This window comes from Sphaerodactylus townsendi, linkage group LG07 (assembly GCF_021028975.2).
Source record: "Sphaerodactylus townsendi isolate TG3544 linkage group LG07, MPM_Stown_v2.3, whole genome shotgun sequence".
Classification (NCBI taxonomy): domain Eukaryota; kingdom Metazoa; phylum Chordata; class Lepidosauria; order Squamata; family Sphaerodactylidae; genus Sphaerodactylus; species Sphaerodactylus townsendi.
This window is the reverse complement of record NC_059431.1, coordinates 95,835,128-95,955,990: the sequence shown is the minus strand read 5'-3', so window position 1 is coordinate 95,955,990 and position 120,863 is coordinate 95,835,128. Positions and strand designations below refer to the sequence as shown.

The window sequence follows — 120,863 nt, the reverse complement described above, 5'->3', positions numbered from 1 at the left end:
CCCCCACCCCCCCCCCCCCCCACCCCCCCCCCCCCCCACCCCCCCCCCCCCCCACCCCCCCCCCCCCCCACCCCCCCCCCCCCCCACCCCCCCCCCCCCCCACCCCCCCCCCCCCCCACCCCCCCCCCCCCCCACCCCCCCCCCCCCCCACCCCCCCCCCCCCCCACCCCCCCCCCCCCCCACCCCCCCCCCCCCCCACCCCCCCCCCCCCCCACCCCCCCCCCCCCCCACCCCCCCCCCCCCCCACCCCCCCCCCCCCCCACCCCCCCCCCCCCCCACCCCCCCCCCCCCCCACCCCCCCCCCCCCCCACCCCCCCCCCCCCCCACCCCCCCCCCCCCCCACCCCCCCCCCCCCCCACCCCCCCCCCCCCCCACCCCCCCCCCCCCCCACCCCCCCCCCCCCCCACCCCCCCCCCCCCCCACCCCCCCCCCCCCCCACCCCCCCCCCCCCCCACCCCCCCCCCCCCCCACCCCCCCCCCCCCCCACCCCCCCCCCCCCCCACCCCCCCCCCCCCCCACCCCCCCCCCCCCCCACCCCCCCCCCCCCCCACCCCCCCCCCCCCCCACCCCCCCCCCCCCCCACCCCCCCCCCCCCCCACCCCCCCCCCCCCCCACCCCCCCCCCCCCCCACCCCCCCCCCCCCCCACCCCCCCCCCCCCCCACCCCCCCCCCCCCCCACCCCCCCCCCCCCCCACCCCCCCCCCCCCCCACCCCCCCCCCCCCCCACCCCCCCCCCCCCCCACCCCCCCCCCCCCCCACCCCCCCCCCCCCCCACCCCCCCCCCCCCCCACCCCCCCCCCCCCCCACCCCCCCCCCCCCCCACCCCCCCCCCCCCCCACCCCCCCCCCCCCCCACCCCCCCCCCCCCCCACCCCCCCCCCCCCCCACCCCCCCCCCCCCCCACCCCCCCCCCCCCCCACCCCCCCCCCCCCCCACCCCCCCCCCCCCCCACCCCCCCCCCCCCCCACCCCCCCCCCCCCCCACCCCCCCCCCCCCCCACCCCCCCCCCCCCCCACCCCCCCCCCCCCCCACCCCCCCCCCCCCCCACCCCCCCCCCCCCCCACCCCCCCCCCCCCCCACCCCCCCCCCCCCCCACCCCCCCCCCCCCCCACCCCCCCCCCCCCCCACCCCCCCCCCCCCCCACCCCCCCCCCCCCCCACCCCCCCCCCCCCCCACCCCCCCCCCCCCCCACCCCCCCCCCCCCCCACCCCCCCCCCCCCCCACCCCCCCCCCCCCCCACCCCCCCCCCCCCCCACCCCCCCCCCCCCCCACCCCCCCCCCCCCCCACCCCCCCCCCCCCCCACCCCCCCCCCCCCCCACCCCCCCCCCCCCCCACCCCCCCCCCCCCCCACCCCCCCCCCCCCCCACCCCCCCCCCCCCCCACCCCCCCCCCCCCCCACCCCCCCCCCCCCCCACCCCCCCCCCCCCCCACCCCCCCCCCCCCCCACCCCCCCCCCCCCCCACCCCCCCCCCCCCCCACCCCCCCCCCCCCCCACCCCCCCCCCCCCCCACCCCCCCCCCCCCCCACCCCCCCCCCCCCCCACCCCCCCCCCCCCCCACCCCCCCCCCCCCCCACCCCCCCCCCCCCCCACCCCCCCCCCCCCCCACCCCCCCCCCCCCCCACCCCCCCCCCCCCCCACCCCCCCCCCCCCCCACCCCCCCCCCCCCCCACCCCCCCCCCCCCCCACCCCCCCCCCCCCCCACCCCCCCCCCCCCCCACCCCCCCCCCCCCCCACCCCCCCCCCCCCCCACCCCCCCCCCCCCCCACCCCCCCCCCCCCCCACCCCCCCCCCCCCCCACCCCCCCCCCCCCCCACCCCCCCCCCCCCCCACCCCCCCCCCCCCCCACCCCCCCCCCCCCCCACCCCCCCCCCCCCCCACCCCCCCCCCCCCCCACCCCCCCCCCCCCCCACCCCCCCCCCCCCCCACCCCCCCCCCCCCCCACCCCCCCCCCCCCCCACCCCCCCCCCCCCCCACCCCCCCCCCCCCCCACCCCCCCCCCCCCCCACCCCCCCCCCCCCCCACCCCCCCCCCCCCCCACCCCCCCCCCCCCCCACCCCCCCCCCCCCCCACCCCCCCCCCCCCCCACCCCCCCCCCCCCCCACCCCCCCCCCCCCCCACCCCCCCCCCCCCCCACCCCCCCCCCCCCCCACCCCCCCCCCCCCCCACCCCCCCCCCCCCCCACCCCCCCCCCCCCCCACCCCCCCCCCCCCCCACCCCCCCCCCCCCCCACCCCCCCCCCCCCCCACCCCCCCCCCCCCCCACCCCCCCCCCCCCCCACCCCCCCCCCCCCCCACCCCCCCCCCCCCCCACCCCCCCCCCCCCCCACCCCCCCCCCCCCCCACCCCCCCCCCCCCCCACCCCCCCCCCCCCCCACCCCCCCCCCCCCCCACCCCCCCCCCCCCCCACCCCCCCCCCCCCCCACCCCCCCCCCCCCCCACCCCCCCCCCCCCCCACCCCCCCCCCCCCCCACCCCCCCCCCCCCCCACCCCCCCCCCCCCCCACCCCCCCCCCCCCCCACCCCCCCCCCCCCCCACCCCCCCCCCCCCCCACCCCCCCCCCCCCCCACCCCCCCCCCCCCCCACCCCCCCCCCCCCCCACCCCCCCCCCCCCCCACCCCCCCCCCCCCCCACCCCCCCCCCCCCCCACCCCCCCCCCCCCCCACCCCCCCCCCCCCCCACCCCCCCCCCCCCCCACCCCCCCCCCCCCCCACCCCCCCCCCCCCCCACCCCCCCCCCCCCCCACCCCCCCCCCCCCCCACCCCCCCCCCCCCCCACCCCCCCCCCCCCCCACCCCCCCCCCCCCCCACCCCCCCCCCCCCCCACCCCCCCCCCCCCCCACCCCCCCCCCCCCCCACCCCCCCCCCCCCCCACCCCCCCCCCCCCCCACCCCCCCCCCCCCCCACCCCCCCCCCCCCCCACCCCCCCCCCCCCCCACCCCCCCCCCCCCCCACCCCCCCCCCCCCCCACCCCCCCCCCCCCCCACCCCCCCCCCCCCCCACCCCCCCCCCCCCCCACCCCCCCCCCCCCCCACCCCCCCCCCCCCCCACCCCCCCCCCCCCCCACCCCCCCCCCCCCCCACCCCCCCCCCCCCCCACCCCCCCCCCCCCCCACCCCCCCCCCCCCCCACCCCCCCCCCCCCCCACCCCCCCCCCCCCCCACCCCCCCCCCCCCCCACCCCCCCCCCCCCCCACCCCCCCCCCCCCCCACCCCCCCCCCCCCCCACCCCCCCCCCCCCCCACCCCCCCCCCCCCCCACCCCCCCCCCCCCCCACCCCCCCCCCCCCCCACCCCCCCCCCCCCCCACCCCCCCCCCCCCCCACCCCCCCCCCCCCCCACCCCCCCCCCCCCCCACCCCCCCCCCCCCCCACCCCCCCCCCCCCCCACCCCCCCCCCCCCCCACCCCCCCCCCCCCCCACCCCCCCCCCCCCCCACCCCCCCCCCCCCCCACCCCCCCCCCCCCCCACCCCCCCCCCCCCCCACCCCCCCCCCCCCCCACCCCCCCCCCCCCCCACCCCCCCCCCCCCCCACCCCCCCCCCCCCCCACCCCCCCCCCCCCCCACCCCCCCCCCCCCCCACCCCCCCCCCCCCCCACCCCCCCCCCCCCCCACCCCCCCCCCCCCCCACCCCCCCCCCCCCCCACCCCCCCCCCCCCCCACCCCCCCCCCCCCCCACCCCCCCCCCCCCCCACCCCCCCCCCCCCCCACCCCCCCCCCCCCCCACCCCCCCCCCCCCCCACCCCCCCCCCCCCCCACCCCCCCCCCCCCCCACCCCCCCCCCCCCCCACCCCCCCCCCCCCCCACCCCCCCCCCCCCCCACCCCCCCCCCCCCCCACCCCCCCCCCCCCCCACCCCCCCCCCCCCCCACCCCCCCCCCCCCCCACCCCCCCCCCCCCCCACCCCCCCCCCCCCCCACCCCCCCCCCCCCCCACCCCCCCCCCCCCCCACCCCCCCCCCCCCCCACCCCCCCCCCCCCCCACCCCCCCCCCCCCCCACCCCCCCCCCCCCCCACCCCCCCCCCCCCCCACCCCCCCCCCCCCCCACCCCCCCCCCCCCCCACCCCCCCCCCCCCCCACCCCCCCCCCCCCCCACCCCCCCCCCCCCCCACCCCCCCCCCCCCCCACCCCCCCCCCCCCCCACCCCCCCCCCCCCCCACCCCCCCCCCCCCCCACCCCCCCCCCCCCCCACCCCCCCCCCCCCCCACCCCCCCCCCCCCCCACCCCCCCCCCCCCCCACCCCCCCCCCCCCCCACCCCCCCCCCCCCCCACCCCCCCCCCCCCCCACCCCCCCCCCCCCCCACCCCCCCCCCCCCCCACCCCCCCCCCCCCCCACCCCCCCCCCCCCCCACCCCCCCCCCCCCCCACCCCCCCCCCCCCCCACCCCCCCCCCCCCCCACCCCCCCCCCCCCCCACCCCCCCCCCCCCCCACCCCCCCCCCCCCCCACCCCCCCCCCCCCCCACCCCCCCCCCCCCCCACCCCCCCCCCCCCCCACCCCCCCCCCCCCCCACCCCCCCCCCCCCCCACCCCCCCCCCCCCCCACCCCCCCCCCCCCCCACCCCCCCCCCCCCCCACCCCCCCCCCCCCCCACCCCCCCCCCCCCCCACCCCCCCCCCCCCCCACCCCCCCCCCCCCCCACCCCCCCCCCCCCCCACCCCCCCCCCCCCCCACCCCCCCCCCCCCCCACCCCCCCCCCCCCCCACCCCCCCCCCCCCCCACCCCCCCCCCCCCCCACCCCCCCCCCCCCCCACCCCCCCCCCCCCCCACCCCCCCCCCCCCCCACCCCCCCCCCCCCCCACCCCCCCCCCCCCCCACCCCCCCCCCCCCCCACCCCCCCCCCCCCCCACCCCCCCCCCCCCCCACCCCCCCCCCCCCCCACCCCCCCCCCCCCCCACCCCCCCCCCCCCCCACCCCCCCCCCCCCCCACCCCCCCCCCCCCCCACCCCCCCCCCCCCCCACCCCCCCCCCCCCCCACCCCCCCCCCCCCCCACCCCCCCCCCCCCCCACCCCCCCCCCCCCCCACCCCCCCCCCCCCCCACCCCCCCCCCCCCCCACCCCCCCCCCCCCCCACCCCCCCCCCCCCCCACCCCCCCCCCCCCCCACCCCCCCCCCCCCCCACCCCCCCCCCCCCCCACCCCCCCCCCCCCCCACCCCCCCCCCCCCCCACCCCCCCCCCCCCCCACCCCCCCCCCCCCCCACCCCCCCCCCCCCCCACCCCCCCCCCCCCCCACCCCCCCCCCCCCCCACCCCCCCCCCCCCCCACCCCCCCCCCCCCCCACCCCCCCCCCCCCCCACCCCCCCCCCCCCCCACCCCCCCCCCCCCCCACCCCCCCCCCCCCCCACCCCCCCCCCCCCCCACCCCCCCCCCCCCCCACCCCCCCCCCCCCCCACCCCCCCCCCCCCCCACCCCCCCCCCCCCCCACCCCCCCCCCCCCCCACCCCCCCCCCCCCCCACCCCCCCCCCCCCCCACCCCCCCCCCCCCCCACCCCCCCCCCCCCCCACCCCCCCCCCCCCCCACCCCCCCCCCCCCCCACCCCCCCCCCCCCCCACCCCCCCCCCCCCCCACCCCCCCCCCCCCCCACCCCCCCCCCCCCCCACCCCCCCCCCCCCCCACCCCCCCCCCCCCCCACCCCCCCCCCCCCCCACCCCCCCCCCCCCCCACCCCCCCCCCCCCCCACCCCCCCCCCCCCCCACCCCCCCCCCCCCCCACCCCCCCCCCCCCCCACCCCCCCCCCCCCCCACCCCCCCCCCCCCCCACCCCCCCCCCCCCCCACCCCCCCCCCCCCCCACCCCCCCCCCCCCCCACCCCCCCCCCCCCCCACCCCCCCCCCCCCCCACCCCCCCCCCCCCCCACCCCCCCCCCCCCCCACCCCCCCCCCCCCCCACCCCCCCCCCCCCCCACCCCCCCCCCCCCCCACCCCCCCCCCCCCCCACCCCCCCCCCCCCCCACCCCCCCCCCCCCCCACCCCCCCCCCCCCCCACCCCCCCCCCCCCCCACCCCCCCCCCCCCCCACCCCCCCCCCCCCCCACCCCCCCCCCCCCCCACCCCCCCCCCCCCCCACCCCCCCCCCCCCCCACCCCCCCCCCCCCCCACCCCCCCCCCCCCCCACCCCCCCCCCCCCCCACCCCCCCCCCCCCCCACCCCCCCCCCCCCCCACCCCCCCCCCCCCCCACCCCCCCCCCCCCCCACCCCCCCCCCCCCCCACCCCCCCCCCCCCCCACCCCCCCCCCCCCCCACCCCCCCCCCCCCCCACCCCCCCCCCCCCCCACCCCCCCCCCCCCCCACCCCCCCCCCCCCCCACCCCCCCCCCCCCCCACCCCCCCCCCCCCCCACCCCCCCCCCCCCCCACCCCCCCCCCCCCCCACCCCCCCCCCCCCCCACCCCCCCCCCCCCCCACCCCCCCCCCCCCCCACCCCCCCCCCCCCCCACCCCCCCCCCCCCCCACCCCCCCCCCCCCCCACCCCCCCCCCCCCCCACCCCCCCCCCCCCCCACCCCCCCCCCCCCCCACCCCCCCCCCCCCCCACCCCCCCCCCCCCCCACCCCCCCCCCCCCCCACCCCCCCCCCCCCCCACCCCCCCCCCCCCCCACCCCCCCCCCCCCCCACCCCCCCCCCCCCCCACCCCCCCCCCCCCCCACCCCCCCCCCCCCCCACCCCCCCCCCCCCCCACCCCCCCCCCCCCCCACCCCCCCCCCCCCCCACCCCCCCCCCCCCCCACCCCCCCCCCCCCCCACCCCCCCCCCCCCCCACCCCCCCCCCCCCCCACCCCCCCCCCCCCCCACCCCCCCCCCCCCCCACCCCCCCCCCCCCCCACCCCCCCCCCCCCCCACCCCCCCCCCCCCCCACCCCCCCCCCCCCCCACCCCCCCCCCCCCCCACCCCCCCCCCCCCCCACCCCCCCCCCCCCCCACCCCCCCCCCCCCCCACCCCCCCCCCCCCCCACCCCCCCCCCCCCCCACCCCCCCCCCCCCCCACCCCCCCCCCCCCCCACCCCCCCCCCCCCCCACCCCCCCCCCCCCCCACCCCCCCCCCCCCCCACCCCCCCCCCCCCCCACCCCCCCCCCCCCCCACCCCCCCCCCCCCCCACCCCCCCCCCCCCCCACCCCCCCCCCCCCCCACCCCCCCCCCCCCCCACCCCCCCCCCCCCCCACCCCCCCCCCCCCCCACCCCCCCCCCCCCCCACCCCCCCCCCCCCCCACCCCCCCCCCCCCCCACCCCCCCCCCCCCCCACCCCCCCCCCCCCCCACCCCCCCCCCCCCCCACCCCCCCCCCCCCCCACCCCCCCCCCCCCCCACCCCCCCCCCCCCCCACCCCCCCCCCCCCCCACCCCCCCCCCCCCCCACCCCCCCCCCCCCCCACCCCCCCCCCCCCCCACCCCCCCCCCCCCCCACCCCCCCCCCCCCCCACCCCCCCCCCCCCCCACCCCCCCCCCCCCCCACCCCCCCCCCCCCCCACCCCCCCCCCCCCCCACCCCCCCCCCCCCCCACCCCCCCCCCCCCCCACCCCCCCCCCCCCCCACCCCCCCCCCCCCCCACCCCCCCCCCCCCCCACCCCCCCCCCCCCCCACCCCCCCCCCCCCCCACCCCCCCCCCCCCCCACCCCCCCCCCCCCCCACCCCCCCCCCCCCCCACCCCCCCCCCCCCCCACCCCCCCCCCCCCCCACCCCCCCCCCCCCCCACCCCCCCCCCCCCCCACCCCCCCCCCCCCCCACCCCCCCCCCCCCCCACCCCCCCCCCCCCCCACCCCCCCCCCCCCCCACCCCCCCCCCCCCCCACCCCCCCCCCCCCCCACCCCCCCCCCCCCCCACCCCCCCCCCCCCCCACCCCCCCCCCCCCCCACCCCCCCCCCCCCCCACCCCCCCCCCCCCCCACCCCCCCCCCCCCCCACCCCCCCCCCCCCCCACCCCCCCCCCCCCCCACCCCCCCCCCCCCCCACCCCCCCCCCCCCCCACCCCCCCCCCCCCCCACCCCCCCCCCCCCCCACCCCCCCCCCCCCCCACCCCCCCCCCCCCCCACCCCCCCCCCCCCCCACCCCCCCCCCCCCCCACCCCCCCCCCCCCCCACCCCCCCCCCCCCCCACCCCCCCCCCCCCCCACCCCCCCCCCCCCCCACCCCCCCCCCCCCCCACCCCCCCCCCCCCCCACCCCCCCCCCCCCCCACCCCCCCCCCCCCCCACCCCCCCCCCCCCCCACCCCCCCCCCCCCCCACCCCCCCCCCCCCCCACCCCCCCCCCCCCCCACCCCCCCCCCCCCCCACCCCCCCCCCCCCCCACCCCCCCCCCCCCCCACCCCCCCCCCCCCCCACCCCCCCCCCCCCCCACCCCCCCCCCCCCCCACCCCCCCCCCCCCCCACCCCCCCCCCCCCCCACCCCCCCCCCCCCCCACCCCCCCCCCCCCCCACCCCCCCCCCCCCCCACCCCCCCCCCCCCCCACCCCCCCCCCCCCCCACCCCCCCCCCCCCCCACCCCCCCCCCCCCCCACCCCCCCCCCCCCCCACCCCCCCCCCCCCCCACCCCCCCCCCCCCCCACCCCCCCCCCCCCCCACCCCCCCCCCCCCCCACCCCCCCCCCCCCCCACCCCCCCCCCCCCCCACCCCCCCCCCCCCCCACCCCCCCCCCCCCCCACCCCCCCCCCCCCCCACCCCCCCCCCCCCCCACCCCCCCCCCCCCCCACCCCCCCCCCCCCCCACCCCCCCCCCCCCCCACCCCCCCCCCCCCCCACCCCCCCCCCCCCCCACCCCCCCCCCCCCCCACCCCCCCCCCCCCCCACCCCCCCCCCCCCCCACCCCCCCCCCCCCCCACCCCCCCCCCCCCCCACCCCCCCCCCCCCCCACCCCCCCCCCCCCCCACCCCCCCCCCCCCCCACCCCCCCCCCCCCCCACCCCCCCCCCCCCCCACCCCCCCCCCCCCCCACCCCCCCCCCCCCCCACCCCCCCCCCCCCCCACCCCCCCCCCCCCCCACCCCCCCCCCCCCCCACCCCCCCCCCCCCCCACCCCCCCCCCCCCCCACCCCCCCCCCCCCCCACCCCCCCCCCCCCCCACCCCCCCCCCCCCCCACCCCCCCCCCCCCCCACCCCCCCCCCCCCCCACCCCCCCCCCCCCCCACCCCCCCCCCCCCCCACCCCCCCCCCCCCCCACCCCCCCCCCCCCCCACCCCCCCCCCCCCCCACCCCCCCCCCCCCCCACCCCCCCCCCCCCCCACCCCCCCCCCCCCCCACCCCCCCCCCCCCCCACCCCCCCCCCCCCCCACCCCCCCCCCCCCCCACCCCCCCCCCCCCCCACCCCCCCCCCCCCCCACCCCCCCCCCCCCCCACCCCCCCCCCCCCCCACCCCCCCCCCCCCCCACCCCCCCCCCCCCCCACCCCCCCCCCCCCCCACCCCCCCCCCCCCCCACCCCCCCCCCCCCCCACCCCCCCCCCCCCCCACCCCCCCCCCCCCCCACCCCCCCCCCCCCCCACCCCCCCCCCCCCCCACCCCCCCCCCCCCCCACCCCCCCCCCCCCCCACCCCCCCCCCCCCCCACCCCCCCCCCCCCCCACCCCCCCCCCCCCCCACCCCCCCCCCCCCCCACCCCCCCCCCCCCCCACCCCCCCCCCCCCCCACCCCCCCCCCCCCCCACCCCCCCCCCCCCCCACCCCCCCCCCCCCCCACCCCCCCCCCCCCCCACCCCCCCCCCCCCCCACCCCCCCCCCCCCCCACCCCCCCCCCCCCCCACCCCCCCCCCCCCCCACCCCCCCCCCCCCCCACCCCCCCCCCCCCCCACCCCCCCCCCCCCCCACCCCCCCCCCCCCCCACCCCCCCCCCCCCCCACCCCCCCCCCCCCCCACCCCCCCCCCCCCCCACCCCCCCCCCCCCCCACCCCCCCCCCCCCCCACCCCCCCCCCCCCCCACCCCCCCCCCCCCCCACCCCCCCCCCCCCCCACCCCCCCCCCCCCCCACCCCCCCCCCCCCCCACCCCCCCCCCCCCCCACCCCCCCCCCCCCCCACCCCCCCCCCCCCCCACCCCCCCCCCCCCCCACCCCCCCCCCCCCCCACCCCCCCCCCCCCCCACCCCCCCCCCCCCCCACCCCCCCCCCCCCCCACCCCCCCCCCCCCCCACCCCCCCCCCCCCCCACCCCCCCCCCCCCCCACCCCCCCCCCCCCCCACCCCCCCCCCCCCCCACCCCCCCCCCCCCCCACCCCCCCCCCCCCCCACCCCCCCCCCCCCCCACCCCCCCCCCCCCCCACCCCCCCCCCCCCCCACCCCCCCCCCCCCCCACCCCCCCCCCCCCCCACCCCCCCCCCCCCCCACCCCCCCCCCCCCCCACCCCCCCCCCCCCCCACCCCCCCCCCCCCCCACCCCCCCCCCCCCCCACCCCCCCCCCCCCCCACCCCCCCCCCCCCCCACCCCCCCCCCCCCCCACCCCCCCCCCCCCCCACCCCCCCCCCCCCCCACCCCCCCCCCCCCCCACCCCCCCCCCCCCCCACCCCCCCCCCCCCCCACCCCCCCCCCCCCCCACCCCCCCCCCCCCCCACCCCCCCCCCCCCCCACCCCCCCCCCCCCCCACCCCCCCCCCCCCCCACCCCCCCCCCCCCCCACCCCCCCCCCCCCCCACCCCCCCCCCCCCCCACCCCCCCCCCCCCCCACCCCCCCCCCCCCCCACCCCCCCCCCCCCCCACCCCCCCCCCCCCCCACCCCCCCCCCCCCCCACCCCCCCCCCCCCCCACCCCCCCCCCCCCCCACCCCCCCCCCCCCCCACCCCCCCCCCCCCCCACCCCCCCCCCCCCCCACCCCCCCCCCCCCCCACCCCCCCCCCCCCCCACCCCCCCCCCCCCCCACCCCCCCCCCCCCCCACCCCCCCCCCCCCCCACCCCCCCCCCCCCCCACCCCCCCCCCCCCCCACCCCCCCCCCCCCCCACCCCCCCCCCCCCCCACCCCCCCCCCCCCCCACCCCCCCCCCCCCCCACCCCCCCCCCCCCCCACCCCCCCCCCCCCCCACCCCCCCCCCCCCCCACCCCCCCCCCCCCCCACCCCCCCCCCCCCCCACCCCCCCCCCCCCCCACCCCCCCCCCCCCCCACCCCCCCCCCCCCCCACCCCCCCCCCCCCCCACCCCCCCCCCCCCCCACCCCCCCCCCCCCCCACCCCCCCCCCCCCCCACCCCCCCCCCCCCCCACCCCCCCCCCCCCCCACCCCCCCCCCCCCCCACCCCCCCCCCCCCCCACCCCCCCCCCCCCCCACCCCCCCCCCCCCCCACCCCCCCCCCCCCCCACCCCCCCCCCCCCCCACCCCCCCCCCCCCCCACCCCCCCCCCCCCCCACCCCCCCCCCCCCCCACCCCCCCCCCCCCCCACCCCCCCCCCCCCCCACCCCCCCCCCCCCCCACCCCCCCCCCCCCCCACCCCCCCCCCCCCCCACCCCCCCCCCCCCCCACCCCCCCCCCCCCCCACCCCCCCCCCCCCCCACCCCCCCCCCCCCCCACCCCCCCCCCCCCCCACCCCCCCCCCCCCCCACCCCCCCCCCCCCCCACCCCCCCCCCCCCCCACCCCCCCCCCCCCCCACCCCCCCCCCCCCCCACCCCCCCCCCCCCCCACCCCCCCCCCCCCCCACCCCCCCCCCCCCCCACCCCCCCCCCCCCCCACCCCCCCCCCCCCCCACCCCCCCCCCCCCCCACCCCCCCCCCCCCCCACCCCCCCCCCCCCCCACCCCCCCCCCCCCCCACCCCCCCCCCCCCCCACCCCCCCCCCCCCCCACCCCCCCCCCCCCCCACCCCCCCCCCCCCCCACCCCCCCCCCCCCCCACCCCCCCCCCCCCCCACCCCCCCCCCCCCCCACCCCCCCCCCCCCCCACCCCCCCCCCCCCCCACCCCCCCCCCCCCCCACCCCCCCCCCCCCCCACCCCCCCCCCCCCCCACCCCCCCCCCCCCCCACCCCCCCCCCCCCCCACCCCCCCCCCCCCCCACCCCCCCCCCCCCCCACCCCCCCCCCCCCCCACCCCCCCCCCCCCCCACCCCCCCCCCCCCCCACCCCCCCCCCCCCCCACCCCCCCCCCCCCCCACCCCCCCCCCCCCCCACCCCCCCCCCCCCCCACCCCCCCCCCCCCCCACCCCCCCCCCCCCCCACCCCCCCCCCCCCCCACCCCCCCCCCCCCCCACCCCCCCCCCCCCCCACCCCCCCCCCCCCCCACCCCCCCCCCCCCCCACCCCCCCCCCCCCCCACCCCCCCCCCCCCCCACCCCCCCCCCCCCCCACCCCCCCCCCCCCCCACCCCCCCCCCCCCCCACCCCCCCCCCCCCCCACCCCCCCCCCCCCCCACCCCCCCCCCCCCCCACCCCCCCCCCCCCCCACCCCCCCCCCCCCCCACCCCCCCCCCCCCCCACCCCCCCCCCCCCCCACCCCCCCCCCCCCCCACCCCCCCCCCCCCCCACCCCCCCCCCCCCCCACCCCCCCCCCCCCCCACCCCCCCCCCCCCCCACCCCCCCCCCCCCCCACCCCCCCCCCCCCCCACCCCCCCCCCCCCCCACCCCCCCCCCCCCCCACCCCCCCCCCCCCCCACCCCCCCCCCCCCCCACCCCCCCCCCCCCCCACCCCCCCCCCCCCCCACCCCCCCCCCCCCCCACCCCCCCCCCCCCCCACCCCCCCCCCCCCCCACCCCCCCCCCCCCCCACCCCCCCCCCCCCCCACCCCCCCCCCCCCCCACCCCCCCCCCCCCCCACCCCCCCCCCCCCCCACCCCCCCCCCCCCCCACCCCCCCCCCCCCCCACCCCCCCCCCCCCCCACCCCCCCCCCCCCCCACCCCCCCCCCCCCCCACCCCCCCCCCCCCCCACCCCCCCCCCCCCCCACCCCCCCCCCCCCCCACCCCCCCCCCCCCCCACCCCCCCCCCCCCCCACCCCCCCCCCCCCCCACCCCCCCCCCCCCCCACCCCCCCCCCCCCCCACCCCCCCCCCCCCCCACCCCCCCCCCCCCCCACCCCCCCCCCCCCCCACCCCCCCCCCCCCCCACCCCCCCCCCCCCCCACCCCCCCCCCCCCCCACCCCCCCCCCCCCCCACCCCCCCCCCCCCCCACCCCCCCCCCCCCCCACCCCCCCCCCCCCCCACCCCCCCCCCCCCCCACCCCCCCCCCCCCCCACCCCCCCCCCCCCCCACCCCCCCCCCCCCCCACCCCCCCCCCCCCCCACCCCCCCCCCCCCCCACCCCCCCCCCCCCCCACCCCCCCCCCCCCCCACCCCCCCCCCCCCCCACCCCCCCCCCCCCCCACCCCCCCCCCCCCCCACCCCCCCCCCCCCCCACCCCCCCCCCCCCCCACCCCCCCCCCCCCCCACCCCCCCCCCCCCCCACCCCCCCCCCCCCCCACCCCCCCCCCCCCCCACCCCCCCCCCCCCCCACCCCCCCCCCCCCCCACCCCCCCCCCCCCCCACCCCCCCCCCCCCCCACCCCCCCCCCCCCCCACCCCCCCCCCCCCCCACCCCCCCCCCCCCCCACCCCCCCCCCCCCCCACCCCCCCCCCCCCCCACCCCCCCCCCCCCCCACCCCCCCCCCCCCCCACCCCCCCCCCCCCCCACCCCCCCCCCCCCCCACCCCCCCCCCCCCCCACCCCCCCCCCCCCCCACCCCCCCCCCCCCCCACCCCCCCCCCCCCCCACCCCCCCCCCCCCCCACCCCCCCCCCCCCCCACCCCCCCCCCCCCCCACCCCCCCCCCCCCCCACCCCCCCCCCCCCCCACCCCCCCCCCCCCCCACCCCCCCCCCCCCCCACCCCCCCCCCCCCCCACCCCCCCCCCCCCCCACCCCCCCCCCCCCCCACCCCCCCCCCCCCCCACCCCCCCCCCCCCCCACCCCCCCCCCCCCCCACCCCCCCCCCCCCCCACCCCCCCCCCCCCCCACCCCCCCCCCCCCCCACCCCCCCCCCCCCCCACCCCCCCCCCCCCCCACCCCCCCCCCCCCCCACCCCCCCCCCCCCCCACCCCCCCCCCCCCCCACCCCCCCCCCCCCCCACCCCCCCCCCCCCCCACCCCCCCCCCCCCCCACCCCCCCCCCCCCCCACCCCCCCCCCCCCCCACCCCCCCCCCCCCCCACCCCCCCCCCCCCCCACCCCCCCCCCCCCCCACCCCCCCCCCCCCCCACCCCCCCCCCCCCCCACCCCCCCCCCCCCCCACCCCCCCCCCCCCCCACCCCCCCCCCCCCCCACCCCCCCCCCCCCCCACCCCCCCCCCCCCCCACCCCCCCCCCCCCCCACCCCCCCCCCCCCCCACCCCCCCCCCCCCCCACCCCCCCCCCCCCCCACCCCCCCCCCCCCCCACCCCCCCCCCCCCCCACCCCCCCCCCCCCCCACCCCCCCCCCCCCCCACCCCCCCCCCCCCCCACCCCCCCCCCCCCCCACCCCCCCCCCCCCCCACCCCCCCCCCCCCCCACCCCCCCCCCCCCCCACCCCCCCCCCCCCCCACCCCCCCCCCCCCCCACCCCCCCCCCCCCCCACCCCCCCCCCCCCCCACCCCCCCCCCCCCCCACCCCCCCCCCCCCCCACCCCCCCCCCCCCCCACCCCCCCCCCCCCCCACCCCCCCCCCCCCCCACCCCCCCCCCCCCCCACCCCCCCCCCCCCCCACCCCCCCCCCCCCCCACCCCCCCCCCCCCCCACCCCCCCCCCCCCCCACCCCCCCCCCCCCCCACCCCCCCCCCCCCCCACCCCCCCCCCCCCCCACCCCCCCCCCCCCCCACCCCCCCCCCCCCCCACCCCCCCCCCCCCCCACCCCCCCCCCCCCCCACCCCCCCCCCCCCCCACCCCCCCCCCCCCCCACCCCCCCCCCCCCCCACCCCCCCCCCCCCCCACCCCCCCCCCCCCCCACCCCCCCCCCCCCCCACCCCCCCCCCCCCCCACCCCCCCCCCCCCCCACCCCCCCCCCCCCCCACCCCCCCCCCCCCCCACCCCCCCCCCCCCCCACCCCCCCCCCCCCCCACCCCCCCCCCCCCCCACCCCCCCCCCCCCCCACCCCCCCCCCCCCCCACCCCCCCCCCCCCCCACCCCCCCCCCCCCCCACCCCCCCCCCCCCCCACCCCCCCCCCCCCCCACCCCCCCCCCCCCCCACCCCCCCCCCCCCCCACCCCCCCCCCCCCCCACCCCCCCCCCCCCCCACCCCCCCCCCCCCCCACCCCCCCCCCCCCCCACCCCCCCCCCCCCCCACCCCCCCCCCCCCCCACCCCCCCCCCCCCCCACCCCCCCCCCCCCCCACCCCCCCCCCCCCCCACCCCCCCCCCCCCCCACCCCCCCCCCCCCCCACCCCCCCCCCCCCCCACCCCCCCCCCCCCCCACCCCCCCCCCCCCCCACCCCCCCCCCCCCCCACCCCCCCCCCCCCCCACCCCCCCCCCCCCCCACCCCCCCCCCCCCCCACCCCCCCCCCCCCCCACCCCCCCCCCCCCCCACCCCCCCCCCCCCCCACCCCCCCCCCCCCCCACCCCCCCCCCCCCCCACCCCCCCCCCCCCCCACCCCCCCCCCCCCCCACCCCCCCCCCCCCCCACCCCCCCCCCCCCCCACCCCCCCCCCCCCCCACCCCCCCCCCCCCCCACCCCCCCCCCCCCCCACCCCCCCCCCCCCCCACCCCCCCCCCCCCCCACCCCCCCCCCCCCCCACCCCCCCCCCCCCCCACCCCCCCCCCCCCCCACCCCCCCCCCCCCCCACCCCCCCCCCCCCCCACCCCCCCCCCCCCCCACCCCCCCCCCCCCCCACCCCCCCCCCCCCCCACCCCCCCCCCCCCCCACCCCCCCCCCCCCCCACCCCCCCCCCCCCCCACCCCCCCCCCCCCCCACCCCCCCCCCCCCCCACCCCCCCCCCCCCCCACCCCCCCCCCCCCCCACCCCCCCCCCCCCCCACCCCCCCCCCCCCCCACCCCCCCCCCCCCCCACCCCCCCCCCCCCCCACCCCCCCCCCCCCCCACCCCCCCCCCCCCCCACCCCCCCCCCCCCCCACCCCCCCCCCCCCCCACCCCCCCCCCCCCCCACCCCCCCCCCCCCCCACCCCCCCCCCCCCCCACCCCCCCCCCCCCCCACCCCCCCCCCCCCCCACCCCCCCCCCCCCCCACCCCCCCCCCCCCCCACCCCCCCCCCCCCCCACCCCCCCCCCCCCCCACCCCCCCCCCCCCCCACCCCCCCCCCCCCCCACCCCCCCCCCCCCCCACCCCCCCCCCCCCCCACCCCCCCCCCCCCCCACCCCCCCCCCCCCCCACCCCCCCCCCCCCCCACCCCCCCCCCCCCCCACCCCCCCCCCCCCCCACCCCCCCCCCCCCCCACCCCCCCCCCCCCCCACCCCCCCCCCCCCCCACCCCCCCCCCCCCCCACCCCCCCCCCCCCCCACCCCCCCCCCCCCCCACCCCCCCCCCCCCCCACCCCCCCCCCCCCCCACCCCCCCCCCCCCCCACCCCCCCCCCCCCCCACCCCCCCCCCCCCCCACCCCCCCCCCCCCCCACCCCCCCCCCCCCCCACCCCCCCCCCCCCCCACCCCCCCCCCCCCCCACCCCCCCCCCCCCCCACCCCCCCCCCCCCCCACCCCCCCCCCCCCCCACCCCCCCCCCCCCCCACCCCCCCCCCCCCCCACCCCCCCCCCCCCCCACCCCCCCCCCCCCCCACCCCCCCCCCCCCCCACCCCCCCCCCCCCCCACCCCCCCCCCCCCCCACCCCCCCCCCCCCCCACCCCCCCCCCCCCCCACCCCCCCCCCCCCCCACCCCCCCCCCCCCCCACCCCCCCCCCCCCCCACCCCCCCCCCCCCCCACCCCCCCCCCCCCCCACCCCCCCCCCCCCCCACCCCCCCCCCCCCCCACCCCCCCCCCCCCCCACCCCCCCCCCCCCCCACCCCCCCCCCCCCCCACCCCCCCCCCCCCCCACCCCCCCCCCCCCCCACCCCCCCCCCCCCCCACCCCCCCCCCCCCCCACCCCCCCCCCCCCCCACCCCCCCCCCCCCCCACCCCCCCCCCCCCCCACCCCCCCCCCCCCCCACCCCCCCCCCCCCCCACCCCCCCCCCCCCCCACCCCCCCCCCCCCCCACCCCCCCCCCCCCCCACCCCCCCCCCCCCCCACCCCCCCCCCCCCCCACCCCCCCCCCCCCCCACCCCCCCCCCCCCCCACCCCCCCCCCCCCCCACCCCCCCCCCCCCCCACCCCCCCCCCCCCCCACCCCCCCCCCCCCCCACCCCCCCCCCCCCCCACCCCCCCCCCCCCCCACCCCCCCCCCCCCCCACCCCCCCCCCCCCCCACCCCCCCCCCCCCCCACCCCCCCCCCCCCCCACCCCCCCCCCCCCCCACCCCCCCCCCCCCCCACCCCCCCCCCCCCCCACCCCCCCCCCCCCCCACCCCCCCCCCCCCCCACCCCCCCCCCCCCCCACCCCCCCCCCCCCCCACCCCCCCCCCCCCCCACCCCCCCCCCCCCCCACCCCCCCCCCCCCCCACCCCCCCCCCCCCCCACCCCCCCCCCCCCCCACCCCCCCCCCCCCCCACCCCCCCCCCCCCCCACCCCCCCCCCCCCCCACCCCCCCCCCCCCCCACCCCCCCCCCCCCCCACCCCCCCCCCCCCCCACCCCCCCCCCCCCCCACCCCCCCCCCCCCCCACCCCCCCCCCCCCCCACCCCCCCCCCCCCCCACCCCCCCCCCCCCCCACCCCCCCCCCCCCCCACCCCCCCCCCCCCCCACCCCCCCCCCCCCCCACCCCCCCCCCCCCCCACCCCCCCCCCCCCCCACCCCCCCCCCCCCCCACCCCCCCCCCCCCCCACCCCCCCCCCCCCCCACCCCCCCCCCCCCCCACCCCCCCCCCCCCCCACCCCCCCCCCCCCCCACCCCCCCCCCCCCCCACCCCCCCCCCCCCCCACCCCCCCCCCCCCCCACCCCCCCCCCCCCCCACCCCCCCCCCCCCCCACCCCCCCCCCCCCCCACCCCCCCCCCCCCCCACCCCCCCCCCCCCCCACCCCCCCCCCCCCCCACCCCCCCCCCCCCCCACCCCCCCCCCCCCCCACCCCCCCCCCCCCCCACCCCCCCCCCCCCCCACCCCCCCCCCCCCCCACCCCCCCCCCCCCCCACCCCCCCCCCCCCCCACCCCCCCCCCCCCCCACCCCCCCCCCCCCCCACCCCCCCCCCCCCCCACCCCCCCCCCCCCCCACCCCCCCCCCCCCCCACCCCCCCCCCCCCCCACCCCCCCCCCCCCCCACCCCCCCCCCCCCCCACCCCCCCCCCCCCCCACCCCCCCCCCCCCCCACCCCCCCCCCCCCCCACCCCCCCCCCCCCCCACCCCCCCCCCCCCCCACCCCCCCCCCCCCCCACCCCCCCCCCCCCCCACCCCCCCCCCCCCCCACCCCCCCCCCCCCCCACCCCCCCCCCCCCCCACCCCCCCCCCCCCCCACCCCCCCCCCCCCCCACCCCCCCCCCCCCCCACCCCCCCCCCCCCCCACCCCCCCCCCCCCCCACCCCCCCCCCCCCCCACCCCCCCCCCCCCCCACCCCCCCCCCCCCCCACCCCCCCCCCCCCCCACCCCCCCCCCCCCCCACCCCCCCCCCCCCCCACCCCCCCCCCCCCCCACCCCCCCCCCCCCCCACCCCCCCCCCCCCCCACCCCCCCCCCCCCCCACCCCCCCCCCCCCCCACCCCCCCCCCCCCCCACCCCCCCCCCCCCCCACCCCCCCCCCCCCCCACCCCCCCCCCCCCCCACCCCCCCCCCCCCCCACCCCCCCCCCCCCCCACCCCCCCCCCCCCCCACCCCCCCCCCCCCCCACCCCCCCCCCCCCCCACCCCCCCCCCCCCCCACCCCCCCCCCCCCCCACCCCCCCCCCCCCCCACCCCCCCCCCCCCCCACCCCCCCCCCCCCCCACCCCCCCCCCCCCCCACCCCCCCCCCCCCCCACCCCCCCCCCCCCCCACCCCCCCCCCCCCCCACCCCCCCCCCCCCCCACCCCCCCCCCCCCCCACCCCCCCCCCCCCCCACCCCCCCCCCCCCCCACCCCCCCCCCCCCCCACCCCCCCCCCCCCCCACCCCCCCCCCCCCCCACCCCCCCCCCCCCCCACCCCCCCCCCCCCCCACCCCCCCCCCCCCCCACCCCCCCCCCCCCCCACCCCCCCCCCCCCCCACCCCCCCCCCCCCCCACCCCCCCCCCCCCCCACCCCCCCCCCCCCCCACCCCCCCCCCCCCCCACCCCCCCCCCCCCCCACCCCCCCCCCCCCCCACCCCCCCCCCCCCCCACCCCCCCCCCCCCCCACCCCCCCCCCCCCCCACCCCCCCCCCCCCCCACCCCCCCCCCCCCCCACCCCCCCCCCCCCCCACCCCCCCCCCCCCCCACCCCCCCCCCCCCCCACCCCCCCCCCCCCCCACCCCCCCCCCCCCCCACCCCCCCCCCCCCCCACCCCCCCCCCCCCCCACCCCCCCCCCCCCCCACCCCCCCCCCCCCCCACCCCCCCCCCCCCCCACCCCCCCCCCCCCCCACCCCCCCCCCCCCCCACCCCCCCCCCCCCCCACCCCCCCCCCCCCCCACCCCCCCCCCCCCCCACCCCCCCCCCCCCCCACCCCCCCCCCCCCCCACCCCCCCCCCCCCCCACCCCCCCCCCCCCCCACCCCCCCCCCCCCCCACCCCCCCCCCCCCCCACCCCCCCCCCCCCCCACCCCCCCCCCCCCCCACCCCCCCCCCCCCCCACCCCCCCCCCCCCCCACCCCCCCCCCCCCCCACCCCCCCCCCCCCCCACCCCCCCCCCCCCCCACCCCCCCCCCCCCCCACCCCCCCCCCCCCCCACCCCCCCCCCCCCCCACCCCCCCCCCCCCCCACCCCCCCCCCCCCCCACCCCCCCCCCCCCCCACCCCCCCCCCCCCCCACCCCCCCCCCCCCCCACCCCCCCCCCCCCCCACCCCCCCCCCCCCCCACCCCCCCCCCCCCCCACCCCCCCCCCCCCCCACCCCCCCCCCCCCCCACCCCCCCCCCCCCCCACCCCCCCCCCCCCCCACCCCCCCCCCCCCCCACCCCCCCCCCCCCCCACCCCCCCCCCCCCCCACCCCCCCCCCCCCCCACCCCCCCCCCCCCCCACCCCCCCCCCCCCCCACCCCCCCCCCCCCCCACCCCCCCCCCCCCCCACCCCCCCCCCCCCCCACCCCCCCCCCCCCCCACCCCCCCCCCCCCCCACCCCCCCCCCCCCCCACCCCCCCCCCCCCCCACCCCCCCCCCCCCCCACCCCCCCCCCCCCCCACCCCCCCCCCCCCCCACCCCCCCCCCCCCCCACCCCCCCCCCCCCCCACCCCCCCCCCCCCCCACCCCCCCCCCCCCCCACCCCCCCCCCCCCCCACCCCCCCCCCCCCCCACCCCCCCCCCCCCCCACCCCCCCCCCCCCCCACCCCCCCCCCCCCCCACCCCCCCCCCCCCCCACCCCCCCCCCCCCCCACCCCCCCCCCCCCCCACCCCCCCCCCCCCCCACCCCCCCCCCCCCCCACCCCCCCCCCCCCCCACCCCCCCCCCCCCCCACCCCCCCCCCCCCCCACCCCCCCCCCCCCCCACCCCCCCCCCCCCCCACCCCCCCCCCCCCCCACCCCCCCCCCCCCCCACCCCCCCCCCCCCCCACCCCCCCCCCCCCCCACCCCCCCCCCCCCCCACCCCCCCCCCCCCCCACCCCCCCCCCCCCCCACCCCCCCCCCCCCCCACCCCCCCCCCCCCCCACCCCCCCCCCCCCCCACCCCCCCCCCCCCCCACCCCCCCCCCCCCCCACCCCCCCCCCCCCCCACCCCCCCCCCCCCCCACCCCCCCCCCCCCCCACCCCCCCCCCCCCCCACCCCCCCCCCCCCCCACCCCCCCCCCCCCCCACCCCCCCCCCCCCCCACCCCCCCCCCCCCCCACCCCCCCCCCCCCCCACCCCCCCCCCCCCCCACCCCCCCCCCCCCCCACCCCCCCCCCCCCCCACCCCCCCCCCCCCCCACCCCCCCCCCCCCCCACCCCCCCCCCCCCCCACCCCCCCCCCCCCCCACCCCCCCCCCCCCCCACCCCCCCCCCCCCCCACCCCCCCCCCCCCCCACCCCCCCCCCCCCCCACCCCCCCTCCCCCCCACGCCCCCTCCCCCCACCCCCCCCCCCCCCCACCCCCCCCCCCCCCCACCCCCCCCCCCCCACACCCCCCCCCCCCCCCACCCCCCCCCCCCCCCCCACCCCCCCCCCCCCCCCCCCCCCCCCCCACCCCCCCCCCCCCCCCCCCCACCCACACCCCCCCCCCCACCCACACCCACCCCCCCCCCCCACCCCCCCCCGACAGGGGCTGATGGGAATTGTAGTCCATAACATCTGGAGTGCCAAAGGTTCGCCACCATGGCGTGCTGTCCAGCAAACCAGGGCCTATTCCTATCCTGCTTCCAAAGAGTTCCTTTAAGGCAGATGGACTGGAAAGATGAACAAGGTACGCTTGTAATGAATTCTGAAGGAAAGGCAATGAAATGAAGTTTGCACCCCCTGACCAATCAGAAATTTGTCCACACATTTCTAGTGTTAGGCTTCCTTGCTGAAAGCAATAAAACCATTAGTCACTTGAGAGGTTAGTGTAGTCCAGCAGCCTGTCTCACACAGTGGCTAAGGAGTTACTCTGAAGGACAACAAACAGGGTAGGCCAAGGCCTCCCCCACCAGCATCACTCTGATGTTGCCTCCAGACTCTGGAATTCAGAGGTTTATTGCCTTGGATTGTGGTGATCACCATGGTTGGTAGCCTCTCATGGATCGCTCCTTCTTGAATTTGTCTAACTCACTAGATCCTCATGTTGAGTACAAAAAGTACATCTTTTCATCCATTGTTGAATCTAATACCCAATTTCACTGGGTGCCTGGGATCTCTAGTAGTTGGGTAAGGGAGAAAAAAGTTCTTCATCCATTCTCTCCAGCTGTTATGAAAAAAGCCATTGAGTGAAAAGGGCAATTTCTGTGGATTCTCCATTCCTGTGGCAGAAACTTGCCCAAAATCATGCCTCAGCATGCCCCAGCTCCCAGAGACACTATTTCACCATGATCAAAGGGTGAGACCGTGGGAGTGGTGAGACAGTTAAGTCCCATTATTCCACTGAAAAAGCCTGGATCCAACCAACTGTATATATTCATGCTAATAATCCCCAGTTAACAAGAGCAGGCCTTGATCTCAATGGCCCAGGGTAGCCTAATGTCAGAAACTAAACAGCGTCACCCTGGTAAGCAGTGGTGGGATCCAATAATTTTAGTAACAGGTTCCCATGGTGGTGGGATTCAAACTGTGGCGTAGCGCCAATGGGGCTGGGCAGGGCACAATGGGGGCGTGGCTGGGCATTCCAGGGTGGGGCATTCCTGGGTGGGGCTGTGGCAAGGACGCAGCCACTGCGCTGGTCCTTGGGCGGGAAACGAATGTACGCAGGCGCAGGCTGCCACGCACGTCGGTGCACCTCCAGCTAGACTGCTTCAAGTTCTGCGCGCTACTGCTGAGAGGAGGGGCGTAACTAAGGCAAAAATCACGTGGCAAAATCACCAATTAGTAACCCCCTCTCGGCACACACAAATGATTAGTAACCTACTCTCGGGAACCTGTGAGAACCTGCTGGATCCCACCTCTGCTGGTAAGTATTTGCATGGGAGACCTCCAAAAAATACCAAATTCATGTTGTGAAGGCAAACAAACCACCTCTGAATTTCTCTTGCTCTGAAAACCCCACTAGGTGTCACAAGTCAGATGTGACTTGACCAGTGACGTAGGTATAGGCAGGGGTTGGCAGGGGCGGGGATCCGCCCTGTGGGGGGGAGGGGGGCGCTCAAGCAAGCAAGACATGTAATGGGGGGGCCTGAACCCGTGGGGGAAAAAACCCCTTACCTACGTCCTTGGACTTCACAACAACAAGGGGAGGAGAGAGCTGATGTTATTGTAGCTCTTGTCCCCTACATATAAATGGCTGAATTTGCTAGGTGAAGGAAACAAGGAGAGAAGACCAAGTACTCTCATGCGAAGGCACAGCCCCCCACCCCTTTCAGTCACTGCAGCTGAAGATGAGATTATTATTACTGCCATGTAGCTGCACCCAAAATTCATGCTTGACCCTCTGTAAGTCAAGTTACAGTAGTAAGGACTACCATATACCAAGAAACTTGAGGGCCTTGAAACATACCTGGGGCAGCTGCTTGTGATAGGAAAACATGGATACTCTGCATTCACAACACTCCTTTACATCTGCAAGTATAGCCATAAAGTTGGGGCATGGGTCCGACCCGAAGTCTCTCACAACAGACCTTGGCATCTGCGCCCCCCCCCCCGATGGCTCCCCCAAAATGTTGTAGGGGCAACTTTGCTCCTCCAGAACAGAAAGGTAAACTTGAGTCTACAGTAGCAACTAAGCTGGCTAAAAAATTAATTAAAATTACCTTTACTGTAGGATCAAGCCAGGCCTGGGCACTGCTGTTGACTGGTATGGTACCCTCTCTCCCTATACCTTCTTGTGTGGATGACAGCTCTGTACACAATTTGAGTATGGCTGGTGTATCACACAGTGCTCTCAACCCCTACACACACCTAAACTGCTTTTCTTATTTGCAGTTGCAAGACAGTGACCCTTTCCCTTTCTGTACACACCATTTAAAAAATTTTCAGGCAAGAAATAAAACACTTCTTTGATGGAGTTCCACATTTTTTCCCCCTTTGGCTCCACAAACTTCACCAAGCAGGTTTTCCTCCATTTTTTTTTAAAAAAAACCCTTTAAACTTTTTTTTGTCTGAAGTGTTTTCCAGCCAGCTTCCCTCTCAGTGTGGTCATATTTATGTTTCATCTTTCCTACTGCCTTTTCCATACCTCTGTGCCATTCCCTGTCTACCCCCTTGGTGTCATTTTTTTGTGTCCCTGATCCCAGTTCTTTCCCCCCACCTCTCATTTGCATTATTTTGTGGGTTTATGGGGTTGTTGTTGTTTGCTGTTTTGGGTAAATCTACAAAGCTTCGATTAAACAGGGCTGCAGAGCATTGAAGCAGTAAATCAAAAAAGCATCATTTCAACAAAGAAGCAAAAATACATTTAAAAACACCTCATGGTAGCCAAGAAACATTTGGAGGTGGTGAGTGCAGACCAACATTGTGGTAAAGAAGGTGCTCGATAACATTCTGGAAACGTTGTAGGCGACTTGTGCAGAAAGGGCTGGTGAGCAGAACAGGAACACCATAACAGCACTTTGAACTGATGTTTCTAGGAGAAAAGTTCACACCTGGGCTCTTCTGTTCATGGGGGCAGGCCCAGAAGGTGAGCATCTGAGAGTACCTCAACAGAGGTGCAGTTAGGCAACTGTGGGGGGAAGGCTCTGAAAAAGCCATCCTCTTTAGATTGTCAGGCATATTAAATGCACAGCTATTGGCTGTCTGCGAAGTCATGGCGTATGGACCTTTTCCATCACGGCCCTCACCTTATGGAATGGCCTGTCCAAGGAGGTGAAGAAGGCTCCCCACCCTCCTGTATAAGTGTGGATGGGTCTGCTCTGCTACATATAGCTGACTTTAAGTAGTATCCTATTATGTATTTTTTTCACTGCATAATATGTCGTGTTAGTATTTATGCTTTGCTTCAGACCTGTTTTCAGACTGTTGGTTGGTTCTACAACCTTAACCCTATTGCATTGTTTACTGAAAATTCCATTCTGTTGATTATATCGACCCACTCTCCATAATTTGCCTTGAGTCCCATCAAGAAAGGCAGACCATAAATAACGTTAATAAAATTTCTTCCCCAAAACAAAAGTCAATATTTAACAGGCAGTATTCTGATCTGGGTTAATGCAAGGAGATCCCCAGTCTGTTACATGATATTTTACTGGAAGTGACGAGGAGGATGGATAATATTTCTGAGTGGAGGCTTTTTCAGCAAAGCTTCGCTACGTGAGGAAATTACCATTACCATGTAGCTGGTTATCTGGACATACTTTTATTTTGCTCACAATAAGGATTCCAGAGAATTTGGGGGGTGGTGTGGAAAAAGAAAGATAAGAAAAAATAAACAAATAAAAATTGCATCATATCAGTAAAATAAGTAAGAGCAGGAAACTGGACACAGGGGAGCTGAGCATAAGACAGAAGGTCAGAGGCGGCTCTGGATCCAATCACCTTAGGCCACCAAGCCCATGACTGCTGTTAGCCAGTCCTGGCTGTTCAAAGGCATCCTGTCCCCCACTTAATGGCCGTGGGTCCACGCCAACAACTGCCAGCCTTTGACACATTAAGTCCAAACTATAATAAAACAACACCAAGAAGCAGTGCTCGAATGCAGTCACTGGGCAATTCTGCTTACAACCTGTCAAGCAGCTGCCCAGCATTGGTGACAGTGACGAGACCACAGGCACAAATGCCAGGAGGTTGCTCTGTTCTTCAGCTGCAGCATAAGCATCTCCACTACAAGAAGTGCACACGAGGCAGACAGTGCGCACTTTTAAGGTGGTCTTCTCGCTCGCACCGATCATTTCAGTCTTGTTCCTTTTGCTGCGCTACCCGCCAGGATAAATACCCTTTCCCTCCAGCACTCGGACAGATGAGCCAGACTCAAGTAAGGTGACACACAAAAGTGTTTGTTAGCAGAGGTGGGTAGGAGTACATGAGGCGGGTTGTTATACATGCCGGAGGAAGAGTTACAGCTGCGTTCCTCACAAAAGACATAAAACCACACGCGCGTGAGAAAGCGGCTGAAGTCCTGTGCATAGAGAAAAAACAGTCCCTTGCTTGTCAGCGCAGAGGGCCCTAGGCGGGTGTAGTTTTTTGGCCCATGCATAAAAAGATGGAAGAGGTAGATGGGGGGCAGGGAGAAGAGGCTACATTTAACACCCATGAGAACAAACAAGAAACACAAGAAGGATTCTCTCTCTGGGGAGAAGAGAGACAGCGGCAGCAGCAGAGGGGACCAAAAATCTCATCCAAGAGAGAGCCTGTTATATTTTACTGTGCTTCCTCGAAATCCAAACCCAGCTTCTCGGTGGCTGCGGTACGTCTGCCTGCACAGCTCCACTGAGATTTGTCCAAAGACGTTGATAGCTTCGTCTCCTGGTCTTCTCCATCCTCCTCCCTCCCCTTCAAGGTGGAGAAAGAGATGGGGAATCGCAGGGCAATGGACTCGGCAAGTGAAATGCAGGCGCATGACAGCAAACATGCAAAAAAATCAGCACCTCTGACGCATGCTGTGAGAGGCTAGTCCAAGTAAACCTTGATTTAGAAATTTGGTGGGGCCATTAGACAACCACTCAAAGGCCCAGTTTGCCCATCTCTTCCATCTTGCCTCCATCAGAATCGTGTACCTCCCTGCATGCACAGAATTTTGTCTTTGGCTTCCTTCCCAAATACTGCTTGGAACTACCCTGAAATATCCACGTAGGGGAAGAGTTTGGATTTACACCCTGCCTTTCTCAACTGCAAAGAGTCTCAAGGGGGTTTACAAACTCCTTTCCCTTCCTCTCTCCACAACAGATACCTTGTGAGGTAGGTGCAACTAAGAGTTCTGAAAGAACTGTGACTAGCCCAAGGTCACTCAACAGGCTTTTTGAGGAGCAGTGGGGAAACAAATCCAGAGGAGAATCAAATCTGGTTATCCAGATGAGAGCCTACCACTCTTAACCACTACACCACACTGAAACTTAACAGCCCTTTCAAACCAGGCTTCATAGATGTACCTTGAACCAACATCCCTACTCAAGTGCTTTGACAAGCCAATCTTTGCTGATCTGTATTTTCTGCAGCATGGAGTCATGTAAATTCTCTACAACACACCAGGTAGCAAAACAGAAACTCACACATGCATGTTCACTGTCAGCATCTTCCCAGTGATAACCTGCAATGTGGAACTGCATCCTAAAAAGATGAGACGGGCATTTGTGGGAGCTCTGAACATTCTGCCTCTAGCCTGGACTCTAATCCAGCTGTGGAAGCCTTCAAAAAGCAAAGCTTATGAGGAGCCCTGCTTTCTCCTAGCCTGCAAAGGTCCTGGGATCTGCATGACTCCAGCAGTGGCTCCATTCACTCTTCACTTGTGTAGCGAGGCTTGCAGTTCTTGCTGTTTGAATGGCGTCCATAGAACAGCCAAAAGCAAGGAACATGCAGCCGAAGAAGGCAGGAGAGGCAGGATAAAATCCTGCCACTAGATTTCTACCAGGAACACACAGCTTGGTTCAGTTGCCCCAGCCATGGACCCCGGGGTGAACTGGGAAGAACAACAGCCATGGAAAATGCTTTCTCCCCTTCCAAGAATAGAGAGATAAGAGCCAGCACACAGTTTGGGTAAGAGCTTCCATTGCCATGCAGGGGGTGAGGGAGGGCATTGGCCTCACCCCATGGGCTAAGGAACACCTCTCACCTGAGACTGAGGTGACCCCCCAGCTCAGGGAGCAGACCCCCAGACAATCATCCCTCTTTGCCCAGTGGCCTTAACACATCCTTGCACAGACCTAGAATCAAACTCGTCCTCTGCTCCAGTCACGAGGTCAGCAGTAACAGAAGAGTCTCATAACATCAGATTTTGCATAGTCATCAGAAACCTAGAGCTCATAGGGCTAGAGAAAAGAACTGTTTTGCAGTCCCAAAACTGGGATCTGCCCCATAGGGAGAGCACTAGGCCTCTTCTCTCATCCTCTAACTCCTACATTGTTCTTTTAGCAGCAGCATCAAGGTGAGAACGAGCAAAATGCCTTGAAGCACCAGGGTATGAAGAAGCGGAGAGCCGAAACCTGCATACCTATATGGAAACCTGTATTAACAGAATGCAACAGCCTACCCACCCACCCCCATTCCTGCTCCACTAGGCCCACTGTTACTTTCCAAAAAGAAATATAAAAGGAGCTGGTCCTCTCGGGGGCTGCAACAGCAATGAAGAGGTTCAACTGAAATCCAGGGGGAGCTCATTGGTGTCTCTATGGAAGGCAAGCAAACATAACAGAGTATCGATGATGAAGCCGGAATGAAGGGGAGAAAGGAAGAAAAAGGGGGAGGGGGCTAGGACAGGGAGATGAGGAAGGTGGCCGCAGACTGGGGGAAGGGGGAACCACATTATCAGGTAAAAAAATAGACTGTGGACAGAAGGTGGAAAAGAAAGGAGAGAACAAGAGGGCACATTACACCAAGCATCCCACACCTCAGGCAGCTGAGCATCACACCAAGCATCCCACACGTCAGGAAGGTCCTCCCCTTCCCCTTCCTGCTGCCTCTCCTCCAGCAGAGAAAACACACCCAGTTAACCAAAAGGATATCATTGCCCTCCACAGATTCGCTGGCCAGGGCTGCCACCCAAGGAGAAAGCCAGCAGATATCGTTTCCCCTGCACCCAGAACTGGCAGGAAGGTGGATCCTGCTATCCAGCGCTCGCAGCTCACTAGTCTGGCTCCCCGGGGTACTTACGTGCGATTGCAATCACCACAATAGCACAGATCACTCCCAGCATGATCATCATCTGGAGAGAAGAGTTGCCAGATTAGAAGTAGCCATTTTTTACAGCACATCGCTCTCTAGGGTCAGGGGTCACTCGTCCTCAACTCCAAAGCCCCACTACCATAAGCAGACAGGACATTCTGAAGTATCCCAAGAGGAGACTCTTTCCCATAAGGCAACTCTAAGGGTAGAAGTAGTCCCCTGTGAAGTACTACTGACCCACAGAGTGACATCACATCATATTTACTAGGCAGGCTATGTTTATGCAGTGGTTTGCCATTACCTTCCCCAGTTGCCTACACTTTACCCCTAGCAAGCTGGGAACTCATTTTACCAATCTCAGAAGGATGGAAGGCTGAGCCCACCTTGAGCCAGCTACCTGAAACTGACTTGCGCTGTGAACAAAGCTTGGCCTGCAGTACTGCAACTTACCACTCTGTGCCACGGGGCTCATGGCATCACGTTTACTAGGCAGATCAAGTTTACAGTTGGTTTGCCACTGCTTTCCCCAGTTGTCTACACTTTACCCCCAGAAAGCTTGGAGGGATGGAAGGCTAAGCCAAAATCGAGGTGGCTACCTGAAACCGACTTCTGTCAGGTTCGAACTCAGGTCGTGACCAGAGCTTCGACCGTAGTACTGCAGCTTACCACTCTGTCCCACATGGCCTTACCCACGCATCTATCCGGTTCTTCCCTGCCTCCCAACAGTAATTCTCCAAGGCACACTATTTTGCAGACCAGCTCCACAAGGCCCTTTGCACCTTGTCCAACTCAGGCAAGGTGCCAGAATGTTATCTCAGCAGCCTTTTGACAGCTCACCTTACAATTCTTCCACCAGTACTTCCTCTTGAGAGCTGCTGCACTACTTTCGAACACCTGGGCCCCAGCTTGGAGGGCATCTGCTCGCTCATCAAGTTCCGATAGCTTCTGATCTCGCTCCAAGACTTTGTCCACATTTACACGCATTATATCTACCACCTGGAGAAAGAAAGAAATATTCTCTGTCTCTTGCAGCCCATCGGTGACCGGGGTGGAACAGCCAGAGATGTCAGCACATGAAGCTGCTTCACCCGATGGCTCCATCAAGGTCAGTGCCAGTCAAACTGGCAGCAGCTGCTTTTCCAGGGCTTGGGCAGAGGTCTTTCATATCGCCTACAGCAAGACTCTTTAACTGGAGATACCGGGAATTGAACCCAGCACCTTAAGCACGTCGAGCAAATGCCCTACCCCTGAGCCACAGCTCCTCCCCTCCCCTCTATCAACTCACTTCCTCTACTTGGGCTTGAGTCTGCTGCAGACGACGATTGCTGGTCAAGTTTGGAGGTGCCCCTGGGGGGCCCCCAGCCCCTTCACCACCTTCTCCTGCCCCAGGGGCAGGTTGCTGAGCTGGATCAGACCTGGGGAGACAAAAGAAGAAAGGCAGAGCCTATCCATCCTCAATATCCATAGACCGAGATGAGCAGTCACACTTCTACAGAAAGAGCCAGCCCCAGTTACTGCATAGCAAGCAGCATGAGGCAGCCAAGGATTTCGGAGAATCGCAAGCAGTACAGAAGACCAACAAGATGACAACAGAGCAATTCCTCCAAGGAGGAAAGGACTGCTAAAAGACGGTAGAGTAAGAATTCAGAGTACGGTATATTGTTGATGGAGGGTTCACCCTGACTGGGATGGCCCAGCCTAATCTGATTTCCTCAGAGTTTGGGGGTTAAGCAAGTCAGCCACGGTTAATACTTTGAGGGGTTGGGGGCAACCATCAAGGAAGTCCCGGGCTGCTGCACAAAGGCAGACAACGGCAAACCATGTATAAACACCTCTTGCATTGACAACCATACTGGGTCACCCTAAATCAGCTGCAACTTGACGGCACTTTTCACCAGCCAGTGGAGAGTTCAGGGGCCATACAATGAAATGGCCATACAAAGATTCCATATGAATTTCTTCAGGCCATGCATAGTTAACTAATGAAAGGCAGCAATGCAAGAAAAACTTAAGGCTGTCACAACTATTAGGCTGAATACTGATGGAGCCATAACCCACTGGAACACCCATGCTCAAAGGAATACTTTCAGTGGCCACCAAATGCTGAAACCCTGTCTGTCTCCAGAATCTTGGAGTGCTTCCTGGATCACTACTTTTGGCATCAGGATGCAGGACCTGATCTTCCTCCCAGTGGTCCACATCAGGACGGCTCCTTCAAACCCAAGAAGAAAGGCAGCAGGGACTTCAAGAGCACAAAACCAGCCAAGTGAGCTATCCAGACCCCTAAATACAGAAACCAAGGGGAAATGACCGCACTATGCCCGTTTCACAAAGAGCTTTGTTGGGTGCCGGTTTCTCTTTTACTTGGGAAATGCAGGTAGGGCAACACAGCTATGCCAAAGCAGCAGTAGAAACACAGGTCAGGTGGGCCACGAAGTCCAGGGGTGAGACAAGCTTGCCACTCTCCGAAGCTGATCCCTGCTGCATAATGGAAACAGCAGCATGGCCAGCAAACAGGGCCTTGCTGAGAATCATCAAGAGAAAGTACGGGAAGAACTCTGATACTTGAAAATGCACCCTGTACGCCTCCGGAATTTGTCAGCCGCAGCTCCCTGGTCAGAGCTAGTGCTGCCGCAAACAAGGTCACGGAGAAAAAGAGGGTGCTTCCTTTTTTATCATCATCCCAGGAAGCCAAGCAAGAGCTCAGGGCTGCTACCCTTCAGGCAGCCACACAAAGGAATTGCTGTGTCACACAACAGAAGAAGTCCTTAGCACCTGGGGGGTGGGGAGGGGGGGAAGCTGGCAGCACAACCCCCTGGCTTTCCTGCCACCCCATCCCACCCTGACAGAGGGAAGGAAGAGATCCAACAAGCCAAGAATGTGATTCTGAGCCCAGGGAAGCATTTCTAGTGAGGTGACAAGAAGAAAGGGCCGGGGGGGTCTCACCATTATGTGCCCTCGGGTGCTGGAATTGCTTTGCCTTCCAGATCAGTAGGGCAGCAGCAGTTAGGTCTGAGTTCAGCCCACAGATCGCCCCAATGCAAAAGGCAGCAACTCCCCTTCAAAAGCAGAAGAGTCTGTTGGGGCTTAGCCAGGCAAAGGAGTGCAAACTCTCACCCCCACTCCCTTCTTCCTCTGGGGGTATCCTTGCACGCACCAGCCTTTCAGTAGGGGTCAGCCCACACAGATGCACCATCTTCACACGAGCGCGCACACACAAGTACCTGGCGTGCCTTGCAGGGGAGGCTTCCTGGGGACAGCGCCCCTCTGCCCTTCACGGAGTAGGATTCACACCACCCCCTCCCCAGCCTCTGTTACTAGGCGGACCAGCCCCCTGCCCGCTCCCCCACCACCACGGTCATCCGCACAGAAAGTGCTTCTCCGAGGCATGTTTGAGCGTCACGTGTGAACACAAGCCTACTCCACCTTCGAAACTCCGGTTCATTTTTTCCGCGCTTTCCCCCCCCCCCCGCCCCCAAATAAAAAAATCTCCACGGGGCAGCCAAGCGCTCAAAAAGTCCCATCCCCTGCAGCCCTAAGGGCATAAGCCCGGCCAGGGGCTAAGCGAGAGCGGCGCGCGACCCGCTCCCCTCCGGACCGGACAGGGGCGGAGGATGAGGGGGGGGGCCGTGGTGCAATGCGCCACTCCGCGGGTGCCGCAATGGTGCCCAGGCAAGCGGCGGAACCTCTGCGGGGCCCTGGCTAGCTGCTTTACTCACATGGCCGGTCTCCCTTGCAGGCAGCTCCTTTGCAGCTCAGCAGGGCAGCTCGGGCTGGCGTCGGCCGGGGGGCTGCTGGAGTCCGCGCCAAAGCAAGAGCCACCCCCGCAGGCGACGGAAACTGCTGCAGCAGGAGCCGATGCGCCACCCCCACCTTTTATAGAAGGGGAGGGGCTGCCAGCCGCGCCTCCTCACGAGGTAAAGCAATAGGAGAGCAATCTCTCTACTCGGCCCCGCCCCGGCAGGTGGCAGCAGGCGAATGGGGTTCCGTTTCGTGCCCCCTTTTATCTTGGGAGCCAGGGAGAGCGTTTCCTCCAATCCCGGCTGCGGTCGCTATGAATAGCCCCGCCTCCTTCGTCGAACTTCCAAAGGGGACCCCCGCAGTGAAAGTGCTGAATCAGAATTCCTTGAGAAGTTTGACGGGGTCCTTGAACCCCGAACCCACGTTACGGGAAACGCGCGTCCACCCTCTATTTGTACACCGCTTTGACCATTCAAAGCGACGACGGATGCTTGGATAAATGCGGGGTGAAATCATGCCTTCAGCTACCCATTCCTTGATCCTATCCAGAAAAGGGTTCTTTTCAAAAGCCCAACAACAGCTTCAGTCAGCTGATCACCGGATCTTTCAGTTTTTGTTCGGCACCCCCAGACTATGCACCTTTGGGAAATATGTTCTTTGCACATAGTCACATCAGCAACGTAGAAAGTAATTCATGCTTCTGGCATTTCGAAGCTGCGTGCCTCTGGGAAATAGGTTCTTTACACATTTTCATATCAGCAGCATAGAAGTTCATGCATCAGGAATGGGGCATCCCAGAGCTGGGCTCCTTTGGAAAATATGCTCTATGCATATATTCACATCCGGAACACAGAAAATAATTAATTAATCAAGTATGTGTGGTCACCAGGCAGATGTGACAACTGTGGATCTTTATGTGTTTATGGTCATCGAGTCACTGCTTATTTATGGCAATCCCATAAGAGACGTTCATTGCCTCCCTTCGCACCACAATCCTGGCATTCCTTTGGAAGGATCTCCTCCAAATGCTAACCTGGACCAACCCTGCTTGGCTTCCTACATTTGATGAGATCTGACTAACCTAGGCTATCCAGATCAGGACAACAATTCTACTCAAAGAAATTGCACTGTACGCAGAATGTGCACATGTTCCCTGTAACTTGCATACAGGGCTATGATCCTCCCATACATACATACCCAAACAAAGGAACTGTGGTTCCTCAGTCATGGGAGAGGAGATATTTATTTATTTATTTATTTAGTTAGTTAGTTAGTTAGTTAGTTTTATATACCGCCCTCCCCCTGAGGGCTCAGGGCGGTTCACAACAGGTTAAAACATACATTAAAATATAATTTATATACCAATTACATAAAAACAGAACCCATTAAAAATGTGGATGGCGTCTGGCTACCCCCCTCCCCCCCTTGTGCCCATGGGAGGTCAGATGACACGGTAGATGTATTTTTAACCAGGCTGGTCAAACGCCTAGCAGAACGGTCCATCTTGCAGGCCCTGTGGAAACTCTGTAAGTCCCTTGGAGGGCCACAGTCTCCCTAGGGATCCTGTTCCCGCAGGTACCCAGGGGCCAGGGCTGAAAGGCCCTGCCCTCGTCGGGGAAGCCAGCCTGATCATTTTTGGGGGCCAGGGATCACGCAGTAGGTCCTCCCTCCGAGGTACGGAGAGAGAGCCTTCGAGGGCAATATGGGGAGAGGCTGACCCCTCAGGTGCATGCAGGTCGAGACCCATGAAGCGGCTGAAGGTCAAAACCAACACTTTAAACATAATCCGGAACTCAATCAGCAGCCAGTATAGGATCGGTGTAATGGTATAGGATCGGTGTAATTCAATCCCTGCTCAAACTGCCAGTAAGCAGCCTGGCTGCTGCATTCTGAATGAGTTTTAATTTCTGGATCATGGCTAAAGGCAAGCCCGCATAGAGCGAGTTACAGTAGTCTAACCTGGAGGTGACCGTTGCATGGATCACCGTTGCTAGATCAGAATGGGAGAGGTACGGGGCCAGTTGCCGTGCCTGCCGTAAAAAGCCGTCTGGAGTTGTATTTGCGTTAAGGTAAAAGGTATAGTTCTCTGTGCAAGCACCAGGCCATGGGGTGACATCACATCATGATGTTTTCTAGGCGGATTGTGGTGGATTCTGCACAGTAATTATATAACAGGTTGCATTAGTTATAAAGGAGCCTGTTTTCCTTTTTCCCATTCACATGCCTGCAGTGATTGGAGCCCATGGAAACAATCCGGGTTGTTTTCACGCCTTTGTATGGAGATGCTTCACTTTTAAAAAAAAAGCTGCACAGGCATACAGCAATGAACCCCCAAAGCCACGCCGATCGTCCCACAATACGATCAGCTGCACCTGTGTAGTTGAGCATGTGCAACATGCGAAAGAAAGAGAAAGGGACCTTCCTGCAATGGCAGGGCAGTAATAAACATATTGCTGTATCAGGCAGATTCCTCTGACTGTGTGTGGTGTGGTGCAAGGGTCTGCAACCTGTGGCTCTCCAGATGTTCATTGACTACAATTCCCATCAGCCAATTGGCCATGTTGGCAGTGACTGATGGGATTTGTAGTCCATGAACATCTGAAGAGCTGCAGGTTGCAGACTCCAGGTGGAAGGAAGAGAAATAAAGCACCTCCTGCCCAGCTGTTCACTCATGGTCAGGGGCAGCTCCAACCCAGAATTTTGTAAAAGTACCACTGGTTTAGCGATGTTCAAAAATCCCAGATTGAGGGAAATCATAGAATCATAGAGGTGGAAAAGACCCCAAGGGCCAACCCCCTGCAATGCAGGAACACATAATCAAAGCACACCTGAAAGATAGCCATCCAGCCTCTGTTTAAAAATCTCCAAAAAAGGAGACTCGGAGGCAGTGCATTCCACTGTCAAACAGCCCTTACAGTCAGGAGTTTTTTCCTGATGTTTAGGTGGAATCTCTTTTCCTTCACCTTGAACTAGTGGTGTAGCACCAAGGGGATGGGGGGGGGCGCACGATGCATGGGGTGCACACTGGTGCGGGGGCGTGGGGGGTGGCAGGGGTGTTCTGGGACAATCTGGGGCGGGCAGGAGCACAGGGTGCACACGTGGCCCAGGCACAGTTCCCCCGCGCTCCGGCCTTGCCTTGCACCCATTACTGCTGGTCCTAGTCTCAGGGCAAATAAAACAGAGGAAACTCATTTTGGGCATGGGACCTGTGCAAAGTGCTGCCCCCCCCCCCTTAAAAATGGTTTGTATTGGTTCTACACTCATTCTATTTGCCCTGTGTTTTCAGGGTTATTTGCCATTTTGCCTTCCCCAGTGTCAGGTCTATGATTCATTCAATGACAGGCTCTGGATTTTCTCAATCAAACGTCTGTGCCATCATAGGGTAGGTGTTTGTGTATAACACCTAAAAGGCTAATAAGATTTTATTCCTGTATACATTTTTCAGAAGCTGGAATCGAGTGCTGGAATAAATGTATTTGATTAATAAGTGGCTTTTTAAAAGGAGTTCAAGCCAGTGTACCTGGTTTTTCCCTCTTCCACGCTATTCTCATCCATCATCTCATCCCTCATTCTGTGAGGTAAGTTAGGCTGGGAGAGGATCATTGAGGTTCATGAGCCATTCTGTGCCTCTGAAAAAGTGAACTCTAGTCCACAGTTCTTTTAAAAATGCCAAGAAATAGTGGCTTAATTTTGCTGCAACCAACTAACTCTTCCTGGACCTAATTTTGGACTATATTTTGAAGAAGACAAAGGTTTGGATTTATACTCCTCCTTTGCCTCCTGTAAGGAGTCTTAAGGGGGCTTACAAACTCCTTTCCCTTCCTCTCTCCACAACAGACACCTTGTGAGGTGGGTGGGGCTGAAAGAATTCTGAGAGAACTGTGACTAGCCCAAGGTCAACTTGCAGGAATGCAGGAGTGGGGAAACAAATCTATTTCACCAGCTAAGAGTCCACCACCCCTCATATGGAGGAGTGGGAAATAAAACTTGGTTCTCTAGATTAGAGTCCACCTGTTTTAATCACTACACCATGTTGGCTCTGAGATATGTGATCTCCATAATTTTTTTAATGCCACTAATATGCCATTAAACATGCTGTTGGCATGCAAGCCCATAGCAAAACCGGGGAGGAGGTGGCATTTCTAAAGCCCTACCAGTTGAGTCATGGTATCATAGACAGCTCAAACTAAGATGGACACCAATCTTAATTCATGAACTCTAATACTAAGAGGAGATTTGCTGGACACATGCTTGCGCCCTCCTAACTCAAGTATGCATAGTGGTAAACAGTGCCTTCCCTGAAGGCTCAACCACTTGTATCCAGATAATAACTGCACAGCCTTGAGAAAGCATGCCTGTCTTCAACCTCACAAAGAACTTACAAATGCTCTGTCAAGAAAGACTCCATCTTTGAAAATCCTTTTTCTCTTCTAATAAGTTGCTAATGTTCAGACCTGCAGGTGCTACTCATTAAGAGAATGAGTCTCTGCTCAAGGTTACTGTGGGCCTTATTAGAAGGATGGTGTCATTCCTGCTAAGTGGTGCCAGATGTAACTGGTTATCCTGAGAAAGTTTCCTTTAGTACAGGAGGGGGAAACTTGCTCAAGTTTAATGAGGCCTTGAAAATTCTGATTGAAAGTGTGCCCTCCTTGGTCAGTCAAGGGTCACCTGTTGCAGTCAGCCAGAAGCATAAATCCATACTCAGTGTTCGCTAATCACCTTTCCTCTCTCTTGATTCTTTTCTTGTCCTCCACACATGGAATTTTGTACATGCACGCAAAGCATCTACTGCTTTTTTCCTGAGTCTGCTGTGGCATGTAGAAGCTAGTCTTTGTTATTTTCTATTTTGCACCTTGATGTGTTTCGGTATGATTTCAAGTTTGTAATTTGTAGTTTTACTATAATAAAGTTTTAAATAATGAACTTATAAATTATTTTTTGGCATCTTGGAGTTTCTTGTTTAGAGCTCACGATGCTCAGTATTGCTACCGTTCCAAGGGCTGGGTTAGTCCTTGGCATGCTCCACACCCTCCACCTGCTAGATCACCTGAATCCTTTCTCCCTAATGATAAGTTACTCTCAGCCCTCCTGTCTAACTATTAAAGAACCATCAGCAATTCAGAGTTCCTTTATTTCAACATCCCAGGCTCATCCAAACATAGAATGCCCCATGTCTTCATATCATCAATGTAGTCCACACCTTGTTAAGAGCTTGGCTCTCCCAGTTCCAAGCAAGTATTTTTTTCCATATGTGCAGGCTGGGCAGGGCTAGTGTGCTGCCTCAGCAACACACAGCACTGAAGAGGCTCAGAGCTGGGGCTCTGCAGTTTAGCAAGGAATAATTCAAGAGATACCCAGTCTGTGGGACTTCCAGAGCAATGTTCATCAGTCCAGGAGTAAAAAGTCAGGAATGTACACAGCAACAAGGAGAAGCCAAGAATCAAGGTCAAGAAAGCAGCCTGTGGTCAGTCAGGGTCTGGAGATAACAGTGGCATGCAGGCAAGATCAGGGAGAACATACTTTGCAACTACAACTGCAGTTTCTGCCTCAGAGCTGCTTGCCTGGGATTGCTCCTGCAAAGACTCTGGATAATGCCAAGCCTGTAATCTTGCTGAGCGACACCTATCCTTTAAGGCCAGCCACAATCTCTGTCTGCAACACTGATTTACATCTGGAGATCCAGAGCTGCTAGCATCTTCCTTGGTCTTGCTAATTAGCTCTGAGCCAGAAGCCTGAGTGAGTTCAGGCTCCACTGATTCAGCTGGTGTCTCTCTGCAAGGCTCAGTTAACCCTTCCTCAATGAGCTGTCAGTTGCAGCAGGGTGGGCTATGACACCATAACAGTGTTCCTGGGAACAGAACGCTGCTTTGTTTCAGGAAAATAGCCCTTCTTATCATAGCCAGAGGGTTAAGTTTTCATATAAATAGACCCCCTAAAATTCATGGCTCCCTATATATTTAGATGTCCTCCTTGTGCCCATGAGCAGTGCTGGCATTGCCCCTTGTTATCCTTGGATATCTTCTTGATCAGTAAATATTGCCCTTCCCTTAACACCCTCCTTTATTCTCCTCTATTAATCATCATTCCTTGTATCCTAGGTTCCTTGAAACTCTGTGTGCGTGTATTCACAGTTTGCATGTGTATATTTATTATTTTTCATCCTTAATAAAATTGTAAACCTCCTTAATTCTGGTTTTTGTGTGGATTTCTAAGGGGCAGAGGCGTAGCAAGGGGGAAAAGTGCCTCATACACTGGTGCGTCCTCCGCCCTCGTCCCACCTGGAATGACCCTGCCACACCCCTGGAACGCCCCCACCACAACCCCACAGGGGCATGCGCCCATTGTATCATACACACCCACCCCCTTGGAGCTACACCTCTGCTAAGTCACAGGTACAGACCCCACTGGGCCTCTCACATTGTAAGGTTTGTTCCCTGCAAATTCCCCAAAACTAAAAGGGAACAGACCAGACAAATTTGAGTAACAATCCCCTTCTTAACTGCAGGAATATGGACTCCAAGGAACAGTCTTAAATCTATTTTTTGTGTCAATGCTGGTAGGGGCTGATGGGAATTGTAGTTCCTGAACATCTGGAGAGCCGCAGGTTCCCTACCCCTGGACTAGGACCTGAAAAACCCAGGTTCAAGTCTTCACTTGAACCATAGAAACTTGGGCCAGTCATATCCTCTCAGCCTCAACCCTGGCTACTATTTGGATGGGAGACCTCCAAGGAATACCAAGGTTGTGACATGGAGGCGGGCAATGGCAGACCCATCTCCTAATGTTTTTTTTTCCTTGAAAACCCTGTGGGCTGCCATAAATCAGCTGTGGCTTGATGGCAAAAAAAAATCACAAACCAAGCTTTCTTCTCAGGCTTGTTACTTCCATTATTTTCTTCATATAGAAATCTTTACAACTGAGAATTTAGTGTCACTGACTCTGGACCCATAAAGTTGACTTTGCAATGCATTTGTTAGTCTTTGGCTTATTCTACTCATTCTACATCCCATTGTGAAGGTGTTTTTGAGAGAATTGTTTACTTTGAAATCTGCCTGCACTCCCCTCCTTGGAATGTTGTTTGTCCGGCTTCAACTTTCCCACCCCCGCCCCATTTTCCATGCATGCCCCACTGATTTGATGACCTGAAAAAGATGTCCCCCCTCCAAGAAAACTCGTGAAATAATAAAAACAGAGAGGAGAGTGCAGGACTGAGGTGTCATGATTCCCCAGTGCACGCTCACATAGATCTAGTTGCCACTGCCAAAGTTCAGTTCCAAAAGTCAAGCACAAAAATTCCAAAGCTCACAGCAGCAAGTCCAAGGGTAAACCAAAAGCACAAGTCCAGAGATTCAGGCTAAACCCAAACTCACAGTTCTGAGCAGGAGCCACATGATGCAGAAGGTATTGAGGACTCCTCTGATGAAGGGTCAGCAGGAAGCCCTGGCTCCTGCCCACAGCCAGTAGTAGAAGTAGAACAGGGAGAAGCAGCCCCTGTGGGGTCAGACATGAACCTTCAGCCAGACACCAGTGCAGTGACTACACAGCCCTCCAGCTCTGAACCAGCTGTGGAAAGCCAGATGCCAGCCTGCTCACCTCCCTCATCCCCAGGGTTTCAGGAGCAGAGCAGGAGGAGAACACGCAGGGCCCTTCAGGCAGAAGATGAAGTACCTGGCAATCCAGAACAGGGCCTGCATTGCCAGTGAGGAGGAGTATTTCTAGGAACAGGTCTGAGGCAGCCTGCAGGTACACAACAGTGCAGGCCCTCTGAGTAGCCTTGCCTTTATAAGCAACTGAAAAGGGTGTAGCCACATGGAAGCAACATGTCCAATTGCTGCTGACCTTGTGGCTCCTGCTTTGAACAGTCTGCTATGTCTTGACCTTGGCCTGAATCTCTGCACTTGTGTTTTTGGTTTACCCTTGGGCTTGAGTGTTGGAACTTTTGTGCTTGACTTCTGGAATACAACTTTGACTGTAGAAACTGGACTGTGTATGTATGTGTGTGAGCAGGTACTGGGGAATCACGACAGATAGATAGATTCATCCCCAGCACACACTTCTAGCTGCCAGTGACAGAGAAACGATGGCACAATAAACACATGGGCACATAAGACTGTCTTCTGCTGTGTTGGGCAATTAGTCTGTCCAGGTCAGTATTATCTGCTCTGACTTTCCAGGATCATAGATGGAGGTTCTTCACATCATCTATTGCTTGATAATTTTAAATGGAAACACCAGGGATTGAATCTGAGATCTTTTGCAGGCCAAGCAGACACTTGTACCACTTAGCCACAGCCTCTCCCCTGCCATATCATATCACACATCCTGTCCAGTTATATGTTCTGTAGAAGACAGTGGGAAATCCACTTCAAATCCCTCTTAATGTTTAGAATTTGTGCTCCGAGCCAAAGTGGAGAAGTTAGAAGGATGTTGATCTTCATTGTTTCAGAAGTCCTGTATGGTGATCCTCATCCCTGTGTTCAACAGCACATTAATTCATTCTGAAAATCTCAGGCTGGCAAGATTCTGCAAGTTCACAGATGTGGCTAATGTGATAACTTTGGCTACTTGGGGGGGGGGGGGGGGGGCAAGAAATCTGAGGCAACAAACTTTCACCCAGAGTAGGCTAGCCTATGTTCTGACCTGGATAGACCAGGTTAGCCTAATCCTATCAGATTTTGGTAGATAAGCAGGATCAGCCCTGGTCAGTATTTGGAAGGGGAACCACCAAAGAATACTAGGGTCATGGTGAGGAGGCAGGCAATGGCAAACCACCTATGAACGTCTCTTGTTAGGAAAGCACCACCAGAGGTTATCATAAGTCAGCTATGACCTGGCGGCAGAAAACTAAAAACATGAGCCTATGCCATTTTACCAAGAATTCCCCACCTAGTACATCTGTGCCCCTCCTGTTGACTATAGAATGGCATTCACGGTTCCTCCTTCCTCCATTTTGGTCTCGTAAAAAAACCCTGAAAGATAGGTTTGGTTGACAGAGAGCGACTACTAGCCCAAGGCCACCTGAGTGATTTCATGGTATAATGAGGATATGAACTTGGATCTTCCCCATCCTAACCAGCACTTGGGGTTGTGTAGAAATCCTTGAGTAATTTTTATTGATTGGCTGCCCTTCCCTTTATGGGCTCAGGGTGACTTACAATAATAAATACTATTAAAATACCAACAGTTTCAATTTCTGGCGTGACTGCCTGTGACAGTGAAATTAGTCTAGCTAAGGAGAAAGGGAGGAATACAGTAAAACAATGGACAGGGAGTAGCTCTGTTGGAAATACCATTGGTGCCCTCAACCTTAGGCCTGGTGGAGGAAGGAGCATTGGATTTCAATTCATGCAAAGGAGGAAGCATTTGAAACACATTTGACCTACCATGTATACCCATTCCAAATTGTGCCATTTGTGTTCTTTCTGCTTCACCAACCTCAAGAAAAGCCATGCTTTCATTTGATACTCAAGCAGTAGAGGCATACTCAAGGGATACAGAAGTGTTTATCAGAAAAGCTCAGGATGGTTGTTTCCCAGGACCAGTGAAGCTTATACCTATAGTTGTGTGCAAGAGAGCAGGTGGGCCGATGAGCATACGCTTGCTTAGAAGGCAGAGTGCCTGAGAGCTAGACACATTTTGGCCCATGCATAAAGAGCAGCAGAGAATGGAAAAGAACACACCCAAGAGAACCAGCAAGAAACAACAGAGCTGGCAGAAGATACGATCTTTATCCAGGAGAGATTCAGGGGCCCATGTATTGAAAAAGACTGTTGATCCCATCTTCATCTGGCCTTGGAGCTGGCTAATGTCCATCCCTCCAGTGAGCTGAGAGAAAATGGCCACTTCAAATTGAAGACAGCAGCTTCATTCCCAGCTCTCTCTGTTGTCCCTTGAAGTGGGGAAAGACAGGAAACTGCAAGGTGGCGGAATCTAAGCAAACAAAATGCTGGCTCATGGCAGGAAATGTGCATGACTCTTTATGCGGCAGGGGAAAGCAGAGACCCTTCCCAGCACAGCCACCAGTGGTATCCTCTTTCCCTCTCGGTCCTGGTATGTTTCTCTTTCTCCTTTCAGACCCTACTTGGCTTCATGGCAAGAAGTTTGTGCATCCAGCTGACATTTTCTCAGGCTACATCACTTAGCTCCCTTTTCCTGCCACTCAGCACAGCATGGAATGATGTGAGCAGCCCTGGCAGAACTACGGTGGCTGAGCTCTCCTTGCTCCAGACTGCCAGCAACTCCCCCAGGGCAGCGTCCCTCCAGGACTCTTCCCAGGACATTCAATGACCAGTCTTCCCCACCCCAGCTCCATTCTTCCAAGCGCACAGCCACACGCACAACCACACCCATGCTCCTTTCAGCTGGAAGCATTGGGCTGGATCCAACTGGCTTTTCCACTGGCAACGGAGGGAGAGCAGATCATTTAAAAGTCTACGTTAGGGATTGTGGGATAAAAAGCACATTGAGCGGGGAGGAGGAATCAGGAGAGACGTAGCAGAAAGGCTGGTAGGATCCAACCCATAGACTTTTTCATAGCCGGGCATTGCATAGGTAAGTTCACGCATGCTCATCATTGAACATTTTCAGAGGATGACCCACTTGGGAGAGCAATATCAGACCCAATGGAGCTTTGATATCCTCTGATGGCAATCAGGGTGGATCTTGCAAGTCCACTGCACCAACTCTGGTACTTTCCCCCAGAGCTCAGAGTCCTTGCCTAATTCAGGTCCTTGCCTAAATCCCCTAGCACTGGGGGGAAATGCCACCATTCATTGAACAGACCCATGTGATCCAATGCACTTGGATGGAGATCATTCAAGAATCCAACTCCAAGGTGCATAACAAGTGCTTGCAAAATTGTCCCTGGAAAGGCGTTCTTGAAAACCCAACTCTCCCACCTCTAACACTGCCTTATTCTTACTAAAACCAAAGCAGACTCAGATATTATTTTCTGCCCAGGATTGTATCCTAAGTGAGAGGGGGAAAGGGGCCATCAATTTCTAGTTTAAATAGAAAAATAACCGGACTGAACAAGGTGCATTTATTTGGGGTGTCCCGGTCTGTGGATTAATCTTTCAGAGAGACTCGATTCTTGCACGGCCGAGAGAACATCTCCCATTCAAAGAAACACAGAATCAGCATTTGGTCATTTGCTGCTTCCTGTATTCAAGAAATCAAGAGATGGGTCATGTTCTTATCTCTTCTTGGGACCAGTCCTGGGAATGCAAATGCCACCTGAACCAGTTAATTCACAGTCTGTGAGCTAGTTCATGGCACAAAGGCAGATTAAAACAAGGAGAAGAGGCCCAGATCCAGATGCAACTACTCAGGTAGCAGCATCTGTCTTTGCTCATTTGTTATCTAAGATCTACCCACTGTAATACAACCAAGCCACACTACCGAAGGGGGAGAAAATCTCCAGACCTGGTCTATCCCACAAGATGGAAGAACAGGGATGGAATCTCAGACTTCCCAGAAAAGAACAGTAACTCCCACATATCCCAGTGATCAAGTGTCAATAAGCCTCTAGGAGCAGACAAGCTCCAAACTCTTCCCACTCTACACACCCACACACTTGTAGGACCAACTGTTGCCACACAAATAGAGAGGCAAGGCAGAATGGTTACGCAGAGGAGAAAAATCCAACTTGGCACCCAATCCACTTGCCACATCTCAGGGAGAAGTGAGACAGTGAGCCCCACCATCAGTGTGCTTTGGTCCAAGTGCCGTTGGACTCAGCGCCCTCCCAGAACCACCCTCTGAAGAAGATTCCCTCTAGTCATCAAGGAAGTCAGAAAAGCTATCCAAGTGTTAATGACTAAATGCCCTCGCTTTTCTCTTCCCTCTTCCTTTTGTGTGGCGTGTAACATATTGTAGATGTCCTTTGGAACTGTACACTACCTTGAACAGTAGCATGTCAATGGATCAAATTAATTATTTTACAGCACATAATACTGGAGTCTTCTTTAGGGGCCACTGCTGGGATCCCGATTCGTTGCTTCAGCTACACCACAGATGGAAGCTCTCTGCACCAGTGAAACCTTCTTCCAGTTCCCTTACAAAAGGAACAGACAGCAATGGCCTAGCTGGCCAACCAATCCCCCAGTTACTATCCTTAAAGGCATGGACCCGATGCCAGTGTCCCCACTATTAAATCCAACACATCAACCCAGCTGAACGGATCCTGCCAGGGGCTGCCGTAGCTGATGAAAAGGTGAAAAGGAAGTTGGGGGGAGAGTGTGGGTAAAGTCACCTGTGGAAGGAAAACCAGATGATCAAGCCAGAATGAAAGTATGTTACGTGGGGGGAGATGTGGATGAAGAATAGGAGGATGGGAAGATGCAGATGGAAGAACAAGGATGGAATCTCAGGTAAAAAAGTAGACTGCGGGTAGAAGCAACAAAGACAAGGAGAAAAACAAGAGGTTATGTTACCTCAGGTTTCCCTAACGTAAGAAAAGAGACCTCAGACAGAGCTCTCTCACTCTGCCAGATCTCTGTCTCTCACCCAGCAGGCTAAATACCCCAAACCCCCAAAGGTTTGCCCCAGTGGCATATTTGCCAGTGGCACTCTGTCCCTGTGTGCCACTGATCTGGTCAAAATAGGGCCCCCAAGTGACCAGGAAGATGGCAAGCCTTGTTGTCTTCTGGTGCCCTGGAACAGATGTCTCCGGGCGCCATTTCCCCCCGGTACGCCTCTGGTTTGCCTGTCCTTGCTTCAAGAAGATGGACAGATGTTCTCATAACTCACAGGTGGATGGTACTCTTTATCCAGACCCTGTGACTCAGGGACAAGGCGATCCTAATTCACCATGGTACTTACCTGCAATTGCAATGACCGCAATAGCACAGATCACTCCCAAAATAATCATCATCTGGAGAAGGGGGAAAATGTAGCACATTAGACAGTCACATCTACTAGTCCAGACCTTCCACAGAAAATAGAATTTCTAGCACAGTTCTAGGGAATATCCCTTTACAAGCTCACCTTCATGTTCTGGCACCAGTATTTCCTCGCAAGAGCAGTCGTACTGTTTTCAAACATCTTGGCACTCTCATGGAGAGAGTCCGCTTTGTCATCCAAGCTGCTTATCATGACATCTCGTTCGATGACTTTGGTCATGTTATCATGCAAAATGTCCACCACCTGAGAAGGAGGAAGAGGAGAGAGAGGGCCCACCTCATTGATCAGCAGAAAAACAGGCACAAGTCCATTCTAAGGAGGCCAGAGGACGTTACAGACTCACTTGGTTCACTTCTGCTTGAGCATGGTTCAAGCGGCGGTTACTGGTCAAATCTGGGGGTTGTTCAGGAGGGCCTCCGGAAGATTCTGTTGCTTCTGGTCCTGCTCCGAGATCAGATGGCTGATCTGGATCAGACCTATGAAGATAACAAGTCAAGTACAAAAAGAAAATTTGGATATCTGTTACCAACAATTGGCCCTCACAAGTTGTGCAGATGTGAGCAACGAAGCAGACCCCATTCATAATAAACACTCCAGGGAGTTTCAGTCATTTCCCCTAGTTTTCTTATGAATTTATACCACGTTGCCTTGGCACAAAATCAATTTGAAAAGAGACAAAAAAGGCCATTAAAATATCTATCTATCTATCTATCTATCTATCTATCTATCTATCTATCTATCTATCTATCTATCTATCTATCTATCTATCTATCAATATGCCACCTCAAGCCCGGAAGGGAGGGGTAGCATATTAAATCCAATAAATAATAATCAAATAAGTTGTATATTACTACTCAGCTCAAAATTTCCTAACAGTGAATGGGGCTGAAGTTGCCCTGGATATTGTGCGATCCATATGCCAGCATCTGTGCCACTCCAACACATGCCAGCTGAGTGACCTTGGGCTAGTCACAGCTCTTTGGAGCTCTCTCAGCCTCACCCTCTTCAAGTTCACAGGGTGTTTGTTGGGGGTGGGGAAGGAGATTGTAAGTCCCTTTGAGTCTCCTTACAGGAGAGAAAGGAAGGGTATAAATCCAAACTCTTCTTGTTGTTGTAGTGTGCAAAGCAGTGCTGACGTTGGCACAGAGGCACTTGGGCTGGCACAGGAGAACCATCCAGAAGTGTGCCCCCATGCCACCGCTTCTGCACTGCTGAGGCCTTTGCCGGCAAGGAGGGGGTGTTCTCAAGGGGGACAACTTTAGACAGCTTCCAGATTTGGCCTAGGAACGGCAACTTTTTGCAGTGCAGACTTACGCAACCAAAGTGTGGCTCAAGTCATTCCTCACAAAAGGCTTCTGCGATAGAGAAAAGGATTTTCTCCTTCTTCCCCAGTGCTTATGCCACCAATAGCCTCTACCCTCCCCCCTAGCCACTGCTCTAGAGGCCCCCCCCCCTTTGGATTGGGCTGTAAGTGTTTCCCTATCAGGTTTCTTCAGGGAAATTTGTAACGTAATAGGAAAATACAGAACTGAGTTATCATAATTCTGTAGCAATGGTTATTTAGTCAAATTTATGTATATAAATCATTCTATTAAACATTAGAATTGTAAATTGTACAGTATAATGTTAGGAGACAAAAATAAGGCTGCACCAGGAGGCAAGCGAAGACAAAGAAGAATAAAGTACAAAGTTGAGAGTGGTTGTGGTGGATTTTCTGGGCTTTGTGGCCATGGTCTGGTAGATCTTGTTCGTAAGGTTTCACCTGCATCTGTGGCTGCCATCTTCAGAGGTGTATCTTCACTGGACACAGTGTGTAATAGATTTCCCTCTGTGATACACCTCTGAAGATGCCAGTCACAGATGCAGGCGAAACGTTTGGAACAAGATTCACCAGACCACGGCCACACAGCCCGGAAAACCCACCACAACCAGTTGAATCCGGCTGTGAAAGCCTTCGTCAATACATACAAAGTTGGGTGTTTATTTAGCTCTTCTAGATCCCAACATATTTTGCAATTTGCTTCACCAACAAATCTAATATAAAATCATAAGTTCAAAGAAAATGTGTAACATTATTCCTTTAGTGGCCACACTTTGCAGCTGTTGTTTATTAATCTGCAAGTGACAAAAACCAAGTTGTTCAGCCCAGTTCTCTGTGAGTTCTGTCACAAAAGTGCTACCAGAATTATTTCTGCTGCAAATATTTTGGCTAAAACAGGGAGAGAACTTTCTTTCGCTTTCTATCTTGCATTAAAAGTGGGATGATGCCCCCCCCCCAGACAACTATATACTGTTTCTATACTGTAGCTGTAAGTTACACCTCAAGAAGTTTGCTTTTTAAGAAATCCAAAATAGTACCTGGCCTGATCCACCGACCTACAGAGGTGAGGGAAGTTTCCAGCGAGAAAAAGCCAGTGGAGGAAACAAGAGTCCTTTCCCACTCCACACACACACCCACACTTCTCCACCTTGACAAAACAAAGCTGAAGCCCCATTTGTGAGGAACAGAGAGTTCAAAATAATTTTTGGCATCCCAACCAAGTAAGATGGCTAGATTTGAGTAGCAGACTGTGCCTCTGGGTTGAGCCGCCCTGAGCCCACCTTCCCTGCGACTGGTGGCTGTTGACTGGGACCCAGTCAGGGCCAATTGGCCAGGTGCAGGAGGGCATTTCTCAGTGGTGGGATCCAAAAATTTTAGTAACAGGTTCCCATGGTGGTGGGATTCAAACAGTGGCGTAGCACCAATGGGGCTGGGCGGGGCACGACGAGGGTGTGGCTGGGCATTCCAGGGGCGGGGCATTAATAATTTCTCTGTTACTGTAAAAAACTCTTGCTGTAAAAAAAAAAGTTCCTAATTTCCAGCTGGTATCTTTCTGTCCATAATTTAAACTCATTAAAGCAAGTCCTATTGTCTACTGCCAACAGAAACAACTACTTCTCCTCTAATTGACTGCCTGTCAAATACTTAATACTTTCAAATACTTAATTTTGTTTCTAGAAATCAAAAGAAGGATACTTTCCTTAAACAAGGAACTTTACCATATTTCTAAAACATGTTTTAAAACAGCCCAACAGGGAGAATTATCCCATTTTCTACCTTCGCTAACCAGCCACATAGGAAACAACAGGACTTTATGATTTTTGGACCTAATGGAATTTCTAATGGAAAAGCAGACCCAATTAGTAACCCCCTCTCAGCACACACAAATAATTAGTAACCCACTCTCGGGAACTGGTGAGAACCTGCTGGATCCCACCTCTGGCATTTCTGTCCACCGGACTGTGCCCCTGCACGATGGTTGAACCTGTCATAAGTCTACTAGCTGTGGATTGGGAAATTCCTGCAGATTTAGAGGTGGAGCTTTAGGGTAAGTGTGGTTTGGGGATGGAAGGGAGCTCTGCAGTAAATAAGCCACTACTGATAATTAGCTTTACGGATTTATTTACAATGTTAACTGGTACAATTGGTGGTTTATTTGTTTTTGGGGTTTTTTCATAATTCCTGTATCACACCTTGGTGAGTGCTTTGGCTTGATCACCCAATTGGAGGTTGGCAACCTTCCCTGGCTGCCATCCTCTCGAGCTGCCCCCTAGCGAAAAAGGCGGGGTTTAGTTCGGAAGAGACCTGCTTAGGATCGCGCTGCCTCCCGCCCACCCCCAGCCAGCGCCCTGCGGGTCTCCTTCTGCATGCCTCTAGCCCTCACTGCGCGTTCCTCCGCCCCCAGCGCCATCCGTCTGCGCAGCCGCAGAGCCAAGCGCCTGAAGGCTCATTCCCCATAGCGTTTTCTCCTTTCGGTTTGGCCACCGACCAAGGAGCGCGTGTTTTAGAGCGCACCGACCAAGGAGAGCCGACCAGCCCTCGGAGAGAATAAGAGACCCGGTCTGGACTCAGACAAGGCTCTTTATCGAGTCATTCCTCCCTCCTTTCCTCCAAAGAGCCCAGGACAGCAGCCTACACGAGTCTCTTCCTCCAGTGCCACACCAACCCTGTGAAGTAGGCCTGGCAGAGAGATTGCGACTGGCCTAAGGGTTACCTGGTGTTGTCAGCTCCAAGTCGAGAAATATCTAGGGATTTGGGGGAGGAGCCTGGAGATGCTGGAGTTTGGAAAGGGATCTCAGCAGAGTTTAATGCTACAGAAGCAACCGTCCGAGCAGCCGTTCTCTCCCAGGGGAACTGATGTCTGCCGTCTGGAGATGGAGATCTTCAGGCTCCCCCTGGAGATTGGCTACCCTGGGGCCACCCCATGAATTTTGTGACAAGATCTGAAACTAGCTCTCCAGTCCTTTCCCTTTTTCTCCCAAGCTCTCCCTCCATTTTGCCTCCTAACAATCTTATGAGGTAGGTTAGGGGGAGAGAGACCATCGGCCCAAGGTCACAGTGGAGATTTGAGCCCACCACCAAGCTCAGAGCATTCTTCGGTCAAGCTCCAGGGATGCCTGTGCGTATGTGTGTAGTGAATAAGCTTTCTCCCTCTTCACAGAGCTAACGTTCCAGCAAGAACCCCCCCCCCTCGCTTAGCACCTGTTGTCATTCTCTAAATGCAACAGATGAGCCCCACTGCATGGATGTAAAGGAAGCTGACAGGTCTCAGAGGATCTACTGAAGCTGGGTAGGAGATACCAGGTAGGTGGACCTGTCAGGGGAAAAACTATTGCAACGTATCACTCAGTGGGCACCACAGTCTGGGGAGGGGGCAGGAGTCAGACCCTCCTGTACTCACATGGCTGCTCTTGGTTCAGTCTCTGGAGATGGCTCGGCTTTGCGCTGGAACTTGCTGCAGACTGATACCTCCCAGAGGGGAGCGAGGGACCAAGCCTCAGAGGAATATGCCGTTGCCACACCTTCACAGCAATGACATCATCCAAAGCCCTTCCAGCCGCCTTGCTCCCCAGCCACGCCCAGTGAGTCACTCATCAGCACAGGACAGGCATCTGGCTCTGGCCCATGCCTGCGACATCTTCCCCCTTTCTGCTGTACCCAGCTATCAACTGGTGGGGGCACAACAGCTCTTTCCTTCCTATTCTATTAGCTCTCTGTCACACACACACACACACACAAATACACTTGCCAAAGGATTGGTCACTCCTTTGGAAATATGCCAATCTGCACATATCTCTTTGGAAGATCCTAATGTGATGATTCCTGTGGCAATGGATCTCAGGATCCAGTATTTACTCAAATGCACAACTTGGGTCTTGTCATCAAAAGACAAGAGGGAGATTGTCTTAGATGTGCATAAAAGTTGCAGTTATGCTCAATAATTAAAAGAAAGCTTTTTGTGTATAATTTTTGGGGGGGTCTTACATTTAGGGCCATCAAGTAACGAGGGTACTAATCAGTGCTAAAGAAAGATCTGTTTCCACGGGGTCACACTTGAAGCTGGCTTGTACCGAATCAGACCACTGGTCTGTCAAAGACAGTTTTGTCTGCTCAGGTGATGCCAAATATTGAATCAGAGACCTTCTCCAGGCAAAGCAGGTGCTCTAACACTGAGCCACAGCCCCACCCTAGAAGTATCAGTCTGCCTGCTGTTGGAAAATGGCTGATGAACCACATGGTCATTTGGTCTGCCTTCTTTGCTTCCCCCAACTATAAAAACACAGGAGGAGCCATGCTGGATTGGAATAGTGCCCTCTTTCCAATGAGGACCAGCCAGGTGCCCCAGATAAGCCACAGGTAGCATCTACTGTCAACCGGCTTCCCCCACTGACTGCTTCCCAGCTTGATTGTGACAGGCATTCCAAATCTGGACTTAGTATCGCAGTTAATAGCCCCCATAATAGATTTCTCCTCCCGTTCTGTCCAACCTCCTTTTAAAGCCTTCCAACTCCTTAAGCAAAGCTGTTAGTTACAGAATGTTCTGGAGACCAGATTTATTAATTCATAGGGCTACCAGAAGTTGGAAGCAATTCAGACAGCACATGACACAAGCAGCTCTTTGGCCATCACGCAAAATCTCGTGGCAGAGCGTTCCACAGATCAGCTGCCTGCTGGATGAAGCAGAACTTTTGTCCATTTCAGATTTGCTGCCTTTCAGTTTCATAAGGTAATTCTTCTAGTAGTATGAGAAAGGGAGGAAACTTTGTATTCTCCCTGTATGTGTGGAGGGCCGTCAAGTCACAGCCGACTTATGGCAACCATAAGTTGGGTTTTTGAGGTGAGAGACTTAAAGAGGTGGTTTGCTATTGCCTTCCTCTGCACAGTGTCCCTCATATGCCTTGGTGGTCTCCCATCCAAATACCTACCAGGGCCAACCCTGCTTACTTTTCAAGATCTAACAAGGACAGGCTAGCCCCAGTCACCCAGGTCAGGATGTATATTTTCCATTCCACATCCAATTTTGTATACCCCCTTTTATGTCAGCCCTTAGCAGCTTTGAATTGGGCTGTCCTCAAAAGCCCTTCTCTCATCAGGAAGGCATTCTAACTGCATTACCATTTTGGTTATCCTTCCTCCAGCTCTTACCTATGTGATGCAGCTTGCACTGGTGTCTTGTGCCATGTAACTTGTCAAAAAAAATTGCTAGCTGGCCTCTGCACTAGATAATTGTAGATGGACAGGAATAAGCAGAGGGAAGCCAGTCTTTCTGCCTGTGCTTATGAGGCCACACAGCTGAGACTAAGACAGTAGCCCCAACCGCAGGGGGATGGCTGGTCTGTTTGCAGGTGATCTGCAGTGGCAGGTGATCTGCAACTCTGTGGAGGCTACCAGCCTAGTCCAAACCAAGCATCCCAAGCCAAGATGGCTTCCAGAACTGCAGGGGCCACTTGGCCTGATTTGCTCCTGCATTTGTGCACCCCCACACAGCAGCGAAATGACCCTTTTGCAGTCCAAAAAGGCACACTGCCAGCATGCCATCCCCTCCAACCAGGCTACATTCATAGCTACCGTGCAGGGAATGTGCAGGTCTTAACACAATGACCTTTCATATTTACTCTTGAGACCTTTACACGAGATTCCAGGAAGCTTTGGAGTCAGCTCTTATCAATATGTTCATGACACTCACATCAGCAGTTCCCTAAGGCTCCAGATGATTAACAGAGTGAATAAACCAAAACAGAATCCAGACTAAGAGGCAGGGTTGGTTGGGAAAGGAGATGTTCTGGAGGCAGTAGGTCCACTTGACTCAGACAGGGTCCAATCCCATTTGAAAGAACAGTGACTAGTTTATGCTCACCCAGCAGGCTTCATGAGTAGGAGCAGGGAAACAAGATCAATTCACCAGTCTGCCACTCATGTGGAGGAGTGGGGAATCAAATACAGTTCTCCAGATCAGAGGCTATCTGCTCTTAACCACTACACTATGCTGGCTCTTAGGCATTTGGAACCATTTCTGACAAGCCAGCATCTATGGAGGGCACTTGGTTAAGTGCCACTGGTTCTGGCAAGCTGTGGTGTGTGTCTCCACTTCAGCTGACAACTTCAAACCTTACCTGGTCTATGTACTGATTTCAGAAGCTGCTTCAAGCACCATTAGAAGTAGGGTAGCTTTAAACAGAAGATATCCCAATACAGGATTTAATGTGGTGCATGTGTCCAGAGCCAGTGTATTTAACTTTGTCAGTATTTAATACTTGTGTTTTCCAAAGCAACACTGAAGCAATTCAAGGACCGTAATGGCTTTCTGCTAGTTACCCAAGACATTGCTTCCTGCCAGCCAAGGAGCTACACAGTAAGCATAGCCAGAAAAAGCTGGAGTCAAATGCACACAGAAAAAGGTCAAGCCAAGATGGTTCTCCCTCACCTGAGCAGAGGAACTGTTAACCCTTTTTTCTACACATCACGTAGGCAAGTTAGGCTGAGACTGGCTCAAGGTGACCCAGTGAGATATTATGGTATGATAGACAGGATAATGGCCACATTATCCAGATCATCTGTTCTTCCATAACCCTTTGCACAGTGCAGTCATTTGTAGTACACCACCACAGCAGTAAGAAAATAACATTTCTTTGATGCCAGAGCAAAAGAGCACCTAGGTAAATTGTACAAAAACAAGGATCTTGGGCGTGATTTCATCAAATAGCAACAAAAGCAACCCCTGCTTGAAAAAGACGGAGTAAAGGATGGGAGAAGAAGCCAAGCTAGTCTGAAAAACTGCAGCTGTAAATTTAACCACCAGATTTCATATAATAAATTCACAAAGGGATATTATGGCAGCCCATGGGTTGCATAGGAATACACTGGCAGATGAAACAGAAGATGAAGGACAACGAGGAAATCATCAGGAAATTAAAAGGTTAGTTTAATTGTAATACTTTCACAAATCCCTTATTCCTCGCAGGACATTCTTAGCGGTGCTTCCCGGTACGGTTGAAGCGTCTATACAAAAATCTTATCCTCTTGTTCAGGTTCTTGTAATCGTCATCGAACATCCGGTCACCCACCATTTTCTTCTTGCGAATGCATCTTTGCAGTTCATTGCCCCGCCAGCCACGTAACCATTGGGGGCCTCTGATCAGGTCCTTGGGGTGGCACTGGAAGTTTCCTAAGTGGAAGGGGATAAGGATGGCATCAAGCAGGTAAAAGAAAAGGTGGTCTTGGATTCCATCACTGTCATTAGTTTCTATTTAAAAACCCTAAATATAATACCAATGAAGACTAAAATAACATTTAGAAGTGTTGTATGAACAGGTTAATACATTACCAATATGTCAGCAGTTAAGACTATAAGAAATTGATAAGTTGATATATACCAGTGGATATTAACTAAATAATTAAATAGTAAATTAAAAAGATAGAAAGTTCTCTCTTAAAACTGTTTCATGTTTATGGAATATTAAGATCCATCCGTTGTTGTTTTGTTTATTATATGCTCTGTAATTTTTCATCTCTATAATTTTCTACTATGGTTTGTGCATGTATATAATAAAAATTAATTTTAAAAGTATACTTTAAACATTTCATTAGAGTTTACAAGTGGTAAACATCTGTGACTTTGATTCACCACAATCCCCTCCTTGTTTCCTAACCCAGTATGGGGCAATGGTTAAAGTACTGTACTAGGATCTGGGAGATCTATGTTCAGAACTTCACTCTGCCAGAACAGCTCGCTGGTTAACCTGAAAGCATTCCCATAATCTCAACCCAACCGCCCTCACAGGGTAGTGGTTGTAAGGATAAAAAGGAAGACGGGAGAATGACTTGAACCACTTTGGGTCCACATCAAGGAGAAAGGCAGAGAAGAAATTAAATAAATAAAAACCCTGCAAATAAAAGCCCTCCATTATGTTTCCTTCAGGCTGCTCTACCCATCCCTCAGGAATACCATGTCTAGTATACTGGTTACTGTCAGACAACAATCGGAGAGACCCCAATTTGAACCTCCACTCTGCCATGGAAGCAGGTTAAGTGACTTTAAAAGCCAGTCACTTTGTCTTACTCTAGGTTGTTGTTGTAAGTATAAAATGGAGAACAGGAAAATAGGGTTATAAGCTACTTTGGGTCTCCATTGGGGAGAAGACAGGGTACAACTGTCTAAATAAGTATTGATTGCATTTCCTTTACCCTAGAGTCCAAAAGTAGATCTTTTAGATCAGGTTTCCCAAAGTCCAGGATAATGAAGGTGGTCCCCTTCAGCCACCTCTAAGCACATGCTGGCATCATTGGAAAGGAGGACGGGAAAGGAAGCCAGACTAGGGGAAAGATATCTTATGACCTTTTCATGGGTGGGTCTGGAGAGGACTGATGGCTATTTGCACCTTGGCACAAACAGGATGCTTTTTTCTTCAGTATTCAACATTACAACAAAAATGACTGCAAATGTGTTTAGACTAGCTGAGGATATTTGGAGCAGGAAAAAGGAATATGGTACCAGCAACAGTAATTGAAAACCTCAGATCAAGAAAGATAAAAGTAAGTAAGTGAAGGAAAAATTAAAAAATCACAAGAAGTGTAATGTTAACAAAGTGATGAACAGGAAGATGAAATAAATGTGTGGAAATGAAAAATTGAAGCAGGAAGTTAGAAACAAGGACAAATATAGGGATGCAAGCAGCCAATCTAAAACTAGGGGCTGGGAAATGGAGCAATTGCCTTCAACTGCTTCTCTATGGTGCAAATTGGTCTGAAATTGTGTGCATCGAGGAATGCTGCTGTAAATTTCGTTGTGCGTGCACAATGACAATAAAATGCTTATGCTTATGAAAATGAGGTGGTTGGATGCAGCATAGCAGGCATGCAGATCTATTTGCCTGGGCTGACAGGGAGGCAGGGAAATGGGAAAAGACTGGCTAAGTGAATTGTAAAATGTCAGTGCTGTTACACCAAACTTATTAGTCAGTGCAAGCAGATACATCAAACAGTAGAGAAAGCAACACTGAAGTCTTCAGGTCTTTTGCTGCTTTTTGAGTTTGTTATTCCAGAAAAGATAAAAGAGAGGCAGTATGGTGAAACTAGAGTGCTAAACTAGGTTTGAAAGGTGAATGTGCCATCAAGTTGGAGCCAACTGATGGTAACCACATAGGGTTTTCAAGGCAAGAGACAAAACCCTCATTGCCTGTCTCTGTATAACAACCCCGGGCCTTTCTTGATGGTCTTGTCCAAGTACTAACCACAGCTGGCCCTGTTGAGTTTTCAGGATCTCATGAGATCAGGTTAACCTGGGCCGTTCAGGTCATGACAGGCATCAGACCAAGGTTCAAATCCCTGCTTGCAAAAAAAAAATCCATATGGGGTAACTTTGGATAAATAATTTTCCCTCAGCCTAACTAACCTTGCAGGGATGTTGTAATAATAAAATGCAGCATATCACCCTGTGCTATGTAAACAAAATATGTAGCAAGTAAAATTCACCTTGTCCAAATTAAAATGTTCCTGTCATCACCCACAACCTGGATGCCTAGCCTTCAGAATAACATCTTACTATAATATAATTTTAGTGGAAGCAGCAAAATTGTTTTCAGTTAACTTCATAAAATCTTAAACCTGTTGATCACATTTACTGCAACAAGTACAATTTCTTTCATCCATTCAAATTTTTTATCTAGCTCATACTTACCCAAAATTCCAATGTTGTCATAGACCCCAAACAGTGCTCTTTTTTCTGTCCATCGATCAACTGGTTTGGGTTTGTGAGGCTCCCTCACACGGAAGGGGTATGGATTACCTGGAGAAAAATATGAATTGGAAAATGTTTAATTTTAAAATTCCACATGTGAACGTCTTGCATTTAGTGGAAAAGAACTTCATACTTTAAAAGGCTTTATCTGAGAAACAATGTTCAGGTATCAAAAGATTTGCACTTGGATGTGGGGATCCAGTGTTTATGGTGATGTTTTCAGAAAATATTTAACAGTTGAGAACAAAGCTGATTAATATCAAACCCATGCTGATTTATGCAGAACCAGGTGAAGCTGAAACTTTACACACATTTACTTCAGAGTAAGGCCTACACAGACAATATTGGTTTGAAAATCTAAAACTGTAAAATACTACTACATGGAAACAAAAGTCCAGTGAAAATCATTATGTGCATAATTATTCTACTCTTCCTCAAGACACCCAGGATAGCACACATGGATTTCTTCATTCTAAAGAATCCCCAAGGTCACTTGAGCTATATGACATTTGAGAACTTGAACACAATTTAGGGTACAACAGGAACCATTTCTGTCAACAACAGATTTATCTCTTTAGTGCATGCTGGTACTATCTTATGTTCATCCAATCTCAGATTGGTCTTTCCCTAACAAAAACTCTGCAAAGAAGGTTATATTGAGAGGATTGGCCCAAGGTCAGCCAGAAAGCTTGCATGGCAAAGTGGGCGTTCAAAATGAGTCGCTCATATCCTATTTGGACATTTCGACCATTACAGCACAGTGGCTTTAAGTTGCGTTCATCAAACACGAAAGATTTGGGATTATGAAGGTGAAAGAAAAATATGCTTTTTCCCCCTCACCCCCAATTATCAGATAGCTGGAAACGAAACCAAGCCAGGGAATGGCCATGACATCATGACCACGCGACATCCTCCTAGCCATTCCTTTATCACTGCGCTGGGTGCAGCATCATAACTTACCGGTACTGGCCAGCCTACAAGCCTGGGGAGAGAAGAAGCTGCGTCCTAACAAGCCGCGTGTCACCGTCACGAACAACCATGATGCCATCGAGCCCGCAGTATCTCTCGCCCACAAGGAGCCACACGCTAACAACTAAACAGGTTCCACCATCTTGAATTTTTCCCACAATACACCCACTCTCAAGATTTGTGGTTTGTTATTTTCAGCTTTCCGTGTCGCTCTAGGCTGTTGTTTTTCTATGGTTAAAAACGTTAAAGGAAAAGAAGAGAAACCTGTTCAACTCTACACCGGAAGTGTCATTAAAGAGTTTAACCTATTTCTGAAGTTCAAAGTGGTGTCGATAAACCTTGACTCGCTTTTTTTTAATCGCCGTTTTTAATGAAAATTTAAACTCGGAGGTTATTGGCTAATAAGTTCTCAACTGGGAGACTGATTGGCTAAGCAGGCAGGATTCGAAATGGTCGCCCCGCCTTCTTCCTCACAGCGAGCGCCACCGAAAGAGACAAACAAGCCGCCTTGGCCAGTTTCGACCGTTCCACCCGTCTTGCCTGTCTTTCGAAAGGGCCAATCAAGAAAAGAGATGTTCGGAGGCTGATTGGCCGGCGTTGCGTTCCAAGAGCTGTGATAGGCTTGTGCCTTTACCGGGGTCTAAGGCGCGGGATGTTTGAGCTTCTGTCTGCTTCCGGTCGTGGAGGTGGCCATGGTTGCGCCGTCTTCGGTTGTCGCTCCCACTTGGGAGTTCCATTTGCCACTTTCTGCTGCCGATTTACTTCGCAGTGATGGGCCCTCGCAATACGCCGTGCAAGAGGTGTTGCCTGTCAAGGAACTCCGGGGACAACTGTCAGGTTGTTTGGAAATAGGGGGACCGGGAAAGGAGGCGGGGGTGGGGGTGGTACTTGTCGGGAAATCAAAGAGCCTGTTGGTACTGGAGAGGGGGAAAAACCACCCTAGAGAAGGTGTTTGCTGTGTGAGTGGCCGTGATCTGGTAATTGTTGCTACTAACATGCTTGCATCTGTGGCTGACTCCTTCAGAGGCATGTCCCGTTAAGGTGTGTTTCGTCGGTGTTTACAGCTTTCATCCTTCTCAGCACATCTTACTGTGACATGCTTCTAAAGATACCAGCTGAAGATGCAGGTGAAATATTCGGAACAGAAACTACCAGACCACGGCCACAAGGCCCAGAAAACCCACCTTACCCAGTTGATTCCAGCCATGAAAGCCTTCCACAATACATCTGGTGAAAATGGGAGAAAATGGCTGGGAGGGAAAAGAGGCTGGGACAGCAACTGGCTAGCTAGAGCAAATTGAAGAATACAAGTTGTTATGTTGGACCTTAAACGAAAGGCCTTATTTTTTTCTCCAACAGCAGCCAGTCAGTAGTCTGTGGACATACCATCCAGAGGTCTTGAAAGTGATTCTAATTCTCTCTCTATCAACTTTGCTATAATAATGTGACATGGTAGCATTTGTATGATGCTTCAGATGTCTTTAAGGCACTGTGTATATATGATCCTATGACAGGCCTCTAAGGCTCTGATTGTCAGTGTGGATTGTGAGTAGGATTTCAAACAGCCTGGAAAAGAATTTGACCTAGTCATAAGAACATAAGAACAAGCCAGCTGGATCAGACCAAAGTCCATCTAGTCCAGCTCTCTGCTACTCGCAGTGGCCCACCAGGTGCCTTTGGGAGCTCACATGTAGGATGTGAACGCAATGGCCTTCTGCGGCTGTTGCTCCCGATCACCTGGTCTGTTAAGGCATTGGCAATCTCAGATCAAGGAGGATCAAGATTGGTAGCCATAAATCGACTTCTCCTCCATAAATCTGTCCAAGCCCCTTTTAAAGCTATCCAGGTTAGTGGCCATCACCACCTCCTGTGGCAGCATATTCCAAACACTAAATCACACGCTATGTGAAAGAAGTGTTTCCTTTTATTAGTCCTAATTCTTCCCCCCAGCATTTTCAATGAATGCCCCCTGGTTCTAGTATTGTGAGAAAGAGAGAAAAATTTCTCTCTGTCAACATTTTCTACCCCACGCATAATTTTGTAGACTTCAACTATATCCCCCCTCAGTCAGCCTCCTCTCCAAACTAAAGAGTCCCAAACGCTGCAGCCTCTCCTCATAGGAAGGTGCTCCAGTCCCTCAATCATCCTTGTTGCCCTTCTCTGCACTTCTTTTTCTATCTCCTCAATATCCTTTTTGAGATGCTACCCAGAACTGGACACAGTACTCCAAGTATGGCCGCATCCACTGCTTCTTTATATAAGGGCATGATAATCTTGCAGTTTTATTCTCACCTTTCCTAATGATCCCCTGCATAGAGTTTATGCCTTTTTCACAGCTGCCATGCATTGAGTTGACATCATCTCTATGGAACTCTCAACTAAGATGCCTAAATCCCTTCTCCTTGGTCTGTGACTGATAGCACTCGACCCCGTAGCTGCAGTATGTGAAGTTTAAATTTTGTCCCCTATGTGCATCACTTCTGCATTTTGCTACATTGAACTGCATTTGCCATTTCTCTGGAGCCCACTCACCTAATTTATCAAGGTCCTTTGAGCTCTATCCTTTGTGGTTCTCACCACCCTACATAATTCTGGTATCATCTGCCAACCTGGCTACCACGCTACCCACCCTTTACTTCCAGGTCATTTTATGAATAGGTTGGAAGAGCACTGGTCCCAAAACGGATCCTTGGGGACACCACTCCCTAAGCATCTCCACAGAGAACTTCCCATTTACACCCACTCTTTGTTTCCTGTTTCTCAACCAGTTTTTAATCCATAGGAGGACTTCCCTCTTATTCCTCTTCATTGCTGAGTTTTCTCAACAGTCTCTGGTGAGGAACTTTTGTCAAAAGCCTTTTGGAAATCCAAGTGCAGACAATGTCCACTGGCTTCACCCCTTAGTCCACATGCCTGTTTACACCCTCAAAGAACTCTAGTAAGTTTGTAAGACATAGGATTTGCCTCTGCAAAAGCCATGCTGACTCTTTCTCAGCAGGTCTTGCTTTTCTACATGTTTTATAATTTTATCTTTAATGATAGATTCTACTAATTTACTCAGGAACAGATGTCAAACTGACTGGCCTGTAATTTCCTGGTCTCCCCTAGATCCTTTCTTAAAGATTGGTGTGACATTGGCCATCTTCCCAGTCTCTAGGGATGGAGCCTTGATTTCAGGGATAATTTGTATATTATAGAGAGAAGATGTGCACTTTCATGGTTGAGTTCTTTAAGAATACTTGGGTGAATGCAATCTGGGCCAGGGATTTGGTAACATTTAGTTTTATCAATGGCTGCCAGAAACTTCTTTCCTTCATACCACTATCTTCGCTTAGTTCCTCGATCTCACTTCCTAAGAAGCTTCTTGGTCTAGGTGCAGGAATGTTCCTCACCTCCTCTTGGGTGAAGACAGATGCAAAGAATTCATTCAGCTTCTCTGCAATCTCCCTGCCATCTTTTAGCACACCCTTTGTTCCTTTGTCATCTAACGGGCCTACCGCTTCCCTTGCTGGCTTCTTGCTTTTGATGTACTTGAAGAACTGTTTGTTGCTGGTCTTGATATTCGCAGCCATGCGTTCCTCATAATCCTTTTTTGCCTCCCTTACAGCTAACTTGCTTCTCTTTTGCCACCATTTGTGTTCCCTCTCATATTCTTCATCAGTCAAACTGGACTAAGTCCTTGAATATATATTCCATGTGTGTAATAGTAAATGCAGAGCTTTTCTTAGCATGCAGGTAAATAACATCTGGTAAATAATATAACATGACATCTGTATTAAAAGGTTAGGGCACTTTCCCCCAGGCCATTAGAATCCATATTCATGAAGTCCAGAAGGGGAGGACCAGGGTAAACAGAGATAATCTGCATAATCTGATTATATGCAACAAAAGCTGGCACATAGGAATTTATCAAATATTAGTGCGCCATGTTATTATGCTAGCTTATATGATGTTGTTGCTTTGTGTCCTACCTTAAGTTTTCAGTAGACCTATTTTGTGTTAATACAAGAACGTCTTGACTTGTAGGTGGAATTGCGTTCTGTAAGGTGATTGGCATCCCAATATATATCTCTTTCTCCCCTGGTAGGATTCCAGGCTGAATTCCGCACCCAAGGATCTCTTGCCATCCTGCAGCACTTTGATACCATTTACAGCATTCTGCAGTGAGTTACACCTACATGGTTAATATGATGAGAAGTTTCTGATATGAGGGGTCTAGGTTAGGTGGGCTCAGGTCTCTGACTTTTTCTAATGTTAGTGGAAGTAGAAATGCTTCGTAGAGGGCATGGAAAGATAGAATATGAGGCATTTTAGAATGCCTGGATACTGAGATCAAGCAGTGCTACAAAGATGCTGCTTCTTTGCAGTAGAAAGATGGTTTCATGTGTGCTTGTAGCCACTGTAAGACCCACAGCCTCCCCCTTCAGGGTGTTTCAAATGCAAACATTCAGTTTATTTGTAAGTTTATGTCCTGCGCTTTCTGCTCAAACATGGCGCACAAGAAAATAATAATACAAAATAATAATAATACAAACTGACCGCATATAATCAGCCACACTCCTGCAATGCTGTTGGAAGTTATTATTCATATCAATTTTGTATTACAATGTTCACTGATTTTTGAGAACAGTTATGAGCTTTTAAGCTACCTGCTCATCTCTTGGAAGCTAATAGATGGTCAAGGAAATTGGACCCTTTGTGCCCGTAAAGACTTGCAATTCAATTTTGGAGAGGTAAATGCCCATCTCTTGTAGATCTTTGGACTGAGGAGCATAGAATTTCCTCAATTTTGAATATATGCCACGTAGACAACAACAGCATATAGAATTATTTTTAGATATTTCAAAAACTTGTATAAAACATGTACCTCCTACCACTGTTATATATTTTATTTTTACCATACCTTTTCCCTTCCTTTGTATCAATTGCTGAATTTGAGCTTTTTTTTTCTCTTACATTTTTAATGAACTAATTTTAAAAAATTGGATCTGGATGGATGATTTTAACATTTCTTGTTTTTTGTTGTGTTTTATAAGCACACTAGGCAAACTTTCTGGCATAAAAAATTTATATATATAAAATCCTCTCAAACTTCATGTATCAGTTTACTAGATTTTTTTGAACGGCATCTCAGGAGCATGTAAGGGGTGCTGTAAAAAAAAACCACCACCTTTCTCCACATCCATTCATGTTGTGTTTAAAAACTGAGCCACTCTAACTGTTGAGCTGGGCCTCACCTGTTCCATGGATCTTTTCTTCTCTGCAGCCACTTCAGCAGTGTGGAAGCTGCTGTTAAGGAGGATACCCTGGAACTTATGCTGAAAGGTGAGTGAATCCTTTAAAGGTGTTAGCTTTTTCCTTTTATTTCTGGAGTCTTCATGATGATATCAAGGCAAATGTGATCCTACCAGCAGGCTGCTCCAGCAAACTGTTTCCTGTATTCTGGTCTGTAATCTTGGTGAACAACGCAAAGCAGTGCATGTTCACTGTAAGGGCAGACCGACAGCATATCCCATTCCTTCCCGCTTCCGCTCCAGAGGGGCTGTCCGCTTCTTTGCAAAGTAGGCCATCTGGCGGACCAGGGATATGGGTACAGGACAAGCCTAGTGTGTCCAGGTAACAGGTTGCTGTGTGTGGCCAAAATTGTAGCTGTTGGGACATTGTGAGCACAAGTCTTTGGTAATCTGAAAGCAATACAGAGATTGTCTTTGAAGGACTCCAAAAAGTTGCAGTAATATACTGTCTGATGGTATGTTGTCCCCTTCTCTTCTCCAGTGGTGTCCAATCACTCCAGCACCCTGACAACCATCTTGGACAGTGCTGACCTGGTGCCCTCGCTCCGGGCTGTTCACTGCAATGCTCTCAAGATGAACTGTTATGGGCTTGTGCGGCTTGCGGAGGCGTTTGAAACAGAGCCCAGCAAGAGCAACTTGGTGGGACTGGATCCCAAGAGGAAGGTAGAAAGCTGAAATCCGTAACTGAATTTGAGATGGCCTTCATCCACATCGAGTTGATGTCAATCTTTGGAACTGTATGAGAAAACTAACACTGTTTTATGCAGAGTTATAACCTTGCAAGCCCATTGACTGCTGTGCACTGTCCTGTAAGTAAAGCATGCTGCAGAGTACAGTGAAGACACAAAGACTTCTGGTTAGGGGAAGTGCTGTAGACCTGCTTACACTGTCTGATGAGCTTCCAGACACTGTCCACCCCCTGTACTGAAAGCGACGATGAGAAGGCCACTGGCCCATTGGTTAGCTTCCAGAGCCAACTGTGGCCATGGCTGCAATGACTGTCAGGGTGGGCTTTCTCATAGTCATATAATGCAGCTCTTCGGTCTGTGCCATAGTTATTGCCAGAATATCTTTGAGTCAGAAAAAGTGAATGTTTCCATCCCAAAAGGACTCAGAGAACCATGCGTCACGCTGCCGTCCACTCCCCAGCATTGGTGTAAGTGCCTCAGCGCTGCCATAAATGCCCTTATGCCAGAAGAAGTGGCATATACACTGGGATCACACCACCACCCAAGTGCTTTTAGCCCCACCCACCCCGCACACTTTGTATTGCACTGTTAATCTTTCTCCTTTTTCTCATTGTATTTTTTTTAATTACCCCTTTTCTGCCTTGCCGTTGAGCTTCTTCAGGGGGTGTGTTGGTTGATTGGCTCTGCCTCTCTCGGTGGCCATTTTGTGGTTGTTCCTTCCACCTTGTCCCAGAATTCCAAAGGTGCCCCCCAAAACGTTGGCTTCTCCTGCTCTAGAACCAGTGCACTGTATGCATGCAGGCCATTCTCCCTTTTGCATACATCCCTGCCCAAAGCAGATATCTCACTTGCCTTTCAGAGCAAGAAGAGCCAGGGCACCAGTTTCCTGTGGGAGGAGGAAAGGCAGCACGTCCTACAGCTGCTCACGCAGTTGCTGCAGCTGGACCTCCACCGCCTGTGGACCAGCTCAATAGTGGAGGAAGAGTTTGTTAGGTATGGATCCTATTGGGGAACTGAGCTTCATCTGGGCAAGGTTCTTGAAAGGGAGTGTTTGCACCGTGGAGGAAATCGACACAAATCTTGTGCTTGGGGGCGGGGTGCAGGGGGGTTGATCGGATCAACTGGATAAACATGAGCTGGGTTAGGAGGCTGGGGGTTGATTGATTGAGTGAGCTAACTGGCAGAGAGTGATGCAAGAGCTTTGGACTTCTGTGGCCTGACCTGAATGACCCAGGCTGATCCAATGTCATGAGATCTTGGAAGCTAAGCAGGGTCAGCCCTGGGTTGTTCTTGGATGGGAGACCGCTAAGAAAATCCAGGGTTGCTACACAGAGGCAGGCAGTGGCAAACCACTCCTGTTTCCCTCTTGCCCTGGAAACCCTACAAGGTTGTCCTTAATCAACCTTTCCAATGTCAGGCTTTGTAGTAGAGTCCTCAGATTGGCTCTGTTAAGTGGGAGCCACTGTTGTGGTAAACCAGTGTGGTATAGTGATTGTGAGTGTCAAACTAGTGTAACTGGGAGGCCCAGGTTCTGATCTCCAATTTTGCTGTGGAAGCTCGGTGGGTGAAGAGTTTGAAGGAGAGTTTGGATTGATAGCCTGCAAAGGGTCTCAAGACAGCTTACAAACTCCTTTCCTGTCCTCTCCCCACAATACACACCTTGTGAGGCAAGTGGGGCTGAGAGAGTTCCAAAGAACTGACTAGGGCAGGCCAGAGTCCCCCAGCAGGCATCATATGTAGGAGCAGGGGAACAAATCCAGTTCACAATGAAGAGTCTGCCACTCAAGTGGAGGAGTGGGGAATGATACATGGTTCTCCAGATTAGAATCCATCGCTGGCTGTCAAGTTGACCTGAGCCCGTCATGCTCTCTTTCAGCCTAACTTACCTCACAGGCTTGTTGTGAGGATAAAATGAAGGAAAAGAGAATAGTGTAAGCTGCCTTAGGGTCCCCACTGGGGAGTAAAGGCAGGGTGTAAATAAATGCATTTCTTCTTTCCCCCTTTCAGTCTAATGACTGGCTGCTGTTACCACATCCTGGAAAACCCTGGCATTGGCCACCAGAAGCATCGGCCCACCCGAGAGGCAGCAATTCATCTGCTAGGGGTGGCCCTCCGACGGTATGATCATATGCTCAGTAAGTCCTCTCTGAACGCCGCCACCCCCCCACCCCCCTAGTGTAACTGCTGATTCACATAAACCCCAGCCTGCTCTCAGCACAACTTTCTCTGATATTCCCCCTCTGGCAGGTGCCACTCTAAAGGTGACCCAGATGCTTCAGCACTTTGAGCATGTGGCGCCAGTGTTTGTGGAGGCGGTGAGCCTGTGGATCAAGGAATATGGCATGAGGAGCATTGTGGGGGAGCTGCTGAGGTGAGCTGCTGCTTCTTGCGCTGTTTCCGGCCGATCCTCCGCAGCTTCTGCCAGTGACTCCTTTGTTCCTCCTTCAGGGAGATTGGGCAGAAGTGCCCTCAGGAGCTGGCCCGGGACACTTCGGCGACAAAGGGCTATGCCTCCTTCCTCACAGAGCTGGCAGAGCAAGTGCCAGCCGTCGTGCTTGCCAACATGAGTGTCTTGTTGCATCACCTGGACGGAGAGGTACTCATGTCCCATGAAATATCAGTCTCACCTGTGTTGTTCATTTCTCATTTAGCCTCAGATTTTGAGCATGTATTAGAATTTGTGTCTGGACTGCGGGTCGGCCTTGTACTTACGCTGAATGAACTTTCCTTCCCTCACCCTTGTATGCATTTCATTATTTGCTCCACTGTTTTTCTGTTTCGAGCCCTTCGGGGGTGAGGCAGCCTATAAATCTAACAAATAAATAAAAATTTTGTTTGCGGCCATTCTTCCGAGGAATGACTCGCTCCCTGCCTGTCTTACCTGCTTTATCTTACCTTGGCACTTGAAGGCAGAACGCACAAGCTTGCCCTACCTTTTCTCACCTCTCTTCTTCCTCCCCAATAATGAAGTGTTCTTATTGAGAAAGAGAGCAGTGTGGTGCAGTGGTTAGAGTGTCGGAGACCCCAGCTGGAATCCCCACTCTGCTGTGGAAGCTCACGGGGTGCCTTGGGCCAGTTGCGCATTCTCAGCTTGACTTTCCTCGCAGAGCTGTGGAGGGAATAAAAGGGAGGAGAGACTATCATAAGGCGCTTTGGTTCCCTATTGGGGAGAAAGTCAGGGGATAAATGCAGTAAATAAACTATTAAAGATTTGGTGCTCTTGCTTCACCTCCTGCGTGGTTCAAAAGTAAACTCTCTGCAAGTCCTCTGTCTGAATAAAAGCCAGAATCCTCTATTTTCAGTCCTGCTTGTTCTTGCTTAAAACGAGAACAATTCTCTTCCAAGTAACTGACTAAAGATTGAAATGGGGGAAGGGGAAGTGTCCCAAGCTTACGCTGCAGGTGGCCTGCCAGGGGCTCACCACTGCCAACTGTGAAATGCTAATTCAAACAGTTTTGTAAGGGAGGGGGGGCTGTCTAATCCTCTTTGCCTCTCCAGTATGACTCATCAAGAAGTCCCAAGTATTCTGCCAAAGGACTGCATTTGGCTTGCTTGTTTCTCTGCAGTGTTTGGCAGGTCATGACTCATAGATTGGGTTTGGCCTGGCTCAGAGCTGTGGTGGGTGTCTGGCCCACGCTTGCGGCATGAATGATACCATTCAAACTCTCGCTGTGCTTTGAGCGTCCCAGGGGCATGCACAACTCTCCTGAGATTCTCTCGTGTGAGGTTCAACCTGCTGCCTTCCATTTCGAACAGTGCCTTCCTCCTTCCTTCAGAGTTACGGGATACGCAACGCCATCTTGGCCGCTATGGCGGAAATGCTGCTGCAGGTGCTGAACGGGGAGCAGCTGGAAGACGCCGCCCGCAGCACCCGAGATCAGTTCCTGGACACCCTGCAGGCACACACATGTGACGTCCACGGGCTTGTGCGCAGTCGCATGCTGCAGCTCTTCACCCGAATTGTGCAGCAAAAAGTGAGTGGGGGGAGGTCGGGAAGGGGTCGGCTTTTGTAAGCTGCAGCCTTCAACATTATACCTTGGCAGCTAGGACAGCTTCAGTTAAAGTAGTTCTCCTCCTCAACTTTGATTTTATTTATAGTATCCCCACTTTTCTCCTGATTGATTCATCTTAAAGCGGGTTGTGTCAAATCTAAAACAGGTACAATTTCAAATCATGAAAGTCCTGGTAAAAAGCAACCCACGGCCTCCCCTCTAACAAGTTACCAAGGGCACATCAGAAAAGTTCGGCTTTCCTTTGCCGGGGAGGGGCGGGGGGAGGTCTTCACTTCTTCTACAGCATAGAGATTGCCACAGAAAAAGCTGAGGGGAGGAGCTGTTAATAATCTCAGGTCTGGCTGTGTATATATCCTGGAGGCATTCTTACAAGCATGAGGTCCCAGGATACAAAAAAGGGCTCCAGAAACAAGCCTCAAGGGTCTGTATCAGTTTTGCCAGGCTTGATGTTTCGCATCTGGGACCTTCCAGTTTCTGCTCTCAATCTGCCCAGAATCATAAAGGGCAATAAATACAGGGACTTGAGTCCAAGGAAGATAAGGTACCATAGAAACGTTCTGAATAAATAAGACTCACCTTAGCAGAAGCCAAAAGTGTCCAGCTGTCCTTGACTAAAACTCTGGCTCCAACCAGGTGGCATGCTCTGGTCAATAGAATCAGTCCTCCTGAGTTCAGAAGGTGATTGAAAGCAACTATACTCTGTCTCAGTTAAAGATGTTACAGAGTCAGTTGAGGTGCAGTGGTTGAGATATTTGTATTAGAATATCCATTAGAATATAGTCCCAAATGAATATGAGAATTATCAATCATTTTTATGCACTGCTTTTGCCAAAGCCCATTATTTTGTGCATTATTGAACATGGTTCTTAGATACAAGAGCATTTATAGTTCATTGAACGACGATCAAACTTTCAAATGTGTGGGGGGTGGGAGCACAGCTCCATCCTCGGTGTGGTTTACTCCCAAGTAAGCCTGCAGGGGATTGCTGGACCCTGGTGCAGCATTCGACAACAAAGAAGGTCCGACATATTGAGTTCTGCAGCAGAAGAATATACAGACTACTAACATCTTTTTGTGAGACAGAGTACAGAGGCAGACACATTGACTAGCTTGCACTGTAGGCCTTAAGTTTACTGATCTGGCAGGCCTGTAAGAAATGCCATGCCTGTGCTAGACCACCTGCTTTTCTGCTTCCAGGGGTTGGAGGCTAACTTCATGGAGGGGGTCATTCCCATTGTTTCTTGAAAAGCACGTGTCCCACTTCCCTACTGCCGCTCAAGGCAGCAATAAAGATTCATGTTATTTAAACTGTGTTGGAAACTTGCTGCTTACTGTTTCCAATGCGATACCTGTTTGGGGATGCACATGCAGAAGTACGCACAATGCTAAGGCAGCTTGTCTCTCCTTCTCTCCCCTGCCGCCCGCTTTAGGCCCTGCCCCTGACTCGATTCCAGTCAGTCAGTCGTGTGCCTCGCTGTGAGCCGGCTACAGGACAAGTCCGTCACTGTGGTTAAGAATGCCATTCAGCTGCTGGCTGCCTTCCTTTCCAACAACCCTTTCTCTTGCAAGGTAAGCTTAGGGAGGGGTCGTGGGTCAGTGGAAGAGCATCATCTTGGCATTCAAGACAGATAGGTGCACCAGAGCCTGTTTTTTAGCATGTAGCCTATTCACATGCTCGAGGAAGAAATTTATTTCTCCCTGCTGGCAAAGAGTTACTGATGCACTTTTCGGTGAATTGAAATTTTTGCTTCTAGTGCAGGGGTAGGGAACCTGCGGCTCTCCAGATGTTCAGGAACTACAATTCCCATCAGCCTCTGTCAGCATGGCCAATTGGCCATGCTGGTAGGGGCTGATGGGAATTGTAGTTCCTGAACATCTGGAGAGCCGCAGGTTCCCTACCCCTGTTCTAGTGTAACCTTACAATTTGCAAATTCCTTTTCCAGGGTAATGGTAGATAGAGAACGAATGATATTTTTATCTCAGGGGATTTTGTTGTGATTCAGCTTGCGGTCTATGGACAGTTAGAGCTGTATCATTAAAGTAAAGGGTCAGGAAAGTTGTGATGTGAAAGACTTGGATGTGGAGGGCTGCTGTCAATCAAAATAGGCAAGAATGAACTTGATGGCCCAGAGGTCTGATTCAGTATAAGGCAGCTTCATGTGTGCAAAGGAATAAGCTCAAGAGAGTCCCCTGGCTCAAAGCTGGTGGCTTAATTTCCCCCAAAGCACATGAGGGGTGGGGTTGAGTGAATCGCTGACCTTTAGGACTCTTCTAGGTCACATTTAGAAACTCTCTTTTCACAAATGACTGGTAGAAGCTTGTGCAACATGGAAATGAGCCATCTGCCTTCACCAGCTCAGGGCTCACAAAATTAGGATATGAGATTTGTCGGATACTTTGGAGAATTTGATTGTAGAGGTGGGGGAGCAGACACTTGGCTCTGTTAAGCACGCCTTCTCCTTGTGTCCGTAGCTGAGTTGCACAGACTTAACTGAGCTGCTTCAGAAGGAAAGGAAGAAACTCCAGGAAATGAGGGACAAGTTCAGAATCACAGCTGGTAAATATGTGTCTCAGTTCTTGATGTTCAAAGAAATCTGGAGGTGGGCAGGGCAAAAATGGGGCTGATATTCAAGGGGCGGGGGGAGTGTTTCTGGGGCAGGGTACTCCAACTTATTGCCCATAGGCTCCATGGTGTCCACCGACACCTTTTCAGGAAGTGGGCAGGGCCAGGCAGGGCTTTTGCCCAGCAAAGATTCTGATGTGGTTGGCTATGCAGATTTTTAAAAATGCTGCTTTGGCAGCAGCTGCCACCACAGCACAAGGATCTGCACCACGTAACCACACGTATGCTGTAGCAATCGTTTTGTGGCTGGCTCCGCCTCCTGTGGCTGTGTGGCTGCCATTTTGTTGCTGCACCCCTATGCCCTGTCAGAATTCCAAATCTGCCCTCGGGCTCAAAAAGGCTTCCCATCTGTGGTTTAAAGTGATATCTGTGGCTACGTCAGAGGCCACCTAAAGGTTCTGGTTGTGCAGCCTATTTAAAACAATTGTTTAAAGTTTCCCCACTATTCAGGGGCCTTGAACTTGGCTTGTGGTCATTTATTTAGAAGATTTGTTAGCTTTTGGGGTGGGGGGTTAAAGAAAATACTTACAGCTTGTAACAAAATACCCAAAGAACAATAGTAACAGATGCAGGGTAGGAAATCCAAGCATGTTAATCCTCAGATCATTTGAGTCAAGCAGTTTGCTGGATTGCCTCTGACACAGCACCGTGGCCACAGTGAGACGTTGCAACAATCTGGGTGTTGTGAGTTTTCTGGGTTGTATGACCATGTTCTGGTAGCATTTTCTCCTGATGTTTCGCCTGCATCTGTGGCTGGCATCTTCAGAGGATCTGGAAAACCCACAACACCCTAGTGATTCCAGCCATGAAAGCCTTCAACGATCCTGGATTTGTTCAGAATTGGCATGAACACAGCTCACTGCTATGCCTGCACGGAGTAAATAATTATGCACTTGTTCAGTGTGGTCATGCCTGTGAAGGAAGGAGATAATGCCATGACTACCATATCTGGGGCAACTTGCCTAAAGGACTGCTTGCTCTCTTCTCAATTTACCCAACCATTGTCATCTTCCAAAACAGTGCTTTGAGTGTCTCTTAAGTGGCAGCCCAGGACATGAACTTCTTGGTCATGCCACCAAAACTCTGCCACTCTCTCCTCGGGGAGATGTGTCTGTCCCCCTCTGTTACCACCAGGAAGGGAAGACTTTTTGTCACATTTAGGGTTCCCTCAGTAATCTCTCCTTTCTGCCCTGTATTTTAATTACTGTTGTTTTATGTCCTCGTATGTAGTGTTAATTATTTTAATGATGCATTCTTCGTTGGTTTTTAATAGTTTAAGGTGTGAATCTGTAATGTGAGTTTTTAAAGGTTCACCTGGCTCAGTGGCCCTGATGAAGGCAAAAAGGTGGGATATTAACTTTGTAAATACCGTATATACTCGTGTACAAGTCGACCCACATATAAGTCGAGGCACCTAATTTTACCACAAAAAACTGGGAAAACTTATTGACTCGTGTATAAGTCGAACGTGGGAAATGCAGCAGCTACTGGTAAATTTCAAAAATAAAAATAGATACCAATATAATTACATTAATTGAGGCATCAGTAGGTTAAATGTTTTTTGAATATTTTTTTCAAAGAAAAACAGTACAACACACTACCAATCTAAATAAAACACAGTGGAGACCCACAAAAAACACCCAAAAGGGACACTCAGCAGCCATCTCTGTTCTGGGATTCAATGGGCCAGTTCATCAAGGCTCCAGGCTGCAAGCCATGGGCTTAAAGCCGGGAGCCGCAAGCCATCCAATTCTTTTCAACAGGCCTGCTGTACCAGCTATACCCAGCTTCTTAAGTGCCTGCAACTGAATGAGCACAAACAAGAGAAGCACCGCAGGGTAGTACTGGCCCAAAGGAAAAAGGACTGGGGGCTAGGCTAAAGAAAGCTTCTAATGTAATCAGCACTGTAGGTGATAGTTTAATGTGTAAATTGACCATTCAAAAAATAAAACTGAACATATATTATTTTCACTGTGTATTAACAATAACACTAATATACAACATCATGGACTTGATGGTCATATAGTCTTAGAGTGACTCTACAGCACAATTAAGCAATTATCAATATAATCAGTCATATCAATGTAATCAGTCCAAAAGGTAACAAGTCGTGAGTGCAGAGGTTGCAAAAAAAACAAACCCTCTGTATCAAGTGCGATATAGATTGCAAAAAATTGCAGATGAACAGTAGACTGTAAGGTATAGTAACAGGAATCTAAGTAGGCTTGTTTCAGTGACTCTTCATCAGTTTCCCAGTCTACAAAAATGCACCATGCAATCAACTATATGTTGTTTAAAATAAGATAATGCACACAAATCCAATACAAAACACACAGCACCCACAATACTAGCCCAGCTTCTGGTCTTTTTTCTTTTTGGTCATGGCAACAGGGTGGAAACAAAAATCTCAGTAGCAATCATTGGCCGCCATCTTCCCATAATTCTCCTTTCTTGCCTTAAATGTTAAGCCATCCAATAACATTGGCTTGGAATGCTCTTGTAAATTTTGAAAGTTGCTCTTTCCTGCCGAGCACAGTTTTGACCCCAAGGTTTCGTTGCTCAGCTGTTACCACGGCAGTGGGGGACGGTGTCCAATTCTGCCTTCTTTTTCACCCTCCAGCTGTGACGATCCCTCCAGAGGAAGAATGGGAAGCCATGCAGCCAGAACTGCAGGCAACCGTGAAGAACTGTCTTGGCTCCCAGCTGCAAGGAGAGGAGGCGGGCGACCTTGAGGTGGGAGACCCAGCACAGGTGTCTGACAGGATCATCCAGCTGTTGAGAAAATCCAGTTACAAGTGAGTATACCTGGGGAGCCGATGTGACTCCTGGTCACAATAAGAGGACTTTTCAGGGGATTCCGTGTCGTAGCCTTCAAGGATTTTCCTATGTCTCCTATCAGTGAAATCTGGTGAACGTATGAAGAAGAGTTGGTTTTTATATTCCACTTTTCTGTCCCTTTAGGGGGTTTCAAAACAGCTTACAATTGTCTTCCCTTTCCCAGCCCCCATAACTTGAAAGAGTTCTGAGAGAACTGTGACTTATCCAAAGTCACCCAGCATGCTTCATGTGGAGGAGCAGGGAAACAAATCCAGTTCACCAGACAGGAGCCCGTTATTCATGTGGATGAATAGGGAATCAAACCTCTCTCTCCAGATTAGAGTCCACTGCTCATAACCCCTAAGCCAGTGGTTGCGAACCTTTGGCACTCCAGATGTTATGGACTACAATTCCCATCAGCCCCTGCCAGTATGGCCAATTGGCCATGCTGGCAGGGGCTGATGGGAATTGTAGTCCATAACAACTGGAGTGCCAAAGGTTCGCCACCACGGCCTTAAGCCAAAGTGGCTCTGAGTGATTGAAGTAAAGGCTGGCCAGTTCAGATTTGCCCTTGTTTCCGTGCACGTGTCAATGCAGGGATGCTGTGTTACTGGTGCAAGGAGCCATTCACTGTTTTCAAGAGACGGAGCCATTTGTCAACTGCACAAGAACAGAGGAGGAGGACGAAGAAGACTTTCTCCTGCGCCTGTTGAGAACCCTCTATACGGGTAACCATTTACTGGGACTGTATTTAACTATACTGCTTTATGTGTCTCCATTCAAGCAAAGGATCCCTCTCCTAGGGTCAAACTAGGTGTGAACCTGGCAGCCGTGTTGATACAATTGCAAAACAGAGGGCTCTTATGTCTGGTTTGGTCCCAGCTCTCTTCGGTGCCAGATGTTTGCATGTAAACATATAGGAGGCATACTTTTTCATCCAATTTTTTTTTCAGTAGAACGGCGGTAGAAAATGCCATCATGATGCAGCCAACATATGGCAACCCAGTAGGGTTTTCAAAGCAAGAGATGAACAGAGGTGGTTTAGTGACTCCGAATTTCCTAGGTTATCTTCCTTCCAAGTACTAACCAGGGCTGACTCCGCTTAGCTGGCAAGGTTGCTTGCAAGGTCAGATGAAATCAGGCTAGCTGTGGCGGGAGCGGAGCCATGGTAGCCCAGTTACAACTTCATGTGGACATCTGGAACAGCACACACTTGTTCTTTCTGTTCTGCAGGTCCCCAGCCAAGAGGAGATGCCCAAGAACCCATAGTCGGGGCAGAGAACACAGAGGGCGAAGAGCATGGGGCGGAGGGGCAACCCTCAAGTGAACTGGCAAAACAAGAGATGCTGGTGCAATACCTACAAGATGCCTACAACTTTTCAGCAAAAATCACAGATGCTATGAGCCTAATCTCCCGCATGATGTATGAAAGCTCCATCTCTGGTAGGGGATGCGACTTTCTCTCTCCTCCCCCTTTCCAGCAAGGTAGTCCGAATCAAAGACATGCCATGTGTAGCTTTCATTTTGCAGTTTCCTTTTGGTTAACACAGCATGATAACAAACATGTCGATCTTACCTGAAATGAAGGAGAGAACAAATGGGGGAAAGGACATTTCTAACAAGCTGCTTTTGGACGGTGCCATAAAAACATAGACTGTTAAGTGTCCCATTTGGTATATCTTTGAGCCAGAGGTTGAAATTAGGGATGCTTTAAAGGTGACATCTAGCTTTGCCGTAGGATATTTTAAAAAATTCTAAGGCCAGAGGTTTGATGTTTGCGGAGCCTCCAGCACTCCACGGCCTCGTCATTGGGTTGGCTGGAAGCATTGACCCAAGCTGCAGTATCACACAACCCACTCCTTTCTCCTTCACTTGGGCTTCATCATCCAAGCTGCTATACTGGCAGGGGCTGATGGGAATCCTAGTCCAGGAACATCTGGAGGGCCAGAGTTGGGCACCCCTACCTTAGGTCCACCGATTGGTCCAAACTGCAGCCTCACACAACCCTACTCCTTTCTCTCTCCTTTTTCCAGTGGTGCAAGAAGCCATTGAGTTCTTTGTCATAGTCTCCCAGTTTGGCATCCCTCAAGCTGTCCTGGGAGTCCGTCGAATGCTTCCCCTCATATGGTCAAAGGAGCCAGGAATTAGGGAAGCTGTGCTGAATGCCTACCGGAGGCTGTACCTGAAGCCTAGTGGGGGCTCAGAAAGGTATGGTTGACTCCCCCACCCACCCATCCCTCCGCCAATCCACACTCTGTCTCAGAAAAAAATGTTGGTACAGTCCGTTGAGGTGCAACTGTCGAGAAAATTGTATGCTTCTGCATTAGAATATAGACCCCAACTAATATGAGAATTATCATTCATTTTTACAGGCTGTTTTTGTCAAAACCATTATTTTATGTATTATTAAACATGGTACTTGGATGTATTTTTATTTTCAAATGGAGAGGGGTGGGGTGGGAGCAGGGCTAGGTAGGCGTATTCTACAACAAAGTCTGGTATGTGGAGCCCTTAGCAGAGGAATATGCAACCCTACTAACATCTTTTTCCTGAGATAAACTATATCCTCTCTGATCTTCACCATGGAAATGCAGGGGAGAGAATACTCCAAAAGTGTGCCATCTTAAGCTGTTGGAAGCTAAAGTTCCAGTATCTGTTATTATTTAAAAACGCGTAATCACTCAGAGTTCAGGACAAAATTTACTTGCAAGTAGATTTATAGCTGTATAAGAAGCATGATTTCAAGTTCATTAAAAATAGTGATGAGTCGCCAGGCTATTTTGCTCGTTTCAGGGAAATTTTTCCACTTCTTCAGTCCAAATTGTCTTACTCACTGGTATATCCTGGTACATCTTTAAGATGATCTATACAGATATCTTTCGTATTCATTCATAATTGCCTTGAAATTATGCTTTTCTCTGTATAGATATATCTACTTGCATGTCAATTTTGACACAAACTGTGAATGATGATGTGTTATTAAATAATTGCGTATACTAGCATTCTTGTTGTATATGGTCGTTTTCTTTGGTCGTGTGACTTGCCACCTTTGCATTCGCTGTTTTTGTAAGTTGCTGCTTTTGGAGGCTAAGATTTTAACATCCTCTGTAGCAGGCCCCAGCACAGAGCCAAGGGAATAAGTGCTATGGCAACTAGAGATGATTCTTCTCACTTCTTTTCTCTGCAGGGCTCGAGCTCACAGCCTGCTACAATCTCTGTCCCTCCTCATGGTGGATGCATCACTAGCTACCATCCAATGCCTTGGAGAAATCGTGAGTTTGTTCCACTCCCAGACGTCTGTCATACGTGAATTTGTTGTTACCTATCTTGATAGTGTCATTTGCAAGTGGTTGCAAAGTGGAATATTTCAAAGTGTGCACAGTCCTAGTTGGGTAACCATGTTCCTTCTACCTTGAAATGTTTTTTTCTGCCAGCTTGTTAAAACTGATTGAACTTCATGTTCTGGAATCCTTGAAGTTTTGGAGATGGCTGTTTACTCCTTGAATCCAGAGCCTCTGCTAAAAACTCTTGGATCTTGCACCCACAGGCATTTTGGACTTAAATCAGCTTATTTCTGGCCTGGGGATCTTAATTTCAAAGGAGCCTTTTGTGTCAAGCAGATCCTTGGGATTTGATGCAAGCAACTGTGGAGCGTGTTAGACTTAACTGGTTAGGTGGTTGAAAAGGGTCCTGTTGTTTAGACTGGGTCTGTCCTGCTCTGTTTTGCCAAGGATCTGAACTAGTAAACCCACCAGAAATGAACCTACCGAAAGGAAGGTGGCCCTGTGGTCAATAAGGTTTTCTTTGTTTTGTTGATGTTTATACTGAAGAATAAATGCTGGATGCAGAAGGAATAATCAACTGGTTGGGCAAGTTATAAAAGAAATGGCAAATGATCCTAGCTTTGTATTGTCAAAGGCTTTCGCAGCTGGAATCCATTGGCTTTTGTGGGTTTTCTGGGCTGTTTGGCCATCATCTGGTAATTTTTGCTCCTAACATTTTGCCCACAACAGAACCATGCCATTGCTCTGAAAATGCCAGACATAGATGTGAATGAAATGTGAGGAGCAAAAACTACCAGGCCACAGCCACGCAGCCCAGAAAACCCACAACAGCCAGCCTCGCTTTGCTTCCCTTTGCTCATTCTCTTTGTGAAACCACCCGAGCGCTCTTATTTTGTCTGAAGGCTTTGCGGAGCCTTTGCCATCTGTTCCTGACCAGCCTTCATTTATTTCATAGATCTCCGAATTTGTGCAGAAAGATGAAATAAAACCCGCTGTGGTCCAGCTGCTGTGGGAACAGTTTACAGAAAAATCCGAGTGCTCGGCCTTGGAACGCCATGCAGCTATCATGCTCCTGGGGATGATGGCACGGTGAGTGGTTCACTGAAGGACTCCTTTGAGCTGAAAGCCAGCCGAGGGATCTTCACCACCATTAACCAGTGCATCAAGTGTCCTGAAGACACTTCAGAGGGTACCCCCTCTGTTCTCCTGTCTGAGGGTCCCTTCACATCTCTGGGACCCCCCCGTGCCCCCCCTCCTCTTTGTTAGGGGGATTTTTAAGTAAGGTTTTTGTGGGATGCTGTTTTTATGTGTTAATTGCTGTTTTAAATTAGTATTTTAAAGTCTATGGGGTTTTTCTTGCCCCTCTTCTTACTGGTATTTTAAAATAACTATGTTGTACACCGCACAGAGACCTCTGGGGATGGGGCGGTATACCGAAATCAAATAAATAATAATAAGAGTCTAGACTTTGCTGTTTCACAGGGAAGCTCAGAGAACTTGTTTACTTCTGTGTTTTATTTTTGAAGTTACATTATCTCTGTTCATTGTGCTGCTACTTATGACCTAGAAGCAGATAATAGGGAGAATGCTTTAAGGGCGGGGATGGCCAACCTATGGCGCTCCAGACGTTCATGGACTACAATTCCCATCAGCCCTTGCTAGCATGGCCAATTGGCCATGCTGGAAGAGGCTGATGGGAATTGTTGTCCATGAACGTCTGGAGCGCCATAGGTTGGCCACCCCTGCTTTAAGGGTTGTTATTGTAGCTGTTGTTGTTGATACTTACTTTATTTTCCTTTGTTTGTAGCCCTCTCTCAGTGAGACTCAAAACAGATTACCAAATATTTGATATTGGTCCCTTGGTAGGGGGAGACACGAGACAACAGTTAACGTTTTGGCTTCGTTTCAAATAGTTCCTGTCTAGAACTAGGGGATTGGATCCACCAGTATCACCATAATGATGACAGTATTACCCCTAGCATCAGTGCCAGATTTATATGAAGAGAAACCCTAGACTACTCCACTTTTGAGGGTCCTCCCAATTCCCCGTTCTCACAACTAGAGGAAGATGGAAGTGTTTAAAACAAAGTTGAGTAAAGCCAAGAATGATCCCACACTTCACAATTCCTCCTCTAAAGGGCATAAGATATTATTGTAAAATATTGTTGTGATTGGAAAAATGCATAAATGTTAAAGTGAACACTGTGAAAAACTTTTGCCATAACCAAACTTTGAGAACGTTTTCTGGAATAAGCAGGAATTTTTGGGAAAATGAAAGTTTTACAGTATTGTATTGTCGAATACAGTATTGTATTGTCGAACAGTATTGTACTGTTTTACAGTATTATTCTGGAATGGAGTCTAAGGAAAATTATTGAAAAGTTGTTTAGAGACTACTGTGAGTTATGACATCAGGTGTAAGAAAGGCCCATGACAGTGTCAAAAATATTATCCGCTTTGACTGAAGGCCCCTTAGATTTTGAGGCTCTTGGCTTCAGCCTGCCAAGCTCAGAGGTAAAACAGATACTGCTTAGCATGTGTTAGTTGGGGGGATTTTCACCCAGTTTCCCCCTCTTCCTGCCGAGCCCCATTCTGCCTTCTGTGCTGTTCCAGAGCAGTACTTGAGGAGGCTTGGGGGAAGGGAGGAAACTCACTTAACCACCTTCACTATGTTGGCTTTGCTTTTGAGTTCAACCCATTAGGTCAAGCTACCTACGTGTGTTTTGGTTCTTATAATCCTGAACCAGATAACAATGGGGAGCTAGTCCTGTGGTGAATTTTGACTGTTGGGTGGGTTGTGCTCCATCTCATCCACTGAGTCCCAAAGGCACTGCATTTTGAAGAAGATTTATACCCCACCTTTTTCTTCTGTAAGGAGACTCAAGGCGGCTTACACATTCCTTTCCCTTTCTCTGGGTCTTCAAAACCGGCAAGGCTAAATGCGTGTGGGAGAACATCCCGCATGTGGCTTAGCTTCTGGTTTGGAGAGCAGGAACAGCCAGCCTCGCAGCTTTGGCCCCGCACAGTCACCAGAAGCTTCTTGAGGCTGCCCATGATCTCACAACCTGTTTCTGCCTTGCCTTCGCTAGGGGGAAGCCTGAGATTGTTGGGAGCAATTTGGACATCTTGGTAACAGTGGGGCTGGATGACAGAGTGCACGAAAACTACCGCCTCGCCCAGGAAGTGTGTAACGCCATCTCCAAAATCACCAGTGGTCAGAAGGTCAGAGCTTGCAGTGTTTAGAAACTGACTTATTTTGGTTTTCTCTGGAATGCCTTGCAAGAACTGGATCGTTTTCTTGCAGGGCATGACTGTAGCCATGTTCACCGGCACTGAAAAACTGTTTTTTAATCTGTCCAGCCAATCAGAAGCCCCATCTCGACCCACTTCCTTTCTAAAAACACTTGTTGGGCACTAAGAGAAATGTCAGTGGGTGCCATGGCTACCCCAGAAGAAGAACAGTTTGGATTTATGCCCTACCTTTCCTATAGGGAGTCTCCATCTCATCCACTGAGTCCCAAAGGCACTGCATTTTGAAGATTTATACCCCACCTTTTTCTTCTGTAAGGAGACTCAAGGTGGCTTACAAACTCCTTTTCCCTTCCTCTCCCTACAGTAGACACTTTGTAAGGTAGGTGGGGCTGAGAGAGTTCTGAGAGAACAGACTAGCCCAAGGTCACCCAGCAGGCTTTGAGTGTAGAAGCAGGTAAACGAATACAGTTCACCTGATAAGAGTCTACCACTCATGTGGATGAGTAGGAGATCAAGCCTGGTTCTCCAGATTAGGGTCCGGCTGCTCATAACCGTTACACCATGCTAGAAATTATGTTGAGGACCCCCTGATCTAAATGCTGTGCTTTCTCAGCGTTTCCCCTGCATTAATAGTCCAGGTCTCTGGTACTAACCTGATATTTCTGTTGCAATTTCATGGTTTTTAGATGTTTGGGAAGAGATAGGAGGTTGGAATATAAATGTGTATGAAACAATATAGCCATCTAAAGAAGATTATAGTTTATATCTTCTCTATCCTATAGTTGGAAGTTTACCTGAAGCCACCCTGTGAAACAAAGTGTCATTTTGAACGTCCAGCCCCATAGCTCACACTGCCGATTGCTGATCTAGATCGGTCAAATGCAGGGGCTCTTGTGCCTTTTAAAGTCTAGTTTGCTAGAACAAATGCCACTACAACACTAAGAGGATGTGATCAGAAGAAGGGTGAAATTTGCTGTCAGTCAATTTTCTGTTCAAATTCTTGATTATTTCCTTTTTCATACACAACACAGACTGCTGTGTTTTCGCCTTGCCTACTATACAAATGCATACCGTGTTTCCCCGAAAATAAGACAGTGTCTTATATTAATTTTTGCTCCCAAAGATGCGCTATATCTTATTTTCAGGGGATGTCTTATATTTCTGTGTTCTGTTCATCAGGCATGCTTCCAAACAAAAACTTTGCTACGTCTTACTTTCGAGGGATGCCTTATATTTCGCACTTCAGCAAAACCTCTACTACGTCTTATTTTCAGGGGATGTCTTATATTCGGGGAAACAGGGTAGTAGAAGGAGAATAATTAGTTTTTATACCTCTTTTTTTTCAACCTTTAAGGAGTCTCAAAACTGCTTACAAACTCTTCCCTTCCTCTCCCTATAAAAGACTCCTTCTGAAGTAAGTGGGGCTGAGAGAGTTTGAAGAAAATTGTGACCAGCCCAACATGACCCAGCAGGTTTCTAATGGAGGTGATGGAAAAACCCAGTTCACCAGATTAGAGTCCGCTGCACTTCACCACCACACCACACTGGCTCTCTGAGTGATTCACATTTACCAAGGAGAAACTGCCTACTTCTAGAGCTTATTGCCATATAAAGTTACTAATAAGAGGGGGGCAGGGATAAATATTGCCCTTCATAAGTAAGCATTCTATTTTCCAGCCTGCCCTGGGGAAAAGCGGGACTCCCATCCGGCTCCCACAGTCGCACCTCCTCTTTGAGCGCCTGAGCAAGGCTGTAATCATGGGTGAGTAGCCGAAGCTGCAGTGCAGGGGTTGGGCCTGTATCTGATCCCCTAGCCTAGTGGTGGCGAACCAATTGGCCATGCTGGCAGGGGCTGATGGGAATTGTAGTCCATAACATCTGGAGTGCCAAAGGTTTGCCACCACGGCTCTAGCCTAATGTAAGGCGTGTCCTGCTTCCCCTTCAGGCTTTGTGGGATCCAGCCCACACTGGATCCCTTTCACAGAAACGGCCATCACACTCATCTACCAGTTGGCAGAAGAGCCCGAGGAAGTATGCACACGGATATTGCAGCATTGCAGCCAGCAAACCCTGGAGAAGCTGGGCGAAGTTGAAGGAACGGAGGCGGGTGAGTTTGGGCAGGGAGGATAAATCGGTTCTTCTGACAGAAGCAGGGGTGGGCTCGGTGCTGTGTTCGGAAAGAGACTTAACCGTCGGCCACTGAAAATTCAGGCTGTGGTTCGGCTAGAGTTCCGGCTCTGGAAAAGAAAGAGTCAAATGCTGTGTGGAAACCAGTTTTGGTTTTGCTCTTCAGAGCCAGGATCTTCTCCCACCGGAGGCGCAGGTGACTCCAGCCACGTCGATGCTCTGCTGCTGACCCACTTGGTCTCCCTCGCGGGGGATGTGGCCCTGCAGCAGCTTGTGCATCTGGAATTGGCAGTGAGCGCAGAGCTGCGCAGGCGCCGGATCCTTGGGGAAGAGCAGGAGATGAAGGAACGTACTGGCAGCAATGTGAAGGACGTGAGGATCAAGGTGAGGACTGGTGTGTGGGGCTTTTCACTCTCTCTCCATTCACCCCTTCCTGATTAGGTATCATAGCAGGAAAGCCTGTCATGTAGGGAATTGTGCCATGATTTTCTCTTCTGTTTGTGAGTATCCATCTCTTACCTTCGCTCAGGAGTTCTCAGATGTTCACGGTCAAAACTTTGGGCCCCACTGTCTAGCAGTCCAGGAACACTTTATCACCATCTCTATCTATTGCCTCTTCTCTACAGGATGGGGAAAGACAAGCTGCTTAGGGCATAGCTTTTCATCCCAGTTGTGCATTCAAATCAACTTTGCGGGACCTGCCCTAGAAACCTGGCAGGTTCTGTACTCTTTCCACTTTAATTGCTGTTTGTGCCATTCAGTTAGTTCATGTTTCATGCAAGCACTGTCAGCAGCAGCAGCCAACTCGTAGACATCTTGTGTGGCAAGTAAAAAGAGGAAACCTAGCGATCTTCCTAGGAATATCTTGTTTCACTTTAATTTCATCAAAGTACTTCCACTTCCCCATTATCTAGTGAGAGCCAGGAAGGAATGCAGGGAACTGGGTTTTTACCACAAACCTTATGCTATGTCTTTAAACCAGTCCTCCTGTCTGTCTAATCCAGGGGTCTTCAAACTATGGCCCTCCAGATGTTCATGGCCCTCCAGATGTTCATGGACTACAATTCCCATCAGCCCCAGCATGGCCAAGTGGTAGGGCTCATGGGAATTGTAGTCTATGAACATCTGGAGGGCCATAGTTTGAAGACCCCTGGTCTAATCTATTTCACAGGGCTGGTGAAAGGATAATCTTTAAAAACATATTGCCCTCTTTACTGCAGTAGGTTATGTTTTGCTAGCAATAAGTATCCAAAGACTTGAATCTTTTTTTTCTTCTCTTCAAAAAAAGAGGGAAACCTTCCGCTTCCCAAATTGATCCCCAGCATAAAAATGGAGCTGAGCATGCCACCGCTGCTTTCTCAACTGGATTGATGAGCTTTGTTAGAAGTGACTAACATCAAATAAACTTAGCTGCCTCTTCAGGAAACTTCTTGTTGTTATGTTATTATGCCTCTTCAGGAAACTTCTTGTTATTATGCACCATCAGGAAACTGATGGTGCATAATAAACAGATCTCAGATTAATCTGGCAACAATATTTTATTTATTTATCTGTTATTTGGATTTCTATACCGCCCTAGCCCCAAGGGGCTCTGGGCGGTGTACAACATAGAATCCCAACACAGTCAAACACAGAGCACAGATTTACTACATATAAATAAATTACAAATTACACTGGCTCGATCAACTTTAAATACAGTTTCTAAGAACCTTTTAAAACAGCGATGAAAACAATAGAAGGCACCTGATAAAACCCATTTTTAAATCATCCCCAGGAGGGCGGGACAGCGAGTCCCATTTAAACAGGAGGGACCCAGATGCAAAAGAGCAAAAAGGGGGGCACATCATTCAGCGGCTGGTCTCTCCAAAGGCCCGGCGGAACAACTCCGTCTTACAGGCCCTGCGGAACTCACCAAGGTCCCGCAGAGCCCGAACAGCTGGAGGAAGAGCATTCCGCCAGGGCCAGAGCCGTAAAGGCCCTGGCCCGCGTGGAGGCCAGCCGCATCATTGAGGGGCCAGCGAGTAGTATGGCTAAAATAAAAACCTAGCATAAAATAAAACGTTCAGTGGCAATTATCCAGTAAAGGCAGCTCAAGGGAAGAAAGGCACGCATAGCAGCATATAGCTGAAATCTTTAACAAAGCGTAAAACTACAGCTCAAAACAGCTCTGGTTGGTGCTGCCTTTGCCTCTGTAAGGGGGTGGCATGCAGAGCGGGGCCTGAGAGGTAGATCCTAACTGGCAGTCCAGATGACTGCGGGGGGAGGGGGCTGGTCCTAAGTCCCTTGGGGGGTTTTAAAAGGAGGACCCAGCCCTCTGAATTGTGCCCAGAAGCAAACTGGCTGCTATTGAAGTTATTTTGATCAGGGCATGGTGGTAATTTCTGTCAAACTGATCCCTGGCTGTCTGACCACAGCATTTTGAATCGGGCAGAGCTTCCAACCAGTCTTCTAAAACAGCCCCCCAAAAGTAAGTTACACTCCTGTGACTTAGATGTGGTCAGAGCATGGATTGCCCTCACCAATTCTCACTTCTCAGGGTTCGACCGCAGCCGTTGTACCTCTTGGAGCTGAAGAATGCTGCCTTGTTCTACAGAGGAAGTCGGAACCTTCCAGACCTAGATCTGGTTAGAACAGGGGGAGCCTGAGCCTCTTGCATTTAACTCTGGCCTGGTCTACCCATTGGGAAGGAGTCAATTTCTGGAGTGGGCCTGTTCCACTTGCAAGAACTGCAGGGGGTATTGCTCCTCCTCGCAGATAAAACAGCACTTCAGGAAGAGAGTGTTCGGCCTAGCCACAATCCGGGCCAGTTTTCCTTTCCCAGACATTGTTAGCATCAGGGGGAGGTTGTAAAATAAAGCAGTCTTTGCCTGCTGTCTGACAAGGCAGGGTCCGCTCGATCTGCTGCAGACACAAGCCCAGGCTGCAGACCTGGTTCAAAACTGGGCCTCCTCCAAGGCAAGAACCGGCATGACCTTCTGGCTTCCCCCTCTTGGTGTAGAGCACTGGGAACGAAACCACCATGGAAATGGAGCTCGGCTTGGTCGGGGCCTCTGCTGAAGACACGGAAGCGGAGCTCATCCGCAGCATTTGCGAGACGGAGCTGTTGGAAGGTGAGTGCAGCTGGCCGTAATGCGGCTAACCCAACATCTTCAAAAGCACAGTCATCAGTTCTGAGATGTTTCCATACTAGAAGCTCTGACGCAATGCAGTTGGAATATTGTATGTCTGGATTTGGACTATCGTGTTAGGACTGTGTATTTTTTAGAAAAGCAAATAGAGGAAACTATTTCCAACCCACAAAGAGATATTTCACTCTTCTACAGAGACTGCCATTTCCAAAACAAGTCTGTATTTCAGAAATGCCCAGTCTTGCTCTTTCTCTCCCTCTGCCCCCTCCCCCCATCCTACCATTTCTCTTTGGAGTTCCAGGTAGTATACATATTCCTTAGTTTTTAGTCCCACAACGGCCCTGCAAAGTAGGTGAGACTGAATGTGTGTGAGTGGCCCAAGGTCAGGCAATGGCAATGTGGGGATTTGAACCAAGTCCCCCAGATCCTAGTCTTCTGCTCAGACCAAAATGGTGTTTGTAGCCCCATACGTCGTTCAAGCCAAACCTAGTTCTAAATTGTGCAATAAATCCACCCTGCACCAATAATGCTCTCAGTGCTAACGTACCATACATATTCTTAAGTTTTGTATATGAGTGAACATCTGAACACCAACCAAAACATCTTATCAGAATTTCTTCATAATTTTCTAACTCTTTTGGCAAAACATGAAGACACTTGTCAGCAAATTCAGTTATCAGAATTCATAACAAAAAAAGAAAAGGTTTGGCTTCTCTGCAAATGCACAGCAGCGTGCCATTTAAACCAAATGTTTAATATATTTTCAAAGACTAACTTCATGACAGCGAAGCCATGAGCATCACAATTAAAGATACAAGGTAGTTACAGTGCAGTGACCTTTATTAGTCATCAAAAGAAATACACCAGATAAAATTAGACAAAATAAGAGAACTGGAAGGGATGTCGAAAGCTTACAAACATAATATATACTGAGAAAAAAGCCCAGAGGATTATTTCAGAGTGTTAATCAAGAAATTGGCCACCATTTCCAATAGCATGGGATCCTGATTATTCAGGAGATAATTCAGTTTGGAGTTAGGAGGGCAAGGGCCTGCTAAAATTGGAGCCTTAAGAAAGAAACTGGGTCTAAATTCCATAAATTTTGGGCAGACAAAATGTGCTCTAGCGACCCTTCAGCGATTAGACAATACGCACAAACATGCTTCTGGTGTAGAGATGTCGTAAATCTCTCTGGAGATAGTGTAAGAGGAAATGTGTTGGTTCTTGCTCTGGTAACCACCCATCTCAGCTTGGGGTCAAACAATATGTTCAAATAGCCGACTAACCTACATTTCCCGGGTATAATATCAAAATAAAGGGGGGAACACAGACTCCTTGCTTTGCCAGTTAAAAGTTGATATTCCTGATCAAATAACTGCTCCTTAATGCGATGGAGGTTCTTGTTGGAGGAGAGCAGGTGGGGCTGGTCCCAAGTAAAACCCAGGGGAAAAATCTTGGATTCAATAAGGACCCACCAGGCAGACAGCTGAAGTTCAGGAAGGGCAAAGTAAATGAGACTGAGTCATGAAAGAAGCATAGCTGGACCCAAAATTTAAGAGTAGTCCACCATGCCCTATACAAGGTAGTTATTTGCGGGGAAATCAACCTCCAGTTTGGTTGCATTTTCAAAAAATTTTAACTTGCCCAAATATCTGTATTTAAAAAACAAATGCATTTAAAATGATTGGAACACTCATTTTAGGCAACCCAATTAAATAATCTCTTTAAGCTTCCACTTTACTCATTTGCTGTCTTAATGTTCAAAGCTTAAGAATATACATGGTATTTTAGTACGGAGAGTGGTATTGGTGCGGAGTGAGTTTACTGCATAACTTATAGGTGCACTTCTGCCCAGAGTAGCTGTGGTGGAAACCAGTTCTGAGGTGGCTTGGACCAATCTCTCCCATTTTGATCTTGCAGGCAAGCAGCTGCTCTCCACCTTCGTTCCCCTGGTGCTCAAAATATGCAACAACCCAGGCCACTACAGTGATCCGGCACTCTCAGCCGCTGCCGCGTTGGCCCTTGGAAAGTTCTGCATGGTCAGGTATTGCTCTCTCACCTCGAGTGCAGCCTCCTTTCCCCAGGCACCCAGAGCACCTCTTGCTGCATTCCCCGGTGGACTTCCTCCAGGACTTGTCCCCATGGAAGTTTTAAGCCCCGCCTTCTGTTCCCACACAGTGCAGAATTCTGCGATGCTCACTTGCGGCTCTTGTTCACCATGATGGAAAAATCCGCCCTCCCCAGCGTGCGAGCCAACCTCATGATTGTTGCTGGAGACTTGGCCATTCGTTTCCCAAACCAGGTGGAGCCTTGGACTCCTCACCTGTATGCCAGGTAAAAGCTTTATGTGAGGGAGGCAGTGCCTGGATCTTTTTATCCTCCCTTTCTCCAAGGAGCCCGGAGAATATGGATCTTTGCTGCTCCATTTTATCCTGGTAGCAACCCTGTAAGGAAGGCTGTGTCAGAAGTGAGCAACTGGCCAGAGGGCACCCAACCTACTTCAGGGCAAGCAGGGACTTGATGCTGGGTCCCCCTCTAAACACTATCCCCCCTTCCTCCACTACACAGTTGAGATCTACAAGAATGAGATCTTGTCTGATGGGGACCCAAATGGTCCAGCCTGGCTGCTTGATACTTCCCTTTATGAGTTGTCTCTGTTGCTCAGGCTGCGGGACCCTTGCCATCAGGTGAGGCGGACAGCTGCCTTGGTGATGACTCACCTGATCCTGAAAGACATGGTGAAGGTAAAGGGCCAAGTGAGTGAAATGGCCGCTCTTCTCATCGATCCCGAGGAGGAGATTGTGGCATTGGCTCGGAACTTCTTCGCCGAGCTCTCTGGCAAGGTGAGGCAAAGTATGTAATTGGCGGGGGAGCAGGGAGACGGTATGCAAAGTGGGTGTGTCTCTCGAGGCAGCCATGTTGAGTTTGGGCTTGTCACCCTGGGTCAGAATTCTGAGAAGGTGGAAAGGACTTCAGCAGTATCAGCGTTTGCCCTCACTGGCTTTATTTTCTCAGCCAAGAAGGAAACGGGGAAAGTCAGCCAAGATCTCCCCCTGATGTGGTAAACCTAACCCACGATAAAATTTATCCTTCAGTTAGTAGGTTGGAAACTCACACTTCAAAACATTCTGCCATAGGAAGGACAAAGGATTTCTAATTATCACATTTGGAGACAAGGCTAGGTTTTTAGCACCCTTCTTCTGAACATCTGTAGAGCTTTCTTGGTTCCTCCGCTGGATCAGAAATTCTAACTGTACCCACAAGCTCAGAAAGGTTGAGGGACCCCTGTGGATCCCAGGCATGATTTACCAGTTTAGATTCTCTGGTCGGATCCTCCTTGAAAAGAAGAGCAGTATTCGTGTCCCCACATGTTTTTGTTTCTCCTACTGAAGGAAGGCTACCTCCCCACCCATTTTCTTCCCACATTCACATTTCTGATGTCAGTGAAAGTGCCAGGACCAGGGTAGCCAGTTTTTATGCCTCTGGCTGTTCACTATTCCTCAAATATATTCGGCATGATCAATAAAGTGATTGATTTGAGACTGATCTACGAATTGCTAGAGCAGCATTTTTTCTTTGCCTTGCAACTGGACTATTCACCTGAATTTCGATCAGCCTGAGGATTGCTTGTAGGCTGGACTTCCTTAGCATGCTTTCTGATTGTTACTCTTCTACTGAGAATCTCCCTTCTGCAGTCCTAGCGGGGATGGGGAGAAATGCCACAGTCTCTTTGGTAGGTGGGTATCCTGGTTTGACTGTTTCTTAGCCAAGAATTCCCAACACTTCATGGTCTCTGCCCCATCTGACTGGCCCCACCGCATCCCCAGAAGTGTAAGCCTATCCAAAGGACTCCCCAAGTGCTGCTGTTTTCCTACACAGGACAATGCTGTGTACAACTTGCTTCCGGACATCATCAGTCGTCTCTCAGATCCCGACTCAGGCATCGAGGAGCAGCCGTTCCGCACCATCATGAGGTAGCTATGGTTTTCTTGGGATTGCACACCGTAGGGCATTGAGTTTCCTGCTTAGCTGAATGGGCAAAAGAAAGTGGTCTGTTTTGTTTTTTAAACTGGGCCGGGATTACTGACGTTGCCTGCCTTGAAACTCTTGGTAAATTAAAAAGCAGTTCCAACAGTATTGAGATTTAATGCAAGAGACATGGGTTCAAAGGCCCTCTTGCTGTAGCAAATGGCAAAACCTCACTGCAGGCTACATTTCCAAATTTCTCAGGCTTGTAGCAGGAGTGAAAATGACTCCTCCCTCCCCAGTCTTGTGCATAGGTATTTTTCCTGCCTTATCTTGTAGAATGCAAGAAGCAGTCCATTGGCTGTCACAGTGTCTGGCTAATAAGTCCAGCCAAAACGTGTAGACCCAAAATCAGAAACCTTTAATGGCATTTCTTGATATAAAAAGGGATCGCTTCTGATCACCTTACATCTAAAATTTTACAACAGTCTCACAATTCGGAGAGCGGTTGACTGGACAGTTGGACTACATGTTACTATTGGTCGTTTGTTCTTTCCAAAGTGTTCCCAGTGGGATCTTTCCCTCAGGATAGTAGCCAAAAAAAGGGGGCCATTATTACAGTGACCTCCTCATTCTTGTCGGCTGGGAGGAATTGTATAAATTACTTGTCTGTATTGTACTTCATTTTAGCAATTAGGGGGCTAAGAATCTGAGCACAGGCTTCTTGATGTAAAGACCAGTATAAAACGATAAGCGGTATTGTGTCAGGTAGCATAGAGCCATGAGGGCAGATCGGATCCGAGAGTGGAATGTGGTAGAATCTTCCACTCATCACTGCTGAAGGAAAGGAATTCAGCCTGACTGCTCAGCAGCGCAACAGAACGGTTAATGTGGACAGATAAGTTGTTGAAGTACAGATAACGCTATGAATGCATATGTGACGTCCTTGTGAAAAATGACATTTTGAAGATTAGTCCTACAGAGGTGGTGTCAGAATCCTGGCTTGAACAGCAGTGTTCTTGAGCAGGACTAAGCATTTCTGAACCTAATGGATCCCCCTCCTTTTGTCCCTACAAGTTACCTGTGACTTCTGTTGATACAGAAGCAGCAACCACAGAGAAGGCAAGAATAATAGAAAATGGAGGTGATTTACCGTGGAATTGTTCTTTGTTTCCCCTGTGCAGGCAGCTCTTCTCCTATGTCACAAAAGACAGGCAGACTGAGAGCTTGGTGGAAAAGCTTTGCCAGCGGTTCCGGACTGCCCGGTGAGTTACACAGTGAAACACAGCAGGGGGAAGCAAGGCTTGCAGGCCCTGTCAGTCCTCTGGGTTCTGGAACAGGAAGCTGTGACCTCAAGAGGAGGAACGTGGAAATTGAGAAAGTCACCTAGGAAAGGTGGGCTTGCTTGACTGAAGCATGTGGACATAAGACAGTGAGTCATGAACAGTGAGAGAAAGTTCTGCAGCTGCTGTCTCTGATAGGGCGGCAAAGCAGGAGCTGAGAGCATCTTTGCCATTTCCAGTGTTACAAACAGGGCAGTCTGTGGCCCAATCTCTGGCCAGTGGACCAGAAACTGTTGAGAGTCTCTGTCCACATCCACTGGGCAAGACTTAAATGACAGGTGGCATGCATTTCCTCCCCTGGAGAGCAAAAAAAAAATCCCATACACTGTTCAGGATAAAGATGACAGGAGATGTGTCAATTCATCCACCACCATCTGTTGTTCTCGATTGTTCCTCTTGGGTCCTAGTGCCCACTTAATTCTGTCCCCAAGGCATTAGGACCCAAGAGGAGCATTCTAGAACAAAGACGGTCCAGGAAATGGTGGATAAATTCACAAATCTCTTATTCAGAATTCAGAAATCTCTTATTGTCTGAGGCTGCTACAAAAGGCCTGTGGTATTTTTGAGGGAGCATACTCTTCTCCCACCAAGTCCCTCAGTGCAGAAAATAGTGTTGGATAGAAAGTTGTTCCTAGAACCTTTTCACCCATGTTTTCAACACGACGTCAAAATACCAGAAGTATTCTCTTGAGTGAGATTCCCTAGCTGTAGTATGAAGTGGAGGCAGCCCATATGTAGAATTATCACTTCAGTGGCAACTAGTTATTAGTTTCTCTTCTGTGATGTAACACTCAATGTGTTATTCATATGGACAAATATCTTGCAATTATCCCTGGACTCTCTTTCCGTCTCCTTGTTTGGAGCTTTGAATTACCTTCAAAGGGGCTGGAGAGGGAAAGATACCTGTTATAGGGCATGTGACAGTTGCCCATTCCAATTTCTCCAGTTCAGGTGGGTTGTTGGTTTTTCAACTGAGCCCAGAATCCCAAAATCAAGGGGATTTTGCCTGTGCATTCAGGCAGCTTTCGGTTCTGGCCAGCCTAGAATCGGCTGACATGCTTCATTTCATATTGATAAGGCATGGCCTCGGGCCTTTCCACTGTCAGCCTCAGGCCTACATATTGCCAAACTGAGCCAGCAGCCACATGGGCAACATTTCCAGGAGTCCAAAATCAGTGCCACTTGCTCAGGGGCATATTGGCCATGAAGACCCCAGGTGGGCTGATGACCCTGGCCTCTCTGGCTCCAAGGGGAGGGTGGGCACATTCCACTGCTATCACAAGCTAATGGCCTTTGTTAGATGACATGTCAGTCTCCCAGAGAGGTGGCACTGGGGCAGAGTGGGAACAGGTCCTTTTCTAGTGCCACTTGGTATTCCTGGTCCACCCTTGCACACGCTGCTCAGATTACATCCCGCTTTGCTCATCCTTGCTTTTTGAAATGGCTTGAACATCTCTCTTTTTCCTGTACCTCTCAGCTTAGCGATAGTAGAAGTGCCTTCACAGTGCTCCTTCGGGGAACCAAGTCTCTCGCAAGCGTTAATGGCACACCTTTTCCATTCAGCTGAAATAGCACGGCCTTCTTTCTGAGCATGGCAAGTGTTTACAGCTGTTTAAGGTGGTCTGTTCCCTTCACAGAACAGAACGTCAGCACCGTGACCTGGGTTTCTGCCTTACCTTGCTCCCACTCACAGACAGAGGGCTCCGTAAGATGCAAGACAACTTCGAGTGCTTTGGTGACAAGCTCCAGGACGCGGCCGTCTACAGCTGCTTTCAGACTGCCCTGGGCCGCCTCCGGCGGTTGAGCACAAAACCTGAGATGAAGGTGAGGCCCCCGTGTTGCAGGGCAAAGGGCAGAAGCTATTTTATCTGGGGATAAAGATGCATCAAGGGAAGGGAGTCTTTGGAGCGGGAGCCCAAGCTTGCAATTTATTTTTGGATGCCAAGTCACAAATGACTTGTGGTAACCCTGTAGGGTTTTCAAGGCAAGAGGTGTTCAGAGGTGGGTTGCCATTTTCTCCACAACGTGACCTTGGTATTCCTTGGAGGTCTCCCATCAAAATACTTGCCAGGGTCAGCCTTGCTTAGCTTCTGAGATCTGACAGGTCAAGGCAAGCTTAAGATTAAAATATGTCACCTGTGCATGCATTTTGTTCATAGACTCTTGTTGAAGAATTTGAGCAGAAGCTGCAGAAATGTCACAACAGGGGTCTGGATTCTATCGCTGAATCTCCCACGGAGTCCAGATGCCCAGGAAGCAACAGTAGGCCTGCGCCCCAGACAGCAAAGAGAACAGCCACAAGTACGTGTCCGTGGTTTCAAATTCCATACTAAACTCTTTGCTTTTTTTTCTAGCAGGAAAATTAAAGCATTTATATCCCACCTTTACGAGGTGGTTAAAATAGTTACAGAGTTTCTCCTCCTACTTTTGGGGTCAGTTCCAAAGATAGCGTTGGGGGACTGGTTCTCGTAATCCTGGGAGCTCTCTCGTGGGATTCCCCACAGCTCAATCCAGTTCCCTATGCAATTTAACTTCTACATGAAGCTGCTGAGTGAGGTCATCAGGGGATTTGGAGTCAAGTATCAAAGTGCTGTATCTCTCCATTTCATCACAGTCAAGAGAAGGCACTCCATGTGCCTGGAGGCAGTTATGGGCTGGGCGAGGGCCAATAAACTGAGACTGAATCCAGACAAGATGGAGGTTCTCTGTATCCCAGGCTTTTGAGTTCACAAGATCACAGGGCACCCAGTTCTCGATGGGATTGTATTGCCAGGTGCGAGATCTGATGGGTGATCCTGGATTAATTGCTGTCCTTTAAGGCTCAGGTGTCAGTGGTGGCCACAAGGACTTTCCAGCGGCTCCTTCTGGTTTGTCAGCTCCTCCCATTTTTGGACAAAGGGGACCTGGCCAAAGTGTTAGATGCTCTGGTAACTTCTCAATTGGACTACTGCAATGCGCTCTGCATGGGGCTGCCCTTGAAGATGATCTGGAAGCTGGAGCTAGTGCAGTTGGCACAGCATGTGGCAGCTAGGCTGTTAGCCAGTACATCTGGCTGAACACACATCATGCCAGTCCTTAAGGAACTGCTCTGGCTCCCAGTTCACTCGTGGGCCCAATTTATGGTGTTGACATTGAGGTACAAAGCCCTAAATGGCTTGGGCCCTGTCTACCTGAACAAACTCCTGCACATGTATATGTTGCTCAGGTACCTCTCCCCAAGGAGGAACGGGGGTGGGGGCACACCAGAGGGCTTTCTCTGTGATTGCCCCCAGGCTCTGGGATAGTCAGACATTTGCCATGTGCCTGCACTTCATGGGTTTAGGCAATTGGTGAAGATCTTCCTCTTCAACCCAGCATTTGACTAGCCTCCCTGGAAATTCCCTCTGGGAGGTGGAGATTAATACTATTTTTATTGTTGTTTTAATTGTTATATATTATTTATGCTGTTTTTATTGTGGTTTTCTAATTGTTTTTAACATGGTAAGCCACCTAGAGATGCTTGTATATGGTGGGGTATAAATATTTATAAGTAAAAGAGCAAACCCCAAATCTTTCCCCCTCCCTTTCATAAAAGATGTCTGCCATTCAATTCCCCCCCCCCCCCCAAAAAAAAGAGCTGGCAAAAAGGCAGGACTTCAGCACCTCCAGAACATCTCAAAGGACAGGGCCTCCCTCACCTCTTCAGGAAACCTGGGCTCTGGTCAAGTCAAATGGGCTACTCTCATTGGGGGAATGGCTTTCTGGGAACCATTGTTGACACATCATCATATAGCAGGAGTTGGTGCTTTTAAGTCCATTGAAAGTTAACATAACTTTGTTCTGACCAGCGAGGGATTCTTTTCCAAGTTTTGGAATGCTCCCTAACTCGTTAGAACAACGAGGAATTTATCCCAGGCAACTCTGTGAAGCAATAGATGCGGAGATGGGCACAGGGCCCCGGGGATATTATGCAGAGCGCAAAGGACTCCTCCCAGTTGCTGAAAGCAGGACTTGACATATCTGCCCCCTGATCTGTAGGTCTGTCATAAGGGGGGGGGGTCATTTTGTTGCCTAGTTTTCCTTTGAAGCAATCAGAACTTTCTAAAATTAAAGTTGGAAAATCTCAGGGCTCTAGAACTTTCAGTGGTGTTACAGTAGAACAAGTTGAACATATTTCTCCATAGTTATGGTGTTTCTGGAAAGCCTTCCACTCTGTCGCAGTTATGCTCATCTAATGTGCTTTACTATGCTGGGAAACTTGTAGTAAGGACTTCACTCTGTTTCAGAAAAAGATGTTAGTCTGGTCAGTTGAGGTGCAGCAGTTGAGAAAATTGTGTGCCTCCACATTAAAATGTAGTCCCAAGTGAATACGAGAATTACCATTCAGTTTGTCAGTTTGCATTTGTCAAAACCATTATTTTGTGCATTACTGAACAAGAGCATTTATCGTTTATTGAATTACTATCACCAATGCTTGCCTTAGTGGGGAGGGCAGGACTAGGTAGGCACTAGGACCTGTGCAGAGCATTCTACAAATAAGAAGGTCCGGCATGTTGAGTTCTGTGGTGGAGGAATATACAATCCTACTTGCATCTTTTTGTGTGATGGACTATAAGAAACTGTTGGCAGGTTTTGCCAAAGCTGAGGCTAATTATATTCCTGCTTGAGAGCTGAAGAGCACCTCAGAATTTTTCACTATTAAATTGGTGAGAGCCAGTGTGTTGTAGCGGTAAGTGTGTCGGACTAACAGCCGGGAGGACCCAGGTTTGAACTCCTACTCTGCCACCAAAGCTCGCTGGCTGACCTTGGGCCTGTCAGGCACATGCTGACCCACCTTGTTCTCTTTCAGGCTCCCGTCGCCAGCGAAAGCCAGACTCTTCCTTCATCACCCCCCAGCCCCGCGTTTCCAGAGCCCACCGGAAGATTTCCAAGCAGGTTTACGTTGTCTTCTCTAGTGATGAGGGAAACAGCCCGGAAGAAGGTGAGAACTCTGTGGACCCATTTTAGGAAGGCACAAAGGGAACACGGCAGAGGTGGTTTTAGACCACCATGGCTGCTGCTTTTGTCCTCTGCCGAGGCGAGATTGGTCCTTGAAAGTGCCTCCCCCACCACCCTGCTCTGTCTTCCCCAAGTGCTGCCTTCCCACAGGCCCCCTGATGTGGCTTTCTTTTTCAGCTGAACTGTCAGAGGATGAAACGCCGAGCAAAACGACTCCCATTTCCCGCGCGTCATCCCGCCGTGTCCAGTGATGGCACACCCTTCCCCTTTTGCACACTTGGTTCTTTAGTAACAGGGAATAAAGTTTTTTGGATTTTCAAAAGTCTTGGCTCCTTCTGTATATGTTAAAGTAACCTGAAAGGAGTTCATTTGGGCAGTCCTGCGGTGCGTTTAGGGATCACTTAGCGCATCCAGTGGTGGGCTTCGGGCAGAGATGCCGCTTGCTTGTGTTGCTGTGGCATATAAGAAGCAAAAAAGGGCATTAAATGTCATTCCAGTGGTGGGAGGAGGATGCATTTAAGCAGATCCTGAGTCTTTAAATGGGTTGGCCCTGGAATATTTCCCATGGGTCATGTAACCAGATGACTCAGGGAGGGGAATGTTGCTGCTCAAAGACATGAGTAAACTATGCTGCTGTCTTTACGGTGGGCAAAAAATTGTGTGCAAGCATCTAGACTCTGCTAGCCTTCCTCTCATTCAATAGACCTGGATTCCTGAGTGGGGCAGTTTGGGGAGATCCGCTTTCATTCCATCCCAAACTTCTGGAATTCTCATAGAAATCTCCGCACATGGATTCTGTGCCTTTCAGTTCTCTCTGTCTCTGCATCATTCATGCTCTTCTGAAGCTTTTAAAACCTTATCTCCTCATAAGAGCCAACCCCCACCCCCTCGCAGCTATTTACGTTTTTTAATGTGGATTATTTGTTTCTTTAAAGAATTTGTACAATCAAGGCAGCTTACAGCTTTAAAAAAACACTACCAAACAAGCCACACAATTCTCCATCTCTCTGATAATTCAGTGCTTTATTTGGAATATCTGTTGCCAACTTCTGTAGAACCAAGGCTGCTTGAGACGGCTTGCAACAACACCAGGCATCAATTGTTAACAAAATCACTAGCAGCAGTAAAAATGCATAAAAACTATAAAGCAATTTTGACCAGGGCTAATAAAGTACAATTGGTCAACTGCTGTAAAAATGCCACAAAGATAGCCTGGAGAAGTAATGAACAGCCTACCAGATCAGTACCAAGCTGACCTCCAGGGAACAGTATTCTGTAGGGAAGGCGGCAACATCACCTAAGAAGCCCCACCTCCAGTTGTTAATCCACCTCCTTCTGAAGGGAGAGCGGGTGGCACACAGCAGGATTTGGGCTGAAACTCTTGGCTGGCAGAAAATTGTCCAGTACCCTTCTCTTAGGCTGTTTCAGACACTCAAGGCAAGAATTGTGCTCAGAAGCTAATAAGCAGGCCAGTGTAGACCTTATAGAGCAGTGGTGGCGAACCTTTGGCACTCCAGATGTTATGGACTACAATTCCCATCAGCCCCTGCCAGCATGGCCAATTGGCCATGCTGGCAGGGGCTGATGGGAATTGTAGTCCATAACATCTGGAGTGCCAAAGGTTCGCCACCACGGTTATAGAGGGATGGTTTCTTGTTTCCAGCCTCTGATAGCAACCTGGCCACAGTCTTTGTGTACCAATGGAAGCTTTTGTATAGTCTTCAAGGGCAGATCCTTGGAGAGTGCACTGTAATACTCTATAGTCTGGATGTGCTCGGAGCATGAGCCAAATCTGTAATGACCGTGATTGGCACGCCAGCCAAAGTTAACAAGTACATGCTGTCTGTACCAGGCAAGAAACAGGATCTTCCAGCTGTACTCAGATGAAGCAGCACAAGTACCCCCTTTCTTCACAAACTGCATTGTGGATCTAACTGATTAATATTGGCTGATTTACCTTTTCAGTCCCATGTTCCGCACCAACAATTTCCTTTCTCCCCTGCCACTCTACTGAATTGCTTCAGCCTTTCAGTTATGGATGCCAAATCATCAAGTTATGTTGTCTACTTGGTGATGTAATCTCATGTCCCTGTTTCCCTGTCATCTTTTCTTCTGCCCAGTGACACTGTTTTGTGTTCTTAACGCCTGCTTGATGGCCAAACAGTGGCTTCACTACTTTACATGACTGGGAAAGAGAACTTTACCTGTAAAATGGGAAAAGACCTGATGGAAAAGCCAGTGCAGCTGAAAATATAGGAGGTACGACGGTGGGCCCATTCTGCCTGCCCAGAGACTAGGACAGTGGTGGCGAACCTATGGCACGGGTGCCAGAAGTGGCACTCAGAGCCCTCTCTGTGGGCATGTGCAAACAGAGTTGCCCCCCCCCCCCCCCCACACACACACACACATCTAGGCTGGCCTGGGCCTCTGTGCTTGATTATTAGCATCAAACTTAAGACCTAGTTTTGGGGAAGCAGTGTAGGTGACCCTGATAAGCCCTGTTAAACCTCACTAATTTTCATGCGAACAACTAAAGCACCATCCTTTACCTGGGAGCAAGCTTGGTTGCTGGCAATGGGGCTTGCTTCTGAGTAAACCCTCCTAGGGTAGTGATTCACCCATTGGAAGAGTTGCATGGTTGCTTCAAAGCAAAGCAACTGACTACCACGAAGCTTACTCCCAAGTAACGCACGCCTCGGAGCCAGCTGTTATTTTCTAAACTAAAACCTCAGTATTCAGGTTAAATTGCCGTGTCGGCACTTTGTGACAAACAAGTGGGTTTTGGGTTGCAATTTGGGCACTCGGTCTCAAAAAGGTTTGCCATCACTGGACTAGGAAAAGGGGAACGCAGCTTCTAAACTTTCTGTTATTCTGGAAACAAAACACACAGGTATGTAAATTACCAAGAGTGGAGGACTTGGCAGGATTGGTCAAGGAAAAAATACGTGAAATCTGTACAGAAGGGCAGGCTATTCATCTTCTTTTCCCACTATTATGTATATGACAGTAATATGCCTGAAAGAATTTGCTAAGTGCTTGCTTTCCATTCGGTCTCAAAGCTACATCCAACACAGCACAGTTAGTGTTGTAGATTAGGAGTTGGGAAAAATGGGTCGAATCCCCACTCAGCCTTGAAGTTCAGTGTGATCTTGGGCCATTTTGCCCTGTTTTGATCTAAACCAGGGGTAGGGAACCTTTAACACTCAAAGAGCCATTTGGACCCGTTTTCCATGGGAAAAGAAAACACTTGGAGCCGCAAATAATTTTTGACATTTAAAATAAAGATAACACTGTATATATTGGGTTTTTTACCTTTTACTCCACTCATTCTGAGAAGCGCATGGATGCACCCACCCTGCTGCCTGCAGGGCGGGCAAGGATGGGGCCAGCGGCTCGGCCTCGCCGGCCGCCGGGAAAACACCCGCCCCGCTCCAATGGGGCAGGTGAGAAGCCCGCAGCGCGGCCCAGCCGGCTGCGGGCAGTTGGTGCGTCCGCCCTGCTGCCTGCAGGGTGGACAAGGATGGGGCCAGCGGCTCAGCTCGTGGAGCCGCAGTGCATGGGCAGAAGAGCCGCATGCGGCTCTCGAGCCACAGGTTCCCTACCCCTGATCTAAACTATCTCACAGGGTTGTTGTCAGGGTAAAAATATGGGAAGAAAACTGTCCTAGCTCCTTGAAGAAATTTGTTTTTAGAATTAAATTCTGCTTCCTTTCAAATACATCAAGGAAAAAGTTCTTGGCTCTTTGGAGAGAGATGCTCCTGTCCAGACTACATTGGAAACGCTAATCCTGAATGCAGAGTTGGCCCAATGAAAAATTATGGTATACTTGCATACAGGCACCAGTTATTTTGATGATAATTTTAATAAGATTTATTTAGCTGTGTTCGAAGGAACAAAATGTAATTGCATTAAATCTCACCCCAATATCTGGAGGTTCTTGACTTCTGCCAATGTTTTTTTTGGAGGGGGGGGTTGCTTTTAAGGTGGTTTTTTCTCTTGACTTCCCCACACACATACTCTAAGCTCCCCATCAATTCTGCAACAATTCTCCTAGGGTTCTGTTAAACAGGTCACCAGAGCCCAGTTTCCTTTTAAAAGCTCAATTGGGGATGTGGGGGAGTTTGGAAATAATATCATTTCAGGGGGGAAATCCACTTTCTCCATAGTTGTTCTTCATTAGAGGGAGATTAGCCAGGAAGAGTGGGTTTTTCCCACTTGCTTCAGAGGAGATGCTTGGGAAATAACTTGGCTCTCGAGTTGCGTAAGCTGGTTTGCTGCTGTTCGGGTTATGTCTGCCATTTTAATGTGGGGTGATTCTCGAACATTTCTATAAACTTCCCAGTTTAAAGTGGTTGAGTTGGAAGCCCCACCCGCAGCTGGCGTCTGGACTTGCAGCCCCTATAAGCTTGCAGGAGTTGCGTGTTTGCCGTCTTTGAACGTTGAGCCCTATATCCCGCCTCAAGGTGTTTCTGAAACATTCCTTTCCGCATGCAGCAGTAAAAGCTGCTGTCTGAAAATAAAAGTTGGAGGCAGCTGTGGTGCTCTTGAGCAAAATCCAAAAAAGCAAAAAGCCGCATCCTGCCCTTAATTAAGACCAAACAGAAATATGCTGCAGTTTGCACATTTTTGAGCTTTTCAGGTAACTTCATCAGGTGGATGGCTAAATTTAAAAAGGATAAGAGATCACAAAGTCTTTAATGGGCTCCAGGTGGGTGTGGTTACCCAGTGGCATCCTTGCCCACTACAAATGGCACAGGCTGAGTAACCTGGTTGCAACCTTAACATGGGAATTAGAAGAAAAAAATCCCGTCCACCCCATTGCCCACTGAAAGTGCAAATTCCGTTAGCTGGTTGAAGATCTGGCATCAAATACAGCATAAGTCTCTTTCAAAAGGCTAGGAAAAAAGCAAAACTGTACATATGCATATCTATTAAAATTAATCTGCGTGAAAAGTCGAAGACTAAATTGTAGTTATGTTGCCTGTCTTCCTAAAGACTTTGCTAAAGTTCTGTTGCAGTGTCCTTTTCCTGGAATGCTAGATCCCAATGTTCAGATAGCAGGCCAATCTCCTCAGCTCAGAGAAGCTACACAGAGTCAACCCTGGTTAGTACTTGAACGGGAGACCACCAAGGAAGTCCAGGGTTGTGACCAAAGGCAGGCACTGGCAAACCATCTCTGTCCATCTCTTACTTTGAAAATCCTACAGGGTCCAAATGAGCAAAAAGTGGGAAAGGGTTTTCAACCCACAACAAACCTGGTAACCAAAGAGGTTGAAAAAACCCTACGGGGTTGCCATAAGTGCCTTGATAGCCCTTTCTACCACCATAGGTTTTCATAAGCGCCTTGATAGAACTTTCTACCACCATAGGTATTGAGAATAGGAAAGTAAAAACGATGAGTGTAGGAACTCAAATCAGAACCTTGGAAGATGAATCACAAAACTGGCAATGAGTTAAAAGCTCAGAGCACCAGTCAGCTTCGAGCGCCTCAACATCATTCTAATTTCTTCCATTTTACCCTGACAACACTGCAAGATAGATTAGCTTGCGAGGGGTCCGGGATCACATGGTGAGCGTTCATGGCAAAAGTGCATATCCAAACCTGGGTCTCCCAGATCCTACTACAATGCTCTAACCTGTGTACCGCACTGATAGCAGTGTAGGCAAGTAATCCTTCCATATGCTGAAGTATCAAGTTCATATAACCACCACAGTTGCATGGAAAAGCTCTTCTGAATATGAGATTGTGGACGTTTTCTGTGTTGGAGGGAAGGCTTACTCCCAACTAAGCACACAAGCAGCAGTGTCTTAGCTACATTTGCACATTTTTCAGTCCATGCACAATTTGAAATCATCACCATTACCCAGTGTGTTCTTCCCTCAGGACTGGTGGATTTTCATGCCAGAACTACAAAGAACAGCTCGAAATTGTGGCATCTTATCAGGAAGTTTGGCTTCTGGTGACTTAGAAATGTGGACTGTGTCATGGCCACTAGATGGCAGTAGCAGCACCATATTGCCAAGGCTAGCAATGCGCCTCAACAGGGACTTGGCTTCTGTTTCATTTTCTGACCTTTTCCTGCTTCAGGGGGTTAAGAAAGGAAATTTTTCCAGCACTGCAGAAGTCCAAGCGGCCAAGGAAGCATTCCCTACTGTGACTGAGATCACCTAGCCTTGCTGGTGTGCCATAACTATGGAAACTGTGGCAGAGAATCTCACAGAAACACTTCCCCTCTTGTGTTCATCCTGGTATCTACTCACCAGTTTGTTATGTCAGAGTTGGCCTAGTAGTCCCTGTTCTTTATTTTGCCATTTTTCAGACTCTCCAAAGCCTCGGCTTTGTTTCGAAACAAGCAAGCATGCAGGCAATCACGTTTCTTTGTCCAATTAGTAATGGCCTGCTGGAAATTCCTGTGTGGGCAGGTTGCCACATGCTAACTTGAGTGTGTGAGAGAAGCTGTCATGGTGTAGGCCCCGCTACATGTTGAGGCAGAGCTATCCCAAGCCATTTTTTTTCTTAATATGGACATTTATAGCTCACTTTTCTCCCCAGCAGAACCCAAGGTGGCTTAAAAAGTGTTCACTTCCATTTTATCTTCACAACAATCCTAGGAGGTAGGTTAATCTGAGAGAAAGTGATTGGCCCAAGGTCAACCAGTCAACTTCCATGGTAAAGTGGGGATTTGAATCAAGATTTCCCATACCCTCTCCCCCCAAATCACTGTAACCATTTTGAAAAAGCTGGCTCCCTTTGTGCCTCACAGAAATAATTGTTAACATATTCTTGTTCTTAGCCAGTGGACTAAAAATTTTCAGACTTGGGTTCAAATCTCCCTGTGGTTGTATCTCACTGAGTAACCTTGGGCATTAGCATTCTCTCGCCTAGCCTACCTCACAGGGTGGTCATGAAGGTAAAAATGAGACGAAAGAACCACATGTCCTACTCTGTGCTCCTTGAAGGAAGGGACGGATAAAAATATAGCAGATAGTAAAAGACAGTGGATAAAGTGTTGCCCTTTAACATGGCTCTAGAATCTGCTGTCTAAAGGCCTCACCTTTCCTAGTTGGACGGCAGCCAGAGTGTCTCAGCCACAGAAGAGTATGTCAAAACCCTTCAAAGGGCAGCATGCCAACCCTCCACTGCTGCACTTTCTCTCTGCAATTCCACACCTAACCTTTGCTCCCAACCCCCCTTTCCCCCTCTTGTCCCAGCCCTTCAGCATAGCAAAGGACTGGCCCTCAAACGTCAGACCCTAGTTATATTCCAATCCTGACCACTCCCATCCCAAAGTACTACGGTGAATGTCCTGCCTGCAGATTGAATATCAACACTGGAAGCACTGACAGTTTGACGTCCCTCCCTCAGTTTCTCTCTGCCCCCTGCTCAGAGTCCTTGCAAGCAGTTGTTTGCTTATCAAACAGATGTGCAAATGCTGAAACTGTCCCAAATTCCTCCCCGAGTCTCTTTGTCCTGCAGGTTCAAACGATGAGCCACCAAGCAGGCCGTGATGCTCAAGCCCTGTAAAGTTGCTTTTCTTCCTATCTCCAGTGACAAAAAAAGTGTGGCTGTGAAACCCTGGAAGTACAGCCAGTAGGCTACAATGAACTTGGCACCTCACAGGTCAAAAAGGCCTGCCTGTAACAAAAAAGGACTGCCAAATCTGGCCCAGAAAATTCCTGGAGATTTGGAGGCAGTGTCTGTGGAGGTCAGAATCTGAGGAAAGGTTTCACCTCAGATCTATGATAACACCATGAAGTCTTCCCTCTTAAAGGGGCCATTTTCTCCAGAAAAAACTGACCTCTGTAGGCTAGAGATCAGCTGTAATTGTGGGGGGCCTCCAAGTTCTACCCAGAGAGTAATAGCCTTAAACAAGATCCAGGGCTGGAGTCATTGGGGATGACCTTTGGTTGAGGCAGCTATCGTTTTTCCTTCCAATCCTTAACATTCACACACACACACCCCCACACACACCTTCCCAGATATGGAGGAGATTATAAATGGGGAGGAAGAAGAAGAAGAAGAAGAGTTTGGATTTATATCCCCCCCTTTCTCTCCTGCAGGAGACTCAAAGGGGCTGACAATCTCCTTGCCCTTCCCCCCTCACAACAAACACCCTGTGAGGTAGGTGGGGCTGAGAGAGCTCCGAGAAGAACTGTGACTAGCCCAAGGTCACCCAGCTGGCGTGTGTGGGAGTGCGCAGGCTAATCTGAATTCCCCAGATAAGCCTCCGCAGCTCAGGCGGCAGAGCTGGGAATCAAACCCCGTTCCTCCAGATTAGATACACGAGCTCTTAAACCTCCTACGCCACTGCTGAAATCATTGTTGTTTTAGCTAAACCATGGCCCTTCGTTGGAACCTGTTGGGATTTCAAATAAGTTAAACCGCTGTCATTGGATATAATCTTAATATTTGATATCTTGGTGTTTTGTCATCCTTGAATTGTATATAGTACTGTTTATATTTTAACCATTGGTGTAAGCTGCTCTGAGCCCAGCCCTAGGGCTGGGAAGAGCAGGATGGTAAATTTAATAAAATAAATAGCAAGAAGGTCTTGACTTGAGCATCTTCTGGAATCCTTTGAGTGTGGAGTTATAAACCATCCCTCTGGCCTTTTGATAAAGGTCATAACCTCCACAAGAGCTAAACTTAGCGCCTCAGTCCTTCACTTGGAGGTGAGGATAGCCATTGGGTGGTCAGAATCAGATTACAGGCCCAGCCAAATTAACTTTCTTGGGAGTTCCTCGGCATCTGAATCTGCTCTGCTCTCTGCATGCAGGTTTCGTTTCTCCTCATTTAATTCCTCAAAATATATTTTTTTGGCCAGTCCCATGCAGCTTTTACAGGATTCAGTATTGCTATAACCTGCAGAAGAAAATATTCATCTTTCCAGTCATGGGCTATCTGGGATCCTACATGCAATCACATGAGCACTCTTTAAAACTCTGACATGTTGAGAAATGGGAGAGTGATGCACACACTACAGTCCATTTTCTAACTTTTTTTGTACAATCAAGAGTGATTTTTTAAAAATAACTTTATACATTGCTGACAAACCTGAGTTATTTTACTTTTAACCACAAATTTGGACTTCTCATAGTCAAAACAGAGAGATGTGTTTGACATGTGTTATCATGCTTTTCTTCTCTCTTTCACTTTAAAATTTTTCACAACATACTTCAGTCCCAGTCAGCCAAAGGTAGTTGCATACCTCAGTTGCAAAATGAGAGGTTAGAATATAGCAAGAGAATAGCAACATTTCAGCAGATTCACCAGATTAAGCAAGAATTAGCTAACCTACAATGCTGGTTACATCTACAGTTACAGTGCTGAATGTAACTTTTTACAAAGGCTGAAAGACCACTTGCCGAATACAGATCTAAATATTTCAGGGGATCTGTTTTTCTACACAGATATGAGGGATTTCATATTGTTCACATATAGGCTCGAACCAGGATCTAGGAGAACCAGGTTCAAATCCCCACCCTGACTCAATTTACCTCACAGGACTTTTCTGTGAGGATTAAATGCGAATGGAGAGAATGATATTGCAAGATGCTTTGGGTCCCCAGGGGGGAGTAAATATATCTAAGTAAATATAATCCTTACAACAGATACACTGTTATTACCCTCATGTTGGGGAGAGTGGCAGGGATTGGTTAAAATCACTTTGTGAGCAGGGTTGAGGTCCGAAGTAAAGCTCCATAGAGACCCACCATGGTGTAGTGGTTAGAGTGCCAGACTAGGATCTAGGAGAGCCAGGTTTGAATCCCCACTCTGCCACAGAAGCTTGTTGGGGGACTTTGGGAATAACGTACCTCACAGAAGAAGTAGAGTTTGGATTTATATCCTGCTTTTCTCAACCATAAGGAGTCTCAAAGTGATTTACAAACTCCTTCCCTTCCTCTCCCCACCACAGACACCTTGTGAGGGGGAGGGGGGCTGAGAGAATTCTGAGAGGACTGTGACTGGCCCAAGGTCATCCAGCAGGCTACATAGAGGAGTAGGGAAACAAAATCAGCCCACTAGGTAAGAGTTCACTGCTCATGTGGAGGAATGGGGAATAAAACCTGATTCTCCAGATTAAATTCTGCTGCTCTTAACTACTACACCATGCTGACTCTTGTTGCGAAGTTGTTGTGGGGATAAAATGGAGAAGGCAACTGTGTAAGCCCCTTTGCTTCCCTGCTCCTCCACATGAGCAGTGAACTCAAATCTGGAGAACCAGGTTTGATTCCCCACTCCTCCACATAAGCAGCAGACTCTAATCTGGTGAACCAGGTTTTTCTCCCTGCTCCTTTGCATGATGTCTGCTTGGGCCAGTCAGAGTTCTCTCAGAACTCTCTTAGCCCCACCTGCCTCACAAGGTGTCTGATGTGGGGAGGGGAAAGGAAGGAATTGGTAAGCCACTTTGATTTGATTTTGATTTGATATAAGCAGGGTATAAATCCAAACTCTTCTTCTCCTTCTTTTAACAAGTGCTATACAGCACTTACAAATGACTGAGACCCGCCCAAGTGAGGATGCTGACTCATGGTACCAGGATGATCCAGTTGTTGGTCTAAGGAGGCTTCTGCTGGGTAGATAAAGGGAAGGACCAGAGTCCTTGTCCTATGGAGAGAAGTTCAATGTGGGATTTTTTTCCCAAAACAAACACAACAAAAAGGCTTGCCCCTGATCCAAATCCAGAAAGAGCATCTAAAAATGCTGCAATGGGAAGGCCATTAATAAAAGAAGGAATCAGCAAGCCAGCCCTCCAAAACTATGGCACGTGTAGAACTTTCACCTGGATTTGACTCTACCATCAGTTTAGAGATCAGCAAGATTTTTTAAAGTATGAGCTTTCGAGAGTCAAAACCCGAAAATCTTGTTGGTCTCTAAGATGCTACTGGATCCAAATCTAGCTGTCTAACCACAGACCAACGTGGCTGCTCTCTTGCAACAATACACGTCTGATTGCTGTACCCATGGTGTCCAGCAGTGGCACGTATGAAAGGTTGCTGTGAGTGTGACATGAAGGGGAGAAAACATTCCATGTTCCATCTGCCAGATCTGCTGTTCACCCTGACAAGTCAACAAGCCATGGGCGCTGCACAGAGGAAACCAGCCCTGAAGGCCCTCCACCATCTTGGACATCTAGTTTGTCACAAGTTTAGCATGATATTCTTCCCTTTCCCCTTCCTCCCAATTAGTGAATCGGATCCCCTTTTCTTCCTGTCTTCTTGTAAACCATACCTCAGTCACAATGGTGGAGAGGAGGGGGGAACCTGACCCTGCAAGGCAGACCCTAGAACAGAGCACCCCAGATGTTCATGGACTGCAATTCCCATCAGTACCTGCCAGCATGGCCAATTGGGGCACCAGAGTTGGACACCCCTGCCCTAGAATGAGGCGCCAATGAAGCTACATTTCCTTCCCACCCTGCTCTGCAAAGGGTCTTCAGAGTTGCTCTAGAGTTTCCTAAACAACTGGGGGGGAGGGGCTGCCCTCTTCTGCTTCCACCTTTATCACATGGTAACCTTTTTTTAAAAAAAAAGAAAGTAAACAACATTTGGGATATTTCTGATTTCCTGCCATGCTGTTCAGAAAAGGAACAACTTGCTCATACAGATCTTGTTTCCAGTCCCATAAATTTTGTAACAGCAAAGTAAATTGAAACTGAAATGGAATGGAATGGCACCTTAAACCCTAGCCACATATACTGAAGTACAGGTGGTTGGTGAATCAGGTGCATTTGATTAAGAGAGCAGGGACTAAATGTCAATCTTTAAAGTGCTACAAGACTCCTGTTTAATGTTGACTCTGAGGAAAGCATGATTAAGAGGGCCTAGCTAGCATTTCAAGGACCTTGTGTCAATCTAGAGAAATTTACTCTGCAAGAAACTGGGCTGGCCTGGAACTTGGCAAATGCTTCCCAGGAAGTAAATCGGCTAATAGTTTCAGAATCATAGCCATCTAAACTGATTGAATGCAGTGTAGATTGAGGAGGAGACAGAGCCTGGGAAAGGCAGCCATGAAGGAACTAGAAAAGATTCTTTAATGTAAGGACTTGCCACTTGCAACCAAAATCAAGTTAATCCATATGTAGTATTCCCTGTTACAGCAGTCCAGTTAATTCATGCCATAGTACTTCCTGTTACTCAAAAAGCTGGATAATGGAGAAAGCTGGCAGGAAGAAAGTAGATTCCTTTGAAAGGTGGTTTTGGAAGACAGTGTTACGGATACTGTGGATGGCCAGAAAGGTAAAACAAATAAGCGGGTTCTAGATCAAATCAAGCCTCAGATGTTCCTAGAAGCTAAATGACGAAACTGAGGCTGTCGTACTTTGGTCACATAGTTACTGGAAACGATAATGCTAGAAAAAGTTGAAGGTAGCAGGAAATGAGGAAGGTCCAGCATGAGGATTGACGGCCCTCCGCAGCCCTCAGTTTGCAAGCCTTGAACAAGGCTGTTAACATTTTGGAGGGCATAGGGTCGCAATGAGTCGAAAGCGATTTAAAATAGCCTAAGTGCGTTTAGGATTGCACCCGGAACGGAGCCCTCCTGTCCAGATCTTGGTTTTCGCAGCCACGAAATCTGCATCTCCGCTGTGTTTCTTCCTGTTGTAAACGCGACAAAGAACCTCCTTTTGCAAAGAGGCCTCACTCCTCTTTGCCTAACAAAGGATCCGGCGACCGCGGGATTGCCCGGCAACCACCCCTCCTCCAGCGCAGCGGGAGCCCCATTTCCCTCCGGCAAGACGAGCCCTCCTCCGGAGCTCCTACTCGCGGGACGTGACTGCGGAAATCCCGCCTCCCCCTTGGGCCGGGCGGCCCCCAGCATGGCCACTGGTTGCAGCCCGGAGCACCATTCAGATTGACCTGGGCCCTAACGGTGCAGCAACGCGTTGCAACGCGAGACACGTTAGAGGCTGAACGGGGCAGAGGGCTTTTTGCAGCCGCGGCAATGGGAAAACGCGCTGACCGCCCGTAATAGAGATTTTCCCGGGAAGCGGATGTCACGAACGTAGTGGGATGCGCAGATCTCCAGCAGGTGCTCCCCAAATAGAGAACCACGCAGTGTTGGGGCGGGAGAGTGCGAGACAGACAAACTGAACGCTTCCTGACTAGGAAAAAAAAGACAGATTGGGGGGAGACCCCACACGGTTGTGAAACTGAAGCAAAGGATTCTGAATTACTTTCCGGCTGTCCTCATATTTTCGAAGAGGCTTACCCAGAATTGCTTAGCACAAAGTTTGATGCACCTCCAGAAGGTAGCTGGTACCATTTTCAAGATGAAATTTTTAAAATGCAGTACATTCATGAGCCTACAAAAGCTTAACGCTGGAATAAAATCATCTTAGTTTTCAAGGTGCTACTAGATGCCTATTAATTTTTTTTATCACAGATTAGTTATGCCTCAGTATTTAAAATGTGCAGAGCTGCTCCAAACAACCAAGGGCTCGTTTTGGGGTTAACACTGCATGGGATTGCTGCACCTTTAAGAAACCTTTCTCCTCTGCCTTGACTTTGTAGGTTTAAAAGGCCTTAGTGAAAAAATGAGGGAGGTTCTAGGATTTTTTTTTTTCTTAAAGAGATCATGCAGTACTGAATCAGTTTCATTTTGGGTTGCAAAGTTCCTTCTTCAAAGTATCATGAGGCATGGGATAAAACAGGCATTAAAATGGCTGTGTAGATGAGATGAAGCGGAAATACTGACAGACCTGTTGTGGGTTTTCTGGGCTGTGTGACTCTGGTCTGGTAATTTTAGCTTGCATCTGTGGGTCGCGTCTTCAGAAGCATGTCACAGGAGGATGTGTTTCTCCGGGTGGTACAGCGTTGAGAGAGACTGACATTTAACAGAGACCGACTTGCCTACCAGTGGGCACTGGGAATACGCTGCATTTGGGAGCCCTCAGCCCAGGCCCTGCAAATCCATCCTTTGATTCAGCCCAAACGATGAAGGCTTGCCTGTAATTTGTCTTTGTACTTTGTACTTTGGAATTCAAAATGGTCGCTCAGCATCCCTTTCAGAGACAACCTCCCTGCAGGGTCTTTGTGCTTTGGGCTACAATGACTGCAGGTCAGGTACGATTTCTTGTTCACTGAACCCAGAGTAATGTTGGAGGGTGTTTTAACACAGCCAGACCCAATAAGGAACGAGGCAGACAGGGAGGCCGCTCTCTGCATGGGGCTGTTGTGGGACCAGGTCTGTGGGTGAAATGTTAGGAGCTAAAACTACCAGCCCACAGCCTAGAAAAACCACAAGAGCTAGTTGATCCTGGCTGTGAAAGCCTTCCACAACAAATTGCCAGTGATGGATTTTCTTGCAGGGACCTTTTCTAATAGGATAGGTCTTCTGTGTTCCCTGCAGGCTGCTGTGTTGTGGAATTGAGCGGCCTCTTCCTTGTGAGCATCATTAAGAGCAAAAGGACATTTTATTGTTACCTCAGACAAAGAGCAGCCTGCCCGTTCTGCCATTATTTCCAGCATCAGGGTTGGGCAGGAGCACACGGCGGCCTTTAATTGTCATTGTGAAGAGGATCTGAGCCTGCTGAACTGCAACAGCATCCTTCTGTTAGTGTGCTCAGATGAAACACACAGGAGCCTGGCAGCACCTTTCAAATGAACCAGTTTAGAAAGCTAGTTTTCAGGGGATTAAGTATGTTGGTCTGTGGCAGGGGGGCGTGGTTCATCAGAGACCCACAAGAGTTCCAGAGTATGAGCTTTCAAGGTCCCTTAATCAGGTTTGGAAAACACCTTTAGGAGCAGCAGCTGAGATCGAGACATTCAAATGCAACTAGGCCACAAAAGCTTATAATCCACAAACCCACTGCTCTTCAGTGGTGGAAAGTGCTGCCAATTTAAAGTGGTTCCGTAAGGTTTTCATGGCAACTGATGTTCAGAGATAGTTTGGAATTGCCTGCCTTTATGAAAAGTCCCTGGACTTCTTTTGTGGTCACCCATCCAAGTACTAACTAATGCCGATCCTACTTAGCTTCCAAAATCCACTGAGATCAGGCTAGCCACCCAAATCAGAACTCTTAGATGCTTAGGGTGCCATAAAATAAACAGGAGGCTGCCAGCACTGATTAGGCCCAGGATAACCTCTTGAGGGCCAAAGTGAGTCCATGTGGCTGGATGCATTTCATAAAAGTGGCCTGCACAGTCCAGGACACTGAGAAGAGGTGCTAGTTTTTATATTCTGCTTTTCACAAGCATAAGGAGTCTCCAAGAGGTTTACAAACTCCTTCCTCTCCCCACACACATACCCTGTGAAGTAGGTGGGGCTGAGAGAGTTCTGAGAAAACTGTGATTAGCCCAAGGTCACCCAGCAGGCTTCCTGTGGAGGAACAGGAAACAAATCTGGTTCACCAGATTAGAGTCTGTTGCTCATGTGGAGGAGTGGGGAATCAAACCCCAGTTCTCCAGATTAGAGTCCACTTGTTCTTCACCACGCCAGCTCCCCTTATCAGTATTTGAGGTGCCCCAAGATTCCTGCTTATGTTTGCTTCCGCCGGAATGAACGCGTGTGTGCACGTGAATAGAACGCTAGCCCGCTGGAAGAGAAAAGCTGAGCGTCCAGACGTGTCCGGAAGGGCATAAGGAAAGAGGGGTCCGGGCCGGTGATGCCGCGCCGTCCCCAGGTAGCGAGACTCACAGCCTCCGAGGGGGCGGAGGTTCCCTTTAGCTCCTGTGGCGGACGCGGGCCCTTCACGGAGCTCCCCAACGCAGGCCGGACTGTCTTCCCGGGACTGGCGGCGGGCTCTCCGGCCCTGTTCTGAGGGGCAGTCTCCAAGACTCCCCGAGTTAGCTGGGACCGGCCGTGCGGAAAAAACTCCGCCTGCGCTGCAAGTTGCGCCTCCGCGTGGCCCCGGGGCGGAATTGGGGCTTGGCCCAGGGGCGGCGCGGAGCCTCTCGCGGAGCCCTGATTCGGCGCCTGTCTGGGGGGCCGGCCCGTCCCATTAGCACGGGGGAGGTATAAAGGGCGAGGCTGGCAGGCCCGGTCTTCCCACCTCCTCGCTGCGCCACGGAGCTGAGTCAGGTCAGGGAGCCCCAGGTGAGTGGCAGCTGCTGCAGCCGCCGCGAAGTGGGGCGCACGGGGAGGCTGGGCGTCTGCGGGTCTGGTGGCTCTGAGGGGACCCTTACTTGCGCTCAGTCCTTCAGCCTCCTCTACGCCCGTCGAGCCCCGACGGAGACCAGGAGGGCTCGTCGGTGGGGCGCGTTCCCGTGAACTGGGTTGCAGAGGCCGCGTGCCCCGGGAGTGGGGGAGCTTCTTTCCGGGGGGCGGCCTGGCAGGACGAAGCTTTCGGTGCCGCCTTGCGGGAGGGGTGGTCGCTGGGGGCTGCGCTCCCTGAGACCAACTTTTCCCTTTCTTTTCCCTGCGGGCTGGAACTTTCTCAGGCGCGGGTGGGGCACCTCTTCCTCCCGGTCGCGGGTGGGTGGGGCGGCTCCTCTCGCTTCCGTGAAGCCAGCTGCGCCTTTTTGTGGCTGGGGGGGGGGGGCTCGCTGGGGCCCCAATTGCAAGGGGGAGACTCGGGGCGCCCGCGTGGGAGCGGGTTTTCGTACAAAAAGGGGACTTCTACTTTCTTTGGCGAGCCAGCGATTAACTGGGTCGTCCTTAATCTCTCTCCCCGCCCCCTCCACAGGAACGCTTTTCGTAAAGCCAAGATGGTGAAAATCGGAGTCAACGGGTGAGTGGCCGGGGGGGGGGTGTTGGGGGACGTGCCGCGCGTCTGCCCGGGAATGGTGGAAGGGGGAGCCCCGGCGGGGAGGAGACACTTGGGGGGCTGCCCCTCCTTCTCTCCGTCCCTGTTTCTGCAGTTCGTGAGAAACTTTCTAGCCAATGGGAGCGCTCGGCCTCCAGAGTTGCTCTGGCCCTTTCGGCCTGTTGCAATTGCGGGGGGCGTAGAGGAAGAGAAGAAGTTCCGCTGACAACCAGGGATGACCCAACCTGAGCTTCTCCCAAGGACGTCTGAAGGTCACCCTGGCCCTCTTGCCTTCTCCCAGCAAATGTCCCTGCCACAATACCTGCTTGTGTCCTGCCTGTTGCAGCTGCTCCTTTGGGACACAAACACCCACAGGTGGGATCCAACCAGTTCTCACCACTTCTCTAGAAGTGGTTACTAATTTTTTCTGAGTGCCGAGAAGGGGTTACTAAAGCAACCTCCCTGCCCAATGGGGACTGGAGGTGCGTGTGTGCTGCGGCGCCACTGTTTGAATCCCACCACCATCAGAACCTGTTATTAAAATTTTTGGATCCCACCACTGCAAACACCCCTTTGGATGGCGGGAGTCTTCCTGCGCTGCAGGATAAAGCACATGGAGGAAACCCGGCTGGCCAGGATGTAGGCGGCTGATTCATTTCCCCAGCTTTGCCTCAGCTGAGTCACTGCCAACAGGAAACAGTTAGTTGCATGTGGAGCTGTCCCTTCTTCTCTGCCCCACTTTGTTTCTTGCCTCCTCACGGCCGCCCCCAAAAGCTAAGGTGTCACGGGCAGGGCCTGGCTTAGGGGCCCCACCGGGAATGTGACCTTCTGCTGGTCCCACTCAGAGGCAGAGAGCTGTAACAAGATAACTCTGCTCCTTGGTGTCTGGGAGAGAGCCGGCTCTAAAGTTAGTGCCTGACCTTTCTGTGTCCGGATTTGGGGGGAGTTTGAACGCCAAAAAGGAGCAGAGGGAGAAGTTTATCAGCTGGATTGCCAAGAAAGGGGAAAACCAGGCAGCCTGCTCTAGATGCAACTTGAGAGAACCCGGCGTGCTTTGCGGCCAATTACAAAGCAGCTTCCCGTTAAGAATTCCTGCTTTGCATGTGAAAGGTCTTGGCTCAGATTTCTGGCAACTTCAGGATCTCTGGTCAGAGAACTGGGGAAGAGCCCTGCCTGGGACCTCAGGAGACTGATGCCTTGTGGATGCACAGTAACAGGCCTATGCCTGGGGCAGCTTCCTGGGTTAAAAAAAAAGCGCAGGTCTTTGCACAGAGTGTATGCCACCAGGGCACTGGCAGCTGCTTAAGCACTTGGCGTTCATTTTGCCTTGCCCGATCCAGACTTCTAACTCCTGTCTCGCATGCCATCACCCTTGTATGAACTGGGGAGGAAGGGGTTAAAGGAGAGCAGCTGAGAGAAATCTGTTCAGCTCTAAGCAAAGAAGTCCTTTGTTTTAAACACAACGACTGTCTCATGTGTCCCTAAAGGCACCTGTTGGGATTTCTCAAACTGGCTACTCCAGAAGGTCAAAAAACAACAACAGTGGAGCAGTTTCATCTTGGCTCTGAGTTTCTGGATAGCTACTACTATTCATTCCCATTTGTTCCTTTTCCAACCAACCCCTCTTCACAGCCTTGTTAGTTCTTGGCATCTGAGGCAGGTTCCTTTATTCGCTCTGCTTTCTTTTTTCTGTATCCCCCGTTAGTCAGTAGAGTAAATGGGCTCTGCTGCTTCGTAGGAAACCCAGGAAATTGTTCCCCTTTTGGTAGGGAGATCAAGTTTGGATTGCCACACTGCAAAGGGTGTGTAGAGCCTGCGAACTGTATTAAATGGTGGTGACCCAGGTAAAGTAATCCAGGCAGTATATCGAAGGGGCAAATGATGCCTTCATAAGAGCAGTCTTTCTTTCATAGCATTATATGTATGTTAAAAAAACAATTATTGAAAAGATTTTTAAAGATAGTGTGGTAAAGATAAATAAGTGAGAAATTAGTCCCGTTTTCTTGGGAGTAAATTGCTGGGAGTAAATCACAGACACTGAGTTAAAACAACTTTTTAAAGGTAAAGTATCAATGGGAGCAGCAGTGGCGTAGGAGGTTAAGAGCTCATGTATCTAATCTGGAGGAACCGGGTTTGATTCCCAGCTCTGCCGCCTGAGCTGTGGAGGCTTATCTGGGGAATTCAGATTAGCCTGTGCACTCCCACACACACCAGCTGGGTGACCTTGGGCTAGTCACAGCTTTTCGGAGCTCTCAGCCCCACCCACCTCACAGGGTGTTTGTTGTGAGGGGGGAAGGGCAAGGAGATTGTAAACCCCTTTGAGTCTCCTTACAGAGAGAGCGGGGGATATAAATCTAAACTCTTCTTCAAATCATCCATAAATCTTGGTGCAGCAGATGGCATACACAGTATTATGGTAGGATTGGTAGAGGTCAGTTGCTGCTAGCCTGAAGGTCCATCCCTTGATTCAGAAAATGCTTTCCTATAAGAGAATTGCCCCTACCCTGGGGAACTTGTATGCTTATGCCCTTTGACTGCTTAAGATTTTTGACTGACTTCATTTTAAACCTGCTTTTGGGGGACATAACTTGCTTTTGTTCCATGTGACCTTTTGTCCATCCCAAAACAGTTTCAGCTGCTTGCACTACAAAATGGTTCCCCACCTCATGAGAGCAGTTCCAACCGTCAGTGGCCTTGCACTCTACTATGGGCAGATCTTTGTCTCGTAAAAGTAGGGAATAACCTAGAAATGTTTTCTTGCTTGTCCACCCTGACAGCAGCATCTGCTCTCATTTTCTGTCTCTAGATTTGGCCGTATTGGCCGCCTGGTCACAAGAGCAGCCATCTGCTCAGGAAAAGTCCAGGTTGTGGCTATCAATGACCCTTTCATTGACCTCAACTACATGGTGAGTGGGAGTAGGGGGTGGGGGAGCTTGGTGCCTCTGGCTTCCCCTTCTGCGTCTTGATCCTTCCTGTCACACGGGGTGGTTTCTTGGTTGGGCAGGCTTCTGTGGGAGGGGGTGGATGCTCGTTTGTAGGTTTTAAGGCAGAGGCTAGATGGCCATCTGCCAGCAAGGCTGATCCTGTGACTCACTATGAATTTAAGCATATCCAGAGAGGGAAGACTGCAGTTGGTTTTTGTGACCCATTCTTATATTTGTAGTGTACTGACAGTCACTGCTTTGGGGTCAGGAAGGAATTTTCTTCCAGGCCAGATTAGCCCAGGGGTCCTGGAACTTTTTTGCCTTCCTCTGGGCATAGAGCAGGGGTCACTGGATGCATGGAGGGGGAGCGATGGGAGGTGTGTTTCCTGTTTTGTACAGGGGGATTGGAGCAGATGAGCCTTCAGATACCTTCCAGCTATATGTCTCTGAAATGGGCCACGCCCCACTTGCAGGCATTCTTGTATCCCTAAATTCTGTTAAGAAGAACTGAAAGCTAAATTCAGCATCTGAGGGGCAGAGAGAAAGTCCACTGGTTGAAGGCCAGGCTTGGGTCAAGCAATTTGGTTTTGGAATACTCCTCTTGTCCCTGTGTCGAAGAGACTGTCTTCTTTATTAAGTCCCCGGTTTCATGTTTCAAAAAGCCAAGTCGCATTCCTATTTGCCTGTAGTTTGTCATAGCAATTGTTAATTCATGCATGTCTAGGTGAAATGGAATAAGACAGGTGAAGGAAGTGGCATTGGAATTCATTTCTTCACACAAGGCTTCATTCCTGCAGTTGTGCCTTGGCTTGGGAGTGGGGTGAGAGAAATGGGGGGCTGGGGGTGAGTGAAGCAGGAATTTGGTCAGGAGTGCAGCTGACCCAAGCATCTCTCCTCAGGTCTACATGTTCCAATATGACTCCACTCATGGCCGTTTCCATGGCACTGTCAAGGCTGAGAATGGGAAACTTGTGGTCAATGGGAATGCCATCACAGTCTTCCAAGAGTAAGTGGCTGTAACTTCCACTGTAACTTCCTTGCTGACTGGGGAACGAGCTGATCCTAAACTGTCTTTTGTTTACTTCTTTATTTTTGGCAGGCGTGACCCTGCCAACATCAAATGGGGCGAGGCTGGTGCAGAGTACGTTGTGGAATCCACTGGAGTTTTCACCACCACAGAGAAGGCCAGCGTAAGTGGAGGAGGGATGGAGGGGGAACAGAAAGCAGCATCTTTGGGAAAGATTGCTGGGATGGACAAGGGGATTACTTCAGCCTGCATTCTATAATTCTGTCACCCAGCAAGCTTTGTAACTTTGGGCCAGGCACACAGACTGGACTTAACCTATCTTACAGGGTTGTTGAGAGAATAAGATAAGGAAATGAGAACCATATATCAAATTCCATCTGTTCTTTTTCCGAAGAGTCCAGTTATCAGGGTTGATAGACATAAAACTGAGCAAAGTGCAACGCTTCCGTTATTGTTGTTGACTTTTAAATTCCGGAGTTGGCCCTATCCCATTAAATAAGCTATAGTTGCTGGCACATCTGTCCTTTGAATATCTGGTCTGTACATTCTAATCAGTAATATATTTGAGGCTCCTTATGTGAGTATAATGGAGCAGGTATCCTTTGCTGAGTTTCCATGTGAGTTTATTAATATTTAGGAATTGGAATCATGTTGGCAGAGCCATTCACACATAGTTATGTGTGAGCAATAACATAAATATGGGCTCTTCATAGTATGTTTTTGTTTGCTGCCACATTGTTTCCATATAATTCAGTAACCCTTGAAAGTAAGGTTTTTTGCATTCTCTTGCCTCTCTTCCAGGCTCACTTGAAGGGTGGTGCCAAACGCGTTGTCATCTCTGCCCCCTCTGCTGACGCTCCCATGTTTGTGATGGGTGTCAATCACGACAAATATGAAAATTCTTTGAAAGTTGTCAGGTGAGCTGGTGGGGATTTGTCTGGGTTGCTGTAACTGGATATGAAGCCGGTTACAGCTCTGCCCCACTGACATGAGGATGGAGAGTCACCCAAAAGGGGTTGGGCAGAAGAAACATCCTCCTAACTCCTTTTGATATAATTTCCTCTTAGTAATGCATCCTGTACCACCAATTGCCTGGCTCCCTTGGCAAAAGTCATCAACGACAACTACGGCATCGTTGAAGGCCTCATGGTAGGTGAAGGACACGCTCCCCATTGTTTGCACTTTGCACTAGCTGGGTGCTGGTTTTGTGAAGATCTGGATGTAAAACTGGCTCTCCTTAATGGAAATGTCAAATCTATGAATTTATTAGAATGTACAGCATATCCTATGATGGTTACTTCAGCACAGCACATCAAAACCTTTATTAGGCATAAGTTAAAATCTTTACAAACAATAATTCTGTACATAAGTACAAAAATAGTCTAATATCCCGGTTGTAATAAAATATTATATACACAGAACATTGAATATATGATATATTGTTTAGCGTCAGACAATTAAAATCCATTTACATTAGGGAACGGCTCACGATTGTCATTTTATTAAATCACATGTAAGCCCGTGTATTTGTAATTTATATAACTACCTAAGCTCAGGTTTTTGGTAACATTTGTTGTTTATTACTTCTGCTAAGAAAGTTGCAACCTTAAGAGTTATTTCAGGGGACCGATAATTTAGTAAATAAGATACTATGTATGTTGCAGGTAGGCTAGGTTTTGTTTTAAGAAGCGGAGTAATATAAATACTACGTAGAGAAGAGTAGAACTGACAGTTTAGAAGAATATGCTGGATTGAATCCACAGGAGCAGCAGTGGCGTAGGAGGTTAAGAGCTTGTGTATCTAATCTGGAGGAACTGGGTTTGATTCCCAGCTCTGCCGCCTGAGCTGTGGAGGCTTATCTGGGGAATTCAGATTAGCCTGTGCACTCCCACACACACGCCAGCTGGGTGACCTTGGGCTAGTCACAGCTTCTCGAAGCTCTCTCAGCCCCACCCACCTCACAGGGTGTTTGTTGTGAGGGGGGAAGGGAAAGGAGATTGTAAGCCCCTTTGAGTCTCCTGCAGGAGAGAAAGGGGGGATATAAATCCAAACTCTTCTTCTTCATCTTCATTTAATGGGCATGGAGGTTACTTCAGAATATATGGGAAAGATTAAAATCTGCTGCTGAGGAAGTAGGATAATTTTATCATGAAATGGATAACAGCGGCAAGCTCATTCCATGTTTGGATTCTTTGAACTATAGTGGACTCCATAACTTAAACATTTTGGTTGATAAGATGTTCTGTTATCTGTTGACATTTCTACACTTAACTGTATTAAATCTTGCACATTTAGGGTTGTATGTAGTCTAGGTATAGTATTTTATTTTTCTTAGGTATCATATTTCTGTGTTGGCTTTCTCAAGTCATGTCTCACTTCAACCTTCCTTGGTCAAGCGGGTGGTCTATCTAGTCCACCATCCTGTCTCACTCAGTGGCCAGACAGTTTGTCTAGTGGACCACCAAAAGGGTGTGAAGTCGAAGCCTTCATAAAAATGTCAGAAGAGCACTATTTAATCAGACCAGCAAGGGTCTACTAGTCCAGCATTCTGTGCCGTACAGTAGCCAAGCAGTTTGACTAGAGATCCACCAACAGAGCACAGAGGCTTCCTCAGTTATGTGGAAGGATAATCAAAAAGGCAGTTCTTCTTATAGCAAAGATAACAACATGGAAGGGGTTGAAACTTGTAATCTTCCCAGTTCGACTATCCCTTCACATACCTGAGTGAGCCGTGACTCACAAAAGCTCATACAGAAACAAACCAATGTGATCTTTGAGGTGCTGCCGCAAGTGGTCCAGAGGATGAGGTTATGAAGTGTTTCCTGGGATAGAAATGGCCTTTTCTGCTCTTTCCCCAGACCACAGTCCATGCCATCACAGCCACACAGAAGACTGTGGACGGTCCTTCCGGAAAACTGTGGAGAGATGGCCGGGGAGCCTCTCAGAACATCATCCCTGCATCCACAGGTGCAGCTAAGGCTGTTGGCAAGGTTATCCCTGAGCTGAATGGGTGAGCATCTCTGTTCTTGGTCAGGGGGTGCCCAACTGAAGCCATGGGTCAAGGCGACTGTTGAAGCGGCAGGTACATTCATGCTGACTGTGTGTCTTCGTTCACCTGCAGAAAACTCACAGGGATGGCTTTCCGCGTTCCAACTCCAAACGTTTCTGTTGTGGACTTAACATGCCGCTTGTCAAAACCCGTGAGTATCTCTGAATCTCCTTTACTCCAGTATTGTCTGGGGTGTTTTCCTTTTATTCCTTTCGAATTTTACTGCTTGGTGAACTTGCTGGTGCAGAAATGTCATGCACAGCAATGTGGATGTGTGCACACCCACCACAGTGTTAGGACAATATTGGAAACGTGTGGCATGTTCATAGGAATTGAGGAAGAGTTTGGATTTATATCCCCCCCTTTCTCTCCTGTAGGAGACTCAAAGGAGCTAACAATCTCTTTGCCCTTCCCCCCTCACAACAAACACCCTGTGAGGTAGGGGGAGCTGAGATTGCTCCGAAAAGCTGTGACTAGCCCAAGGTCACCCTGCTGGCGTGTGTGGGAGTGCGCAGGCTAATCTGAATTCCTCGGATAAACCTCCACAGCTCAGGCGGCAGAGCAGGGAATCAAACCCGGTTCCTCCAGAGTAGAATGCACCTGTTCCTCCAGAGTAGAATGCACCCGAGTAGCAGAGAGCTGGACTAGATGGACTTTGGTCTGATCCAGCTGGCTTGTTCTTATGTTCTTAACCACTACACCACTGTTGCTCCATAGAGGATAGGGCTGCAGGAATTGTGTGCATTTCAAAGAATTCTGGATTGGTGAGTGAGGACTTGGCTGCCTGTCTTTGAGAGAGCTTCAAGCCATCTTAGAAAGAGGTCTAAGAAGGATACCTTGGCTGTAACAACAGCTCTGCTTACCAATCCTCTCCCATCTCTTTCTAAGGCATAGCTGTGCTTGTCCAATTGGTTGTTTGACCTCAAGTCTTGAAACATTTCTCCCCCTTTCCTTTCTCTCAGGCCAAGTACGATGACATCAAGAAAGCTGTGAAGGCAGCATCTGAAGGGCCAATGAAGGGTATTCTGGGATATACAGAGGACCAGGTAGGCTGCAAACATGGACTTTCAAACACCCTGTTCCCATTTGGGGAGGGGGGCAGCTTTGCACAAGTAGCTTCAAACTGCTCCATACCTGCATCACAATGCTGCTAGGGGTCTAGACGCAGCTCACAGCAGTATCTGCTCTTGAGCGGTGACTGTATTAAAATACTTTTGCAGTTTTATGGAAATAGTTGCATTAGCCTATCCAGGGTAAAAGAAGTGTTCTTATAGCCTTAAAATGATGAGAACACCATCTATTGTTTTGCTCACAGTGTAGTTAAAATATTCAGTCCTGCCTTGCAGGGAACTGGGAGGTGTTGGCACTTTTTAATGCCCTGACTCCACTGCATTTTAAGCATCCTTGGAGGATTTTAAGCTTCCTTCTTTCTCTCTCTTCCTTCTTCCTTAGGTTGTCTCTTGCGACTTCAATGGTGATGCTCATTCCTCCATCTTTGATGCTGCTGCTGGTATTGCCCTCAATGATAACTTTGTCAAGCTGGTGTCCTGGTAAGATTTTTGGGAGGCGAGCTGGGTGAAACTAGTGGTGGGTAGGAAACAGAGGCCTACTTCTAGCTATTGCAACCATATCTGTAGGAGTAGTGATGGTATAATCCTAACTGAAACCTCCTTTGCTGCTGCTGTTTTTGGCCAGACACTTCAGAATAGAAAGCCTATTTGCTTATAGGGGTTTTATAGGGGTTTGTTTGTAATTCTTGGTATGTTTCCGCCCTTTAGGTATGACAATGAGTATGGCTACAGCAACCGCGTGGTTGACTTGCTGGTTCACATGGCATCGAAGGAGTAAAGATAGAACAGCTGAACCCTGCCTGAAGGGGGGGACGGTAATGCCTCACTTGAAGCACCCCCTCCCATCACCTTGGTTTCTTCTTGCAACTCAGCTCTGTATCCTGCAGTTAGAGGCATTCACTATTCCATCTGCCTCTGAGGAAGTGGAGAGGCCAGAAGAAACTTGACTGTTTCAGTAACACCTCCTGCCCTCTCAATAAAAGTCATCACTTATCTTGCATACTTGTACTTTTTTTGATTGGTGGTGGGGATGGGGCATGAGAGAAAAATCCTCTTTGAACAAAGTCTGAAAGGTTTCCGTAAGTGGAATGATGGTTTGGGGGAAATCTCTAAAGGCGTGAGAAGGTGGGTCGGCCTATCTTTAAGTAATTTCTCATTGCTAGTTGGTGGTATCTTATTTTCTCCACATTGCATGTTGATCGCAGCAAGGGGCATGATGAAGAAAACTAGTTGCTATCAGGAAGGGCTTTGATCTCTTTGGGAACCAACACCCCCCTTTCCCCTCCTTTTATGCACACTGTTCCTGGAGTAAAGGAAATATTCAAAGTGGACTTGAAGCCTGGTTTTTATTTCGGATACCTAGGCAAACAAGCTTCAGTCACAGCAAAACGTTCACCATTTGCCCCCCAGGTGTTTTGGGTAGCCAGGATAGGAAAGAAGGGCACCAGTAATTAAACAAGACCATAAAATTTGGGTTATAAAAAATTGATCAAGAACGATTTAAGGTGGAAAAGCTATGCAGATGATGTAGTCCTAACACCAAGCCTGTAACTATCAATCAAGCATTTGATGGACCAGATAGAGCTATATGGATCAGT

At 55.0% G+C, this 120,863-nt stretch overlaps 5 protein-coding genes and 1 non-coding gene across 7 annotated transcripts; 3 read left to right on the top strand and 3 right to left on the bottom strand.

Moving 5' to 3' along the window:
• Window positions 1-26,439: 26,439 nt before the first annotated feature.
• On the bottom strand, window positions 26,440-32,217 carry LOC125436437 (vesicle-associated membrane protein 1-like). Its single transcript, XM_048503422.1, has 5 exons — window positions 32,047-32,217; window positions 29,613-29,742; window positions 29,165-29,323; window positions 28,316-28,367; window positions 26,440-27,987 (listed from the first exon to the last, which is right to left on the bottom strand). Coding segments are annotated over exons 1-5 (360 nt in total). The 5' UTR covers window positions 32,049-32,217; the 3' UTR covers window positions 26,440-27,970.
• A 9,335-nt stretch (window positions 32,218-41,552) lies between these two features.
• Window positions 41,553-49,798, bottom strand: LOC125437268 (vesicle-associated membrane protein 2-like). Of its 2 annotated transcripts, none has more exons than XM_048504739.1 (5): window positions 49,693-49,798; window positions 45,315-45,447; window positions 45,056-45,214; window positions 44,891-44,942; window positions 41,553-44,452 (listed from the first exon to the last, which is right to left on the bottom strand). In XM_048504739.1, coding segments are annotated over exons 1-5 (363 nt in total). In that variant the 5' UTR covers window positions 49,695-49,798; the 3' UTR covers window positions 41,553-44,435. The 2 variants fall into 2 exon arrangements, with proteins under 2 accessions (XP_048360696.1, XP_048360695.1); XM_048504738.1 differs by having other exon boundaries at window positions 41,553-41,957.
• A 3,395-nt stretch (window positions 49,799-53,193) lies between these two features.
• MRPL51 (mitochondrial ribosomal protein L51) lies at window positions 53,194-57,285 on the bottom strand. The gene is made up of 3 exons (XM_048503366.1): window positions 56,989-57,285; window positions 55,969-56,076; window positions 53,194-53,457 (listed from the first exon to the last, which is right to left on the bottom strand). Exons 1-3 carry the CDS (start codon window positions 57,074-57,076, stop codon window positions 53,261-53,263), a joined length of 393 nt encoding a protein of 130 aa, XP_048359323.1. The 5' UTR covers window positions 57,077-57,285; the 3' UTR covers window positions 53,194-53,260.
• A 59-nt stretch (window positions 57,286-57,344) lies between these two features.
• NCAPD2 (non-SMC condensin I complex subunit D2) lies at window positions 57,345-94,832 on the top strand. The gene is given in 32 exon segments (XM_048503364.1): window positions 57,345-57,834; window positions 61,085-61,160; window positions 62,264-62,322; window positions 62,773-62,954; window positions 63,840-63,973; window positions 64,988-65,115; window positions 65,228-65,351; window positions 65,429-65,576; window positions 66,757-66,954; window positions 68,424-68,447; window positions 68,449-68,562; window positions 69,466-69,550; window positions 72,237-72,411; window positions 73,031-73,161; window positions 73,667-73,876; window positions 74,467-74,641; window positions 75,621-75,705; window positions 76,673-76,806; window positions 78,807-78,939; window positions 80,647-80,731; window positions 80,915-81,076; window positions 81,263-81,480; window positions 84,095-84,206; window positions 86,145-86,268; window positions 86,403-86,558; window positions 86,890-87,067; window positions 88,104-88,198; window positions 89,375-89,455; window positions 91,171-91,357; window positions 91,693-91,834; window positions 94,362-94,493; window positions 94,688-94,832. Coding segments are annotated over 32 exon segments (4,206 nt in total). The 5' UTR covers window positions 57,345-57,689; the 3' UTR covers window positions 94,762-94,832.
• Window positions 62,371-62,690, top strand: LOC125437360. Its single transcript, XR_007245199.1, has one exon. It is a non-coding gene; the product is annotated as a small nucleolar RNA U85 (small nucleolar RNA).
• A 15,605-nt stretch (window positions 94,833-110,437) lies between the features above and the next one.
• On the top strand, window positions 110,438-120,263 carry GAPDH (glyceraldehyde-3-phosphate dehydrogenase). Its single transcript, XM_048503455.1, has 12 exons — window positions 110,438-110,546; window positions 111,136-111,180; window positions 114,002-114,101; window positions 115,019-115,125; window positions 115,219-115,309; window positions 115,948-116,063; window positions 116,214-116,295; window positions 118,005-118,156; window positions 118,268-118,346; window positions 119,158-119,241; window positions 119,648-119,745; window positions 119,974-120,263. The coding sequence occupies exons 2-12, from the start codon at window positions 111,158-111,160 to the stop codon at window positions 120,041-120,043; spliced, it is 1,002 nt and encodes a 333-aa protein (XP_048359412.1). The 5' UTR covers window positions 110,438-110,546; window positions 111,136-111,157; the 3' UTR covers window positions 120,044-120,263.
• Window positions 120,264-120,863: the final 600 nt, after the last annotated feature.

Coding starts and splice junctions, on each gene's coding strand:
- LOC125436437 (XM_048503422.1), bottom strand. Junction 29,324..29,612: donor CTCAAGCCCAAGTAGAGGAA/GTGAGTTGATAG, acceptor TTCTTTCTCCAG/GTGGTAGATATAATGCGTGT. Junction 28,368..29,164: donor ACTGGTGGAAGAATTGTAAG/GTGAGCTGTCAA, acceptor TCTTCTCTCCAG/ATGATGATCATGCTGGGAGT.
- LOC125437268 (XM_048504738.1), bottom strand. Junction 45,215..45,314: donor CTCAAGCAGAAGTGAACCAA/GTGAGTCTGTAA, acceptor CCTCCTTCTCAG/GTGGTGGACATTTTGCATGA. Junction 44,943..45,055: donor ACTGGTGCCAGAACATGAAG/GTGAGCTTGTAA, acceptor CCCCTTCTCCAG/ATGATGATTATTTTGGGAGT.
- MRPL51 (XM_048503366.1), bottom strand. CDS start 57,076: ATGGCATCATGGTTGTTCGTGACGGTGACACGCGGCTTGTTAGGACGC. Junction 56,077..56,988: donor TTGTAGGCTGGCCAGTACCG/GTAAGTTATGAT, acceptor ATTTTTCTCCAG/GTAATCCATACCCCTTCCGT. Junction 53,458..55,968: donor TGACAACATTGGAATTTTGG/GTAAGTATGAGC, acceptor CCTTCCACTTAG/GAAACTTCCAGTGCCACCCC.
- GAPDH (XM_048503455.1), top strand. CDS start 111,158: ATGGTGAAAATCGGAGTCAACGG. Junction 118,157..118,267: donor GTTATCCCTGAGCTGAATGG/GTGAGCATCTCT, acceptor GTTCACCTGCAG/AAAACTCACAGGGATGGCTT. Junction 119,746..119,973: donor TTTGTCAAGCTGGTGTCCTG/GTAAGATTTTTG, acceptor TCCGCCCTTTAG/GTATGACAATGAGTATGGCT.